At 36.4% G+C, this 136,824-nt stretch overlaps 3 protein-coding genes, 2 long non-coding RNA genes and 1 other non-coding gene across 6 annotated transcripts; 3 read left to right on the forward strand and 3 right to left on the reverse strand.

The window, feature by feature from the left end:
• Positions 1-16,113: 16,113 nt before the first annotated feature.
• On the reverse strand, positions 16,114-18,496 carry LOC119983398 (probable WRKY transcription factor 30). The gene is made up of 3 exons (XM_038827085.1): positions 18,198-18,496; positions 17,973-18,107; positions 16,114-16,742 (listed from the first exon to the last, which is right to left on the reverse strand). Exons 1-3 carry the CDS (start codon positions 18,494-18,496, stop codon positions 16,277-16,279), a joined length of 900 nt encoding a protein of 299 aa, XP_038683013.1. The 3' UTR covers positions 16,114-16,276.
• Positions 18,497-35,803: 17,307 nt separating this feature from the next.
• On the forward strand, positions 35,804-40,367 carry LOC119983993 (protein FAR1-RELATED SEQUENCE 5-like). The gene is made up of 2 exons (XM_038827733.1): positions 35,804-37,090; positions 37,746-40,367. Exon 2 carries the CDS (start codon positions 37,858-37,860, stop codon positions 40,285-40,287), a length of 2,430 nt encoding a protein of 809 aa, XP_038683661.1. The 5' UTR covers positions 35,804-37,090; positions 37,746-37,857; the 3' UTR covers positions 40,288-40,367.
• Positions 40,368-47,965: 7,598 nt separating this feature from the next.
• On the forward strand, positions 47,966-48,071 carry LOC119984909. Its single transcript, XR_005465007.1, has one exon. It is a non-coding gene; the product is annotated as a small nucleolar RNA R71 (small nucleolar RNA).
• Positions 48,072-69,581: 21,510 nt separating this feature from the next.
• LOC119984868 (probable WRKY transcription factor 30) lies at positions 69,582-72,058 on the reverse strand. The gene is made up of 3 exons (XM_038829008.1): positions 71,770-72,058; positions 71,544-71,678; positions 69,582-70,188 (listed from the first exon to the last, which is right to left on the reverse strand). Exons 1-3 carry the CDS (start codon positions 72,039-72,041, stop codon positions 69,732-69,734), a joined length of 864 nt encoding a protein of 287 aa, XP_038684936.1. The 5' UTR covers positions 72,042-72,058; the 3' UTR covers positions 69,582-69,731.
• A 16,486-nt stretch (positions 72,059-88,544) lies between these two features.
• On the reverse strand, positions 88,545-89,246 carry LOC119984758. The gene is made up of 2 exons (XR_005464975.1): positions 88,930-89,246; positions 88,545-88,857 (listed from the first exon to the last, which is right to left on the reverse strand). It is a non-coding gene; the product is annotated as an uncharacterized LOC119984758 (long non-coding RNA).
• Positions 89,247-92,762: 3,516 nt separating this feature from the next.
• On the forward strand, positions 92,763-95,487 carry LOC119984869. Its single transcript, XR_005464993.1, has 3 exons — positions 92,763-94,146; positions 94,220-94,358; positions 94,531-95,487. It is a non-coding gene; the product is annotated as an uncharacterized LOC119984869 (long non-coding RNA).
• Positions 95,488-136,824: the final 41,337 nt, after the last annotated feature.

Below are 136,824 nucleotides of genomic sequence, written 5' to 3' on the forward strand. Positions count from 1 at the left end.
ATACAACGGCTATCCTCTCAAGCCTTTAAGCCGCACACACCACAACCACCGCCTCAGCACTGACCATCAACTTTTAACCACTTGTTATCTAATTAAATACAACAACTTGCCTCTGGCTCCGATACCATAAGCGAAAAGGATCAGGCAAGCGTAGAAGAAACTAAGCGAGCAAGACTTAGATAGATAATTGATAACTAGGATATTGGAAGAGTAGATCTAAGAACAAGAAATAAAAGCATAAATAAAGTAAGGGTAAGGATAAAATAAATTTAACATAAAATAAATTGCATAAATTTAACATAAATTTAACACCATCCATGTAGGCGGTAGAACCAGCCATGTAGGAGGTTACAACAGTTTAATTAAGAAAAGTAATTGATATTGAATTGCATAATAAAAACTTATAGACTTTTGAAACTTGAAGATGACTTGAAGCTATCTTGACTTGAGGGGACTAATTTACATGGAGAGGAAGGTTTTGGAGAGGAATTCTAAGAGTCTATTATTTTTTTGCCTCCATTCTAAATACAAGCCTTCTCCCTATATAGATGGAGAGGTCACGACATCATTATTCCTTTCACCTTTGCCTTTTGTCTTGATACTTGAGTTCTTTCATCTTTTCCAGTAGCTTTCACATGTCTTTTCCTGTAGCTTTTGTCGTCGCCTTTTGTCATCAGATCAAAATGATAACAGTTATGAAGTTTTAATAATCATAAGGGTATTTTGGACTTTTTAACAAAGTCTCCAGCTGTCAACGGGTTTAATCAATTCTTTACCACCTACCGTTTGAGGTGGAAAAGCCAAGTCATTTATACCTAGACTTGATTAGGTACCATGTAGGATTTTTGGATTTTTTAGCAAAATCTCAAGCTGTCAATGGATTTGATCATTTCTTTACCACCTACCGTTTGAGATGGGATAATCATGTCAAAACTGGGCTTGATCAGTTTTATTCATCTAAAAGATCATCAAAATTAAAACTTTTTAAAGAGTTTTTATCAGATTTTGAGGTGGAAAAGCCAAGTCATTTATACCTAGACTTGATTAGGTACCATGTAGGATTTTTGGATTTTTGGATTTTTTAGCAAAATCTCAAGCTGTCAACGGATTTGATCATTTCTTTACCACCTACCGTTTGAGGTGGGATAGTCATGTCAAAACTGGGCTTGATCAGTTTTATTCATCTGAAAGATCATCAGAATTAAAACTTTTTAAAGAGTTTTTATCAGATTTTGAGGTGGAAAAGCCAAGTCATTTATACCTAGACTTGATTAGGTACCAGGTAGGATTTTTGGATTTTTTAGCAAAATCTCAAACTATCAACGGATTTGATCATTTCTTTACCACCTACCGTTTGAGGTGGAATAGTCATGTCATAACTGGGCTTGATCAGTTTTATTCATCTAAAAGATCATCAGAATTAAAACTTTTTAAAGAGTTTTTATCAGATTTTGTTGTGGATGATCTACAAGATTGTCCTGTATGGACCTTTAGCTCAGAAAGTGTTTTTTGTAAGAGTTGGGTTAATTCACCTTCTGAGTTTGCAGAGACTAATTTAGAGCTAATGAAAGATTTCATACCAAGAAAATTTTGGTGATCTTTTTCAAGAGTTTTATTTTGAGATGATTTTGACGAAAGCCATTTAAGAACATTTTGTGGACGGGCTTTTTCAGCATTGAATTTGTCCCACCATTTGCACTTGAATGTGCGAATGAGAAATGTTTGAGTGCTGGGTTCGGTGTCAAAACCATATTCCCAATTGGATATCCAGGAGATTACAAATGTTGAGAAAAAGTATAATAATGGTGGGAAGGTCTTGTCTTTTGGTTAGAATTTTGAACGGAAAATATCATAACCATCACGAACTAATGGTGGGAGGATTTGTGGAACAGGTCCAAAGTACCACCACCGTTCATTAAACCAATATGGAAAATTATAAGTTTGATTAAATTTAAAGTAGAAAAACCAGGAATATTTTTGTTCTTCATTTTGAAAAAGAAATACTTTTATCCAAGCTTCTTGGTAGTCCCAATAATTATATCCTACCGGATCAAAAGTCTGAGAAAACCGTTATGGTTTGTTTAAATCATGGCCCCATAGAGAAGGAGTCAAAACTTGTAAAATTTGGACAGTACAATAGGTAATAACTTCCTAATTAAAAGAAGAATGGTATTTTTTGATGGAAATCGAATCAAAATCCACAAGTATGAATTCATAAGATCTTTGTGTTTTGCGTAAATTGTGTGGCATATAATGCCAATTGGAAGGAAATTTTTTTGAAACTACTTGTTTTGGATTATCACATCAGTATTCTTGTTCCATTAAAATAACCTTTTGAAAAATTGATTTGTCCATATAATGTGAACTTTGATGGGATTCTAAAGATCTATTTTGAGCCAATGCAATCTCAACAGCAGTTACTAAATCTACTTGAGATTCTTTTAAAGATGGTTGGGGTTTTTGAGTTGTCAAACTAGTTGCAGGCATGACTAAAGATGCAACGGTCGATTGCATTTGAGCCTGAATTCCCAAAGCTGTTTGAGGTATATTTTGTAAATGGGAAATCCATGCTAAGAGCTCTGGATTATTTAAAATTTCTGCAAGAAGTTCAGGATTAGAGTTTGAAGGATTGAGAGATACTACCTGTTTGCCTTTAATGGCAATTTTTTGATCTTCTTCTTCGGCAATGTCAGCCCAAGATTTTTTTGGTAATATCGTATTATTTAAAGCATATGATGCTTTGGATTCCTTTTGGGTTTGAGATCTTGTTGTAGGCATGGATCCCCTTCCCCTGCCTCTGCCCCTGCCCCGATCACTGCGTCCGCTCATTGTATCTGCAAAAGCATTTAGGGCATTAAGGCTGTGATAATGGATGGAACATTGTTTTAGTAAATTAATATTTTCTGTAACGGGTTGGTGAATAAAAGGAAAATGTAGCCATTTTCCTAATATCATAGTATGTATTCCTTCATTGTTAACTTCAAAAGGTTTGATAAGCTCCAAAAATAGTGTTCCTAAAATAACATATTTTGTAATATTTTGTATACCAAGAAAATTAGTAGTAAAACCAATATCAGAATTTGGAATTGTAACAGCAGATAATTTGTAAAGGATTTTTAGATTTTCACCATTTGCAGATCTTATTCCTTCTGTCGTGGTTTCCCAAAAACGACGAGGAACTAAATCAGCACGGAGACAGTTTAAATCGGCTCCAAAGTCGACCAAAGCAATTGTATTAAAAGAAAAAGAATTTTGGATAACAATTGTAATTTTAATAAACCATTTTTGACCAGTAATAATTTGAGATAAGAGCCCAAGAAACGGTTTATCTTCTTTGTATGAGCTTTCAACTAAAATTCCTTCTGTTTCAATTTTGTTAGTTTTTCCAATATTATCTAATTCACTTACAGTTTTGGATGTGAGTAATCCTTGCCCTTTATCTATAACAGAAGTTAACTCATTAATTTTCCAGCGGTCATTTATTTGTTTATTTTTGAGGATTCTGATTTGTTTTTTAATTTCAGAGATTTCATATTGTAGTTCTGGAAGAGTAACATCATGGGCCTTTGTGGGATTTGGGTTATGTTTAGACAGAATGTCTTTTAGGTTATATGTAGCAGCTACATGTTTAGTCTCTTTGTCTGGATTGACTATGTTTTGTTTTAATTTTTCTAGATAAGCTAATTTAATTTCAGGATCATCAATGTGATTAACAACATCTAGAAAGAATCCCTAATCTCAAAAAGCATATTACATTCAAGAGAAGAAGAGCTTAAATCATCTACTTGAATTTCGCTATCAGAATCACTAAGATTGGAAGTTGTTTCATTGTCAGTATTGATTAGGAGCAATTCTAATTTTGCAAGAATAGGAGCATCTAATTCAAGTTCATTAATACGTTTGCGAATTCGACAATATTTTTCTCTATGTCCTGGAGCATTACATTGATAACAGACTACAGATTTTGTATCTAGTTTTGATTTATCTGACTTAGGAAATGTCCTATTTTTCCTAAAATTGGGTTTTTTGTAATATTCAGGTCTTTTATGATTATATTTACCGTTAAAAGTTTTAGATTTATAATTACGAGTTTCCTTTTAATGCTTTGATTTTGTGAACATTTTTCTTCGTAGCCGAATTGTTTACAGAAAGAACCTAACTCATGTCTGAATTTATTTTGTTCCCATTTTAATTGTTTTTGTAATTTAATATCGGAACATAATTGTAAACCTACCTTTTGGATAAAACGAACTAAATCACCGTATGTCAACTGATCATAAGGTATTTGATTAGTATGTATAAATTTAATTTTATCTCTAACCTTATCTATAAAGTTGGTGACATAGTTGGTCTAAGGACACTATGTTAAAGGGTGGGACGTCGCGTGTTCGACTCTCACCAACAACCTCCCAGACGGACTTGGGGATGGGTTGGGGGTAGCGGTCCATGGGCCCGGCTGGATCCTGCGGGATGGGCCGTTACATTATCACCTAAAAGAATTGGAAGACCGGCTAAGAATTTTTCTTTCTAGAAGGATTGATTATTATCAGGACACATCATGACTCGAGTTAAGAAAATATCTTTGTATTGGCGAAAATCATGAAGCTTTTTACATCTAAAATTGGCTAAGAGTTCAGAAGACCTATCTGTAATACTGGAAGGGTCTCCTAAGAAATATTTTGATATGGAGAAGATTAAAGTTGCAACAGCATCTTGGATTTCTTCATCAATTTCAGTTTTGATAATCGTACCATCAGAAGTAGTTTTAACAGCATTAAGGATTTCGTTTTGTTAAGAGGTTGTAAGATGGTAATCCCACCATCCTTTTAGTTGACCGATGAAGCCAGCAACGATTAAATATGCAATGGGTTGGTTGGTAGTATCCATTTTAGTTTTGTAAGCGTTATTGACCATTGTCATTTGTTGTAAAAGATTAAGAATATTGTAGTCAAACATTCCATCTATAGTCCATTCGTATATGGTATTGGCATTGTATTTCATTTGATTTGTTTGTTTTTCTTCTAAAAGAAGATTTGGTGCAGTAGGTTTGGAGTAATATAATTTTTGTGGAGATTGCCATTTCATTTTGTTAATTTCGAGATCAGAATTTTCAGAGTGACTATCAGTTTTGTCAAGATTGTGTAGTGCAGGTTTTAAGGATGAGTCAAGGGTATCAGGAGTTTGCAAGGAGGGGAATTGGGTAATATCATTGCTTAATTGATTTAATTTTTTATCTAATGTTTCTATAAAGTCACTATTGTTAGTATGCAGGGTTTTTACGAGTACTGTAGGGATTTCGTGAGGTTTAAAAACAGGTTTTTCTATACTAATATTAAGGGTTGGCTTTTGTACATAATCCTTGATCCTATTTAACTGTCGACCAATGGAGGATAAGTGTTGGTTTATAAAATTATTTTGTTCAACCAAAATTTTAAACTCCTTATCGGTTTTCGCAATTTTAAAAGGGGTAGCGACTATTCGAATATTTTTGTAATCTATTTTGAGTTGGGTTAAAGGTGGGTGCTCAGATTCAATAATAGTGTTTTGGGTCATATCATGCCATGTTTAGACTCTAGTGGTAGTATTGATTGAGCATGCGAGAAAAGGGTAATCACTATTTGTGTCAGGTACGGTCATTTCAAACCAATCATAATTGTATTTTGTATTCATTTAGAAAATCATAATATTCATTTTCTATAGATTCTCGTTTATGTCCTTTATAATTGTCAAGAAACCATTCACGTTTTAAAGTATTAGGTTTTGAATAAAATTCTTTTTGTAAATATTTTTTATCAATAACAAAATCACTTTCTAAGACACCAAATTCAGGATGTTCAGAATCTACCATTTGTGAATAGGTTGGTGACATTGGGGGTGACTCATTTTGTTCCATATGAGAACCCTCATTGGATTCTGGGTGTTGAACATCGTAAAGCGGTTTTGGTATTGAACTAGAAGTATCTATACCTCGTAAGTCGGAATGAGAAGAGGTACTGGGTGGAGGTCTTGGTTTGGAAATTGTACTTGGTGTAGAAAAAGAATTTCTTGTTAGTGGACTTAATGGAGGTTTGAAAGAATTAGAAGAAGAACCAAGATGAAAATTTTGTAAATCAATTGAATGACGTCTAGAGCCGAAAGTAATTTCGATTCCATCTGTAGATTGAGTTATATGCGCTATATTTGTATTTTCAATTTTCTTAGGAGGTACAGCATCTTGTAGTTCCCAAGTTTTGGGTAGTGTAACATCATTCCGTTTAATTAATTTTGGAATTGTCATATTAGATCTAGTGATATCAGTTTGGATTAACAAAGTTTCACCACGAGGTGATTGTCTTAAAGCTTTTGATCCAAAGGCAGAAGACATAGCTTTGTAATGGATTCTATAAATTAGAGAAGGTGGAAGAGATCCACTAGCCATTTTATAATTGTTTGTTTTGATGTTTAATGTTAACGTATCTAAAAGATTTTGATCACTTAAAGAAACTGAGATGCTTGGGTAGCAGTCAAAGTAAATCGGACCACTACAGAGACTTGTTTCTACCGTTCCTAAAAGGGAATTATTAAAATCTAACATCCTACAATCTCATAAACATAACAGGATAGAGGTATCTAAACCTTCTCTTGTTAAAGGTTTGACACTGATTTGAACTAATCCTATGTGAAGATAATTATACTTAGCACGATGTTTTGTCACTGATTTTTTGGTGAATAATTGAATAGTTTCATGAGAGTTAAAAAGAGGAACATCTCTTTCTTCTGTTTTAATTGTATAATTAGAACGATTTAAAATAGATAATTTAAATTCTTTTTTATAAATTTTGTTTATTTCTACTCGGGGAATATCCCAAGTATCAATTGATCTATCTAAATCCTCAAGATTAATTTCTTCTTGGTTGACGATTCTATCGCCAGATACTGAACTAGAAGTAGAAGTCGATCTAAAAAGAGAACTCATGTTTAAAAATTGAGATCAATGCCTACTTGTTGTGGAGAACAGAAACGGCATACAACGGCTATCCTCTCAAGCCTTTAAGCCGCACACACCACAACCACGGCCTCAGCGCTGACCATCAATTTTTAACCACTTGTTATCTAATTAAATACAACAGGAACACCATTCTTAGAACTTATCAAACCTTTTAAAGTTAAGAATGATGGAATACATACTAAAATTTTGGCAAATAGGTTATTTTTTCCTTTTATTCAAAAACCTGTTACAAAAAATATTAATTTATTAAGACAATGTTCTCTTCATAATTATACAATACATTGTCTTATTACTAATAAAGAAAAACAAGTAGAACACCTTTCCAATGAAATTGATATTACCTTCCTCGAAAAACAATTATCAAAACCAGATACACAGAGCAAGATTACTTCTCTCCAAAATCTTTTTGAAACCGAAGTTTGTTTGGACCGCCCTACTGCATTCTGGAGTAGAAAAAAACATGTAGTACAATTACCCTAAGAAAAGGACTTTCAAGAAATTCACATTCCTACAAAAGCTCGGAGTATCCAAATGAATAAAGATTAAACAGCTTTTACCGTCCCTTTTGGGCAATTTGAATGGAATGTTATGCCATTTGGATTAAAAAATGCACCCTCTGAATTTCAAAAAATCATGAATGACATATTCAATCCGTATTCTAAATTTTTCATTGTCTATATTGATGATGTTTTAATTTTTTCCCCCAATATTAAAAACATTTTTATCATCTTTCTAAATTTTTCAATATTATCAAAGAAAATGGTTTAGTGATTTCCAAGACAAAAATAAAATTATTTCAAACTCGTATACAATTGCATAAATTTAACATAAATTTAACACCATCCATGTAGGCGGTAGAACCAGCCATGTAGGAGGTAACAGCAGTTTAATTAAGAAAAGTAATTGATATTGAATTGCATAATAAAAACTTACAGACTTTTGAAACGTGAAGATGACTTGAAGCTCTCTTGACTTGAGGGGACTAATTTACATGGAGAGGAAGGTTTTATAGAGGAATTCTAAGAGTCTATTATTTTTTTTGCCTCCATTCTAAATACATGCCTTCTCCTTATATAGATGGAGAGGTCACGACATCATCATTCCTTTCACCTTTGCTTTTTGTCTTGATACTTGAGTTCTTTCGTCTTTTCCTGTAGCTTTCACATGTCTTTTCTTGTAGCTTTTGTCGTCGCCTTTTGTCATCATATCAAAATGATAACAGTTTTGAAGTTTTAATAACCATAAGGGTATTTTGGACTTTTTAACAAAGTCTCCAGCTGTCAATGGGTTTGATCATTTCTTTACCACCTACGGTTTAAAGTGGAATAGCCAAATCATTTATACCTAGACTTGATTAGGTACCATGTAGGATTTTTGGATTTTTTAGCAAAATCTCAAGCTATCAACGGATTTGATCATTTCTTTACCACCTACCGTTTGAGGTGGAATAGTCAAATCAAAACTGGGCTTGATCAGTTTTATTCATCTAAAAGATCATCAGAATTAAAACTTTTTAAAGAGTTTTTATCAGATTTTGTTGTGGATGATCTAGAAGATTGTCCTGTATGGACCTTTAGCTCAGAAAGTGTTCTTTGTAAGAGTTGGGCTAATTCACCTTCTGAGTTTGCAGAGACTAATTTAGAGCTAATGAAAGATTTCATACCAACAAAATTTTGGTGATCTTTTTCAAGACTTTTATTTTGAGATGATTTTGACGAAATCCATTTAAGAACATTTTGTGGATAGGATTTTTCAGCATTGAATTTGCCCCACCATTTGCATTTGAATGTGCGAATGAGAAATGTTTGAGTGCTAGGTTCGGTGTGAAAACCATATTCCCAATTGGATATCCAGGAGATTGCAAATGTTGAGAAAAAAGTATAATAATGGTGGGAAGGTCTTGTCTTTTGGTTGGAATTTTGAACGGAAAATATCATAACCATCATGAACTAATGGTGGGAGGATTTGTGGAACAGGTCCAAAGTACCACCACCATTCATTAAACCAATATGAAAAATTATAAGTTTGATTAAATTTAAAGTAGAAAAACCAGGAATGTTTTTGTTCTTCATTGTGAAAAAGAAATGCTTTTATCCAAGCTTCTTGGTAGTCCCAATAATTATATCCTACCGGATCAAAAGTTTGAGAAAACCGTTTTGGTTTGTTTAAATCATGGCCCCACAGAGAAGGAGTCAAAACTTGTAAAATTTGGACAGTACAATGGGTAATAACTGCCTGATTAAAAGAAGAATGGTATTTTTTGATGGAAATCGAATCGGAATCCACAAGTATGAATTCATAAAATCTTTGAGTTTTGCGTGAATTGTGTGGCATATAATGCCAATTGGAATGAAAGATTTTTAAAACTACTTGTTTTGGATTATCACATCGGTATTCTTGTTCCATTAAAATAACCTTTTGAAAAATTGGTTTGTCCATATAATGTGAAATTTGTTGGGATTCTAAAGATCTATTTTGAGCCAATGCAATCTCAGCAGCAGTTATTAAATCTACTTGAGATGATTTTAAAGATGGCTGGGGTTTTTGAGTTGTCAAACTAGTTATAGGCATGACTAAAGATGCAACGACCAGTTGCTTTTGTGCCTGAATTCCCAAAGTTATTTCAGGTGTTTTTTGTAAATGGGAAATCCATCCTAAGAGCTCTGGATTATTTAAAATTTCTGCAGGAAGTTCAGGATTAGAGTTTGAAGGATTGAGAGATACTACCTGTTTGCCTTTAATGGCAATTTTTTGATCTTCTTCTTCGGCAATGTTAGCCCAAGATTTTTTTGGTAATATCGTATTATTTAAAGCGTATGATGCTTTGGATTCCTTTTGGGTTTGAGATCTTGCTGTAGGCATGGATCCCCTTCCCCTATCTCTGCCCCGATCACTGTGTCCGCTCATTGTATCTGCAAAAGCATTTAGGGTATTAAGGCTGTGATAATGGATGGAACATTGTTTTAGTAAATTAATATTTTCTGTAACGGGTTGGTGAATAAAAGGAAAATGTAGCCATTTTCCTAATATCTTAGTATGTATTCCTTCATTGTTAACTTCAAAAGGTTTGATAAGCTCCAAAAATGGTGTTCCTAAAATAACATATTTTGTAATATTTTGTATACCAAGAAAATTAGTAGTAAAACCAATATCAGAATTTGGAATTGTAACAACAGATAATTTGTAAAGGATGTTTAGATTTTCACCATTTGCAGATCTTATTCCTTCTGTCGTGGTTTCCCAAAAACAACGAGGAACTAAATCAGCACGGAGACAGTTTAAATCGGCTCCAGAGTCGACCAAAGCAATTGAATCAAAAGAAAAAGAATTTTGAATAACAATTGTAATTTTAATAAACAATTTTTGACCAGTAATAATTTGAGATAAGAGCCCAAGAAACGGTTTATCTTCTTTGTATGAGCTTTCAACTAAAATTCCTTCCGTTTCAATTTTGTTAGTTTTCCCAATATCATCTAATTCACTTACCATTTCGGATGTGAGTAATCCTTGCCCTTTATCTATAACAGAAGTTAACTCATTAATTTTCCAGCGGTCATTTATTTGTTTATTTTTGAGGATTTTGATTTCTTTTTTAATTTCAGAGATTTCATATTGTAGTTCTGGAAGAGTAACATCATAGGCCTTTGTGGGATTTGAGTTATGTTTAGACAGAATGTCTTTTAGGTTATATGTAGCAGTTACATGTTTAGTTTCTTTGTCTGGATTGACTATGTTTTGTTTTAATTTTTCTAGATAAGCTAATTTAATTTCGGGATCATCAATGTGATTAACAACATCTAGAAAGAACTCTGATCTCGAGAAAGCATATTACATTCAAGAGAAGAAGAGCTTAGATCATCTATTTGAATTTCACTATCAGAATCACTAAGATTGGAAGTTGTTTCATTGTCAGTATGAATTAGGAGCGATTCTAATTTTGCAAGAATAGGAGCATCTAATTCAAGTTCATTAATACGTTTGCGAATTCGACAATATTTTGCTATATGTCCTGGAGTTTTACATTGATAATAGACTACAGATTTTGTATCTAGTTTTGATTTATCTGACCTAGGAGATGTCCTATTTTTCCTAAAATTGGGTTTTTTGTAATATTCAGGTCTTTTATGATAATAATTATTGTTGAAAGTTCCAGACTTATAATTACAAGTTTCCTTTTTAATGCTTTGCTTTTTTGAACATTTTCTTCGTAGCCGAATTGTTTACAGAAAGAACCTAACTCGTGTATGAATTTAATATGTTCCCATTTTAATTGTTTTTGTAATTTAATATCGGAACATAATTGTAATCCTACCTTTTGGATAAAACTTACTAAATCACCATATGTCAACTGATCATATGGTATTTGATTACTATATATATATATATTTAATTTTATCTCTAATCTTATCACCTAAAAGAATTGGAAGACCAGCTAAGAATTTTACTTTCCAGAACGATTGATTATTATAGGACGCATCATGACTCGAGTTAAGAAAGTATCTTTGTATTGGCGAAAATCATGAAGCTTTTTACATCTTAAATTGGCTAAGAGTTCAGAAGACCTATCTGTAATACTGGAAGGGTCTCCTAAGAAATGTTTTGATATGGAGAAGATTAAAGTTGCAACAGCATCTTGGATTTCTTCACCGATTTCAGTTTTGATAATCGTATCATCAGAAGTAGTTTTAACAGCATCAAGGATTTCGTTTTGTTGGGAGGTTGTAAGATGGTAATCCCACCATCCTTTTAGTTGACCGGTGAAGCCAGCAACGATTAAATTTGCAATGGCTTGGTCAGTAGTATCCATTTTGGTTTTGTAAGCGTTACTGACCATTGTCATTTGTTGTAAAAGATTAAGAATATTGTAGTCAGACATCCCATCTATATTCCATTCATAGATGGTATTGGCATTGTATTTCATTTGATTTGTTTGTTTTTCTTCTAAAAGAAGATCTGGTGCAGTAGTTTTGGAGTAATATAATTTTCGTGGAGATTGCCATTTCATTTTGCTAATTTCAAGATCAGAATTTTCAGAGTGACTATCGGTTTTGTCAAGATTGTGTAGTGCAGGTTTTAAGGATGAGTCAGGGGTATCAGGAATTTGCAAGGAGGGGAATTGGGTAATATCATTGCGTAATTGATTTAATTTTTTATCTAATGTTTCTATGGAGTCACTATTTTTAATATGCAGGGTTTTTACGAGTGCTGTAGGGATTTCGTGAGGTTTAAAAACAGGTTTTTCTATACTAGTATTCTTTTGTACATAATCCTCGATCCTATTTAACTGTCGACCAATGGAGGATAAGTGTTGGTTTGTAAAATTATTTTGTTCAACCAAATTTTTAAACTCCTTATCGGTTTTCGCAATTTTAAAAGGGGTAGCGACTATTGGAATATTTTTGTAATCTATTTTGAGTTGGGTTAAAGGTGGGTGTTCAGATTCAATAATAGTGTTTTGGGTCATATCATGCCATGTTTGGACACTAGTGATAGTATTGATTGAGCATGCGAGAAAAGGGTAATCACTATCTGTGTCAGGTAGGGTCATTTCAAACCAGTCAAAAAATAATAATTGTATTTTGTGTTCATTTAGAAAATCATAATGTTCATTTTGTATAGATTCTCGTTTATGTCCTTTATAATTGTCAAGAAACCATTCACGTTTTAAAGTATTAGGTTTTGAATAAAATTCCTTTTGTAAATATTTTTTATAAATAACAAAATCACTTTCTAAGACACATAATTCAGGATGTTCAGAATCTACCATTTGTGAATAGGTTGGTGACATTGGGGGTGACTCCTTTTGTTCCATGTGAGAACCCTCATCGGATTCTGGGTGTTGAACATCATAAAACGGTTTTGGTATTGAACTAGAAGTATCTACACCTCGTAAGTCGGAACGAGAAGAGGTACTGAGTGGAGGTCTTGGTTTGGAAATTGTACTTGGTGTAGAAAAAGAATTTCTTGATAGTGGACTTAATGGAGGTTTGAAAGAATTAGAAGAAGAACCAAGATTAAAATTTTGTAAATCAATTGAATGACGTCTAGAGCCGAAAGTAATTTCAACTTTTCCGTCTGTAGATTGGGTTATATACTCTACATTTGTATTTTCTATTTTCTTAGGAGGTACAGCCTCTTGTAGTTCCCAAGTTTTGGGTAGATTAACATCATTCCATTTAATTGATTTTGGAATTGTCATATTAGATCTAGCGATATCAGTTTGGATTAACAAAGCTCCACCACGAGGTGATTGTCTTAAAGCTTTTGATCCAAAGGCAAAAGACACAGCTTTGTAATGGATTCTATAAATTAGAGAAAGTGGAAGAGATCCACTAGCCATTTTGTAATTGTGTGTTTTGATGTTTAATGTTAACGTATCTAAAAGATTTTGATCACTTAAAGAAAATGAGAAGTTTGGGTAGTAGTCAAAGTAAATCGGACCACTACAGAGACTTGTTTCTACCGTTCCTAAAAGGGAATCATTAAAATCTAACATCCTACAATCTCGTAAACATAACAGGATAGAGGTATCTAAACCTTCTCTTGTTAAAGGTTTGACACCGATTTGAACTAATCCTATGTGAAGATAATTATACTTAGCACGATGTTTTGACACTGATTTTTTGGTGGATAATTGAATAGTTTCATGGGAGTTAAAAAGAGGAACATCTATTTCTTCTGTTTTAATTGTATAATCAGAACGATTTAAAATAGATAATTTAGATTCTTTTTTATAAATTTTGTTTATTTCTACTCGGGGAATATCCCAAGTATCAATTGATCTATCTAAATCTTCAAGATTAATTTCTTCTTGGTTGATGATTCTATCGCCAGATACTGAACTAGAAGTAGAAGTCGATCTAAAAAGAGAACTCATGTTTAAAAATTGAGATCAATGCCTACTTGTTGTGGAGAACAGAAACGGCATAAAATGGCTATCCTCTCAAGCCTTTAAGCCGCACACACCACAACCACGGCCTCAGCACTGACCACCAACGTATAACCACTTGTTATGTAATTAAATACAACAACTTGCCTCTGGCTCCAATACCATAAGCGATAAGGATCAGGCAAGCGTAGAAGAAACTAAGCGAGTAAGACTTAGATAGATAATTGATAACTAGGATATTGGAAGAGTAGATCTAAGAACAAGAAATAAAAGCATAAATAAATTTAGGATAAGCATAAAATAAATTTAACATAAAATAAATTGCATAAATTTAACAATTGCATAATACATATATATATATATATATTATGAGGTTGTTTTCAAAATTTATGTTGGATGACCTGGAGGGTGCTCCAGAATATTGGAACTTCTGTGTCTAGTAACATAGTTGTGGCAGTGGACACTGAGGGTCTTGACTGGATTGATTTTGATTTTTTTTTTTATGTTATTAGATTATTATGAACTGGTTGGGTTTTTTGTATATATGCAGGATGACATTCTCCAATTTATGGGGAGATGTTGTCCGATTTTTTGCTTGGTTTACTGTTATTGTGTCATTTTCCCTTTTCCTCATGCTCCGAGGGTCGGGGCGTGACATAAACAATTCATGAATATGTAAAGTAATTAACACTACACGGTATAATTCGGAAAATATAAAGCAAAAATTTTCGGGTTTGTCACAATTTCTGCAAGTTCACCATAATTGCAACTTAAGTCAACAAAATTTGAGGGGCATATCTCTCTTATTTCAAGTCCGATTTTATCATATACTATATCGTTGCTAGAAAGCGCTCATTATGTACTTTCATAATATGCAATTAAATCATGAAATAACATTATTACCATAAAGATACTAACCCTCAAAGTTCTGATTTTAACATATTTTTAAAATTTTCAGATTTCTACAAAAACTTGCATACCTTCATTCTAGCACATTATATTCAATCTATAACATATATATTGAATGAAATACATGTACAACCTCGCTCCGACACCAAGTATATGAACAAAAGCAATATTTGACAACATGCCATGCTCAAATGTTCATGGTAGTCAAAGATATGTCACAATGAAGGAGCATACCTTGCTGCCCACATAACCACTGGAGTTCACGTGTGAAAATGTTTTAGGTCATACTCATATGGCATTCACTCGAAATAGGCAGTGTTTCACGCGACATACATCTATTGTATCCCCTATCCGTTCAATCATTCTGAATAGACATTGTTTCATGTGACATTTTTTTCCATGTACCCTATCCATTCCTTTCACTCGAAATAGGCAGCATTTCGAGAGACATACATCTATCTGTGTCCCCTATCCATTCATGCGAAGTAGACAGTGTTTCATGAGAAATACATCTGTCCGTATTTCCTACATCATCTTATCATCATGTGTCCTACATTATTCGCATTCACATTATTAGCATAATATTCCTATAGTAAAAACCCTTTGTGCCATCACTCCGAAGTCAGCGTGCACCCTTTCCATAAGATTGTACACTCTCAGCAAAATATTCGATCCGACCGTTCTTTAACTCCATTCTATTAAATTCATTTTGTAAATATATGCATATAAGTTTGATTTCTCCGACAACGGCGGAACACGGAACCCCCTCTTATTCTTGGATGGTAACTATCCCATTTGTAAAGATTTTTGGAGTCAATGAGGACCATGCCTTAATCAGTTACCTTAATATTGCGTGTTTAACCTTCAATTGATGACGACTTCAAATGTATTCGGGTAGGTTGTAATGACACTTTTGAGTTCGACCCTACGTTGTGGTCCCGGTTACGACAATAATTAATAAGCTAATTAAGGTAACTGATGGTATGATATATTGCATATTTTTATATTCCTATTTACACTTGTTTTTGTCTCTTTTGATTGAAATGAACATGAACGCTACACTAATATTTTTAATTCTTGAATTTCAGGTTTATGGGCAAAAGTGATTAAGGCATGTTAATTTGATCAGAATAGTGGAGCTCAAGCCACTTTGGTGGCCACCGGTGGTATGCGCCTGACTTGCTAACCTCTTTTGAAGACAAAGCTGAATTTGTGTGATCCCGGATAAGAGTTATGAAATAAGAAAATCAACAAAGTAATTAAAGGACATATCACTCACATGTGAAGACCAAGCATAGGCGGCTAGAAGACCAAGAGGGGTCGATGGTGATAAAATCTAGGAAAGACTTTCCTAGAGTTTAATACATTTGCGAATTTGCACGTACAACAGTAACATATGAAATACTTACATATAACACACATATATTACTTACATATAAGATTCTAACGCACAATCCAAGGAAAGGGTGAAATTCTGATTCTAGCTTGCTTCAATATGATTTGCAAAAATAGGCATCAATATTGGCGAAATCCAAGTCTCCGATGGATGGATTTGCGAGCAAATCCGCGGGCGTGGAAATAATATGATTGAGATCATATTGGAAGGATTGACCTGCTTCCAAATTGTTCATGCGTGACACCGTAAAATAATCGGACTCCAAGAAACTAAGCGATGGGAAAATGTCTTCCAAATCCTCATCAGTACTCTTCAGTAGTTTATAATAATCAATCTCCTCAAATACTCTGGCTCTCTCGATTTCTTCTTGTTGCTGATGATGATGATCAGATTTACGATCTCTCGACTCTTCAACACTGATCATTATTGGTTCCAAGTGATTGCATGTATGTGCTCCTCGATAGTTGACCAGAAAGATGGCTGGATCATTATCCGATTGCTGGAGTTGCTTTGTGGCTAAACAGCCTTGCGAGTCACGATGTGTGCATCTATAATATCCCCTGAAAAATGTTGAAATAATAAAAGTTCCTAGCTATTTTACCAAACCAAAGAATTGTCAACACACAACAAGTACTGGCTCAATAATGTTGTTGAGACTCTACGTTTATCAGAGGAGAGGAGTCTACCTAAACATAATTGACATATATATATATATATATAGTACATCAGTGCGTTTAGAGCTTCTTTGGAGTGTTTTGCAGCTTTTTTAAAAAAACATTTTAATTGTGGGGCCCGATGAATTGAAATATTATAATATTTTTGTATAAATAATTTTTTAATGTGGGTCTCACAATAAATACTTTTATTAATATATTTTTATATATATAATGTGGACCCCAGAGCTTTATTAATTTACATTTAATAAATCATTTTATTAATATTTTAAGATAATCATTCGTCTTTTGATATAAAAATATTTAATAATTTATACCTAATTAACTTTAATAAAAATTATATTTATTAGATTAAATTTAATATTATAATATTTAAATAAATAGTTTTTCCTCTAGTGTAAACTTTAAGTTCACTAAACATCACAAAACATATTACATAGTTTTAAGCTCAGCATTTTTTCCACAACTTTTTCGCTAACATTGAAAATCAATCCAACTGCTCTACCCAATGCATCTAGTTATAATAGGGATTCTAGCAGCTGTTAGTATCCTGTTATCCTAGCAGTTGAGTTATACGTAGATGATTTTCATTATTTTATTTGTGAACTAATATTTTTACTTAATGAGTGCCTCATATTATTAGAAAATCTGTCACTAGATCACTGGTTCGTACCAGACCAATTGGTCTTCTAAAATTGTTTTTTTCTCTTTGTCTTCTATCGTGTTCTCTGAAACAAATCTAACCCAACTAACTCGAAAATGTATTGTCTGCTCTGGTGTAAAGATCTGCATGATTTTGTCCTTAAAAGAGTCATATTTGTTCGAGAGATTAAATCTTTACATATAAATGACAATGGTGAGTTACAATATGAGATATAAGTCATGTAATATAATATTCTAGCTTGCTTCAATATCAGTAATAAAAACAAAATATGTTCCTATTTGGGAGATATAAGTTGGACATTTATGAAAGTCACTACGAGGTCAATCCGCCAAGCCCAACTACCAATATTGGTATTTTGTTTTGGATTTGCATAGCATTAATTGGCATGGTTGGTGAAAACATGAAAATGTTTTAGATGAGACGAAACTAAAAGTAGACTATCTTTGTCTTACCTTGGAAAATTGGCTCCGAGGATTTGTTTCTGTCCATACTTCCTCCAGCTATGACCATCCACAGACACAGGAGGTCTTTCAACCCTCCCTGGACACACCCTCACTTGCTCGCTCCATCGCAGTGAACTGATCTTTCTACACAAACACAAGTAAATCCCAACTAGCAAGATTAATAATTAATTTGTGGTCAAAACTCAAATAAAAGAAAACTTGAGTTAATTTTACCTTTTCTTGCTACATTGTTCCATACAATCTTGATCAGGCAAGCTAGTGGTCGTGGGTTGAGTAGGATAGCCTACCATAAAACCACTAGAATTGAGCATCGAAAGAGTTTTTTCAAAGGAAGAGAGTATCTTAGAAGCCAAGAATTGATGTGTTTCACTTTCATGAAGAGATGAATTAGATTGGTTGAGATGCTGATGATCATACTTTCTAATTAGCTGCTCTGTCACTTGCTTTCCATGCCGTAATTCACTAATAATTTCGCTCATCGGCCTCCTCAAAGTAATTATAGCATCTTCCATATTTCACTAGCTATATAGATTATACAAAAATGTGACAACTTATTAATTGAGAGTTGTTGATCATGGAGAAAGGTGGAGGGATATATATATAGTCATTCTCTAGTCAGGACATAAAGACATTTGCTTAAAACCGTTAGATTTGTCTAATGGTTGAGATTATACAGAATATGACTACTAGCTTGTTGATTGAGAGTTACTGATTAGGGAGAGGTGGAAGAATATCATACATATATATATATATATATATAAAGGACTTCTCACATAAGGGTCTAATGTAAGGATGTAAAATAAGGGTTACATTTTAATGATGTGGATGAATGAGATGACAAGTGGGGTCCACTGCTTTGGGTCCCACATGTTTCAAATCAATGGTGTAAACATAAACTCTTATTTTACATCCTTACATTAGACCCTTATGTGAGAATTGCTCATATAGAGGATTTCTCACGTAAGGGTCTAATGTAAGGGTGTAAAATAAGAGTTACATTTTAATGATGTGAATTAATGAGACGACAAGTGGGGTCCACTATTTTGGGTCCCTACATATATATTCCTTCTATAGTGAGCAAGTATTTACTTTTAAAAGGTAAAAATATTTGTTTTAAGCCATTAGATCTGACCAATGACTGAGATTAGGGTCTAAATTTTAAAGATGAACATTATTTGCACCTCATTTTTTACTAAATACACCCCACTCTAATGTGTTTTTAGAGGGTTAATGGGATGCAAATAATGTTCATCATTGTAAATTCTAAACCTTAAAATCTGAGGCATTGATATATCTAACTGTTTGAAGTAAAGGTCTGTAAGTTGTAAAAGTAAGCACGTACTGGAGAATTTCTTCGCAAATGCATGCTTGGACTTGGGGTGGGGTGGGGGGTGGTTAAAGAATTGACAAGTTGTATTAAACTCCAACCACACATAAAGGACGGTCACCACTCAATAGGAACTTCGCGGAAAAAGCTTTCAGTATTCTTGGTCGCTTCTCTCTTGATTCATCCCCATACTTGACTTAGTTTCTCTACATATAATTAACTTTTCAAATTAAAAGAAAATGAATGACATCATTATTCAAAGCTTACGTACTAAGCTTTAGACATGATTATTAAATTACGAAATTTTTGTAATGATTACTATTTTTGTCGAGACGCTACTGGATGTATTTAAGTCATGGGGTTCCAGCAATAGCCCACATCACCCTTGATCAAATAACTTTCAAATTCAAAGAAACCTGGAATTAAAAATAAGCAATCCAGAGGAGTGGGGTCCAATTTATACTTATTTAGCATATTGAATTTCAAATTCGCAAGATGCTTAATTGTTGCAACCGAGTCAATAGTTGAGTTGCAAAGAAAATGATTTGAATTTTGATTTTTACTGTTAGTTACGCCACTCGTGAAATTTTAAACCGCTTTTCCTGATCAATCATTGAGACACCGTACTGTCAGCTATTTTTACTGTAGATGTTTCACCTCCACAAGAATTCTGACAGAGGTAAACGATCTCACTTTGCTTGCACTTTTCTCCCAAAATCCTTTCTTCCACTACCTTCCTCTGTACCATGCTCTCTTGTTTTCACCATGGCCAACCCTGAGTCCAGTCACCATGATCTCGGTCTTGGAGACCAGGTTCAAGAAATTATCGTGAAAGAAAGTATTCTCAACAACGCTCACCCACATCTTCAAGTGGCAACTCTTGTTTTTGATCCAGAGAGTTACGATTTGGCTCCTTCCTTTAATGGGACTTTGTTTGAGTCTTTGTCTATTCTACCCTCTCTACGGTCAAAAAATCCCTTTTACCCATCCCTACTCATGGAATAGTTACTTTAGAACCTCTCCCTTCCGACTCTGGCCTACTAAAGACCCACGGTATAGAGCATGGCTAGGTCATCTGTATACCCTGTTAAAACAGATGTCAAGGATGTTAGAGCAGATATTCAGGATGTCAAGGAGAATAATCGGGACACACAAAGTTGACTAAGATATGTTTGTCATGACGTTGATTTGTCCACATTAAGCCGTTATTTTAGACTAGGAAATGTCCACATGTGTAGGCCATCATGGCCGTCATTTTAGACTAGGAAATGTCTACATGTGTAGGTCATCATGACCGTCATTTTAGACTAGGAAATGTCCACATGTGTAGGCCATCAGGGCCGTCATTTTAGACTAGGAAATTTCTACATGTGTAGGCCATCATGGCCATCATGACCTTACTTGTATATGTACCAGCACATAGACGAAGAAGAAAACAATAACACCAAAAATCGTGTTTGTCCCTGTTTTTACATGGTATCGGAGCAGGTTCAAGAACACACCACATAAACAAAACCAGCAACAAACCAACTTCTTCCATCACTACCAACAGCACCAATGGCCAAGAACAACGACGGCACTCCAGAAAATCTGAGATGACCAAAGTTCAATCACACAAGTATGACGACCCAAGCAATCCACTCTATCTTCATCACTCGGATCAACCTGGTCTTGTCCTAGTGAATCAAACACTAAATCAAGACAACTACTCTCTTTGGAGTCATGCGATGCTCATGGCTCTCATTGCAAAGAACAAGGATGGTTTCATTGATGGGACTGTAACTAAACCACCTGCAGAGTCCGTAGTGGAGATGAAACAATGGATTCGATGCAACCTTCTCATGTGAATTGGACCACTGATGGTTGCATCGAATCCATTGTTTCATCTCCACTACGGACTCTGCAGGTGGTTTAGTTACAGTCCCATCAATGAAACCATCCTTGTTCTTTGCAATGAGAGCCATGAGCATCGCATGACTCCAAAGAGAGTAGTTGTCTTGATTTAGTGTTTGATTCACTAGGACAAGACCAGGTTGATCCGAGTGATGAAGATAGAGAGGATTGCTTGGGTATATGGCCTCAAACAAGCTCCACGGCCACGTAAAAACAGGGACAAACACACGATTTTTGGTGTTTATTATTTTCTTCTTCGTCTATGTGCTTGTACATATACAAGTAAGGTCATGATGGTCATGATGGCCTACACATGTAGAAATTTCCTAGTCTAAAATGACGGCCATGATGGCCTACACATGTGGACATTTCCTAGTCTAAAATGACGGCTTAATGTGGACATTTCCTAGTCTAAAATGACGGCCATGATGGCAAACAAGTATCATGTAATAAGGACGCATCAAAGGTCATATGATTAGTCGCACCAGAGTCAAGAATCCAACCGGGATCTTTTTCAGAATTTGTTGCAAGAAGGGCTAGACCAACACTACCTGACTGTTGGAGAAGAGTAGGATCTACCACAGAGTGAGTGATATCAACTGGGGTAGTGGAAGCCATGGTATCCATTGAAGAAGGAGTCGGTGCCACTGGGACTGTAGATGAGGATGAAACAGTTACGGGAGACAGTGAGGTGCATAGCGCAACTTTACCACCTTTTCGAGCCTGTAATCGCTCTTTGTGAGCCTGCCACCACTCGGGATATCCATGCTTTTTGAAGCAAGTATCTACAGTATGTTTGGTGCTGCCGCAATGAGTACATTTACCACCAATGAGTACTGAAAGTGACAAAAAATTATATCAAGTTGCTGCAGTGGGTGCGCAATTTAGAAGTCTTGTCGTGCAGAGATGGGTCCCTTCTCGGTGTTTTGCTGCTGTTAATCTTACTATTTGCCCTCTTTGGTCCCATTCCGGATTTCTGCGTGCAGTCTTGGTGTTCCTCTGTCTGCTCTCTTGGGTTCCCATGTGGATTTTTTCTTGCTTTTTGGTAGCCTCGATTCTCAGAGCTGGATCCCCATCCTTTTGTGTTTGGGTTTTGGTGCGTGTCGCCGGACTGCTCCTTCTTTGGCTTCTCGGTTTGTTGGTTTCTTTCTATTCAATTCTGTCAAAGATATCAACAAAATCTTTGATATCTTTGACATTTATCTTTGACAATATCTACTCTTGACCAACCTGCTGATCTCTTCACCAAGCCACTCCTGCCAGGTCGTTTCAGAGACTTAGTTTCCAAACTCAAGCTTACTTCTACTTCATGACCATGCGCGTGGAGCTTGTTTGAGGCCATATAAGGCACGACGAAGGCGACAGACTGTATTAGGGGGATGTGAATAGCCAGGAGGAGGTTCATATAGACTTCTTCAGCAAGATCACCATTGAGAAAGGCATTCTTCACATCCATCTGTGACAATGTCCAGCCTCTAGCGGCAGCAATAGCTAACAGACTGCGATGTGAAGTAAGACGAGCAACTGCATGTGAATGTTTAATACCAAGGTCATGTAAAATGTATCGTACCCAAGTTATCTCACAGCATGCTAATGCCATCGAGCGATATTCCGCTTCTGCGCTTGATCGTGAAACCGTGTGTTGTTTCTTGGTTTTCCAAGAGATTAGTGAATGTCCAAGGAAGACACAATATCCCGTAGTTGAGCGCCTTGTGTCACGACACCTTGCCCAATCTGAATCACAATAAGCATTAATCTGCATGAGACTGGTTGTCGAAAATAGAATTCCTTGTCCTGGTGCCTGCTTGATGTAACGTAACACTCGGTGATCCCACTTCCTACCGAAGACTAGTTGGAAGATTGATATACTTGACGATTACTCGACCGGATCTGGTATATGCTGTTCATATACTTAGTCAGTACATGGACAAACCACGTACCCCCAACACATCCACACATGCACCTAGCTTTAAAGTGTCAATTGGGCAAGTGGGTTGTTTTGGTGGTGGTGGTGGTAGATAAGGCACAGGCACAGGCACAGCTGGAGGAGGAGGAGGACATGGCACATCTGGTGGTGGTGGTGTTACAACTGGAGGTTTGGGTGGAGGAGGAGGGTGTATTGGGGGTTTCACAATTGGGGGGTTGGGAATGAATGGGGGTGTGACCACAGGAGGATTAGGCACATATTGATATCAACAAAATCTTTGATTTACTTTATTGACATTATTTTTCTTTCTTATGTACTTTTCTTTTCAATGCCTATATAAGGCATGTTGTACACAATCAACATAATGTGAAAAATATAGATCATTTCACTTCTCTAACATGGTATCGGAGCCACTCTTGTTGAGGCACACCAGAGTAGTGTACGTACTACCATTGATACAGCACATATTATTACAGCCTTGGTCCAACACTCCTTAGGTGGGATCTTGGTTTTGGGTCCGTCCCCAGTCGATTGCGGTCTCCTTTGAGATGTTCTTCTCTTTTCTTGAGTTTTGGTGTCCTCCGTGGCGGTGCTCCTTCCGCCGTTAAGTCGTGCTCTTCCAGGGGTACTCCTTTGCTCGGACCCCTAGCTAGACCCGATTGCTTCTTCTGCGTTTTCATCATTTTGAGCATGGTTCCTCGCAGTTCGTTCCTTCGGCCTCGTGTAGGCCATCATGGCCATCATGACCTTACTTGTATATGTACCAGCACATAGACGAAGAAGAAAACGATAACACCAAAAATCGTGTTTGTCCCTGTTTTTACATACCCATAAGGAAAACTTGTGAAGGAAGCTAGGGATTGATGACTTTCTATTGATCAGTGAACAAAAGATCCATGTAGATAAGACGCTCCTCTATGCTGCAGCTTAAATTGTGGGACGTGAGGACCAATTCCTTTCACTTGCGGGCTGGGTTCATGAGCCCTACTCTGGAAGATCTTGCCATTATTCTTGAACTACGCTTCACAAGCCTAGAAGCTAACAATGCTCTAGAAATCCCTGATAACGTCTCATTCTCCTATCCCAAAGTTAGGGATACGTCCTACTCTTTCTAGTTGAAAACATATGCAAAAAACAAAGAAACGTTCTCTGATGAAGAGTATACAAGGTTTTCATTTTTTGTGTCACTGCATCCAAGAACACTCAGGATTTCACCAGGCTTGCTCTTTGTGCCTGGGAGGTTCTGAGATGCCTTTATATATGTAGGACTTCTTATTCAAAATATCAGTCACAACAACTTCTTGTGTTGGTTCATCTTCGACGTTGGCCACCATGTAATTGGAGTATTTGTAATAGGTTCCTTTCAATAAACTGGATATGCCTTCCTCCTCTTTAAGGACTTTTCATAGTCTTCTTGGTCTTCATGGTGGTCATTATCTCCTGTTCCCTGGGCATGATATTGACATTTTCTATTGTGGTAGATCATAAAAAACTACCTGGCTCGCTTGCTGCTTGGGTTATTGAACCAAACTCCCTTTTATCGAGGTCATGGTTGTTCTTCATGGAGGTTGTTGGAGCACTAAGCATATAGCTCATCACACTTCGCTGGAATGTAGGCTTTATGCTTGTTATTAATGTAAAGAGAATAACGGTTTTCATTCTTAACTGCTTCTGGTCATTGAACGTGGCAAGGCGGCATTGACTTTCAAGGTGTAGGATGAAATAAGATAATTTTGGAGCATATGGGCTTTAAACTCTTTCATTTTCAGAACTTCTTTAAGCTTATCCAGCTAAAATATTTCACATTTAATAACAAATCACTTCAAAATAGAAGAAACGACTATAACAATGAATCCTTGCATTTTAGCTATTTTGGACAAAGCTCTTTAAGACAATCTTGGCTTCCAACAACTATTCGCGGATTCCATCTCAAACTCTCCCTGCCTTCTCCACATGTCTCTTGGAGATTGGATGAGAGCTTCTAAAGGTAAAATCCTATATTGTCACGTGTCATCAGATGATTAGAGATCACTTCTGACACAAACAATAACACAAAAATTGTAGGACAAGGAGTAAAGGAAGTGTTAAATTAATGATTAAGTGTTAAAGTAATGATTAATGTGACAACTCTCTTAGGCATCTTAGAGGATTTTGTCTTTGCCACGGCAAGTGGGTTTGAAGACATCCAAAGGAAGCAATTATCTAATAAAGAAAGTAAGTAATTTGATTTATGCGAGGTTTACTTATGAGAATTGTTTTTCGATAATAAATTAATATTTATTGTCAATTGATCGAAATATTACGTCGTAGTTATGATTAGGCCAAGAATTTCTTAATTACTTATGTAAGGTTATTTATTAATTTATTATTCTTTGAAGAGATTAGCAAATTAGGCAGTAATAATTTGAATTTCAATGTTTATACTCGTATCATCAAAGTATTAATTTATTGTTTTAACTCCATGCTTGTTCTCTTCTGCGCTGGATAGGAGATCAGTCGCTTCTGGCAGTTGGGGATAGGAGCGTTTGGGCTTTCGATGGTGTATGTGTGTTCAGGTGTGCCAGGATTTGCTGTCAGTCCAACGATTCTTGATATGAGGATTCTTGCACCAAATCTGACCTTTCACTGAACGAGCTGTGTATAGTCTAAAAACACAAGAGCTGCTAGTTCGAGGTTGCCTTCCGAGAAAAGGATTCTTATTGAAATGAAATGAAAAGAATTCTTATTGAAATGAAATGAAAAACAACACATTTCTAGAATGCATTAGAAATTTAATTAACTGAGAATATATTCTGGAATATATTGAGGGCGTGCTTTGCAAGTTAAAACAAAATATAGCCACGGAGGCTTGAAAACTAAAGGGTTAAGTTGGGAACTAATTGGCCGGAGCCATGCAAATTGTAAAGATAAGTGATTGGAGTCATTACCTAAGAAAACAGTAAAGTTTTATAGATGCAGAGTCTCTGTTTGACGTGTGGTAGTGTAAATCTCTCTTTTTCATTTTATATTCTTCATGGTGATCATGGTCTTCATCTCTTATTTCTCTAACACGATACTGGCATGTGCAGACGTGGGAAGTAGTGGAAAACTGTCTTCCTCCTTGCCACTAGGCTTGCTGGGTCGAAACTCCTCATAATCGCAATATTCTCAATGGAATAGGCATCATGGTGAGTATCTCAGGTCATGTTCCTTCTTCAAGGTGGATGTGGGAGGATTGAAACATGCATCTTGCTTCACTCTCATGGATTGTAGGCATTGTGCTTGCGATTAAGGGAACATTCATCATATTGGTAGTGCTCCTATATGCTTGAACGTGGGAAAATTTATGCTTCTTCAAAGTGTAGGACAACCGTGGTTCTGATCTCTAGTTTGGGTGTAGCTGTTAGAGACGTGTCTAAAACTTTTTAAGAATGTATAGGCTGCAAATTTTGAAATGTCTTAGAATACATGTGCTTTTATCTAGCTAAAATCTTGGTTTTCTTCTAACAAAAGGTTTTAATCAGAGTAAAAGAATTATGACAATAGATCTCTTGATTGTAGCCTTTAGGACATAGATCTTCAACCACCCTTGATTTTCAGCAATTACCTTATGGATTTTAACTTAATTAATGCCTTATGGTTAAATCGAAATTGGAATTATAATGTCAGCTTGTTTAATGAAAAATGATAGGAAAATTAGAAATAAATCCCTCAATTAAAAATTATTTTCCAACAAGGACGGTCAAATAAGTTTTGTTACATAAAGTGCATAAGTTTAAAACGGTATTTTATAAAAGTACAAAGACTTATAAACATTCATTTTATTAACTGAAATATCCTCCTCTTCCCCATTTGATACCTGAAATTGGATCCTCCTCCTCCAATGGCTATTGCAGGCAGTCAATGGGTTGGGTTGGTGCACCTAAGTTTAGGGAATACTCTTGTGGTGGTGGCTTGTCACAGCGTTGTCTCCGATGGTTGGATCGAACTATTTTCTTCACTGGTGGCCACGACTTCAAGGTGAAATTCTGGTGAAACCAGCAACAAATGACGGTGAATGATGGCTAGAGGTTGGTCGTGGTGCTTCGATGCTTCACTTTGGTGGGTCAACGGTCTTGATCGGTGGTGGGATGGGGCGGGCCTACTATGCTCGTGGTATTTGCTGATATGTTATCTGTCTCGATATCTTAATATGTTATTTGTTTTATTATATCTGTTTAAAGACTGAAACACAACATAAAAATGTCAAAAACATATATAATATTAGTAGATCCAAAACAAATATAATATCGATAGATCCAAAAAATACCACAAAAGATGTCAAAAACAGATTCTAAATCACTAGATATAGCCTTTTCATTTTCGTTCTTGTTGAATATGTGCCATCTATTCATTGTATGGAAACTGTATCATTGTTGACTTAGAATTTCCATGTAATTAAGACCAAGATTGTAGGACTGAAATTAAGTTAGAGAATATTTCTGATTTATTGTATAGCTAAACATACGATTGTCATTGTAAGTGTATAAAGGAGTCTTCTCCAAGAAATAAAGTTAAGCCTTTATTCATATTATTTGTATCCTTACAAATCAACAGTTCTCTATTTCTCTTTCTAGACACCTAGATTTGATTGAAGAAGAAGGATCTGTAAGGATTTTGATAAAAAAGGGTTGTTTAGAAGAAAAAGAAATATGGGCAGAACTAATCTGTTGGGGTGGGCTAAGTAGCTGTCAGAATAGCGGTCACGGAGCAGCAATATAATGTAGACAGATGGGCATCCATTCGGACTAACGGGGAAGTTGTCCGTACGACTAACGGGCAGTTGTAATTCTGGAAAAGCTTTTGCGAAGAGTCTCGATTTTGACAAAACTCAAATCTCAAGTTGATCTCTAGTTAGGAACGTGATTAATGTTATCATATTCGTAATCATAAACATGTTGGTGGAAGGGACTCCTAGGTAGAATTAAACTCTAATATTTTTCTTCTACTATAAATACTAGTGGTTCATGAGTGTTTTTGTAGAGATAGAAAATTTGGGTTGTACGCAATTAGCATTGAGAGAGAGCAAGGAGAGATAACTTTGTGATGTATCTCTTAGGTTTTGCTTAGGTTTCTTGATGAGAGATGCAAGATGTAGAATTATGAGCTAGATTGGGGCTTATGATAATCTCTTGGGCCCTTGGGTATTCTTGGGTTTCTTGATGAGAGAAAATTATTAGTGTGTGGTTGTACAAATTTTCTATATAATAGAATTTTCTTTGGTTATCTTTTGACAACACCAGTGGTTTGTTCTCTCGTTCAGAGTTTTTCACTTAAATTGTTTGTGTTGTGATTATGTTTCTATTCTCAAGTTCAATTTCTCTTTTGTTCTTGATATTGTCGAAGGAGGATTCTCGGGTAATTTTCCAACAGATCTAGAGGAAAGAGATCGACGGAAGAACTGATTGATTGAGAAAGAGATCAATGAAAGAGGTCAGCGGAGGAAATACTACGAGCAAAGTAAGAAGAAGAAGAAATTTCAATTTTTGCTGTAGGCGAAGGAAGAAGATGTGAAAACGTCTTTTACATAGGTAAAGATATTTTGGTTTGTAAGTAACATTTGTTCTTATTTCTAAAGTAGTATTTTTTTTTAGGTGTCGTCATTGGAATAGATGTTTTACATTTTGTCCTTTTGTGTAAATCTTCCTTTAATGATTAAGCTCTTTTACAACCCTAACTTTCCATAAATAAGTAACATTTGTACTCCTTCAGTCCCATTTTGCTTGTCCTTCATTTTATTTTGGGATGTCCCAAAATTAATGTCACTTTTCTTCATTAATTAATAAATTTGTAGTTGTATTCCAAACTTATCCTTATCAAAAAAAAGTAACACTTTAAATAAGGATAAATTTGAAATAACATACTTTTTTGTGTCCTTGAATTGCATTAATGATGTTTTCTTAAGAAGTTGGATTTTCAAAGGAGGACAAGCAAAATGAGACAGAGGGAGTATAAATAAAAATAGTGACCTCTAATCTAAGTCAAGCTGTAGGGGACCCAGGGACGATGCTATAGAGGGACCAGAAGGGGCACATGTCCCCCCTAGATTTTGAAATGCTTTTCCTATATATAAATGATAGCCCTACATACTATACATAAAATATCCGTTTAGTCTGGTGGTAAGTTGTTAAAGAATAATCAAGCCTCATAGGCTCCTAACAGCACCGTTTTGTTTCTTTTAATACTTAAAGATGATTTAATATATAATTTGTACATGTAGAATTCTAATATTTTAAAATAGAAATAATATCAAATTATTAAAAAAGGAATTGAATTTGAATAGAATAGAATAGAATAGAATAAGAAAATAGGTATGGAGTTGCTATTATATATTTGAAATTCGGGAGTCCAGTTTTTAATAATTATCTTTATAATATATCGTTTTAATGGATAACTAAAATAATTATTCTGGCCCCCTCATCCCCAATCCTGACTACGTCCTTCGGGACCAAAGTCCATATCGGAGTGGAATTGGGGATGGATAACAGTACTAGTCGTTTTCGGATATTGTTTCTTTGCTGGCTTTGTGGCATTTCCTGTGTTTTGTTATTTTACTTTTTTGGTTTGGTTATTCTCTCAAGGGAAGCCGACAACAAAACTTTTCCTTAATTCCACTTTGTTTAATGCTCATGCAATAGTGCATGCATGCATGGCGTATAAAATGGGAGTCTTTTTCTTTTGTCTTTTGGCACATGATTTGTTGTACATGTTCCTAAGTTCCTTTCATGCTTTCTGAACCATAATTATTGTCCTTAGCACGATTATTCGTCACATGTACGTTCTTTGCATAACTCAATTATTAGCATGTAATAAATCATGTGTTTTCTTTATTTTTTATTGGACAGCCTTTGTATGCTTATCGAATAATTTGAGTTTTCTCCGTGTTTTACCTGTGGGTCTGACGATTGATAACATTAGTGCAACAATAAAGAAGAAGATGATGATTATGATGATGATGATGGTCGATTTCTTTCGATCTACACCCTGCTCTACTTCTGTTTTCATATTTGTTTTGATGCTGCCTCAAATTGTCATATCTATCTTGGATGTGGCTTCAAACTAATAGATCTGGTGCTGCAGATGTAAGTTTGTTGTTTCAATCTTACCTCAGTGTGAAGACAAGAGTTCTCTGTTTGTTTTGTGTTGTGTTTTTCGGTTTTTTCCTCCAATATCGGGTTTTCTATCTGGTGTAGTATCTTCGGTGTCCATTGGTACCGGTAGGGTTTAGCTTGTTTCGTTTGTTGATGGCTCTTGTCTTTATGAGTTTCGTCTACCATTGGATAGAGAAAATTTTTACATGATGTGGTACTCTTTATTGGTTCTTAACTAATGCAATCATATATTTTGACCTTAAAAAATTAATTTGAATAATAAGACCATTTAATTTTATGTAGACTTTAAATATACAACCATATTGTGAGTAAATGTTGCTTCATTAATCAGTATAACAACAAAATCAGCACCATTGCTCAATAATACACCAGCAAAAATCAACATTAACTCCATTTAATTAATTGATAATAACAACAATATTATAATAAAAAATGTATAAAAATATATTTAATGGTAATATGAAACAACATGTGTATTATTTTATTATTAATTGATTGAGATAACAACTAAATGTCATTTTAAATCATATATCTATAGTACCTTAAATCTCGTAAGATTATTGGCTTGTTCTGTATTGCATCCCAAGCCAATATTATGTCTTGGCTTTTTTTCCCCTTCAAAAAACAATTCTCCCTCGTCATCTTCCACTATCATCAAACCTTTTTCCAATAATTTCTCCTCCTGCTATCACATCAATAGTTTCAATTGATGTGCACATGTTGGTCAATAAGGTGAGTGTTTTTCTTCTACTATCTTTTGTATTCAAGTTGGCAATGAGCTGATACTCGTCATCTTCCACTATCATCAAACCTTTTTCCAATAATTTATCCTCTTGCTATCACATCAATATTTTCAATTGATGTGCACATGTTGGTCAATAAGGTGAGTGTTTTTCTTCTATCTTTTGTATTCAAGTTGGCAATGAGCTGATACGTTGGATATATATTGATTGTATAATTGGTCTTGTAAGTGAAAGTCAAACAAGCAACGAATAGGAACAAGCCAAAAATACGCATATTATCCACTGGTACGATCATATATTACGAATGTTTTGAGATTAAATTAAATATGGATGTGTTTTTAAACCATATTGAATGTAAACTCACAGACCCAAGTTGTTCAAGTATATAGCAGTTCGAATACTTCAACATATTTAAAGAGTATATTTAGTATGAAGCACCGCAGATTATCATTTAGTCAAAATTATACATTTTTTTGATCACTAAGAATAATCCTAATTAGTCAACTTGTGAATACAACAAAATATGATAAAAAATTATCTTTCATCTTTTCTTGAATCTCTCAATCTTTCATCAATTTATTTTTCCAGATCATTGATATCATTGTAAGATAACAATCACTAACTAGATAATAAGATTAAAACATATTTGTTAAGGTAACAAATCTATTTCAAACTTTGAGCTTTACATTATCAACTAGATAATAAGTTTAAAATCGTCTCATCTCCATTCACTACGAAGTAATGGAGATGAATACCCATGTAAAATGAACCTTTTAAGCCAAACGATCTCTTGTACTGTAACTGAAGATGCTATGAGTTCAACTTTCATTGTGGATAACGCTATACATGCCCATTTCTTACTACTCCAAGATATTCTGCCATTGTCGAGTAAGAAAACAAAACCAAAGATTGATTTTGTTCATCCAAATCTCCTTCCCAGTCAACATCGGTATATGCTTCAAGATGCAGATAATTTTCTTGATAGCATGATTAATTTCCTTATACACATCAATGCATACATTAGGCTTCCAACTACATTGACATATAGAACTCTTTCCATTTGTGCTTTTTCCTATAGAGTCTTGGGACACAATCGATGGCTTAACCCTACGTCTTTTGTAATAGGAGTGTCTATAGGTTTACAATCTTGCATATGGAATTATTCAAGAATTTTCTTGACATACGACTCTTGTGAAAGAGACAAAAATTTATTTGAACGATCTCTTGAAATTTTAATTCTAAGAATATATGTTGTTTCACCCATATCATTCATTTCAAAATTGGAGGCTAATCAACTTTTAATGATATTCACATACTACTTATTGTTACTAGTTATAAGTATGTTGTCGACATAAAATAATAAGATTACAAACTTATCCTTGGACCTTTTAATATATACGCAGTCATCTTCATCAATCATGATGAAATCGTATGATATTATCACACTGTGAAAGTGTATATACCACTTCCTAGAAGAATGTTTGAGGCCATATATCGATTTTAGTAATTGACACACTATGTTTTTTTGGTTGTCTTCTAAGAAACCAACTGGTTGCTATTATACTCATTGGACTACAAGTATTATAATGAATTAATTGCTCTAGTTCCATTTCCCAATGAGATTGCATGTGAAATGGGACTTCAGCTCTTGTTCCATTTCTTGCTATTTTTTTTTTCAATTCGGCAATGCTCACACGTGGACAAATCAATCTTTTCAATATTATCCTATAAGCCATCTTTGGCTAATTAATTCATTCATTGTTAGCCAATATGACCAAGTCGAGCATGCCAAACATTTACATCGACATTATAATCACTAAACGATGTAAATAATGAATAACTAATATTAACAACATTATCACAATTATTTAAAACAACAAAACCATCTAGAAAATATCCAGAATTATAATTACTTGTTCCCAAACATAAGTTAACACCATTGTTATGAAAGTGCATACAACACATCATGTAGGAATAGGAGTCGGCCACCATGCATGTCTAGACAGAACTAGATACAAAAGTAGTACTCTCAAGTGCACAAAGAGTTTTTACCTTCTTTGGTTAATTGGAGTTACTAGCAAAGCGATCATTTTTGTCACAGTTATAACATTTCACCTTTGTGATGTTTCTCTTTCCTTTATTGTAATGCTTGGATTTACCTTTTTTACCTCTGTTGTCCTTAAATCCACCTGGGTGATTGAGCATGAAGCATGAAGCTCCTTGAGAGCTTGAACTGGTCATACGAATTTCAGTGTTAGGATGAGCTGCTTGGAGGCGATCCTTTTCTAGTTCAAGATGCCACATAACATCGTCAATTTTTTTCATGCTTTCTTGTGTGTTCCTTGGATCTTCAAATCTTCCCAATTTTGAGGCAAAAAGTTCGATGAATTCTTGCACTTGCTACTCAACAGTCAAGACCTGACTAGCTTCTTTCAACTCACTTCAAATGATGTCGCATTGTCTGATCACGAGGATTTTTGTAAGTCTCAAACATGATAGTGAGCTGACGAGGTTTGGTTACGATCGTTCTACTAAACCTCGCAACCAAAGCTTCCCACATTTCTTTTGCGTTATTAAAACATCTGAACTCTCTCATAATATCATTGTCCATACTACTGAGGAACATAATGCGAGCAGTTTAGTTCATCTTTTTCTAGACAACATGTTCCTCTTTTTTCCTTATATGTTGAGCACTAGTGCCATCCTCAAGTTCATCTATTATTTTATTCAACGCTTCAAGAGACTATTGTTCTTCTAGCACATATTGAATTTTCGTACTCCATGTTTCATAATTGTCACTGACAAGTCGATATTATATATATATATATAATATTTGTGTTCTTATATTGGATCTTTCATGTTTATTTGGTATCCCCTATCACATTAGGTCTATTTTGTGCTTTTGTAGGTGCAAGAGCAAATGAACTCAATATGGGCTTAAAACAAGTCAATTGATGTGCTGCCATTCGAGTGCCCAAAATTTCACTACAGAGCTCCAAATTCAGTAATTTCAGTGGCACTAGAAAGTAGACTTCTCAAGCTTCGCACGGATATCAAGTTTCCGTAATTCGGATCACATCTGAATAAGTTATGTAGTTTCAAAGTCGAAGTAAATATCTGGAATTGTGCAGAAAAGTTAGTCCATCTCCTCTTTTTGTTCCATTTGAAGCCCACTTAAGGGCCATCCCACCAAGCCCAGAGCTGTCGTGTACTATGGAGGATAGGATCTTCAACCAGAAATTGGGGAGAGTGGCTTTGAAATTAAAAGAATTTAAAGCCTAAAGAGAGCCAAGGGCCCCGTTATTTGGAAATAAAAAGCAAGGCTTCTCTAAAATCCTATTAGAAGCCATCGGGTAAACGGCAAATGTCATTTTAGTAAACACCTTATTAAAGTTGGATACATAGGTCAAAGAAAAAAAATACTTTGTCATATAAATACTTCTTATCCACATAAATACCTAATTTAAAAATTAATAATCACATAATCTCACATTTGCCATTCTTCTTCAATAGCCATGGATATAAAAAAATACTTAGATCTAAGACACCTACTCTCTGATATGGATTTAATTGCAAGCACACAAATCACACAAGTAATAAAGAGATGAGTAAATTATTGTTTCTACTAGGAATGTGTTGGCAATAGAAATCAATGTCAAACAAGCAACAATTATGCAAATTGGGTAAAAAGGATGAGTGGTTGGTTTTGATTTTAACTAAACTAATTAAAAAAAACAAAGACAAATCAAACACAAGTATGTAATCGAAGATGGAAAATACTAGGGTACTTAACTTCACCTCACCTATCCAATTCCCTTAATCCCTAATTCATCTTTCAATAATGACAATCGATTTCTCAACCTATTCAATGTTCCATTCCTAGATACATCAAACGTATTTTTAATATAAATCCCTGTTATTCCTAACAATCGGATTAATATATCAAAAACTCATTAAGAACTATGAAAATCATTTAGCGATTGTATAAGTCACAAACCTATATTTCTATGGTTCATGCGCCCTACGTCATCTATGGCTTGAGGCAAACCCTAGATATATCTTTCCGGTCTCAATCTAGGCAACAAAGCATTTAGATGGTGTAGTAACCGATTTTCGTCCGGTCAAAAACAATACAAAAATTCAAAGCCTGTTTTTGGACCCACAGGCCTATAAAACTCATTTCCTTGGCCCATGAGCACACAAATATTCATAATTCATTTCTTTGATCCATGAGCCCACAAGTACCCAAAATTTTGGTCTAGCCCACCAATGAATCAAAACTCTAGAAAATATTTAGGAATAAAAGGAAACAAAAAACATAAAAATAAAATAAAATAAAGTTAAGAAATAGACAAAACAATGGGTAGGAGAGGGAGGTAGCGTGAAAGAAGAAAAGAAAGGACAAAAGGGGTATAAAAAGGAGAGTAGGGTTTAAAGTTGAGGGGACATGTTAGGGGGGTTTAGAGGCTCTTGGTAAGAGGGTCACTATACAGGAAGAAATCACAAAGGGTGTTGCTATTTAGACCTTTTTTTGTTATTTAGACCCCATTGATTAAATAATTCTGGGTATTTGAGCCATGTTGATGTTTGATTGTCTTATCAACCTGTGTTAGTGACAAATATAAAGTAAAAGAAATAATGAGGGAGACAGACAAGATTGGTGACAATGATTAAGAGAGAGAAAGATCAAGAGGGAATTATCAATTGTTTAATATACACATACATATATACATACACATATATATATACATACGTTTGTTTATGGACAGATAATAAGAATTGATATATATATAACTGGAAATACCCACAATTATCTAAAAACCTAATTCATATACATTATTATCGTATAAATTATTAAATCCATACATAGATTTTATCAAGCAAGCTTAGTGTTCTTGTTTTTTTTAGAAAAGTGACAAGGTTAGCAAAGTGCTGTCTTATTAAACTCGTTTCCCAAAAAATACAAAGTAGAGCTAGGCTTTTGACATTTTGTTATAGACTGCATCGTTATTGCTCAACCTTTCGCCTTTGGATTTGTCATAAATATTTAACCATATAATTTAACCAATTCAAGAGTATGAGAAGGGGGTCACCCCTTACCTCATTCATTCTCCTAACAACAAATGGTCACTAAATATCCAGATGGGGAGGGGGGTTAAATTATCAATTATTCGTCACTCTACATAAAGTCTCTAATGTCTTGACTGACTGAATCAAATATCGAACTTCACTCTTATAGTCTAGTAGTTTTATCACAACTCCTCTTGCAAGTGTGATATTTACTTTCTAGCTTGAAGACTAGTGAACCACCCGAGTTAATTTAAAACCGTTGATCCACCTTCATACCCAAAACCCAAACCCAAACCCAAAAGCTTTATCCAGTGCCCACTCTCCACCTCCAGATCCAGAGACTTACCCAATCGTGTACTTCGTCGGCCAACGCCCGCAGTGTCACCACCGACACTCCTGCTCAACATTGTTTGTCACCACAGTAAACTCATACTATTAGCTCTGTTCGATCGAGGTCCAAGGAAGAGGAAAGTGAGGACTGAGGAGGAGGTAATAGTAAGATATGATAGAAAGAAATATTAAAGTCGAATAGATGAGGTGAGAGAGAGTTAGGGAAGAGATTAGGTGAGAGAGAAAAAATGCTGAGTTAGAGATGAGATAAAAGGTGAGAGAGAGAAAAAGGTGTGAGCCGTGAGGTCACTGAGGTGTGCTTTTAGTCATTGTCTTTTTCTTCTTTTTATATATATTTTTTTCCCAATCAAACATGTATTTCGGTCTATTGTTATTAGATATTTAAATCCATATTCAAACATATATTTTTGTCTTTGGCACAGATGTTGTTGGGTACGGGGACTATCTTATTGCGGTATTGCCCTCATTTCATGGCATCAAGTGAGCTTTGTCACTTCTGTGAGTGGATTTCTATACTATTGGATGAGTGACACATAATCTATATAACCAGTCGAGCCTCCCCTTTGGCTTATAATCATCATTCTCCCATTAAAGGTTGAGAAAAAATGGATCATTTCAAATTATGGGGTGAAGAGTTAAGATTGTCAAGTGGTTCTAGTGATAAGGTAAATATATCAATTTTAATTTTTTAATTATTATTTTGATTAAGTGCATATATTTAAGTGAATTTGTATTGTTGGCAGGATGATATTGATAAAAATGAAATAAAACAAGAAGAAGAACCTGATATTGTAGATGAAGATGAAGAAGACATTGAAGTGGATGTTACAAATGAATTTTTCACCAATATGGTATGCTAAATAACTAAATTACTACATGTCTATATTTTGTTAATTAGGAAATTATCAGAAGAGTACAAAAGTAAATATTGAATAAATTAATTGTTAATATATATTTAATTTTTGGAATATATAAATATCAATTAATTTATTATTATGTTAATTGTTTTAAGAGTAAAACGAATTCAATTTAAATAATAAATTAATTGCGCGTTTGACTCGAGTCACGTGTTAATACATTGAACATGGAACACGAAGAAACATAAAAGAAGAATATATAATACGTAGTTTTTCTTATTTATGATGTGTATTACGTACTTACATATATAATACATGCTATATTTTGTTGATTTCTAACAAAATTAATATATTCTCAGGTATTCAATTCACGTCAATCATTAATTGAATGGGTGTAGAATACTGGGCGTAATTTGAGTTTTGTTATTATTATTAAAAGGTCAGAAATTGATGGATTCGGGAGGAGACACAAATTATTGTTACAATGTGATCGTGGTGGCACCTACAATAATAAGAAAATCTCCACAAGGTTAACTGGCACAAAAAAACGAGATTGTCCATTCAGAGTGAAAGGGATGAAATTGAAGACAAATGATGATTGGATGGTAAGAGTAGTGTGTAGAGTGCATAACCATTCTGCGGCATTATATATGGAGGGTCATTCATATGTCGGTAAGCTTTCTGCTGCTGAAAATGAAATATTGATAGATATGTCAAACAATTTGGTGAAGCCACGGAACATCTTGTACACGTTAAAGAACAGGGATCCGAACAACGTGTCCACCATTAAAACTATATACAATGCACGTCAGAAGTTTCGAACTGCAGAGAAAGCTGGTAAATCCCAAATGCAACAACTCATGTCATCTCTACACCAGTACGAGTACGTTTTCTTTACTCGGAGTAATGATGAGACGAATCAGCTTGAAGAATTATTCTTTGCACATCCAGGCTCGTTAGAACTATTGCGTGCATTCCCGCATGTGTTACTGATGGATGCTACGTATAAAACTAATAGGTTTAGAATGCCTCTATTTGAGATTGTGGGCGTGACTTCAACGAAGATGACATTTTGCATAGGATTTGTTTTCTTACAAGCAGAAAAGGAGGACAATTATACTTGGGCACTGAATTGTTTGCGGTCAACATTGGATGAATCAACTTTTCCAAGAGTTATTGTAACTGATAGAGATTTGGCATTGATGAGGTCGTGTGCCCAGGTATTTCCCGAGTCGATGAAACTGCTGTGTAGATGGCACATCGACAGAGCTGTTATAGCTCACTGCAAGAAATCATTTCCAGACAATGCATCTTGGGATGCATTCTACTCCATGTGGCACATATTACTGGAATCAGAAACTGAAAATGTGTATCATTACAATTTATCTGCTTTTGAGGTAAATTTACAAAGCTACTCCAAGGTCGTGAATTATATTAAAGATGTATGGTTGATGCCATATAAGGAGATGTTCATAACTGCCTGGACAGACACATATATGCATTTCGGCAACCTGACCACTAACAGAGCTGAGAGTCAACATTCGAAGTTGAAACGATACTTGGGCACATCACAATCAGACTTGGAGTCATCAGTGTTGTCTATTCATCAACTTATCCAAGGTCAGCTAACAGCAATAAAAGCTAGTTTGGAGAAGAGCAAAAATATTGTCCTACATCGATTCAAAACGAGTATGTTCCGAGAATTACGGGGTTTTGTCTCAGTGGATGCGTTGAATCTGATTTGGTTGGAATTTGAACGATCTAAAGTTGTTGGAGAAGACATCTACTCTTGTAGATGTAAACTTCGTACGAGTAATGGACTGCCATGTGCGCACGAGCTTGCAATATACACGAATGAAGATCGTCCTATACCACTTGCTTGCATTGATAAGTTTTGGAAAAAACTGGACCTATTGCCAAGTGTCTCACATGTCAATGATGATATCGATTGTAGTGTCGAGCTACAAATGTTCACAGAACAATTTAAGCATCAATCAAGGCCAGGTAAAGTCAGTCTACTAAGGAAGTTGAGGGAGATAATTAATCCATCAATAACTGCTCTTCTTCAACCAGTTGTTAAGACAAATATTCGTGGACGCCCCTCCTCAAAGAAAAAAGTAGAGAAATCAACTCGTTGTAATCAGAACGCATTCGATTTTGTTCAGAACGATTTGAATCATTCTCAAGGTCTAGGTAGACACAATTATTCATCAGTTCGCCCCTCCTCAAAGAAGAAAGTAGACAGATCTACTAGTGGTGATGCGTCTGCATTCGAGTTCGTTCAACAAGATTTTTGTTCTTCTCAGGAACCAGGTAGACACAGTTGTTCATCTCTTTACAGCACCCCACCACTTCCTACGCAAAGGATTTCAAGATCGAGGTCAACTGCCTATGAGCATGTATATCTTAGTCAGTTCCCACCTATATTGCATCCTTACATTATGTTCGTAAAAGATGTAAGAGCTGATGGAAATTATGGCTTCCGGGCTATTGCTGGATTACTTGGTTTTGGAGAGGATGCATGGGTAAACGTTCGGCATAACTTGATTGACGAGTTGAGAACATTTTGGGCAGAGTATGTTGATCTATTTGGTGGTTATGAACGGACATGTTCCATTTACAACTCACTTGACTTTTGGGAACCCGATAGACCAGCACCACTTCAGAACTGGATGACAATGCCTGACATGGGTCATTTGATTGCTTCAAGGTACAATGTTATATTACATCTCCTTAGTTCTGAACAGTGCTTGACATTTTTACCACTGCGATCAATGCCTCCCCCGCTGCATGAACATGTTACTATCACTATCGGGTTTGTTAATAGTAATCACTTTGTCCAGATTGCCTTAACAGAGGGTTACCCGATGCCTCCCATTATGATTCAATGGTTTACATATAGATATGATTGCGCAGCTGCATGGGTTACACCGTACACGGAACAACTTGCATCATACATTCAATGTAGACGTTCTACATTTCCTTCTGAAACCATTGTATTATAATTTACATAATTGTAAGAGTATTGAAATGTTATTTGTCTGTATTTTAGTTGAATATTTGACAAATTTAGTTAGCCTATATAGTCCCGCCGATGTCATCTGTGTCATGATTACTTACAAAGCTATGCCCTATATATTATAGGAGTGAAGAAAGTAAAAAAAAATGGTCCATATAGTCCCGCCGCGTGTAATTCGTCATCCCATGGGTCCCGTTTGAAAACCTGTGACTATAAGCACACCATTTCTCCAACTTCTACGAGCCAAAGTCAACAAATTTGACTATGAAGTCTAAAAAAGATTAAAGGAGTCTTTATTTGGTTTATTGGGTATGTAAAGAGAAAGGTTCTTCGGCACAGAGTGAGGGAGATGTCTGAGAAGAAAAGCCTGCTAAATTTTGTTTTTTTGTGGCCAGTGGGAAGGAAGGGATTAGGGCACTTGAGAAAAAGACAGTCGGACAAGACAGTTGAGAGAAAAAGTAAAAAGTAAAATCCTCAAAATATAATATTAAAAAAATTACTGTAAAGAACATGCAGTGTGTGTCTGTCTTTCATGTTTTGCATTGGAAATTGCATTCGAGAGCTGGGAAAGCTATTCCCTATACATTATAGGGGTGAAGAAAGTAAAAAAAGGGGTTTATATAATCCCACCGAATCACAAAAGAGATCTGGTATGGCAGGAGAGGGCGGCTGCACAGGAGCAAATGGAGAAAAGGTGTAAGAGAGATGAGATTTTGGCAGAAAAAATAGAAGAGAGATGAGTAAAGGAGAAAAGGTGTAAGAGTGGCAGTAGAGATAAAAGGGAGAAAGAGGTCATATACAGGGGGCAGAAATTAAGAGACCAAAAAAAAAAGAAGAAAAAGAGAGGTTTTTCGTGTGAGAGAAAAAGGGAGAACAAGCAGAAAAAGAGGAAACAAAAAAGAGAAGAGGAGAGAGTAGCCGCAAGAGAGAAAGGAGAGCAAAAACCAAGAGAGAGAAGGGAAACCGGAGTGCAAGAGAGAAGTAGGAGAAACGGGTAGGAAGGCAGAGTAGCTGGAGGCCAAGAGAAACAGTAAGGAGAAGAAAAGGATTCTGTCTCTTCTAGCTTGGGGTCGAAAAGGTGATGATTCACACACACTTTCATCTTTAGTTCTGATTTTCGTTTTTGTGTGTGCTTCAATCTCCGCAAATTTTTGGATATCAATTTGCTAAACCCATGTGTTGCTCCATGCCTCCATGCTTAAGCCAGATTCGTTTCTTTGACCCATACCAGTGTTAATCGTGTCATACCGGACCCTGTTTCAATACCCTTGGTTCGATTTCATGATTGTGGTTTTGCAAAGCTTTCGGATACCTTTCTCCTGGTTCTATTCCAATGTGTATGATCTATAATATGTTTTGGATTTGAAGGATGCTTGTTTGTTCTTTGTTGTTGATGTCCGGTTTAAACATATTGTTCACTGTGGTAATATTTGTTTAAATACTTGATTTAGTTTGTCCAATATACGAAGGTTGATGCCTGTATGTGGGTTATGGGTGCATGTAGGAATTGAATAAAAATCTGGTCTGTGCAAACATTTGCTTGTTCATATGCTCAATATGTATATCTATATGCAACTGGTGTATATGTGTTTGTATATGGGTATGGGTCTATCATGTACATGTTTATATGGTGTGTATGTATATATATATATGGGTTCGTCTGTGTCCATGTTTATATATGTATATATATGGTGTGTATATATTATAGGCCGTGTGTGTGCGTGTATATATATATATATATATATGTGTGTGTGTATGGTGTCTGTGTGTATATATATGTCGTACGTGTATATATGCATCTGTCAGTGTATGTACATGTGTAGATACCGTGGGTTATGTGTGTACATTTTATGTGTTTATATATGTGTATATGTATGTATATGTGGTTTGTAGATGTATATGTGTATATTATCATATATGTTATATACGTGTACATGAATCTTTAAATATGGATTTGGTTTGATATTATATTTGAATACCCATTTGACCATTCTTATGTTCGATTTGTTGGGTTTGGACCGGGATTGGGACTACTTGGGCCGAAGGGCATACTTAGAGGATTTGGGTCGGATTTGAGCAATGGGTCTCAAGGGCAATGTCGGATTTTTGTACATTTGTATAAGTTTTTTAATGTCATTATTTATGTATAATTGTAAAGTGTAAACTTTGTAGTAGTGTAGCAAAAATAGTAAAAATGCATACATGAATATTGTAGGGTGCTAGAAGCATATAGAAATTAAGAATTGATTTTGTGAATGATGATTACATTAGAATGCATGTTTAGGACTTTGAATTCTCACATTATGTCATGCCTTAAACGTATGCTAGGATTGTTTGAATGCCATGAATAAATGCAACGCGATAGTCATTAGATTAATCCAAGCCGTCTCACTTTAATAACACTTCAAGATTAAATTACGGAACCCTTATGTTTTGTTTAAATACCAATGAGCCTTCAAGATATTGGGGTTTCATTGGCATTCATCCAAAACATTTGGATTTCGTGGACCCGAAAAGCAAATATGTTTTTAGGGATTAGGAGAATTTATTTAAGGACTCAAAGGTGGGTTTAAAGATATTTGACTCATTCAATGAGCCTTAAATAGATTCTTTCTTTTCTCATGAAGAACATAATTGTGAGTAAGGCTTGAATTGAACCTTATTCTTTGATTGTGGGCCCTTTTGGTACATCAACCAAGTCTTCAAGTGTTCCTTATTTCCAAATATCCAAACCCACCCCAAGTGGTATTTCATCCAATCTTTGGTCAAGTCGGGAATGGCTCCAATAATCCCGTGCACACCCTTTTTTTTCAAATATCCGAACCCACTCTAAGTGGTGTTTTATCCAATCTTTGGCCAAGCCGAGAATGGCCCCAATGATCCCGTGCACATCCTTTTTTTCAAATATCCAAACCCACTCCAAGTGGTGTTTTATCAAATCTTTGGCCAAGCCGGGAATGACCCCAATGATCCCGTGCATACATTTCTTTCCAAATTACCAAACCCACTCCAGGTGGTATTTTATCCAATCCTTGGCCAAGCCGGGAATGGCCGCAGTGATCCCGTGCACCTTGTTCTCCAAACCACTCTAAGTGATGTTTTATCCAATCTATCCAATCTTTGGCGAAGCCGGGAATGGCCGTAGTGATCTTGTGCACCTTATTCTCCAAACCACTCTACGTGGATTTTTCATCACATTCCAATAAGACCCATCAAAATGGGATTTTCAAAAACAAATTAGAGCCAAATAGGAAAACATTCAAAGGTAACTGATTTCGGGAGTTGTGGGGTGCCTAACACATTCCCCATGCCCAATAGACCCCCTTGTCTATTTTTCTCGTAGACCAAAACAGATGTCCAATTGCATCCTAAAACTCAATTGGTGGCGATTTCATTGTTTTTCATGCCGGTTGCTTCAGATGGTGATCAAACATCCAAAAATATTAAGCATATCCATAGACAATCAATAAGAGAGAGAAATCAAGAAATATGAAAACCAAGTTTATTGAATCTTCAAGGCTTGGTTACATTAAGACCCTAGAAAATAAATCTAGCCACTCATAGAGTCAAGATACATCATCAAGCAATGCAAATCAACCATAAAAACTAAGATAAAAGAGGAGAGAGAAAACCCCCTTGTGAACCCTTTTCTTCTCCAAGCTCCAATGGTGGCCTCCAAGGTAGAGAATGAAAACCAGCTCCAATAACACCCACAAAACCCTATTTTATGCCCTTTTATACTTCCCCAAACTCTCATGTCGTTTTCAAAACTAGTTGGGGTCGTTTTGGCTCAAAAACACCTGAATTCGAAATTTTTTCACGAAACTACACGTGCTGTGAATAGTAACTCCGATCGATCGGTCACTGTTCCGATCGATCAGAAACGCAATCTGTCTCCATGATTTTTTGGGTGTTTTGACAGTTCCGATCGATCGAGAATGGCTCCGATCGATCGGGAATGGCTCCGATCGATCGGGAATGGCTCCGATCGATCAGGAATGGCTTCTGGAGTAAAAATCTTTATTATGCACTATTTTCCTCTATTTCTTGCATTGGCACCTACAATATGCAAATATAGCTTTCTTAGGCAATATCAACTCTTAATCAACACAAAATGGGATGGACTTATGTGTAAAGGATGCACAAATGTATGTATATATTTGGCACATCAAACACCCCCACACTTAACCTTTGCTCGTCCTCGAGCAAATTGAGAATGAATAAAGGGGGGAAAGAGTATTTTCCTTTAAGCTCAAATGAAAAATAAAACAACTATGACCAATTCTAAATAAGAAACTAATCAATGCCACTTTCGTAGGGCTCACAATGCCACTTAGCATGTTCCATAAGCTTTTAAACCCCTAGGTGTCCCTAGTAGAAGGAGTTGTGTCTCCTGAGAGTTTACCATAATGATATGCACAAACATTAAACAACTTCAATGTCAAAGTTCATGTCATCAACGATAGTATAAAATGGATTCTCAATTGCAACCTTATCCACACTAACAAACCAAGCATTAGGGCATTCAAATCAATAAAAGCATTTCTTCAAGAATCTTATCTCATCCACTTTACTTATAAATTCAAGAAATGATGCATATGATGGATTTCACTTGATATTTGACTTCAAAGTGACATAAACAACAGCCATGTAGTCTTCCAATAACAATAAGAATCAAAGAGAAAAATACAATGAGCATTTATTCAAACTTCATTCTTATTCACATTTTTTTTCTTTTTTTTTCTCAAAGGTGACTTGTGCAATGTTCAACCTCCTTAAGCTTTCTAAATGACCCATGTAACGAGTTTTCGACCATTGACTCCCAATCCAGTTGGCTTAGGGCACTAGGTGTTAAGATACCCCAACGGATCTAATTACTCGAGTCAAAAAGGCTACAAGGTTAAACTAGTCAAAAAGGTACTCTAACATTCGTTTCCTACCTTTTTACACGTGACTCATTGCTTGCTAGGCAAAAGGCTCAGTTACTCAACAGAAAACTTATGAAAGAAACCATTTATTCATAAACACAATTTTTTTCTATATATATTTTTTTCATTGCTCAAGTAGTGCTACTTAGAATCAAATTGATCTCAAACAACCACAAATGCCAAAGTCAAGTCATATTTCATACCCCACAATCAAGTGTTCCATATTCACAAAAGCACAATGGACAAAACAATTTTCAGAACAACTCAACTGGAAAGAATGTCCATAGCAAGATCCATCAATGCTTCAAAAATCACAAAATTCATCCAAATACACTCAAGAACGACATGGCATAAGACATTTGAAGTCAAAAATTTTATTTTTTTACAAAAACTAGAAACCTAAATTCCCACCCCCACATTTAAAATATGCAATGTCCTCAATGCATGGAATAGGTGAAAATAAAATTAAAAAGATAGGGATAGAACAATTCGACCTGGGTTGCCTCCCGCAAGCACTTGGTTTAGAGTCTTCAGCCCGACTCCCCTTTGTGAATTCAATCGGGATCCTTGAGGGTTGTGGTGTAGACTCCCCTTGATGGCTTCTTAGGATTAACATTGGATTGCTTAGGTTCCATGCAGGGAGCACAAGCCTTCATCACCACCTTTTCCTTGGGATAGACATTTTTCTTCATTTTCTTGGTCTTCCTCTTCCTCTTCTTCTTGCTCTTCTTTTTCTTCTCCTTTGGATTTTCAACTTGAGACTTTTGAACTTCAATTTTAACTTGGGAGGCTGCTTTGGGAACTTCATATTCAACTTTTGAATCTTGGCATAGGAAAACTTCCACAGGAATATATGGAGCTTCCCCTTTAAGAGTGTCGGGGATGACCATGTCAATATGCTCCACTTGGAGGCATTGTTGAGAAACCTCCTCTTGTCTTCTATTGTCAAATACTTTAAAAGTGATTTGTTCACCTTCCGCACCTCTCAAAGTAAGCTTCCCTTTTTCAACATCTATCAAAGCTCTCTCGGTGCTCAAGAATGACCTTCCTAAGATTATGGGAGTAGTACGGTTGGCCTCCATATCCAAGATAAGAAAATCCACCGGGAACATGAGCTCACCCACCTTCACTAACACATCCTCCACTATGCCAATAGGGTATTTTATCGATCTATCCGCCATTTGCAAGTACACCGTGGTTGGACTAATCTCTTTTACTCCAATTTGTTTCGCAACCGACAATGGCATCAAATTGATACTAGCTCCAAGATCACACAAGGATCTCTCAATCAAGGTGTTACCTATTGTGCACGGGATTGTGAAACTTCCCGGATCTTCTTGTTTAATTGGGAGCTTCCTTTGCACAATGGCACTACACTCTTCAGTTAGTGGTATCTTTTCATGCTCCTTCAATCTCTTCTTTTTGGATAAGATCTCCTTCATGAATTTGGCATAGCAAGGAATTTGCTCTAAGGCCTCGACAAAGGGGATGTTCACTTGAAGCTTTTTGAATACCTCCAAGAACTTAGAGAATTGATCATCCTTTTTCTTGTTGCTCTTTAACCTTTGAGGAAATGGAATTGGAGGCACATAAGCCTTGACTGGAGGTGCAGGAAGAGAACTATCGGGCCAATCCAACTCCACAGCATACTGGGGCTGCACATCTTTCTCATTTCTACATTTTCCCCCCTTTTCTCCATCTGGCCGATCTATCAGGATAGGGTCCGATTTATCAGACATTGTCTTTGGACATTTTTCAGCTTCTTTCTCCCCTATTTTCCTGCACTTCTCCTCCTCCTACAAAATTTTTGCCTTTTCGGCATCTAGATCAGAAGCATTTTTAACCACTTTACCAGTCCTGAGAGTGATTGCCATGCATTGCTCATTCTCTTTCCCTTTCGGATTCACCTCCGATTGAGTGATTGCCATGCATTGCTCATTCTCTTTCCCCTTTCGGATTCACCTCCGATTGGCTTGGCAATGCACCTCTTTCTCTATATGACAAAGTGTTAGCTACTTGCCCCATTTGTACCTCAAGATTCCGGATGGAAGTTCCATAGTTTTGCATCAAAGTTGCTTGAGCTTGTAGAGTGACATCGGTTTTGCTCATGCATTGCTCCATCTTTGTCATAAATTGGGAGGTATAAGTTGTAAGTGTATCTAGGCCTCCGGCTAGCTTTGAAAACATCTCATCAATATCCCTCTTCTTCTCTTGGGGATGCGCTAGATGTTGAGGATTTTGCACATTTTAAGTATTGCTCCAAGAGAAATTGGGGTGATTCCTAAATCCCAAATAGTAGAAGTTGAAATAAGGATCATTGCGGGGTTGATTGAAGTTGCCTCCACCAATGGCATTCACTTGCTCACTAGAGTTAGAAGAAGGAGCAATAAGACACTCCCCCATAGGATGGCGTCCATAACAATAATCACAAGACATATGAGAAGGTGTGCTTTGCATAGCATGCACTCTTTGAGCTTGATTTAGCGTCAATGCATCAATCTTCTTTCCCATAATAGCCAAGGTAAACATAACTTCATCATCTCTATAACTTCCCCCTTGTTTTGGATTCCCCCTCACCGAGGACCAAGAGTTAGTGGTCTTGGCCACTTTGTCAAGTAATTCCCGAGCCTCATCTTGATTCTTATTCATGAATGAACCTCCCGCAGCAGCATCAATAGTCTCCTTAGTATGCATGCTCAACCCATTATAGAAAACTTGGTACACACCTATTCCGGAAGACCATGATTTGGGCAACTTCGAATAATTCCTTTAAAGCGCTCCCAAGCCTCATAAAATGATTCAAGATCCTTTTGCGCAAAAGACATGATATCCGTCCCAATTTGCACCGCCTTGGCCGGAGGAAAGAATTTTGCCAAGAATTGCTCCGCCATCTCATCCCAAGTGGTGATAGAATTGGGAGGCAAGGACATCAACCATCCCTTAGCCTTGTCCCTCAAAGAAAATGGGAATAACCTCAATAAGATAACATCCTTAGAAGCTTCGTTAATCCCAAAATGAACATAAAGAAGAGAAGCAAAACGTGGTTCTAATGGCTTTTGAACACATCAAGTTGCCTTTTGATTTGATTGACCACTCACTAATCCTAATCTTACAATTGTTTATTAACCTTTCATTTGTAGTGCACACATGCAAGAAAGAGCAAAGATGGACATTGGGTTTTTCATTAGGAAGACCATAGAAATTCACCGAGTTAGAGATAATGTTGATGATATCCGGCTTGATCTCAAAATTAATAGCATTGATAGGAGGATAGCGGATGCTTGAAGGATTTGTGTCCCAAGTAGCCCTAGCAAAATCCTCAAGAGAGCGAGGATCAAATTGCCTATGAGGGCCTTCAACCTCATCACCACCATTTCTTCCATTAGCACCTCCACCATTGTCATTGCCTTCATTAACATTTAAACCACCACCTAGCTCACCAACATTCCCCCTTTCTTGATTGTCTCCGACGCCTTCCATTTGATTATTAATAAGCTCCCGTTTAAGATTTAGAAGGGTCCTTTCAATCTCCAAATCAATAACGATTAATTCTGGATTAAGAGAACGTATTCCCAAGCTCATACAAGAGAGAATTCTGCAGAAAAATAAAAACCAATTAACAAGGATGAGTGGTTGGTTTTGATTTTAACTAAACTAATTAAAAAGAACAAAGACAAATCAAACACAAGTATGTAATCGAAGATGGAAAACACTAGGGTGCTTAACTTCACCTTACCTATCCAATTCAATTCCCTTGGTCCCTTAATCCCTAATTCATCTCTCAATAATGACAATCGATTTCCTATAACCTATTCAATGTTCTATTCCTAGATACATCAAACGTATTTTCAATATAAATCCCTGTTATTCCTAACAATTGGATTAATATATCAAAAATCCATTAAGAACTATGGAAATTATTTAGCGATTGCATTAGTCACAAACCTATATTCCTATGGTTCATGCGCCCTACATCATCTATGGCTTGAGGCAAACCCTAGATATATCCTTTCGGTCTCAATCTAGGCAACAAAGCATTTAGATGGTGATCAAGCATCCAAAAACATTAAGCACACCCATAGACAATTAATAAGAGAGAAAAGTCAAGAAATAAGGAAACTAAGTTTATTGAATCTTCACGGTTTGGTTACATTAAGACCTAGAAAAGAAATCTAGCCACTCATAGAGTCAAGATACATCATCAAGCAACGGAAATCAACCATAAAAACTAAGATAAAAGAGGAGAGAGAAAACCCCCTTGTGAACCCTCTTCTTCTCCAAGCTCCAATGTTGGCCTCCAAGGTAGAGAATGAAACCCAGCTCTAATAACACCCCCAAAACCCTATTTTATGCCCTTTTATACTTCCCCAAACTCTCATGTCGTTTTTAAAACAAGTTGGGGTCGTTTTGGCTCAAAAACACGTGAATTCAGAACTTTTCACGAAACTACACGTGCTGTAAATAGTAACTTCGATCGATCGGGCACTGTTCCGATCTATTAGAAACGCAATCTGTCTCCATGATTTTTTGGGTGTTTTGACAGGTCCGATCGATCGGGAATGGCTCCAATAGATCGGAAATTGCTTCTGGAGTAAAAAATTTTATTTTGCACTATTTTTCTCCATTTCTTGCCTTGACACCTACAATATGCAAATATAGCTTTCTTAGGCAATATCAACTCTTAATAAACTCAAAATGGGATGAACTTATGTGTAAAGGATGCACAAATGTATGTATATATTTGGCACATCACTCTCCATCTCCACCATTACCACGTTTGCCTCCATCTCCACCACTGCCATTGTCCGCCTCCATCTCCACCACCGCCACCGTCGCTCTCCACCACCTCGCTCCTCCATCACCATCACACCTCCACAATCATCTTCTTCATTTTCTTATTATTTTTATTAGTGTTCGTCTTCATCTTATTAGATCTAAGATCGAATATGAGATATGAGATAGTATGTGATGCAGAGCGTACAGCAGTCCTGTTCTTAGAGAAATATGATCGTTTGAATGTGTAATTTGTAATCTTTGTAGCAATTGTCTATTGAACTCTTGTTTTGGTGCCAAGCCTTTTGTCATGGGCTATCTTTCTTTTTCTTGTTTGGTTCTTTCGGGCCTGTTTTGTTGTTTGGGTTTGCCTTTCTGTTTGGGCCCAAGTTCTTAGGGTTTTCTGTGCTGGAAGTTTGTAAGGAAGGCAGTTTTTGGAGAAAGTAATAGAAGGAAGACTTCCTTTGCGCCGCTAACCTGTATCTTGTGTGGATCAACAAGGCTTAGTCCTGTAATTTCTTCGCTAATCCGTGGTATTTTGCAGGAATCAACAAGGATTAGGGTTGGATTTACATCAGTTGGTATCGGAGCAGGTTAGATTGACTGTAAGATGCCTCCCAGAAAATGAAATAATAATGGAGAATCCGACGAACGTGAAGCTAGCAATCGGGGTGACGTAACACGGTTGAATGAACAAGTGGCGGCCTTGACTCAACAAGTGGTTGGGATCACCACTGTATTACAGGAGATGAGGTTGCAACACCAACCTCCTGGCTTAGAGGAGACATTGACTGATGAGTTTGAAGAGGACCTTAACAACCCGTTTGCAACAACAAATGGTGAGAGGCAACAAAGGGGACCTCAACCCGCAGTGACTAATAACCGATGGGAATCCAGCCTTCGTGTTGATATCCCAGAATTTACGGGGGGGTTGTGTGCAGAAGAGTTCATAGATTGGGTATATGCCGTAGATGAAATACTTGAATTCAAAGAAGTGCCTCCACGAAAACGGGTACCGCTAATTGCTACCAGGTTACGAGGCCGCGCAGCTGCGTGGTGGCAGCAGCATAAGCTACTGAGGGTCAGGCAAGGAAAGAGAAAGGTCGACACTTGGGAGAAAATGAAGAAGTGTATGAGAGCTACATTCCTCCCTCACAACTATGTTCGCACTTTGTTTCAACAGCTCCAGAATTTACGAATGGGGTCACGCAGTGTCGATTAGTACACGAACGAGTTTTATCAATTGGTAGTGCGCAATGATTTGTCAGAAACTGAGGAACAACTTGTGTCACGTTATATCGGGGGATTACGTATACAGTATCAAGATGTGTTGAACATGTTTGATTTGTTTACAGTAGTTGAGGCTTACCAACGCGCCAAACAGTTAGAGAGTAGGCTGAACCGGAAAGGGTCGGAGTCTTTTTGGGGAGGAAGTGGTACAGGACGCGGAACCGCGAGTGTTCCCAGTCACAAATCAGAAACCACTTTTCCAGTAAAAACTACACCGCTTAACCCTTTTACCCGTGCACCATCTGTGGGTATGAAGTGCTACAAATGTGGCGAATTGGGGCATAGAGCTGCGGAATGCCGAAAAGGAGATAGAGGTGGAAAGGCCCTATTAACAGAAGCTGATGAAGACCATCCGACTGATTTGGGGAAAGGTGATGATGTTGATACAGAAGAAGATGGGGAACTGAAAGAAGAGTTGGTGCAAGGTGACCAAGGATCATCTTTAGTAGTTCAAAGATCGTGTCATACCCCTAGAGTGATGGATGGGGAGGATTGGTTACGAAGTGCAGTCTTTCAATCCACTTGCACGATTGGTGGCAAGGTCTGTCGTTTTATTATTGATTCGGGAAGCTGTGAAAATGTGGTTGCGGAGGAGGTTATCAAGAAGCTCAAGTTGAACACAGAGGACCACCCCAAACCTTATAGGTTGTCCTGGATTCGCAAGGGGGTTGAAGTTCGAGTGTCCAAAAGATGTTTGATTCCTTTTTCAGTTGGTTTAAGATATCGAGATCAAGTGTGGTGTGACGTAGTGGAGATGGATGCGTGTCATCTACTATTGGGAAGGCCGTGGCAATTTGATCGGCACACTATCCATGATGGACGACAAAATACCTACACTTTTGTGTTCGATTCCACTAGAATTGTTCTACTTCCCAGTCCTGAGCATGCACCAAAGGTGGCGATCCTAGCAGATTATCCCAATTTGCTTTCTCTTAGTCGTTTTGAGGAGGAATTGCGTAGTTTAGGTGTGGCCTATATGCTGGTTGCTAAAGAAGTTAGTGTAGGCACCAGTATTCCCGTGGAAGTTCAAACATTGTTAACCGAGTTTGCTGATGTTTTCCCCAAACACATACCTTCGGGACTGCCACCGTTACGAGACATTCAACATCGTATTGACTTGGTGCCGGGAAACAATCTCCCTAATCGGCCCCACTATCGAATGAGTCCACTAGAACATGAAGAGCTTCGTCGACAAGTAGAGGAGCTAGTGGAGAAGGGGCATGTACGGGAAAGTCTTAGTCCTTGTGCAGTACCAACACTCCTAACGCCAAAGAAAGATGGGTCGTGGCGTATGTGTATCGATAGTCGGGCAATTAATAAGATTACCACTCGATACCGGTTTCCCATTCCTAGGTTGGATGATTTGTTGGACCAACTCACGGGAGCTAAAATTTTTAGTAAGCTGGATTTGAAAAGTCGTTATCACCAAATCCACATTCGGCCTGGCGATGAGTGGAAGACGGCCTTCAAAACACGTGAGGGGCTTTATGAGTGGCTTGTCATGCCATTAGGCTTGTCAAATGCTCCAAGCACGTTTATGCGGTTCATGAATCAGATTTTGTGGCCTTTTATTGGCCACTTTGTAGTCGTCTACTTTGAGGACATCTTGATTTATAGTGCTGACCCCAAGTCCCACCTACAACACCCGCGGGATGTGCTACTGGTCTTGCGTCGAGAGAAATTATTTGGTGGTATTAGCAAGTGTTTCTTTATGTAGGAGAGGGTCTTATTTCTGGGTTATATTGTTTCAGCCCAGGGTATTGCCGTGGATGATGCAAAAATAATAGCAATTCGTGATTGGCCTGAGCCTACCACCTTGTTTGATGTCCGTAGCTTTCATGGTTTAGCTTCCTTTTATCGGAGGTTCATTGCCAATTTTAGTACTATTATGGCTCCCATTACAGACTGTATGAAAGGTAAGAGGTTTATGTGGAATGGGGCTGCTGCAGCTGCATTTACCAAAATTAAGAGTCTCCTCACTAGTGCTCCCTTGTTAGCCTTACCTGACTTTACACAACCATTCGAATTACATTGTGATGCCTCAAAGGTAGGCATCGGCGCTGTTCTCAGCCAGCAAGGTCGACCCGTGGCTTTCTTCAGTGAAAAACTTTCTGGAGCCAAGCTGAACTATAATGTGTACGATGTTGACTTCTATGCCATTGTCCAAGCTCTACGACATTGGTATTGTTATCTCATTCATGATGAATTTGTACTCTACTCAGATAATGAGGCTCTCAAGCACATTAACAGTCAGAGTAAACTGTCCTCTCGGCATGCTTCCTGGGCTAGTTTCCTCCAGCGCTTTACATTTACTGTTAAACATACAGCAGGCACGCTGAACAGGGTAGCTGATGCGCTGAGTCGCCGCGCTTCTCTGTTGACTACGATGAGTACCCACGTTGTGGGTTTGGATCAGATACAAGAGCTCTACTCCTCTGACCCGTTTTTCAGTTCCGTTTTGGAGGTCATTGCTGCCCGTGAACCTTCCGAATTTCATTTACAGGAGAACTTTCTATTTCGTGGAAATCAACTTTGCATCCCTGATTGTAGTTTACGGCTCTAGATTATTAAAGAGGCTCATAATAGAGGCCATATGGGACAGGATAAATCAGTCGCTGCAGTTGCTGCTTCCTACTTCTGGCCCTCCATGCGTCGTGATATTTCTCGATTTGTTGATGGTTGCCACATTTGCCAAGTATCTAAGGGTTCAGCCTCTAATGCTGGTCTCTATATGCCTCTCCCCGTGCCCTCCCAGCCTTGGACTGATGTGAGTATGGATTTTGTCCTCGGGCTTCCCCGGACTCAACGCGGACATGATGCTATTTATGTTGTTGTGGATCGATTCTCAAAAATGGTCCACTTCATGCCTTGTAAGAAAACCACGGATGCGAGCCGTGTTGCTGAACTTTATTTTCGAGATGTTTATCGCCTTCACGGATTGCCTTTGTCTATTGTGTCTGACCGTGACACTAGATTTCTATCCCACTTTTGGAGAAGCTTGTGGAAGCTCACTAAGACTGAACTCAAGTTTAGTGGTGCCTAACACCCACAGACCGATGGGCAGACTGAAGTGATTAACAGATCTTTGGGTAATGTTTTAAGAAGCCTCGTGGGAGATCATATCAAGTCTTGGGATAATTGTTTACATCAGGCAGAATTTGCTATTAACCAGTCCGTTAATCGCAGCACGGGTTTTAGCCCCTTTTCCATTGTCTATGGCTACGCACCTCGCACTCCCATGGATCTCCTTCCTACTCCAAATTTAACGCGTATGCACGACAAAGCAGGGGAATTCATTAACCATCTTCAGCGAATTCATCACTCCACTCAACAGAAACTACTGGAGTCCAATGCTAAATATAAGCTGGCAGCAAATAAGAAACGTCGTTCTCTTGAATTCGAGGTTGGTGACTATGTCTGGGCAGTCCTCACGAAAGATAGATTCTCTGCTGGTGAGTATAACAAACTCTCCTCCCGGAAAATTGGACCCTTGGAAGTGGTGGCAAAAATCAATCCCAACGCCTACCGTTTGAAATTGCCTAGTCATGTTCGTACCAGTGATGTGTTTAATGTCAAGCATCTCATTCCCTACGTGGGAGACTCTGTTAGTGACGAAGCTGCTAATTCAGGGACGAATTCCTCTTCACCCGGGGGGAATGATGCAGAGCGTACAGCAGTCATGTTCTTAGAGAAATATGATCGTTTGAATGTGTAATTTGTAATCTTTGTAGCAATTGTCTGTTGAACTCTTGTTTTGGTGCCAAGCCTTTTGTCATGGGCTATCTTTCTTTTTCTTGTTTGGTTCTTTCGGGCCTGTTTTGTTGTTTGGGTTTGCCTTTCTGTTTGGGCCCAAGTTCTTAGGGTTTTCTGTGCTGAAAGTTTGTAAGGAAGGCAGTTTTTGGAGAAAGTAATAGAAGGAAGACTTCCTTTGCGCCGCTAACCTTGGTATCCTGTGTGGATCAACAAGGATTAGGGTTGGATTTACATCAGTATGTTACTGTTTCAATATTACTACATTGTGCGTCTTAGTGAGGGGAGTCCAACGGCTGTGATGATGTAGCAAACCGTCATCAAAATCGTCTGAATTTGAGATTTTTTCTTTTATATTACTGTTTCTATGTTACTATTTCATCATGTTACTGTTGTAAAAATTAATATTAGACTAATATTTACCTATATTATCCTGTTAATGTATTGACATTGTGATGCAGAACCTTGTACTATAGATCGGGTATTTTTTTAAGGTCATTCGCTCCAGAAAGAAATATGACAAGGGTTTTATTTATTATGTTACCTCTTCTTCTTCCCCTCCTCCTTCTTCCAATTGGAGGGTGTGATGTAGTTTTGGGAGTACAATACTTAAATATTGTAAGTCCAATTCTCTGGGACTTCCATCATTTGACAATGCAATTTAGTCAAGGTACTAGGAGTTTCCAAATTGGTAGTGATTCCAATAATATTGTAGGGAATAATGCTTTAATTCAAGAAGTTGATTTACATCAAATTGAGAAAGAGCTTATTGGAACTAGTCTAAGCTTGTTCCTGTATTCTTCTGAAGTTCAAAGTCCTGTTGTGGAGGTTAATGGGGAATTATCAAATGTCCAAGAGAATGAGCTAAGTATTGTACTGAATACATTTGAATCCATTTTCCAATCTCTATCTATACTTCCACCAGTGAGGATACATGACCATAGAATTCCATTGGTTCCTAGAGACAAACCTATAAGCCAAAGACCATATCACTGTGGTCCACCACAAAAAACATAAATTGAGAAATAATTAAGGAGTTGTTAGAGGCTGGCTTCATTAGAGATAGTCATAGCCCATTCTCTAGTCATGTATTGTTAGTGAGGAAAAAAGAAGGCATATGGAGGATATGCATGGATTGTAGGGAGCTTAACCAATTGAAAATTAAGGATAAATACCCTATACACCTCTCATTGATGATTTGCATGGGACTATGTATTTTTCTAAGCTCGATCTTAGGTCAAGTTATCATCAAATTAGGATGGTTGAGGAGGACATTTAGAAAACTGCCTTTAGAACACATAAGGGTCACTATGAATCATGGTTATGCCATTTTGCTTGACCAATGCCCCTGCGACATTCTAAGGACTGATGAATGACATTGTCAAACCCTTCCTTAGAAAATGTGTTGTGGTTTTCTTCGATGATAGATTGGTATATAGTTTCAGTTGGAAAATGCATTTACAAGATCGTAGAAATGCTTTTGATGTCTTGCAGCAGCATTAGTTATTAATCAAAAAACAGAAATGTGCCTTAGGCAAAAGCACTGTGAAGTACCTAGAACATGTGGTTTCTAGGGATGGAGTGGCAGCTGATCCAGCTAAATCTGTACCTTGATATGGTAAGATTTGTCACATACTACATCAATTGACTAAGAACGAAGGATTTCTATGGTCATCACAAGCCACAGAAGCTTTTGAGCAACTAAAAAGGTTATGATGACTCCTCAAGTCTTAGCATCGCCCAATTTCTCAATTCCTTTTGACCTGGAGTGTGATGCGTCTGGTAAGGGAATTGGTGCTGTGTAACAACAGCAAAGAACACCAATTGCTTTCACAAACCAGACCTTAGGTCCTAAGAATATGGCATTATCCACGTATGACGATGAATTATTGGCAATTGTGTATGGAGTTAAGAAGTGGCAGCATTACTCACAGGGAAGGCATTTTTGTGATAAAAACATATCACAGGAGCTTGAAATATTTCTTAAGTCAGAAGGCTAATACCCCTTTCCAGCAGAAGTGGGTGGCAAAATTATTGGGATATGATTATGAGATACAACAAAAATAAGGAGTGGATAATATAGTGGCAGATGCACTATCAAGAGTACCTTCACTGTCTCCTCTTTCTGTAGAATCTATGACAGAATAAGAAGTGTTAGAATGTAAAGCTATATTTATCCCTATTCAAGATGGATTGATGAACTCAGAAGGGACTTGGAGCCTAATGAGTGGATATTGAATAAATTACAGGAAGTTAAATCTAGCAGTGGAGCCAATTCCAAATGGACTATAGATAATGGATACTTGACATAAAAGTCTAAGATTGTTTTGAGTCCTAATTCTTTGTGGAAGGATATGATATTTACTGAATTTCATGCCTTTCCAACTGCTAGTCATCCAGGATTTTTGAAGACTTACAGAAAATCAAAAACAGTTTTTGTTGGCAAGGAATTAAGAAAGATGTGAAGTGTATGGTTGCTGAATGTGTTGTTTGCCAACAAAACAAGTATGAAACACTTGCTCCTCCTGGTCTATTGCAGCCATTACCAATACCTCAACAGGTTTGGCATGACATTAGTATGGATTTTATAGTAGCTTTACCAAATTGTAAGGAAAAATATGTTATTATGGTTGTTGTGGACAAATTGACAAAATATAGTCATTTTGTGGCTTTGTCCCACCCTTATAAAGCTGCTATGGTATCTCAAGCTTTCATTGATAATATTTTCAAACTGCATGGAATGTCTGCATCTATTGTAAGTGATACGGACCTTATTTTCTTGAGTGATTTTTGGAAAGAGTTTTCAAAACTTCAAGGCTCAAAATTATGTATGAGTTCAGGATACCATCCACAGAGTGATGACCAGACAGAGGTTGTAAACAGGTGTTTGGAAATATATCTGAGATGTTATACAAGTTTACAACCTAAATAGTAGGTAAGGTGGCTGTTCTGGGTAGACTGGAGTTTCAATACCGCATTTCATACTTATGCGAAAGGTACACCATTGGAACTTGTTTAAGAGGATACCCTTTCCCATATGTTTTGTCTCATGAAGCTGGAACAACAAGATTAGATTTGGTGGAGCAGACATTGGTAAGCAGGGATAATATGTTGGATTTGCTGAAACAAAATCTTCAGATGGCTCAAGAAAGGATGTAAACACAGGCTAACAAACGCAGGACTGAAAGAGAGTTTACAGCGAGAGATTTTGTCTACCTTAAATTGGTTCCATATCAACTACCTTCTTTGACATCTCATTCTTTTCATAAATTACATCCAAAGTATTATGGTCCATATGAGGTTTTGGAGAAGATTGGTTCAATGGCTTATAGATTGAATCAGTATTCCATGTAAGTTGCCTTAAAAAGTATTTGGGTCCTATTTTGGTGCCTAATATTTTGTTTTCAGAAGTACCAGAAGAAGGGCTAGTTCAGCAAGCAACTCCTAAGGCAATATTGAAGAGGAGGATTTACAAGAAGGGAAATATAGCTGGAACTCAGTTGTTGATCCTCTGGAATGACCATAAAGAAAAAGAGGCAACTTGGGATGACTTTGAAGAATTCTACAAAAAATTTCTTGATTTCAAGGTTTAAAATTGGAACTCTATTTTCAGTGAAAAAAGACAGAAGTAATAGAGATTAGTTCTTAACATGGTATTGCAGGATACTTAGCAGCATTGTAACTTTGTAAAAAAATTTTATATTAAGAGGATGGAAGTTGATATGATTCCATTTACATAACTGTCATTCCTATTAAGTTTGTTAATCTTGTTGTGTTATTAACTAATCACGTAATGCCACGTGTATCCATTTGGCCATTAAGTTGTAAGTCTCTCGTGTGAGACTAGGTCTAAGGTGATGTATATTAGTTGGCTACAAGATTGTAAAGGGGCAGTTATGACTTTAATGAGAAAAGTGAATACTTTTGTTCACGCCCATATTATGTAATTCTTCTCTTCTGTGTTCATCCCCTCCATTTGTGAGGTTAAGGTTGAAGGTACTTAACATCGATCAATTCGGTTATCGGCCAGATCGGTTATTCAGTTAATCAGTTAGATTGGTGATTCAGTTATCGACCAGATTGGTTACTCAGTTACCACCCTAGTTTTAGTTGTTTTGAGTTTTTTTTGAACGTGTTAGGTCCCTGTGAGAAATTTTTTAATCTAATTACAAATCGTGTAAACCGCAGGTAGAGCAAGCTATTGAGGTATATCATGACGAGGAATACAGGTCGAGAAAATGGAACTTTCCATTTCACAACTTCACACTATCGGTAATTTGGACACCATTCGTTCTAAAAGTAGTAATTTTTCGAGGATAATAACTGGGTTTCAACGTCAAAAATCCAGCTTTCTCTCGATGAACTCGACACGAAATGGGCTGATCAGTACAAGAGCTTTGATTATGTCGTAATCGCTGGTGGCAAATGGTTTCTTAAGACGATAATATACATCGAGAACAATACAGTTGTAGGTTGCCATTACTACCCTGGGAAGAACTTGACTAAGCTCAGATATGACTACGCTTATCGAAGAGCCCTTCAGCGGGTTCTCAACTTCTTCATAGATAGCGATCACAAAGCGTTTATCTTCTTTAGAACGATCACATCAGATCATTTTGAGAACGGGGAATGGTTCTGTTGAGGACCGTACTTGCAATAGAACAATACCCTTTAAAGAAGGCCAGATTGATATGAGAGATATTGATGAGATGATCGATGCGGAGTATTGAATTGGAAGAATTTGCAAAAGCTGTAGGGGGAGGAGCTCGAAATGGGGTGGTTTTGAGACTACTTGACACAACTCGCCTTTCTTTGTTTTGAGGCCAGATGGGCATCCTAGACCGTACAGGAAGTTCATGCCATTTGCGGAGGATGAGAATGCCAAAATAAAGAATGATTGCCTTCACTGGTGCTTACCGGGGCGATAGATTCTAGGAATGATTTGCTAATGGAGATAATGGTGAATGTGGACAATCTACCCAGTATTTTTCAGCTATGGAGGTGCTACTTTTCACTCCCCTCATCAACTAGGCAGGGTTGTATACAAATCATTCATACCATATATACAGAGCAAGTTACCCAAAAACTCACAAGTCACAAAAGATTTACTTAACCCTAAATGTAGTCCTTCTCCACGATCAATTCGTCATCCAATTGGGATAACCAAAGGTTAAACCGATTTCTGTCGCCATCTGCCAAAATTATTAAAAATTTTGGAGACAATCCATCCAGTGGAACCACTATAAGGCCTCATTCTCCAGGTTAAACGAAACAATGAGCACCTTCTAAAGATCTGGTGTGTCGTAGAAAGAAAAGTATTTCTCTGCACGATGAATCCAAGACATAGGATCATCATTTTCCACTGTAAGGCTTTACATGATTGCATGGTTCACTACTTAGCAGATAATGTTAACTATTTAACATAACTACTACTGTATGTATCAAATCAGCTTCTGAAATTGTATCAATGTTGGCAAAGGTCGCCACAACTGTTATCCTGACAAAGATTGCAACTGGCCCCGTCAACAAACTTCACTTGCGGTAAATCATCTTCTCGTCACTTCCTCTCTTTGCCAGAAGATGATATTATATGTGCTAATGTAAACTTTTAAATATTAATTTCGATTTTATTTATATATAAATATGTTACAATTTATAAGTTTAAACTTACAATTAAATTTAATAACAATTATTTTTAATAAAAAGAAACAAAATTTACCAAAAACATTAAAAAAATATATAAAATAACAAAATTATACACTTCTCATATTATTTTGCAATTTTTATTCTATCTTTTAAAATAAACGTAATAGACTTTTTTTCACAACTTATAAACTAACTTGGGCTATAAATTTCACCAAACAACTGATAATTTATTTTACAGCATATATGCTATCTTATTTTGACAATAAATAAGCTCTACCAAATAGAACCACATATATTTTCGAGTTACGGATTGCATGTTATTCGGTTACAGTTGCTTGGTTTTGTAAACAATTTCAAGTAGCATACATCCGACTTGGAAACTAAACGCACATTTAAAAATAAAATATAATATAGCACTTCAGTAGTATTTTCAACAACATTTTGAATGCCTAGAACGCCCTCATATTCACACCACCCTATATCTCAGTTTCATCATTTGGACTCCCTAAAATTGCCTTCTTAACCCTGCACAAATTAATTATACAATATTTTCTTAATTTTAGTTTGATCGTCCTAAAACAAAAGGCTACAACAAATTCGATATTTTTAATTTTATCTATACTCACAAAATCTTTTCACTTCAAAAGTCTTTAATCAAAAGAATATTGAATTAAACCCTCAATTCTCAATTTTTGATCTTCATTGTCGGTTTCTAACAAATTTCGTTCATTAATTCAATAACTAATGTTAAAAGAAAAACATTAATCAAAATGACCAAGATTTTGATGAATTTGATTCAACTACCATGACTGACAATATGGATACATACACAATTTTGAACTTCAAAATGAGAAAAATGAAAATGAAAAAACAATTGTGCTTGAAGATACAAACATAACAATATTTTAGGATTTTATTGTCGGACAATTTTTTAATACAATAAGAAGAGAGTTGTTTAAATTTTAAAATATGTAAAAATTTATCTTTTTTCATTTTTTATTATTAAACATGTCCCTTGGTTGAAAATTTCTTGAAATATGAAACAATTTGATTATTAATTATTTTTATTTCATGATAAAATGTATAATACTCATGTATGTATTATTGCATTTTGAACAACATAAATGCTATCAGCAAAAATGGAACCAAACAATCACAACATTTTAGACATCATGTATGCTAATATATAATAGATCATATATTTGGCTTTCCAAAATATTTACCAAACCAAACCAACATCCCAATTTATAGAACGCTAGAATTTTTCACATATATCCGAATATCCAAATTTATGTAATGCTAAAAATTTTTGTTGGAAAATTTTCATATATTATTTATTGTTATCAACAATCTAAGTGTGATTATATTAAGATTTCTAAGTATCAACAAACTCTACCAATCCAAATTACAATTAGAATGGAGTATGATTACATAACACAATTTTAGAACTTTATGTTTAAATTTTAAGTGTCAAGAAAAGTGTTTTAATCTCAATTTGACCTAAGTTTTTTTTTTTTGGTATACCTCATGATTTTATTAAAACCCTCACATATGGTGGAGGAATACCGAGGATACAGACACAATAAAAGACTTTCAAGGAGAGGAAGAAAAATAAGAAACAACGAGGAACAACATAAACAGAAATAAATGGGACCATAAACCAGACTTCTTATGAGAGGAAGCAAAGACTGAAGAAAGAAAGATCCTATCTCAAATCCAAGTAACAAACTCAGAAACTTGATTAACCCTGATTTAGCTAGCTTATCCGCAACCATATTTGATTCCCTCCGGGAATGGATAAACAAACAATTGCTGAATTGGCTTTTCAATACCTCAATACATTTCGATCTTGTAGAGTTTCCAAGGGACATTTGAATTATTATTTAACCAGCTAATAACGTTTGTCGAATCCAACTCTACAACAAGATTCACATTTTCTTTCTCAGGCAACATCAAACTAATCTTCATGACTTTTCAGATAGCTTTCAATTCAGCACTATTCGAATCAAGCAACCCAAAGGAGCATGAAAAAAGACATTTGAAAGTATCGTAGCTGTCCCTTAGAACCCCTCCTCCACCTATAATTCCTGGGTTACAAAGTGAAGAACCATCGGTGTTCCACTTGAGCCACCCATAATGTGGAGCTTTCCATTCACAAGGCAAACGAACTTTCTTTCTATTACTTCAATTTGACTTAAGTTGCCTCTTATACTGCAATCCCTTGAACCTTTTGGAGAAGTTGTTGTACATGTGCCATCAACAAATTCACCAAATACTTGTTGTTCATCACTATCTGATTATTTTCCTTCCAATTTGGATGATATCTCATCTAACAGAAGTAATGGCTAGTAGGATTTCACCGCATGGCTATACCCCAGTAAGTCTCTCTAGACTTCCCCTTTAGGGTCGATCTTGTTTCAAAGCGGTGGGGCCAGTTTCAGTCCCACATTAAACTAAATTAAAGGTTGAGATTGTGAGGAAATACTTCGACAATAAGATCTACCGAGAAATTTAGGTTTAAGGGGGAGGCATAACCTTGTCACCTCGTCCATTTCCAAACACCCTTATCAGGATCTAGTTGGAGTCGATGGCAAGTGTTGGATTTGACCAGTTGACCATCTACCCATGGCTAAGAGCTAGAGGAATCAACACAGCATCACCGGATTAGAGGACCTAGACCACCATCCAGGGAGAAATATGCAGTCTTCAGTGACACCACATGATCGAAGCTCATTTATTCAACGATATCCGCTTATGAGGGACTTTGACTTTTTGAAGGAACCCGATAGTTTTCTCTTTCTCTCCATTCGAACTCGAACGAAACTTTCTGCAGGTAATGGAGGATTCTCAACCATCTCTCAAATTTCCTCATCTTTCAGGCTTTTTGAGCATTTTGAATAAGTGAAATGAAATCCTTTCCTTTTATAAGCCGGTTAGCATTAACTGAGTGTTAGGGCAATAAAGGGTTGCTATTAATACTCAGGAGCCTATGAACCAAAATTGCATCTCTTCACCTTCTCCATGCTTCTAAAATGGCGGGATTCTAGAATGAAATTTTAAAGGTCGATGAAGTTCATTTCTTCACTTCTTTTAACTAGATGAATTTCAAATCCCAATTCCTTAAGCTACGCCAGGCCCGTTATTCACCAAATCCAATCAAGACCCAAAAGGGAATCAAGCCTAAGTGACCCCATTTCTTTGAGAGCAAAGCAAGCTTCCCGCCAAGCTCTTGAGAGAGAACTTGATCATGTGATGGATCAACTTGAAAAGACACATGATCAGGTAGAAAGTTACAAAATAGGCGACTACCTGACAGAAAGATAGTAGCAAAAACCATAATGGATGTTCTTGGAATTAAACAAGAATAGAGGTCAGAATCCAGTCCACCAAATAGAAGTAAATGGAGGATAATAGGTCAAAAAAGGGGAAAAAAAAGATGAAAGGACAAATGAAAAAGGATAAAAGCAAATGGTCTGGGGCAAGAGAGAGGATCATGATTTTGGCGACAGAAAAAAAAAGGGATAAAAAAGTAGGAAGATGGAGAAGTTCATGAAAAAAGCAAAGGGTTCGTGAGAAAGGGACGAAGCGGGGAAAGCTTGAAGAAAAGGAGGAGAATAATGACGGGACTAGAAGTTCATAGTAATCAGACCCACACTCAGGTATATTTCTTGAAGTGACTTGATATAGCCTTTGAAGTATAATAGGGGAATATCCTGATGACCACCGAATGTCACCATGAAATTGAGAATCAGAAGAAACCTTAAAAATCATTCCTTTTAAGAAATGTTGTCCTCATCATGTCAATTCATACACTATTTTTTAAAATACATGCTCATATTTTTGCAGAATTGTTGTAGGTCATACCATGATCATCTAAAAATCATGTCATGTATCACTGCCTAAGAAACTTCCACATAAACACTGGATTTCACGTGTGAAAATATTTTTGGTCATACTCATGTGGCTTTCACTCGGAATAGAGAGTGTTTCACGCAACATACATTTGTTGTATCCCTAATCCATTCAATCATTTTGAATAGACATTGTTTCATGTGACATTTTTCCATGTCCCCTATCCATCCTTTCACAGTGAATAGGTAGCATTTCGAGAGACATACATCTATCTGCGCCGCTTATCCGTTCATGCGAAGTATGTATTGTTTCACGTGAAATACATCTGTCCATATTCCCTACATCATCTTATCATCATGTGTCCTACATTATTCGCATTCACATTATTAGCATAATATTTCTATAGTAAAAAGCCTTTGTGCCATCACTCCGAAGTCAGCGTGCACCCTTTCCATAAGATTGTACACTCTCAGCAAAATATTCGATCCGGCCGATCTTTATCTCCATTCTATTAAATTCATTTTGTAAATATATGCATATAAGTGTGATTTCTCCGACAATGGCGGAATATGGAACCCCCTCTTATTCTCGGATGGTAACTATCCCATTTGAACAGATTCCTGGAGTTGATGAGGACCATGCCTAAATCAGTTACTTTAATATTACGCGTTTAACCTTCAATTGATGATGCTTCAAATGTATTCGGATGGATTGTAATGACACATCCGAGTTCGACCTTGCATTGTGACCCCGGTTACGACATGTTATTGTAGAATTATTTGGTTGTACTCTTCATTTTTCAATTGAGACTGAAAAATGACATGTTATTGTAGGGTCACCAAAGGATTCTATTTCTATCGTTGCTTTAGGAGGAAACTGAAGGTGATTTCTGAGTAACATTCATTGCCTCTGAATAATCTAGTCAAAGAACACATATCATCTTAGAGTCTCTCACTCGATTGAGACAATGACGTTGCATGGAGTATTTAGAGGACTTTGATTTTACTTCGCAGTACCATCCGGGTAAAGCAAATGTAGTTGCATATGCACTAAGTCGAAAGACTTATGTTGCGAGATTGGCAGTCCAAGAGCAAAGTAGGTTTGATGTTTTTGATTAGTACAGATTACAGTTGCATGATCAGAGGGGTGCAGTGTTTCTGAGTAGTTTGGTTACTCTACCCGCTTTGGTGCAGAGAGTCATAAATGCCCAGGCGCGGGACGATGAGCGTAGTAACCGTCGAGAAGTTCGGATTTGAGGTGATGCTGGTGGAGTCAGAGTTAATGGCAGACTTGTAGTACCGGTTGAGGAGAATTTATGAGATGACCTCATGAGGGAGGCCTATTATTCTAGATTTACGGTTCATTCGGATAGTAATAAAATGTATCAAGATATGAAGAGACAGTATTGGTGGAGCGGTATGAAAGCCGACATAGTTCGTTACATTGCAAAATGTCTTACTTGTCAGCAAGTTAAGATTGAGCATTAAAAACCAGGAGGATTATTACAGCCGCTTCTAGTAGCCGAGTGGAAATGGGATCATGTGACTATGGATTTTGTGATGGGTTTGCCTAGGACTGTTTTGAAACATGATTGTGTTTGGGTGGTAGTTGATCAATTGAAGAAGACCGCTCATTTCCTTCCTATTAGAAAGACTGATTTAATTAGTAGTCTTAGTAGATTGTATGTGCGGGAGATAGTGAGACTACATGGAGTACCGCATTCGATTGTATCGATTGAGACCCATGGTTCACATCTCAATTTGGAGTAGTTTACAGAGAGCATTGGGTACTCAACTTTGTTTTAGTACAACATTCCACCCCCAGACAGATGGGCAGAGTGATTATACGATACAGATTTTGGAGGATATGCTGAGAGCATGCGTGTTGGATTACGGGGGTAGTTGGGTCAAGCATTTTCCACTGGTAGAGTTTGCATACAATAACAACTTACAGAGTAGTATTGGTATGGCACCATATGAGGCGTTATATGGACGACTGTGTAGATCACCGTTGTGTTGGGTTAAGATAGGAGAGACTACTTTGATTGCTCTAGAGTTGGTTCGACAGACCACTGAGAAAGTCAAGATGATTAGGTTGAGATTGGAGACGGCATAGGATCAACAGAAGAGTTATGCAGATAAGCGTCGTAGACCATTGGAGTTTACAGTAGGAGACGAGGTGTTCCTGAAAATCTCTCCTAAGAGAGGGATACAGATGTTCAATAAACAAGGAAAGTTGACTCCGAGAATTATTGGATCGTTTGATATTCTAGAGTGAGTTGGACCGGTGGCTTATAGATTGGCATTACAAACGCAGATTGCAACGGTGCATAACGTGTTTCATGTTTCCATACTGAGGAAATATGAACCAAACCCTACACATGTTTTGGATTGGTCGGAGGTCAATGTGGGTAAATATGCCACTTTTACAGAATTGCCGAACGGATTATAGATCGACAAAAAAAGATATTACGTAGAAATAATATCCCACTAGTGAAAATACTATGGCAGCATCATAGATTGGAGGAGGCAACGTGGGAGTTAAAGTCATAGATGCGAGAAAATTACCCGACGTTACTCAACAATTTAGGTATGATTTAAATTTCACAGACGAATTTTTTTGTTAAGAGGGAAGAATGTAAAACCCCAAATTTTTTGGTAGGGGTCTAGTTGAACTTAAATAGAAGATTTTAGGGTCAAATTAAAGGGGTGGGGGAGGAAGAATAACTTAAGTCATGGTAAGCCATAAAGCCCAGTAGAGATAAGTACCCGATAGGAACCCAGATACCTACGTGGTAGGTACCCGAGCGCACAACAATCACACAAACGAATAGAAAAACAAACAAAGTAACATGATCTTACCGCTGTCAATACCAACAATACATTGTCTATGAAGAAGCAATATATACATGCAATCATACACATTACAGCTCCAACACAAAATTATCCAGCGTGACCATCCATCCAACACCACAATAACAGCAGCACACGGTAGTCTGGAACAACCATCGTAGATCGTAACACCAAATCATCCACAACTCTCAAAGACATCGCACGACAGTCCGGAACAACCATCGGAGGCCGTGACACTCAAAACCATCCACAAATCTCAAAGGCAATAGCACACGACACTCTGGAAAATTGTCGGAGGCCGTGGCACATAGAATCATCCACTAATCTCAAAGGCAACAACACATGACACTCTGGAAAACCGTCGGAGGAGATGACACACAAAACCATCCACAAATCTCAAAAGTAGCACATGGTAGTCCGGAACAACCATCAGAGACCGTGGCACCAACAATCATCCATACAACTCCATAAACCACAACTGACCAGACTAAAAACATAGCTAACAACAAAGCCAACTCCACAAATTCCACAACAACCAAACAAAAACAACGAGGCTATCGCATTAATGCAATCTACACCATCAACACCCATCCAAACCACCTGTCAAATTCAATCTTTGTTTAGAAAATATGTCTTATTTTCTAAAATATGACGTAAGGCTCTACGAAGAACCTAATGAAATTCAAAATATTATTATGTTTTTACACATAAACATATAACGAAATAAATAAAATATTTCCAATATTTTATTTTAAGGCAAAAAAATGTTTTAGAATAAAATTTGTTTATTTAAAACATTTTCTAGCAATCCAAAGTACCGAAATGGTTTCATGCCAAGTTTACATGTCAAGAGAATCAATCGCACAAGATAACCAACTACAAGGATAATCAAATCCAAACAACCAATCAAATATCAAAGTACAATTACAATCATGAACAATTAGTAATATCATAAAGAATTTATCAACAGGTGCACTATTGCGAGATCAATGAATAGAGATCACGAAACGATAAGACGAAAAAAGTAATGATCACGATTTCCAAGAATCGAACACGAAACAATCGCAAACGAATTAAGTAATAGCCAAGTGAAATAAGCGATTCACGGAATCATACGAACAAGAATATCAGGCACTAGAGGCCAATAAGTATAGAACCCCTACCTCGATAGCGGCGAGCAATCACTAAGCGTGTATAGTGTCAACTCGGTCTCCTTGATCACCTTGCCAATCTTTCTCCGCCATGGGCTACTGCGGATGCTAGTGCGGCCCTTGCTTCCGAATTTTCCATACTTGGAAATACATGTTCATGCAGTCTTTACACATAGGTTGTGACAAATAATACTTCCTGCCCTTTTAGAGATACTCGTATTGGTACTAATAACGCCACTGGACTATTCTGTGTCATCAAAATTACAAAACTCATTTTCTTCTTAATCTCTACTGCCTCCTTCACTACCTACTACGTTTCTCATAAGAAATCCACTAAGTGCCATTGAGAACATCAATAAATTGATCAAGAAAAGGCCAACATATATAGACCATAACAATCCCTTAAAATCTCAATAAAAGTTCCCATATAACTCATTAATCTACCCACAAGACAGAAATAACCAAGTGAGCAACAAGAGGTGGTGGATAGTTGTCAACTCTCGAGTCAATCCCACTAGATATAATATGATGTGCCTATCATGCTTTGAGCATAATCCCATGCCACAGTGTTGAACTTTGCACGAAATTCTGATCCCTCAGTCCCGTGATTGCCGATCATTATATCTATAGGAGGTAACCTTCTTGAAACGCTCCAGCTTTGAATCACCAACACCAATGATCGTCTACTAGCCCACTGCCAGAACTTGATTCTCAAATTTGGGACTCCTCCTTTTCCCAAAAATGTTTTAGACGGCAGCTGTTGTGTACTCTTCTTTAGGTTTTTTATTTTATTTTATTTTTTTACAATAAAGGGAGAAGGAGTAGATATACCGTACACTCTAGGTTTAGGTATTTTCTATAATTCCAACTTTAACCTTTTAATTTCCCTTCAGTTAATCTTTCACCCCCATCCCCTTTAATTTGTGCCTTTTCCCCTAAAGGTTTTTATTTAAGTTCAATTGTATCCCTACCGAAAATGTCGGGTTTTACACCGCTAGAAGACCAAGAGGGGTCGATGGTGATAAAATCTAGGAAAGATTTTCCTAGAATTTAATACATTTGTGAAATTGCACGTACAACAGTAACATATGAAATACTTACATATAACACACATATATTACTTACATATAAGATTCTAATGCACAATCCAAGGAAAGAGTGAAATTCTGATTCTAGCTTGCTTCAATATCATTTGCAAAAATAGGCATCAATATTGGAGAAATCCAAGTCTCCGATGGATGGATTTGTGACAAAATCTGCGGGGGTGGAAATAATCTGATTGAGATCAGATTGGAACGATTGACCTCCTTCCAAATTGTTCATGCGTGACACCGTAACATAGTCGGACTCCAAGAAGTTAAATGATGGGAAAATGTCTTCCAAATCCTCACCAGTATTCTTCAGTAGTTTATAATAATCAATCTCCTCGAATACTTTGCCTCTCTCGATTTCTTCTTGTTGCTGATGATGATCAGATTTACGATCTCTCGGCTCTTCAACACTGATCATTATTGGTTCCAAGTGACTGCATGTATGTGTTCCTCGATAGTTGACCAGAAAGATGGCTGGATCATTATCCGATTGCTGGAGTTGCTTTGTGGCTAAACAGCCTTGCGAGTCACGATGTGTGCATCTATAATATCCCCTGAAAAATGTTGAAATAATAAAAGTTTTCATAGCTATTTTTCCAATCCAAAGAATGGTCAACATACTCAAGTACTGGCTCAATAATGTTGTTGAGACTCTGCGTTTATCAGAGGGGAGGAGTCTACCCAAACATAATTATGACATATATATATATAGTACATCAGTGCGTTTAGAGCTTCTTTAAGGTGTTTCGCAGCTTCTTTTTGTTTTTTTTTTTAAATGTGGGGCCCAATGAATTGAAATATTATAATATTTTTGTATAAATCATTTTTTAATGTGGGTCTCACAATAAATACTTTTATTAATATATTTTTATATAATGTGGGCCCAGAGTTTTATTAATTTAATATTTAATAAACCATTTTATTAATATTTTAAAATAATCATTTATCTTTTGATATAAAAATACTTAATAATTTATACTTATAACCAACTTTAATAAAACTTATATTTATTAGATTAAATTTAATATTATACTATTTAAAATCAATAATTTTTCTCTCAACGTCAGTTTTAAGTTCGTCAAACATCACACAACATATTTCAAAACTTTAAACTTAGTTTTTTTTTCTACAGCTTTTCTATTAATATTAAAAATCAATCCAACCATTCTCTAAAACGCACCCAATTATAGTAGGGATCCTAGGAGCTATGGGTATCCCAATTATCTTAGCGATTAAGTTATACATATAGGATTTCATTGGACATGTAGAACCCACAAATTCACTTAAATCTTGTGTATCCAACTCAAAAACTGAGATAACTAAGATACTAACGACTGAGGTCTTAATCATTTTCGTTATTTTATTTGTGTAACTCATATTTTTACTTAATGAGTGCCTTATATTAATAGAAAATCTTTGTCACTAGATCATTGGTTCATACCAAACAAATTGGTCTTCTAAAATTGTTTTTTTCTCTCCGTCTTCTACCGTGTTCTCTGAAACAAATCTATCCCAAATAACTCAAAAAGATATTGTCTGCTCTGGTGCAAAGATCTGCATGATTTTGTCCTTAAAAGAGTCATATTTGTTCGAGAGATTAAATCTTTACATATAAACCACAATGATGACTTACGATATATATGAGATATAAGTCATGTGATCTAATATTCTAGCTTGCTTCAATATCAGCAATAAAAACAAAATATGTTCCTAGTTGGGAGATATAAGTAGGAAAGGCATTTATGAGTGTCATTGTGAGGTCGACTCGCCAAGCCCAACTACCACCAATATTGATAGTTTGGTGCTTGGATTTGCATATCATTAATTGACATGGTTGATGAAAACATGAAAATATTTTGGAAAAGACCAGACGAAAAGTAGACTTAATTTGTCTTTGGAATTGTCTTACCTTGGAAACTTGGATCCGAGGATTTGTTTCTGTCCATACTTCCTCCAGCTATGACCATCCACAGCAACAGGAGGCCTTTCAACCCTCCCTGGACACACCCACACTTGCTCGCTCCATCGCAGTGAGCTACTCTTTCTACACAAACACAAATGAATCCCAACTATCAAGATTAATAATTAATTTATGGTCAAAACTAAAATAAAAGAAAACTTCGAATTAATTTTACCTTTTCTTGCTACATTGTTCCATACAATCTTGATCAAGCAAGCTAGTTGTTGTGGGTTGAGTAGGGTAGCCTACCATAAAACCACCACTGAGCATAGCAAGTGTTTTTTCAAAGGAAGAGAGTATCTTGGAAGCCAAGAATTGATGTGTTTCACTCTCATGAAGATGATGGTCATATGTTCTAATTAGCTGCTCTGTCACTTCCTTTCCATGCCATAATTCACTAATAATTTCGCTCTTCTGCTTCCTCAATGTAATTATGGCATCTTCCATATTTCACTAGCTCTATAGATGATATAAAATGTGACTACTTGTTAATTGAGAGTTGTTGATTAGGGAGAAGGTGGAAGGATATATGTATATATATAGCCCTTCTCTAGTGATGACATATTTGTTTTAAACCGTTAGATCTGTCAAATGGCTGAGATTATACAGAATGTGACTACTTGTTGATTGAGAGTTACTGATAAGGAAGAAGGTGGAAGGATATATGTATAGTCTTTCTCAAGTGGGGACATATGTTTTTAAAAAGTAAAAACGTTTACTTAAAACCGTTAGATCTGTCTAATGGCTGAAATTATACAGATTGTGACTACTTGTTGATTGAGAGTTACTGCTAAGAAAGAAGGTGTAAGGATATATAGTCCTTCTCTAGTGAGATCATATTTGCTTTTAAAATATAGAAGACATTTGCTTGAAGCCATTAGATCTGACCAATAAATGAGAGATGGTCTAAATATTCAATCCTATATTCTAAACCTTAAAATCTTAGTCATTAGTCGTATCCAACAATTTAAAATTAGGGTCCGTAAGTCTTACAAAATAAACAGGCGAAATTCTGTATGTGTGTGTATATATATACATATAGAATGTCACTACTTGTTGATTGAGAGTTGTTGATATATATATATATATTTTTTTATTTTTTCTGCTCACATGCACAGACCCGTGCTCTATGAAATATGCGGGCTTCCATTTTCAGCCATTAGATCTTGAGGACGGATGAGATTGAAATTGGTTTTACAAAAAAAGGGAAAATAAAAGACAAACGAACAGATGCAAAATATTTTTTACCCTTACATTAAACATTTATGTGACATATCCTCATATATATATATATATATATAAATAATATTTTGCTTTTGAAAAATAAAGACATGTGTTTTATTTTAAACCGTTAGATCTGATCAATGATTGAGATTATTATCTAAATCTTAAATCTTTAAATTCTAAATCCTAAAATCTTTAACAATTGGTCATATCTAATGGTTTTGGTTTTTTTTGGAGTAAAGTTCCGTAAATCCGTAAAAGTAAGCATACACCGGAGAATTAAACTGCAACCACACATAAAGGAGGGCCACCACGCAATAGTAACTTGGCGCAAGAAGCTTTGAATATTCTTGGTCGCGTCTTTCTTGATCCATCCCCATGCTCGTGGGCTCCAGCAATAGCGCACGTCACCCCCAATCAAATGATGACTTTGAAATTCAAAGAAACCTGGAATTAAAAATGAGCAATCCTTATTCAGAATATTGAATTTCAAATTCGCAAGATTCTTAATTGTTGGAACCGAGTCACTAGTCGAGTTACTATGACAATGATTATACATTCCTTAGTTTAGTACACATTTATGTTCCCTTTGTTTAAAGGAAAATTACAAATTAGGAAAACACAATAGGTTTTTATTTTATACATTTTCATAAAATGTGTTAAAATTTTATTTTTGTTGGCGATCTTCTGCGTTGGACAAGAGATGTCACAATTTCGATTGTTGGGAATGAGAGTGTTGGGGTTATAGATAATGTGTGTTCATGTGTGGCGGGATTTATTGTCAGTCCAAAAGTTTTGATGAGTGTTTGCATCAAGTCTAACCTCTTCACTAGATGGCTTGTGTGTAGGTAGATAACAAAAAGCTGGTGACTCGAGGCTGCCTTCTGGAAAGAAGGATTTAAAATTTGTGTTGCGTCAATCTAGAAAAAGCAAGAGACATAACACTATCATCGGAATGAACTAATTTCTAATGAAAGAAAATGAAAAATAACACATTACTGGAATGCATTAGGAATTTCATTGAATAGGAACACATCTTAAGATGTACTTAAGCATGCTTTACAACCTAAATCAAAGACATAGCCGTGGGACTTTTAGGAAAAGAAAATGACAAATCTAAAACTGCTTCGTCTGAGCCATGCTAATTGAAAAGATAATTGACTAGAGTCATTGCCTAAGTAAGCAATAAAGATTTAAAGATACTGAGTCTGTGGTTGACACAGGGTCCTGATAAACTTCTCTTTATTCTCCTTTTATAGTACTTGTGGTGATCATGGTTACACTTGTTCTCCTATTTCCTTGGCATTTTCCTAACACTTTCTATTGTGGGGAATCATGGGAAACCACCTTCCTGTTGCATTCTCGAGTGATTGGGTTAGTGGTCTTCATAACCGCAACCCTCTCCTATAAATGGGGATGATAGCTGCATCTTTCTGATCGTGCTCCTTCTTCAAGGTGGATGTGGGTGATCTATAAGGTTGTGGCATCTTCCACCTTCCTTATTTGTGGGCTTTGTGCTTGAACTTATGGAAATATGTCTAACAATCACTATTTTGTTAATACCCTGCACGAATGATCATACAAAAATGTCCTTTTCCTTAGGGTGCAAGACGAATGTGATCTTTGCCTCTCAGTATTGTGTAGTAGCTAGAGGCGTGCTTGAGAAAATTCAAGGACCTAGGGCTAACAAATTATGATTTCTTCTAGATTCTATTTAAGATAATCTTGCTAAAATCTTGGTATTTTCTCAATGAACCAATTTGAATGAGGATAGACCGTTAAGACAATGATTCTCTTGATTTTAGCTCTTGGTCTTTGATTCTCTTGATTTTAGTTCTTGGACATTTCTGATTTTCAGTAACCAATCCCTGGATTTTAGGTCAATAATCACCAAATAATCTACAAAATGAATAAATATTAGAAATAGAAAAATCCTGCCCTTACCACACGTCACCAGAAGGTTGGTTGGCCTTTGCCCTCTCTCGGTCAAGAACTCCCTTTTACCCATCCCTACTCATGGAATACTTACTTTAGAACTTCTCCCATTTGACTCTAGCCCATTGAAGACCTACGGTATAGAGTATGGTTGAGTCATCTATATACTAATAAGGAAAACTTATGGAGGAAGCTAGGGATTCATGACTTTCTATTGAGCAGTGAACAAGATATCCATATAAACAAGGCGCTCCTCTATGCTCAACTTAATTCTGGGACGTAGAGACCAATTTCTTTCACTTTGTGGCTAGGTTCATGAGCCCTACTCTGTAAGATCATGCCTTTATTCTAACTATGCTTCATAAGCCTTGAAGCTAACAATGCTCTACAAACCCCTGATGGTGTCTTTTTCGCCAATCTCAAAGTCAGGGATATGTTATACTCTTTCTAGTTGAAAACATATGTATAAAACAAAGAAAACAATCTTTTTGCTGGACCCATGATATTGTATATTCTTTTGCTCCTATAGTGTTGGTTTCGTCTACCGTGCTATACAACCTTTCATTGAGTTGGGTTTTGAAAGTTGCCCTGATCCCCTATGGATGCTACTACTCTAGCTGTGGGCATACTTCAAGCCTTTTTGCCTTGAACGCAATCCTGGCTCTTTTGACCTTGACTATTTTGGTCTCTAGTATAAATGTGTCTCTCCTTTGGACCATGAGTTTCGGGATTGTTTATCTTACTTGTATCAAGACTTTACCCTCACAGATGACTTACACTAGTTCCTCTTCGATTGCTCTCAAGATCCTAATTGGCTGAGTGTGAACTCTAGAGACCTTGAGTTTGATGAATAATCTAAAAATACCATCCCCTTATGAGCCAACTTCCTATCCTCCAGAGATCCTTCTTATTACTTTTGTGAATCCCCATACAACAACAAATGTGGGGTTAAATATTATAATGCCTCTCAGTTGGCCCGACAATTTGGCCATGTCCAGATGGTTCCCTTGCCCCCATACCTTTTAGAGAGCAAGTCTTTCCTGGCCAGAGGAGTGTGGTCAGCTAAAGTATTAACCAGCATTTACTCTATCTCTGCCTCAATTATATCTTCTGCCAAGACCTACTACTTTGTTGAGTATGATCAAGCCACCTTGGAGGTTACTCACTAGTGGACCGAGTATATTAATCAGCAATTATCATTGACTTTAGAGGGCTATGGTCACTCCTGACCCTAGAGTGGATGTGTCTCATGACTCCGGTAACCCTCTGTAATATGTCATTTCCTTTGAATGTCTGGTTCAATACTGACTGATGAATTTTTCTTCATGGGTTCTTCTCATGACTCTTCTAAAAGTAATGAAAGTCACGAGGCCGACTTTATTGTCTCCGTGAAATATGTTTTCAAAATTTCACATTCTGTACCATATTATGCTCAAGGCAATAGCCAAGTAGAGTCCACTAATAAAGTATTGAAGAACATCATCGAACGAATGGTGTAGAATAGGCCAAGGACTTGGCACGAGGCTTTATCAGAAACTTTTTGGGCCAACAGAACATTAAAGAGGACAATAATAAGAACTACATGTTTTATGCTAACTTATGGGCAGGATGTAGTCCTTCATATGTTGATGGCAGTCAAACCAATAAGGATGACCTTACAGAATCAACTATCTTATGGAGATTACTATTAGGCCATAATGATAGAATTGGAAGTCCTAGATGAAGTCAGACTAGTTGCCTATGATCATCTTAAAGTTCAGAAGCAGAAGGTTGTTAGGGCCTACAACAGGAGAGTACGAGAAAATACATTTGTTGTAACAAACTTGGAGTGGAAAGTTATTCTTCCAATTGGTCATCGGGATTCAACATACGACAAATGGTCACCTCCTTGGGAGGGACCCAATAAGGTGATAGAGGTGAAAAAAATGAGGAGTTTACTAGTTACAGTGGTTGAGAGTGGTAATATTTTTCTTCCACCCTCAGAATCCTTGATAGTGGCAGTATTTTTCTACAAAATGGTAGCCAGAGTTTTCTCATGGATTTTAAATTCAACCTGGAGACTAGTAATCCTCTACTTTAGTTCCTTAATGGTTTTCTTTCTTCGACCTCAATTGTTAGAGAAGATTGTAATTCATGGCTAAGCTCTTGAAGTTTGGCGTCAAGCTCATTTCTCTTTTCTTTCTCGATATTGATTTTTGAGAGCCAAGTTCGATTGCTGCTAAAATCTTTTATAAGGATAGAGAGGTCCTTCAGGAATGTCAAGAACTTTCACCTGATGGTTTCTGTAAGGTCAGAGGCTTAGAGAGTTTCTTCAATGGTTATCTTCAAATTGGAGAACATATAGTGATGTAGGCAGGATTCAAGTTTTATAGCACTGAGGATTTTCAACAACTTCTTGGCAGCTATAATCTTGTCCTAAAAAAAAGTAACGGTGCTAGAAGAACCTAAAGCACTAGCAATCGAAGGCCTAGGAACTGAGACTTGAGTTCATGTTGGCCAACTTGGCTAGAAATCCCTCGACATCAACACATTTTGGATTAGTGGTGGAATAAGTAGCTTTCTTCTTCTTGGTTAATGGCAACTGGGAAAGAGGAGAATCATAGTCAATTTGCAGGAAATACAAATTAGGGATTATTCGTAAGGTTACATATTGATTCATTCGGAATAACCGAAACTACCTTCTTAGGGGAATTAGGAATAGTGTAGACTTTGGGTTGGCTGGTAACAGTTAATCTTTGTTTGGATAACCTCAATCGTTTCTCAACTCTTCTTAGAAAGGTTGAAGATGATCTTTTGAGAATATTGATTTGTCCAAAGCATCTTTGGAGTTCCTTCATTTTACTAGGAGGTTGAACTTTAGGAACTGCTCTAGGTTTATTTTCTTTCAACCTCAATACCCCTTTGATGTACTAGGAATCCCAAGAAATTTCTAGCTAAAACTTCAAAGACAAACCTCAAGGGATTTATCTTCAAGCTGTATTTCCTCATTATGGCCAATGGTCTTCTGAGATTTTTATAAAATGACCACATCATCAATGTAGATTTTCATAAAATAACCAAACATGTCGTGAAAATAGAATTCACGACTCTATGATACGTAGCTCCTACGTTCTTCAAGCTGAATGGCATCGCCAACCATTTAAATGCTCAAAAGGCTCTTAGACATCAAAATATAATTTGAGTGTATCTTATGTGGTTATGAAGATTTGATTATAACCTACATGTCTATCCATAAAGGATAGGACTTGATATTTGGCTACTTGGTTTACTAGTATGTCTGTAATAGGCATAGGGTATTCATCCTTTACGTCGCAAGATTCAGGCTTTGGAAGTCCACAAAGACTCGGATCTCTTCCCACACACCTTGCAATTCCATATACCTTGCAATTCTAAAGAACCCAACTTTGAGAAGTCTCTCCAGCTTATTTTTTACCACTAAGGAAAGTTAATTTGACATCCTTCTTGGAGGCTGCTTATGCAGTTTGTAACATTCTTTGATTGGTAGTCAATGCTCAACAAGCACTATGAAAAGGCTTGACATCTTCTTGTACTACCAAGCAAAACAATCCTAAAATTCTTTAAGGAGAAAAATAATATATTATTTGATGTCTGGGGATAGGAGCTGACTGATGAACAACGGTTTTATGGATTCTTTAATGCTAAGATTGTTTCAGCCAAAGGATCCCAAATGCCAGCTTTCAGGTCGTCTAGCTTTGCTGGAGCTGCTTCAAGTTCTTCTATTTAGGGTATAATCTTTTGTTTGGTATTCTTCAAAGATAAAGTCTACTACATTGATAGGGGAGTCTGCTTTTGAACAAACTCTTCAAAATTTTTTTCTAAAATAGGAGGTCAGTTGCATGGTGACCTTCAAGGCCAGCGCATGATCAACTTCTATTGGTGGTCTCAACATCATTGACTTCTTATATGACTGGGATAATCGACATTCAAATTCTGGTCATCGAAGAAAAACCTTAATGTAAATAGTTTCTACCTTTTCTAAGGATTAGTCCTTATTGAATGTAACTAATTTGGGTCTGCCATGTTTGTTTAAGCTTGTAACTATGACCTTCAATGTCTATAGCGGGGCTTCTACACAATTGGCTGACGCCATGAAGGGATTCTTGTCTTACCTGATCACTTTTATGTCATTCTCATTCCAAAACACCACGCACTAATGTAGATAAGATAAAAATGCAATACAAGAGTGTATCCAATTTTTTCCCAGCAAGAGATTATAGGTGGAACGTGAGTGGATCAAAAAAGATGGAGTGGTCATGTTCTTGCTAAAAATAATAAGCTTCATCATAGTCAAGATACCTTGAGCTGTAGATATTCCTCCTGCAAAGTCTGATATAGTAGCAATAGTTGAAACCAAATTAGACTATTGCCTACCAATCTTGTATGTAGTAGAACAAGGTATCAAGTTCGTTACTAATCCGTTGTGTACAAGGAACCTATCGATCATCATTCCATCCATGTGTCTTGAAAGATAGAGTGGCCTTAGGTGATGAATCATGCTAAATGTTGGTTTCTCAAACATGACATAGGATGCTAACTCATATTTTGAATTTGCAAAAGCTTCTTTTTGGATGAACAAGACTGGTTGATGTCGTTGGGTTACTTCTGATGGAGATTTTGGAGCCACATCTTTGGCACATTTTTGAGCTTCCTCCCTAATTGGTTCATTCAGAATGGTAGCAAAAGTTGGCTGATCCATGATGCTTGCTACTTGAATCACTATTCGCTGTATCTTGGCTAAACATAGGTCATAATGTATGAAATATCCTTAAAATACCCCTGATTAGGTGAGGACTACTCATTCTGCCGCCCGAGTCCTCTCCCCTCTGCATAGTAGTCTGACTGTTCAGGAGTGTGATCTTTTTAGGTCAAGAGTGTCTGCCTTCTGAGTTTCATGTTGGTAGGAACTCTTCTATTAGGTACGCACTTGTCATATGGAGATTGCATTGTTTGCCTAGAAAGATATTGAAAATCGATCCCTCCCAAGGCTAAGGATAGCAAGTCATCAGCAACATATTGAACACCCTCTTCTGGATGGTTGTTGAGAAGACTTTGTAGTATTTCGTTCGTTCTGTCACTTCTTTTGCAACATCCTCTACTGAGTTTTGGTAAGAGTGGATTTATTCTTTCGTTGCTTGAATTTTACCAAAATATCGATAGAAGGAATTGGTGGTTTGGCCATCTTGGATCTGGATTGCAAGGAATGGTGATGGATTGACTTATCAATGATTCTTCTAGCTATTCGAATCCCTTTCCTGTGGACATCTTACTTAAATAAATTAGAAACTTCTAAATTTACCTTCCCGACATTGAACTTGCCACCGAGCTTGAGCCTGAGCCTGAACCTGAACCTGAACCTGAACCTGAACCTGAAGCATCTATTTTATGAAAAGGAGTCTTCAATCCCTTCTCTGGAGTTGGAATGAATACTACTTATTTATGAAGTGTTTATCTCTGATTGAATAGTTTGTGTCCATATTCTGAAGAAAAACATGATCTTCTAGAAGGTTTTGCTTGTGACTTCTTCTAAAAAGACCATCGATCGCACCAGAACTCCTTAGGATTATGTGTCTGGACAAGAGGCATTTGACATCTGTCTAGAGGTCTGATGTTCTAAATGTCTTCTAGAATTACCTTATGTCTTGATGTTGATCTAAGTAGTTGGCTCATATTGACTGAAACCATATGCATTCCCATATCTGGTGGGAATGGATTGTCATGTACTCCTATTGCTATTTCGGGAACAATAAAATCTCCTCTATCTATCATGGCCCGAATCTCATTTGTAAAAGCAATTCAATCATTGATAAAATGATCCAGAAGTGGTGATACTTACAGTAGGCATTTTTCTGAATTACTTCTAGAGGTGACAATGCCTTTACAGATGTAAGACTTCTTATTCGAAATCTCAATCACAACAACTTCTTGTATTGGTTCATCTTCGACATTGGCCACATGTAATCGGAGTATTTGTAATAGGTTCCCTTCGATGAGTTGGATATGTCATTCTCCCCTTTAAGGACTTTTTCATAAAGGACATCCCAAGCAGTTGGATAAGAGAAATCATGGAAATCTAAGTCATCAATTTTTTTTCTAAATTGGACTGTCATGTCCTTTACAACCAGTGATATGGTTGATTCAGGTTCACATGTGGCAGATGGTAAGGCTGTTGATAGTCATACTGACTCTGCCTCCTGAGCTCGTTTTGAGGATAAGGCTGATAATGTTGTTGTTATAGTTGGATATATGGTTCTTTCCATTGTTCTGTAGGAGCTACAACCTAAGGAAGCCTCTACTTGACATTGTTCACTTCCATCTGCTCATTTAGTCTTGTTCCAAAATGAGCAACTATATTTCCACTGATAGGAGCAGCAATTAATGGAGGAAAAGGTAATTGTAGAAGACGTCACCTGAAAATCTTTTTCTTGCACTCCAAAATTCTAAACGATTTATATAAAACTATCAGAGTGATTGTAGGAACTATAACTGAATTTTTCACAATAGAGTGGTCATTACTACTATTGGGATCTGATCCTCGTTGGATGACCATCAACACGGAGTTAGCTCCTTCAGAATTTCTTGTGATTGTTGAGGTGGAGCTGCTTGTTGAATGGTATGTATAGACTGTTATGGAGTTAAAGCTAGACATACAACTTGTTGTTAACCTTGCATTGATTGAAGAACTTGCTAGAATTCTTGGGAGTTAGGTTGAAGAGCTTCTTGACTCTACAAGAGAGTCTACTGACATGCTTGTTGCATATTTTTTGCTATTAGCTCTATAGTCTGTATCAAATTGTTATTTTCTGTGGAGATTTTTTGGTTTAAAAGTTTGACAAAAATGTGACTTATATTTCCTTCTCCTTCACTAGAACGAGTATGTTGGAGAATGTTATGTGACTCCTTAGATGAATAGGGTAGAGACTTGTCTCCAACTACTAGTTCATCTACCATTGCTTTTATTATTCTCTTTATCATGACTGCAAATGCTTAACACTAAATGTCCCATTGGGCATGCCAAAAAAATGTTGACAGTCTTCTATGCTAGACATGAGTGTTTGAATTTGTGATAGGATGATGTATGTTTCGAGCATGTCAAGACTTGTTGTCAGTCCAAAGATTTTTTATTTGTGACTTGTGCATTAATCTGACCTGTCACCAATCGAGCTGTATGCAATTTGAGAACATAAAACTGCTAGTTCGAGGGTGTCTTCCTGAAAAGGACTTAAAATTTATCTAGTGTCAGGTGAGAACGATAGGAGATAGAAGACAAATATCGAAATGAAAGTACTTCTATTAGACATAATGAAAATAACATTTCGCTGGTATGCAGTATGGTTTTCATTTGGAATATATCCTCAAATGTATGAAAGAAAAGAACATGCTTTACAAGCTAAAATGACACAATAGCCGAGGAAGCTACCACCACGGAGGCCATAAAAGGAAATAACTAGGCTAAAAACTAGTTGACCTGAGTCATGCTAATATAAAGGATAAAATTTAGAGACGCAGAGTTTGTGTTTGACGTGGGTTACTTGCAAATCTTGCTTCTACTTCTCTTTATAGTCTTCTTGGTCTTCATGGTGGTCATCTTCTCTTGTTCCCTGGGCATGATCTTGACACGTTCTGTTGTGGTAGATCATAAAAAACTATTTGCTCGCTTGCTACTTAGGTTATTGAACCAAACTTCCCTGTATCTAGGTCGTGGTTGTTCTTTATGGAGGCTGTTGGAGCACTAAGCATATATAGCTCATCACACTCCCTAGAATGTAGGCTTCACGCTTAATAACAAACCACTTCAAAATGGAAGAAACAACGTTGACAATGAATCCTCGCATTTTAGCTGTTTTGGACAAAGGTCGTTAAGACAATCTTGATTTTCAACAACTGATTCATAGATTTTAGATCAAATAAAATTAGATACCTTGGAAAATAAACATACGGTTAGTGCAAAATCTCCCTACCTCCGCCACATGTCTCCTAAAAATTGGATGAGAACTTCTAAAGGAAAATCCCATACTCTTACGTATCATCATGTGACTAGCGATCACTTCTAACACAAACAATAACACAAAAAAAGGGTAGGACAAAAGTGTTAAATTAATTATTAATGTGACAGCTCTCTTGGGCATCTTAGAGGATTTTGTCTTTGCCACGGCAAGTGGGTTTGAAGAGATCTAAAGGAAGCAATTATCTAATAAACATAGTGAGAATTGTTTTTTATGCAAGGTTTACTTATGAGAATTGTTTTTCATGAATAAATAAAATATTTATTTTTAGTTGATCGAAATATTACGTAGTAGTTATGATTAGGCCAAGAATTTCTTAATTACTTATGGAAAGTTATTTATTAATTTATTATTTTTTGAAGAGATTAGTAAATTAGGCAGTAATAATTTGAATTTCAAAGTTAAACTCGTATCATCAAGTATATACAAGCTTTAAATATAATAAAATTTAAACTAAATATAAATTTCATTCCTTTTGAAGTGGCTTGATGAACTGAATGTTCCTAATCTAATTTGGTTGTTAATGTGAAATTTCTTAATTCGACCTTTTATACTACAAATCGAAATTTACGTAACACTATTTTTTAACTTACCAATTTAATTAACTCTATGCTTGCTCTCTTTTGCATTGGACAAGAGATCAGCCGTTTGTGGCAGCTGGGGATAGGAGCGTTTGGGTTGTGGATGGTGTATGTATGTTCAGGTGTACCAAGACTTGTTGTCACTCCAAAAATTCTTGATATAAGAATTCTTGCACTGAATCTGACATTTTCACCCGAATGAGCTGTGTATAGCCTGAAAACATAATAATCGTTGGTTTGAGATTGCCTTTCGAGAAAAGAACTTAGAAGACTAATACTGGAATAAAAGAAACGCTATTGAATTGAAATGAAATGAAAAACAAAACATTGATGGATTGTATCATAAATTTTATTAACTAGGAATATGTCCTGGAATGTATTGCTTTACAAGTTAAAACAAAATATAACCACGGAGGCTTGGAAAGTAAAAGGCTAAGCTAGTAACTAGTTGGTTGGAGTCATACTAATTACAAAGATAAGTGAGCATCTCAGGTCGTGCTCCTTCTTCAAAGTGGATGTGGGAGTATTGGAAACGTGCATCCTACTTCACTCTCCTAGATTGTAGGCATTGTGCTTGCAATTAAGGGAACATTTGCCATATTGGTAGTGTTCATGTATGCTTGAACGTGGAAGGTTTTTGCTTCTTCAAAGTGCAGGACAAACATAAATAGACGAGCCTAATATGAACAGACCTGAGTTCAACTCATTTATGTTCATGAACAGACAAGTTTAACGATCGTGAAGAAACTTGTACATCTACGATCTATTTTGACTAAATATTCGTAAATAGGTCTATTACCGACATTGATTATCATGCTTAAATCAAAATTGGAATTATAATATGTCAGCTTGTTTAATTAAAAAATTTATTCTAATAAGGATAGTCAAATAAGTTTTGTTCCATAAAGTTTAAAATAATATTTCATAAAGTATAAAAAGTTATGATTCATTTATTTTATTGACTGAAAAACTCTCATCTTTCCCATTTGATACCTAAAATTGGATCCTCTTCATCCGATGGCTATTATAGCCAGTCAATGAGTGGGGATGATGCGCCTAAGTTTGGGGAACACTCCCATGATGGTGGCTTGCTAGGTCATTGTCTCCGACGGTCGGATTGAACTATTTTCTTCATGAATGGCCGCGGCTTCAATGTCAAATTCTGGTGAAACCAACAGCTGATGCCAGTGAATCATGGCTGGGGGTTGGTCATCGTGCTTTTTTTTGAAAGACCCATAGACCGTACACACACTAAGTCATGCCCAAGGGGCATAAAGGCCATCACAACGGATGAAAATTACCCGAATCTCAATCCCTCTGGTGAGAATGGAACCCTAGACCTTAAGGTCCTAGGTAGGCAACCTGACCAACTAGGCTACCTCCCATTCTCTGCTCATTGTGCTTTGACATGTTGATATGATAGCTACTTTATTATATATGTTTAAAGACGGAAACACGACGGAAAATGGCAAAACATATGTAATATCAATAGATCCAAACTAGATTATCAACCGATCCAAAATAGATATAATATCAACGAATCATTAGCAAAACGAAAAGAAACCATAGAAAAATGCCAAAAAGCATATATTATATCAACAAATATAGCTTTTTCATTTTCGTTCCCTATTTCTCTTTTTGGACACCTAGATGTTATTGAAGAAGAATGATATGTTAGGCTTTTTATCAAAAAAGGGGTGTTCAGAAGATTAAAAAAATATAGGCAGAAGTAATTTGTTGCGACGAGCTAAGTAGCTGTCGGGATGACAGTCACGGAGCAACAGCATAATGTAGATAGAGAGGCATACTTCTAGAAGAGTTTTTGTGCTACGAAAGATTCCCAGTTTTGACGAAACTCTTTTTCTGTTAGTCTTTAGTTAGGAATGTGATTGTTATCATATTTGTAACCGGAAACATCTTGGGGATCTGAAGGGACTTCTAGGTAGAATTTAACTCTAAAATTTTCTTCTACTATAAATACTAGTGGTTCATGAGTATTTTTGTAGAGAGAAACAATAGGTTGTTTGCAGTGAGCATTGAGAGAGAGTAAAAGAGGATAACTTTGTGGTGTATCTCTTGGATTTTGTCTGGATTTTTTGGTGAGAGATTCAAGATGTAGAGTGTCAGAGATAGGAGCTAGAATGGGGCTTTTGATAATCTCTTGGGTTCTTGGTTATTCATGAGTTTTTTGGTGAGAGAAAATTGTCAGTGTGTAGTTGTATAAATTTTCTACATAATGAAATTTTCTCTAGTTGTCTTTTAACAACACCCGTGATTTTTTCTCTGGTTTGGAATTGTGATTGTGTTTCTATTCTCAAGTTAAATTTTCTTTTTTGTTCTTGATATTGTTTAAGGAGGATCCTAGGATAATTTCACAATAGATTTAGAGGAAAGAGATCGACGGAAGAATTGATTGATGGAAGAATTGATCGACGGAAGAGATCGGTGGAGGAAATATTGCCAGCAAAGGAGGAATAAGAAGAAGAGGTGTCGATTTTTGTCGCAAGCGAAGGAAGAAGATGTGAAAGCCTCTTTTACATAGGTAAAGGTATTTTGGTTGGTTCGTAATATTTGTCTTCTTTTTTTTTGAGATGTTATTGGAACAAATCTTTTATATTTTTTTTCCTTATTTCCAAACCTTCCTTTAATGATTCAGCTTATTTACAACTCTCACTTTCCATGAATAAGTAAAACTTGTATATATTAAAATAGTGACCTCTTAGTCTTAGTCATGCTGTAGGGGACCGAATTCCCTATTGGAGTGGAATTGAGGATGGACAACAGAACTAGTCATTTTCAGATGTTGTTTCTTTTGCTGGCTTTGTGGCATTTCCTGTGTGTTGTTATTTTACTTTTTGGTTTGGCTATTCTTTCTAGGGAAGCCGACAACACAATAAGCAACAAATTTTTCTAAACTTTCATAGCAAATTTGTCTGAATATATTTAATGATGCAATAATGCATGCATGCATGGCATGTACAATGGGAGTTTAATTATTAAGTCTTTTTCTTCAATCTGTTGACACATGATTTGTTGTACACATTGCTTCCCATGCTGTCCGAACGATAATTATTGTCCTTGCATGTTTTTCCGTGGCATGCACGTTCTTTGCATAACTCAATTACTAGCATGTAATAAATATAAAAATTAATTAAGTTCATTTCGATACAATAAAATAAAAATATTGCATTTTGATCTTTAATTTTCCTCTCTAAAACCAATGCATATATGTATTAGTATTGGTTAACAAAAAAAATATATGGATTGGTCACTGAAAAATAAGGGTAGTTATTACTATTCAGTCACAACAATATATTTACGAGCAATTTGGCACTAAAATTTTAAATTTTACACTCATTTTGAGTGGTTTTACTAATCATGACAAGATTAATTTTATTTTCATTTTAATCACTTCAAGTAATAATATAATTGGAAATTTGAGCTTTTATCCACGAGATTGATAGTAACTATCCCTATCTTTTGAAAAGGTCAAAGACATGCATGTATTCATAGTCTAAAAGTTGGACAGAACTTGAGGCCAAAGACACTCCAACCACATAATATGGCGGATTACAGTCTTACACTTATCTTGCAATGACTTTGTTGTACTTATCCCATTGATACTTAAACTTTCTTTTATTTTGGTTCAATGTTTTCCAAATTAATTACTAGCAATGAATGATTATATCTTTGTTACTTTGAATTTTGGAAAATAAAGTTATTTTATCCGTTTAAGGAAAATATACACCAATCATATAGACTTTAAAATTCCATTTAATTAGTTGATAATGATAAAAATATTATAATAAAATATTTTATAAAAATATATTTAATGGTACTATTAATTGTACCCATGTTCAAAAATATATTGTTATTTGATTATTAATAAATTGATATAACAACAATGTCATTTTAAATCATAAATATATCAATACTTTGTAGGGAATGAAAATAGTCTCGTTTACATTTCTTGGTTCATCATCTTCCTCTTTTATTTCAAAATGTCATCGAGGAATGCTTTTGTGATTTGTTCGTCAGAATGAAGATTGGCCATTATTATCTTCATTTCTCCTACTCAGATCCATATGCATTATATTCCCATAGACTCATAAGGTAAATGCATGATAAATTCTCTTGACCATGACAGGAATAGATTCACAAAATTCACTAAATTGCTTACGCAATACTATAGAAACATTGGGAACCCAAATTAAAATCATGGATCGGACAAATGTCCTCATTGTGCCTCTCCTTATATATTATTTACGAATTCTCTCAGAAACCGTGTATATGTAGCGCGACACTTAACACTTTCACTTCACAACCCCCGAAGAGGTTGTGAACCCTTGACTAATTCAAAAAACACTAAAGACAGAAGAAGAACCCTTCTCAAGAAGATCTCCAGTTATAATTCGTGAAAGTTACTATTTTACCGAATCCAATAATTGTCAACACGCAAGTGCCCCTCAATACATAATTGACGTATATAGTACACAGTGACGGCACCTACATGTGCCAAATGACAAAACGCCAAAGCGGAGCCAATGAATCCACTGTCATCAAAAAAGCTTCCATGGCAATGTTTTCGCTGCTTACATTATTTTTGTTTTTTTATAAACGTGGGGACCACATGGTGATTAAAAGCATATATTACAACATGACCGTCTCCTCCTTTTTACTACTTTTAATTTTACAAATACTTTTAATTTAACATATAGATAAAATATTTATATTTTAATACTTTTAATTTTATACATACCGTTTACTTTTAATACATAATGATAAATTAAAAAATACAATAAAAGTAATAAGGCCGATCCTCAAGGCCCAACTACCGTACCAATATTGGTATTTTGGTCTTTGGATTGGCATAGCATTAATTGGCAAGGTTGATGAAAACATGAAAATATTTTACATAGTGTCGGCATCTACATATAATATATATATTAAATGACAAAGCGCCAAAGCGGAGCCAATGAATCCACTGACATCAAAAAAGCTACCATGTGCAATGTTTTCGGTGTTTACATTTTTTTTTGTTTTTTTGTAAACGTGGGGCCACATGAAGATTAAAAGCTTATATTAAAACATGACCCCACTTTTGTCTCCTTCTTTTTACTACTTTTAATTTTACAAATACTTTAATTTAACTTATAGATAAAATATTTATATTTTAATACTTTTAATTTTATACCTAACGTTTATTTTTAATACATAATGATAAATTTAAAAATACAATAAAAGCAATAAGGTCGATCCGCAAGGCCCAACTACCATACCAATATTGGTATTTTGGTGTTTGGATTTGCATAGCATTAGTTGGCACGGTTGATGAAAACATGAAATTATTTTAGATAGTTTTCTTACCTTGGAAAATTGGCTCCGAGGTTTTGTTTCTGTCCATACTTCCTCCAGCTATGACTATGACCATCCACAGCCACAGGATGCCTTTCAACGCTCCCTGGACACACCTACACTTGCTCGCTCCATCGCAGTGAACTAATCTTAGCAAGATTAATAATTAATTTGTGGCCAAAACTAAAATAAAAGAAAACTTGGAATTAATTTTACCTTTCCTTGCTACATTGTTCCATACAATCTTGATCAGGCAAGGTAGTGGTTGTGGGTTGAATAGCGTAGCCTACCATAAAACCACTAGAACTGAGCATCGAAGGTGTTTTTCCAAAGGAAGAGAGTATCTTGGAAGCCAAGAATTAAACTTTCATGAAGATGATGATCATACTTTCTAATTAGCTGCTCTGTCACTTCCTTTCCATGCCATAATTCACTAATAATTTCGCTCTTCAGCCTCCTCAAAGTAATTATTGCATGCCATCTTCCATATTTCACTAGCTATATAGATAATATAAAATGTAACTACTTGTTAATTGAAGAGTTGTTGATGAGGGAGAAGGTGGATATATATATAGTCATTCTCTAGTGAGGACATATTTGATTTTAAAAGGTAAGGACATTTGCTTTGAACCGTTAGATCTATCTAATCGCTGAGATTATACAGAATGTGACTAATTGCTGATTCAGAGTTACTGATCAAGGAGAAGGTGGAAGGATATATATATAGTCATCTCAAGTGGGTACATATTTGCTTTTGAAAGGTAAAAAAATTTGCTTAAAACTATTAGATCAGTCTAATGACTAAGGACTAAGATTATACAGAATATGATTACTTGTTGATTGAGAGTTGCTGATCAGGGAGAAGGTGGAGGAATATATATATCTTCTTTGGAGAGGACATATTTGCTTTAAAAAATAAAAACATTTGTTTTAAGCCGTTAGATCTTATCAATGACTAAGATTAGGATCTAAACCTCAAATCGTAAATTCTAAACTCTAAAATCTTAGTCATTGGTCAGATCCAACAGTTTAAAGGAAAAGTCTGTGTGTCTTAAAAAGTATGTAATTAAGAATTTCTGTATATATATACATACAGAATGTAACCACTTGTTGATTGAGAGTTGCTGATTAGTGAGAAGGCAGAGTGATATGTATAAAGTCCTTCGCTAATGAGGTCATATTTGCTTTTAAAAGATAAAAATATTTGTTTTAAACTGTTAGATCTGACCAATGGTTGATATAGGGTCTAAACATTCAATTCTAAATTCTAAACCCTAAAATCTTACTCATTGATCATATCCAATAGTTTAAAGTAGAAGAATTTATGTATGTGTGTGTATATATATACATACATACATACAAAATGTGACTACTTGTTGATTGAGAGTTGTTGATCAAGGAGAAGGCGGAGGGATATATATATATTTATTTATTTATTTATTTTCTAGAAAGGACATATTTGCTATTAAAAAGTAAAGAGATTTGCTTTAATCTAGATCTGACTAATCTGTTAGATCTAACTAATAATTGAGATTAGGGTTTAAATCTTAAATTCTATATTCTAAACCCAAAATCTTAGTCATTGGTCATATCTAATAGTTTTGAAGTAAAGGTCCGTAAGTTGTAAAAGCCAGCACGAACTGGAGAATTTCTTCGCAAATGCATGCTTGGGCTTGGCGTCATGCGCCGCAGGGGGTGGAAAAAGGTTTGACATGTTGAATTAAACTCGAGCCACACATAAAGGTGGGCCACTAGTCACCACTCGTTAGTAACTTCGCGGAAAAAGCTTTGAATATTCTTGGTCATGTCCTTTTTTTTTTTTTTTTAAAATACCATAAGAATTATGTTTATGGTTGAATCGAACATTGAATACACATATATCTAATCCAATCAGTCGATTGTCAACCAATCAACAAAACCTTGAATACACATTTGTCTAACTCATTCGATTGCCAACCAAGTCAACTCTTGTTGGTTGGTCGCGTCTCTCTTGATTCATCCCTCATACATGACTTAATTTCTCTATATATAATTAACTTTTCAAATTAAAAGAAAATGAAAGACATGTAGCTATCGAACGAACTTACTAACAGTAGTATCTTTAGACATGATTATTAAATTACTACATTAATTATACACAAATTACTAAATTTTTTTAATGATTACTATTTTTCTCGAGACGCTACTGGATGTATTTAACTCATGGGTTCCACCAATAGCCTACACCACCCCTAATCAAATGATAACTTCCAAATTCAAAGAAAACCTACAATCAAAACTTCTTTTTCATTGACAATACTACCCTCAATTATTGTTTTATTTCTAAATGTCAACATTCAAATATTTTTCTGACGTTAGTGTGTTTGGACAATCATAACTCACTCATTTAAACTCTGATCAAGACAAATACGGAAAGAATACTCAAATACCCACATAATTGTGTCTACTATATTTTTCTAGATTCGAACATTTTGAAGGTCAAATCGAAACTCAAAGTTTGTGCATCGAAACTGTATTTCTGAAATTAGTGTGCTTGACATTTGTGTGGTTAGACAATCATAACTCATTCGTTTAAGCTTCTATTGAGAATACTTTCATGGCATTCAAAAGAAGTCTCAAAGATCTACAAATTAGTGTCTAACATTCATTTGGAGATTGGAACATTTTAGGGGTCAAATATAGGCTCAAAGTTTACGAATCGAAGTTGTATTTGTGACACCAGTGTGTTCGAATAGTCATAACTCATTCGTTTGAGCTTTGCTTGAGATAATTTTTATGGTGTTCAAAAGAAGACTAAAAAACTCACAGATTTGTGTCTAATATTAATCTGAATATTAGGGTCAAATAGAGGCTCACATTTTTGTTATGTTTTTAAACGTGTAGTGCAGAGAAATAAACATGCAGTATAAATAAATAAACCTGCAGTGCAGATAAATTCATATGCACAACAAATAAATTCATAGTAGTGCATATAAATTCACATGCAGTGCACATAAATAATGTACAATGCAAATTAATTCACATGCAGAGCAAATAAATCATATACATTGTAGATAAATTTAATTTATATGCAGTGTAGATAAATTCAATGCAATGCACTGCATATGATTTATCTATACTACATGCAGTGCAGATAAACTAAATTTACATATGAGATTTTTTTCATCTCAGAATATATCGATGAGTGATATTGTTTGAAAGAATTTTTCACGCTGATTGAGAATATGTAAAAAAAAATTCAAATTTCATCACATATTTTGAGAGAAATCATTTTGAAATTTCGTCGTGCATCTTCCACCTTCCTTGTTTGTAGGCTTCGTGCTTGAAGTTATGGAAACATGGTTAGCAATCGCCATTCTATTGATTATCCTGCACGAATGATCATGCAAAAATGTCATTTTCCTTAGTGTGCCGGAAGAATGTGGTCTTTTCCTCTCAATATCTTGTAGTAGGTGGAGGCGTGCTTGAGAAAATTCAGGGACGTAGGGCTAACAAACTCCGATTTCTTCTAGACTCCTTTTGAGATAATCTTGCTAAAATCTCAGTCTTACCTCAATGAATCGATTTGAACGAGGATAGAACGTTAAGACAATGATTCTCTTGATTATACCTCTTGGACCTTTGATCTTTGGACATTCCTGATTTTTAGTGACCAATCCCTAGATTTCAGGTTAGTAATCACCAAACAATCTACAAAATAAACAACCAGTAGAAATTGAAAAATCTTGCCCTTGCCACGCATCACCAGGAGGTTAGTTATCATCTGACAAAGATGAATCACTTCTGGCCATGTGTCAGCAGGAGTGTGAGGGTTATTTTTTGTGCAAAAAATCCTTCTTCAAACCTTCCTCTAAGAGATGGATTTTAAATTTGACTTTTGACTTTTTCCCTTAATTGTGTCACTATTGACTTTTACCCTTAATTCTCCCAAGACATTTTCGTCCACTACCCACCTCTGTACCCTGCTCTCTTATTTTTACCATGCCCAATTCTAGCTCCAGTCACCATGATATTGACCTTTGAGACCTGGTTCAAGAAATTATCGTGAATGAAAGTATTCCCATCAATGTTCACCCCTAACTTCATGAGGTGACTCTTGTTTTTGGTCCAAAGAGGTTAAGGTTTGGCTCCTTCCCTTGCTAGGTATCTCCCTAAGTCTCTTCATCCATTCTAACCTCTCTACTATCAAGAACTCCTTTTTACCCATCCCCACTCATGGAATACTTACTTTAGAACCTCTCCCATCCAACTCCAACCCATTGAAGACCCACGGTATAGAGCATGGCTAGGTCATATGCCCACCCATAAGGAAAACTTATGGAGGAAGCTAAGGGATTCATGACTTTCTATTGATCTGTGGACAAAAGATCCATGTACAAAAGGTGCTCCTCTATGATGAGGCTCAATTCTATGACTAAACTTTATTATTGGACTACGCTTCATGGGTATCGAAGCTAACACCACTCTGGAAACCCCTGACGTCATCTCTTTCTCCCATCCCATGGTCAAGGATATGTTCTCTTTCTGGTTGAAAACATATGCAGAAAACAAAGAAACAATATCTAATAAGAGCATATTAGGTTTCTACTTTTCTGGCTGAATAAGTTTGTTTTCTATGTCAGCTCTTATAAGAGATCACCCAGGATTTCACCAGGCTTGTTCTTTGATGGACCCATTTTATTGCATATTTTTTTCTCCTATGGTGTTGGTTCTCGTCTAGCGTGCTATGCGGCTCTTTATTCAATCGGGCTTTGAAAGTTTCCCTGGTTCCTTCTGGATCATTTAGCTCTAGCGGTGGGCGTACTTTAAGCCTTTTTGCCCTGAATGCAATCCTGGCTCATCTGAACTTGACTATTTTGTTCTCCAATATAAAGGTATATCTCCTTTGGACCATGAGTTCAGGGATTATTTTTCTTACTTTTATCAAGACTTTACCCTCATAGATCACTTTACCTAGTTCGCCTTCAATCACTCTCAATCTGTTAATTGGCTGGGTGTAAACTCTAAGGACCTTGAATTTGATAAAGACTCTGAAAACACCATCCCCTTATGGACCAACTTTCTGTCGTCCAGGGAACTTCCTTAATACTTCATGAATCCCCACACAATAAATGTGAGGTTGAATTATAATGTCGCTCAGCTGGTCCGATAATTTGGTCATGTCCAGATGGTTCCATTGCCCCCATACCTTTTAGAGAACAAGCCTTTCCTGAGTAGGGCCTGTGATCAGTTGAAGTGTTAACCAGTATTTACTTTGTCTCTACCTCTATTGTATCTTCAATCAAATCTCCTACTTTGTTGAGTGTGATGAAGCCACCCCGGAGTTTACTCACTAGTGAACCGAGTATATCAATCAACAATTCTTGTAGGCTTTGGAAGAGCTTCTGGCTGTGGTCACTCTTGACCTTAGAGTGGATGCGTCTCATGCCTTTGGTAACCCTCTACAATATGCCATTTCCTTTGATTGTCTCTCGTTCAGTATTGACTGTCACATTTTCATTCACAGGTCATTCTCATGATTCTTCTAAAGGTAATGAAAGTCACAAGGCTGTCTCCATGATAACTCTTGCCATTATTCAAAAATTTTGGAAAAGTGTAGCCAACAAGTTCTTTGCCAAGAGATAAGGAGTTGGGCAACAACTGAGGTAATCCAAACGAACATTACCTACTGCCGGCCCACCCAAAGTCTACATTATCCTAATTCCCCTGAAAATGTAGCTTTAGTTATTCCAAATTAATCAATCTATAAAACTAACCTCACGAATAATCCCTTATTTGTATTTTCTATAGATTGACTATGATTCCTCTCCTTCCCAGGTTCCATTAACCAAGAAAACGAAAGCTACTCATTCGACCACTCCTCCAAAAAGTGTTGAAGACCAGGGATTTCTAGCAAAGTTGGCCAACAGAACTCTACTCCTAGTTCCCATGCCTTTAAATGCTAGTGCTTTGGGTTCTTCTAGCTCTATTACTCTTTTCGAGGTCAAAATTATAGCTGCCAAGAATTTTTTGAAATTCTATATTCCCTAATTTGAAAATAACCATTGAAGAAACTCTCTAAGCCTCAGACCTTGCAAAAACCATAATGGGAAAGCTCATGAATTTCTTGAAGGACCTCCCCATCCTTATAAAAGATTTTAGCAACAACCATACTCGGCTCTCAAAAATCAATTTTGAGGAACAAAAGAGAAATGAGTTTGATGCCAAACTTCAAGAGCTTAGTCATGAATTTCAATATTCTTTGATGGCCAAGGCTGAAGAAAGAAAACCCATTGAGGAATTGAAGTAGAGGATTACTAGTCTCCAAGCTGAAGTGAAAATCCATGAGAAAACTATGGCTGACATTTTGTAGAAAAATGCTACAACCCTCAAGGATTCTGAAGATGTTTATACTCAAGTGTCAAAGCTGGATGACAGAGTTGTTACCCTTGCAAGTGAAAGATCTTTTATTGAAGTGCATACTGTAGCGTCTGTTATCAATTCGGATCAACTGACGGAGATTTGTGATGAATTCGTGATTCCTTCTAAAGAAACCACTCCTCCGACTACAGGTGAACCAATAGAAGATGCATCCCAACTGATGATCCGATTGCTACTGGGAGTACAACTCCTCTTGTTAATCATTGATAATCTTGGTTACCCTTTAAACAATTCATGCTTTCCCTCTGTTTGGACTATATGCTCTCTTTTTCTGAGGTTTCCAGTGGTGTTCTCTTGAACGACCCTAGTAACTTTCTAGATATTTGGTGCTGTTTTTGGGCTTTATCAGTGGCGTTTTCTGGCTTTTCTGAATGTTATAATGATTTGGCTTCTGATTTGAATTCCTAAATGACTGAAATTTTATTATGGATGAGGTGGAGTAGATAAGGTGTTTATTTTGGGTAAATGTATTTTTTGGTTTTTCTATAGAACAAAAGGTTAGTCCAAAACAAATTTATCCATAATTTCCCATAAGGTAGGATAATTGAAGGTTCCATCTATACTTTCCAGTCCGGATTTTGTAACTAGTAAACTCATCCTATTTCACCTCTATCACCTTATAATGTCGTCCTTCCCAAGAAAGTGAGATTTTGTCTTATTTTGAATTCTTGTGGCGAATTGGAAGAACAACTTTTCACACGAAGTTAGTTACAACAAATGTCTTTTCTCATACTCTCCTGTTGTAGGCCTTATGCTTAACAACTTAAAGATGATCATAGGCAGCCAGTCTGACTTCATATAGATCTTCCAATGTTGTCATCATGGCCTGATAGTAATCTCCATGAGATAGTTGATTTTGTAAGGCCACCATTGTTGATTTGATTGTCATCTCCATAAGGAAAGACTGCATCCTACCCATAAGTCAGCATAAAGGGTGTAGCTCCTATTGATGTCCTCTTTAATGTTCTATAGGTCTAGAGAGCTCCTAATAATGTCTCATGCCAAGCCCTTGGCTTATTATTCACCATTCCTTCAATAATATTCTTCAATACTTTATTAGTGTACTTTGCTTCGCAATTTTATTTAGCATAATATGGTGTAGTACGTGAAATTTTGAAATCATATATCAAGGTAAAGGTTTGTTCCTGGTTGCCAAAGAAAATGGTGCTTTGATTTTCCACAATATGTTGGGGAAGATCAAACCTGTGAACGATGCTTTCTTTGATAAACTTGATCACATCTTGCTGTGCTACAAACTTGAGTGGGATTGCCTCAACCCATTTTGTATAGTTATTCTGACCTTCTAACGAGCCACCTCATCTTTGTTACTATTTGATGAGCTCCACAAATAAAGTGCTTACGAGCTCCTTGGGACACGAGACAACCAATAGTAAGGTGCTAATTTTTGGATATGACATTTGTTAGTGCCTCCTAAGTGGTTGATCACCAACTGAGAATCTTCAATGACTTCAATAGATCATGCGCCTAGCTCATTGATGATCTTTGGGCCTATGATTACTGATTCATACTCTGCTTGGTTGTTAGTACATTCAAAATCGAATTGAAAAGCCAAAAGGGTTTTCTAGCCTACAGAAGAAATAATAATGGTACCACATCCTGATACAAAGTTTGTTTTGGAACCGACAAACATGAGTGTCTAGAGATTGTAGGACATAACGACGTCCTTAACTCTGGAGATTTTGTTTCTTCAATGTTGAGGCAATGATGGTCAACCAAGATGTCTGCAAGTGCCTATCCTTTCACTGCTCTTAGAGATACATAATGAAAAGTAAACTACATCAAGGCGATGTACCATTTACCTATTATCCCTCTAATGATCAGTCTAGAAACAAGATATTTGATGAGATCGGTTTTGCACAAAGGCAAAATAGTGACAAGTAGCAAGCAATGTCTAAACTTGGTGACTACAAAGAAACAACTCACACAGAGTATTTCAATTGGAGAATATCTCTGTTTAGTAGGAGATAGTATCTTGCTAAACTAATAGATAGATTTTTTTTTGTCATTCTCATTGTCTTGTGCTAAAAGACAACCAATAGATCATTCTGCTGTTAAAATGTATAGCTTCAAGACTTTCATGGGTGTATGAGGAGTAAGTATAAGAGGTCTTGCTAGATACTCCTTGATCTTCTGAAAAACCTGTTGATGCCACTCTTCCCAAACGAATCATTCTTCATGTTTTAGTTTCATAAATTTAGAAAATACCTGGACTTTCACAGCAAGGTTGGAGATGAATATTCTAAGAAAATTGAATTTTCGAAGATTTTTCCCAACCTTAATACCCCTTTGATGTACCAAGAATCCCCATAAATTTTAGCTAAAATGACTACATCATCAATGTAGATTTTCATAAAATGACCAAGCATGGCGTGAAAATGGAATTCATGACTCTTTGATACATAACTCATTCATTCTTTAAGCCGAATGGCATCACCACCCATTGAAATGCTCAAAGGGCGCCTGCACATCAAAATGTAGTTTTTTGTGTATCTTTTGTGGCATGAAGATTTGATTATAACCTGAATGTCTATCCATAAAGGATAGGAGTTGAGATTTGGCTACTCTGTTTACTAACATGTCTACAATAGGCATAGGGTATTCTTCAGTTGTCGTAGCAAGATTCAATTTTTGGAAGTCGACGTAGACTCGGATCTTCACATTATTCTTCACTATAGGTACAATATTAGTTAATCATTTAATGTACCTTGCTATTCTAATGAACCCAACATAGAGAAGTCTCTCCAGCTCTTTTTTTTAACACCAAGGCAAGTTAATTTGACATCCTTCTTGGAGGCTGCTTACGGTTTGTAACCTCCTTTAATTGGTAGTTGATGCTCACCAAGCTCTCTAGAAATGTCTGACATCTTATACTACGAAGGAAAATAATCTTGAAATTCCTTAAAGAGTTGAATAATCTCTTCTGTGATGTCGGAGGTAGGAGCTGACTGATGAACAATGGTCTAATAAATTATTTAGTGCCAAGATTGATTTCGTCAAAATGATCATGAATCTTAGATTTTAGGTCGTCTAGCTTTGTTGGAGCTGCTTCAAATTCTTCTTTATGGATGATGCAATCTTTTGGTTGGTCTTTTTCAAATATCAATTCTGCTACATTGATAAGTCTGCTTTTGAACAAAGGCTCCAAATGTTTTTCTGTTAAATGAGAGGTCATCTACACGGTCACCTTCAAGACCTAGGCATGCTGAACTTCTATTGTTTGTCCCAAAATCATTGACTTCTTACGTGACTAGGGTAATTGGTCTATAAATTTTGATCATCAAAGGGTTGAAAATATGAGTGTGGATAGTTTTTACCTATTTTAAGAATGAGTTCTTATTGAAGGTAACGAATTTGGGTTTGTCATGTTTGTCTAGGCTTGTAACTTGTGATTTTCAGTGTCTTCATCATATAGCTTGTCTTCTACACAATTGACTGACGCCATGAAGGGATTCTTGTCTGCCTTAATCAATTCTATGTCATTCTCATTCCAAAACACCACGCACTAATATAGAGAATATGGAACTATAATACAAGAGTGTATCCAATCTCTTCCTAACAAGATATTATAGGTGGAACATGAGTGGAGCACAAAAAATGGAATGGTCATTTTCTTATTGAAAATAGTAAGGTTCACAGTAAAGATACCGTGAGCTTTACATATTCCTCCTACAAAGTCTGATATAGTAGCATTAGTGGAAAACAAATTAGACTCTTGCCTACCAATCTTGTATATGGTAAAATGAGGCATCAGGTTCATTGCTAATCGTTATCTACTATGAGCCTATTGATCATCATTCCATCCCTATGTCATGAAAGATAGAGTGGCCTTAGGTGATGAATAATGTTGAATGTTGGTTTCTCAAATATAACATAGGATGCTGACTGACATTTTGAATTTGTAGAAACTTCTTTTTGGACGAACACAACTAGTTGATGTCATCAGGTTGCTTCTAACGGAGATTAAAAATAGTCTGACACTGCAGGAGTGTGATCTTTTTAGGGTCAAAAGTGTCTGCCTTTTGAGTTTCAAATTGAGTTGTTTTCCTAAAAAGATATTAAAAATCGATCCCTCCCAAGGCTAAGGATAGGAAGTCACCAACAACAAATTGAATACCCTACTCTATAGATTGTCTAGATGAGATCTGGCCAGTTCTTCTAGATGGTTATTGGGAAGACTTTGTAGTATTTCATTATTTCTATCACTTCTTTTCAACCTCCTCTTCTGAGTTTTGGTGAGAGTGGATTTATCCTTCCGATGCCTGACCTTTACCCAAATACTAACAGAAGGAATTAGAGGTTTTACCACTTGAATCTGGATTGCCTGGAATGATAATGGATTGACCTATCAATGATTCTTTTAACTTCCCAAATCCCTTTCTTGTAGACATGCTACTTGAATACGTTAGAATCTTCTTAATTTACTTTTCCGACATTGAACTTGTCCCCGAGCCTGAACCCGAACTTGAAACTTTTGTCTTATGCAAAAGAGTCTTTAGCCCCTTCTCTGGAGTTGGGATGAATATTTATTCTTTATGTAGTGTTTATCTCTGATTGAATAGTTTGTGCCCACATTTTGAACAAAAGCTTGATCTTCCAGAAGATCTTGCTTTTGACTTCTTCTGAAAAGACCATCGATCGCGTGACCAATCCTTAGGATTAAGTGTTTGGATAGAAGGTATTTGGCATCTTTCTGGAGATTTGACCTTCTAAACGTCTTTCAAAATTACCTTCTATCTTAATGTGGATCTAAGTAGTTGGCTATATTGACTGAAACCATGTGCATTCCCATATATGGTGGAAATGAATTGGCATCTACTCCCATTGCTATTTTGGGAACAATGAAATATGCTCTGTCTATCATGGCTCGAATCTCATTTCTAAAAGCACTACAATCACTAATAAATTGATTCCAAGAGTTGTGTTACTTACATTAAGTCTTTTATGAATTTCTTCTAGAGGAGAAATTATATGCCCATAAGGTAACTTAATCATCATGTCCGCCTAAAGGGCAACCAAAGATTCTCTTTATCTTGGATACATTATAGAGGTAAAACTTAGCTGATTTGGATGAACTTATTGCTTTTGACTGCTTAGGAGGTTCTGACTTGTCGATGTCTGAACAATGTAAGACTTCTTATTCAAAATTTCAGCCACATCAACTTCTTGTATTGGTTCATCTTCGACATTGGCTACCATGTAATTGGAGTATGTGCAATAGGTTCCCTTCGATGTGTTGGATATGTCTTGCTCCTCTTATATAATTTTTCATAGAGGACATCCCTAGTAGTTAGATGAGAGAAATAAGGAAAATCTAGGTCATCAAATTTTTTAAAAATTGGACAAGCATGCCTTTTATAGCCAGTACTACCACTTCCTCTTTTAGTATCTCAGTGTTGCACAGATGTCTGACTTCTTTGAACTTGTTGAGGAAAGGCCCAATTATCTCTCCTGAAAATTGAGTGATCCTAGACAAGTCTGCCATCATGACCTCTAATTCTCCTTGGTAAAATTATTTGTGGAAAGCTTCCTCTATCTCTATCCAAGTACCAATGGAATTAGCTGCTAATTTTATGTACCAAGAGAAAGCTATACTCGTGAGGGAAATTCCAAATAGCTTCGGTATGTAGTCTGCACGATCGGAGCCATATGGGGACCGAGAGGCTAGGCCTCTTGTATTTTGAAAAAATTATTAGTACTTATATAAATTGTACTCAAAATATTGTGTTTGTTAGACGTTGGTCTAGCGGCAAAGCAAGCTTCCTTTTATAGTGTAGATCCAAGTTCGAATATGGCTTCAAGCATTTGGTTGCTTTTTTTTAAAAAAAACCCCCCATTATTTTCCTTTTAAGTTTTTACCAGCATTTCTTTCTTTTTTTAAAATCTACCAGCATGTCTTTCTTTTTCTAAACGCTACCGTTTATTACAAGTATCGTGGCTCGTATCTGAGTGTGACATCGAGGGGATTGAGAAATTACGTGATCTCTATGTAAGTACGTGATCTCTATGTATTTCGTGATATTTTTATTTTTGACTTTAATTTTACTGTATAATCAATGAGAAATTAGTTAATTCTTCAGTAAATAACACTAAAAAAGTTTCGAGGGTGCTGCCTCCGAATCCTCATCCCACTTGAAAATTCTTGGCTCCGCCCATGGTCTTCTATGCTCCATAGTTGATTGTGCATCCTTCCCTAAAAAAATTGGAAAGTCTAGAGTTCTACACCCTTTAGGGAGTGGAACGTGATATACTTTCTCTATGAAAGGTCTACAATACACAGGTCTCCCCATGTGCACGGAACCCAAGATGTCTAGGACGATGTTCATATCTTGATCCCTAATTACCACATGCTGGGACTGATTCCGGATCCCATGTGGTAGATGATAAGGTCGTTGATAACCATACTAATCCTGGTCATTGTTTGAGCTTCTGGCCCGGGTGGCTCCTAGGCCGAGCTTCAGACCCATATCGTTGTTCGAGTTTAATGTGTATGAATTAAGACATGATTGGTTTATAATTAAAATAGATTGAAATAAATATGAATTAATCAACGTATACATATTAATTAATTTTTTTTCATGAAAAAGTCATCATTCTAGGGGATTCTCATTACTGATTGATCATGAACAACAAGTTGATCAAGGAAAGGAAGCACACAACACCACCATTGTTCAATATCTAATACATTACGAGCGAACCTAACAAGAGTGTGCGCAACACAATAGCCCTCCCTACCAACATGATGGAAGGAGATGGAGTGGAAAGCTAAACATATTGCCTTGACTAGACAAGTTGGACCTATGGTAGATTTAATTTGAGCATCTCAATTGTCCATGTACCAAGAATCTCCCTCAACCACAACATTTAGGAATCCCGGAGAGAATAGCTAGCCAAAGCTTCAATATTGTCAACATATATTGCCCACCGCTCTTTCTCTCTTGCTAGCTGACATTAACACCCGCCTAGCTTCATCCCTAATCGACCACTGCTCTCCCACCCCCGCAACATTCTTGGAAACAAAGATCGCTCCATCCACATTCAATTTGAACAATATATTTGGAATTAAACTCTTTCTTTTGCAATAGTTTCATATATATCTTCTCGCATCATATGATGTATTTAGCAACAGTTATATTAATTGTTGCCAATAAATTAACATAACACAACACTGTCTAGAAAACTATTACAAACGATCACATCCATCGACAACACTTAAATTAACTGCTGCAATTGATTTTTCTTTAGCAACGATATAAATGAATGTTGCAAAACTTTCGACTCTATAGCAACAGTTGCTACTAACAATTGCATAATGTGCTATCCGGCAACAATTAGTAATAAACGTTGCGAAATCGTGATACTTTGTACAACATTTTGTGTAAACGTCGCAAATAGACTAATTTACAACATTTATATAAATGTTGCTCCGAAATTATCGTAGAATAGGAGTATTTCTTGTAATGTGTGAATCAAGAGCAAAGTCTTCACGACATCTCGCATGAAGATCTTATCTTGAATCAAATTTATGTTTTCATTTTTGTTTTAGGTACACAATGAAACAAATTGTCAAATTTATTTTTCGTTTTTCGTTTTTTGTTTTATATTTTTATTTTATATTTTTGTTTTCATAGGTTTTACAAGTGATACCAAATAGTAACTTAACAAATTAAGTTTGAAAAAGGATTCTTCAAACACACTAAATAGATGAGCCTACCATGAATGAACAAACGTGAGTTCAAATCATTTATGTTCGTGAATAGACACGTTTAATGATCGTGAAGAAACATTTACATCTGTGATCTATTTTTGACTAAATATTCATAAATACATTTATTAGCAACATTGATGATCATGCTTGAATCAAAATTGAAATTATAATATGTTAGCTTGTTTAATGAAAAATGATAAGAAAATTAGAGGTAAGTCTCTCAATTAAAAATTATATTCTAATAAGGTCAGTTAAATAATTTTTGTTTCATAAAGTTTAAAACAATATTTCATAAAGTATAAAAAAATATGATTCATTTGTTTTATTGATTGAAATACCCTTATCTTCCCCATTTGGTACCCAAAATCAGATCCTCCTCCTCCGATGGCTATTCTGGCCACTTAATGGCTGGAGATAGTGTGCCTAGTGACCGACACCAAAGTGTGTGTGTGTGTACTTACCCCAAGTGTAGGGTATCGTCAAGTAATAAACCGGTGAGTCCGGTATCGATCCACGAGGAAGCAATGCAAATTTGAAGTGAATGATATGCAAATGACTAGCTAACACTAATAAACACAATGAATATCAAATAAAAGCAAGTAAAAGAAATGGGCCGAATGACTCGGTTGCATGAGCGATTTTGTAATCAAAGTAAGCACAAATTGGATTTAAAACAATTAATTAAAAACCTAGTCTCTAGTCCGTCCCGGTGGCTACTCGGTTCTCATACTCAAGGTATCATTGCAAACACACACAACCATACACAATGCATTGTGTGATACTATCAATCATGCATATGCAAAGAGAATTGGGTTATAAGACTTCAATTCATACATGTAGGCCATCGGGTCTCTTAATCTACGATAAACGCAAAGGGATAAGCACCAAATATTATGAATTAATATTCCCCCTTGGGGCTTGGCTTGGCTAACACCCTAGTTTCACACTCAAAGATCAATTAACCATAACTCTCCCATGCACATTCCTAATTTAACCCAAAACCCCATCATCAATACACATAATTAATAGCTATGCAATGAAAAACTCAATTAATTAAGGAAATCATGCAATGGGTTTAACAATTCTCAATCGAACACATTAGATGCAGTCCCTAGACTAGACAATCCAAGAATACAAGCAAATATGTCATTCCCATAGATCCAATCACACAACTATCACGAAATTAAAAGAGAGAAATCGAAGCTACGATTCTTTGAGCATACCTTAAGTAATCGAAACCGAGCACCCACCGTTTGGGACTAGAAACTAGAAAGAGAACTTAGCCACTCATCATAATGGACATAAACATCAATTTTATAGATGAAAATCAATGTCTACACACGAAATCACAAGAAACCAAGAAAAACTTAGAGAGAGAAATAGAGAGAAAAACAATGGAGGCAAGAAGTTGGAGGAGATGAATTGTGTGAAGGAAGAAGAAATCTTAGCGTTTTCTCCTCCTTTTACCATTGAAAATACCAAACTACCCTTATACAAACGTTCCCCATTGGTTATATACATGATTTACCCTAAATGCCCTTGAAATGTTGTGCAGGAAAATTGCAGTTCCGCGGTGGTGTCCGGACAGGTGTCCGGACGGGTGTCCGGACACTTCATGCGTCCATCAACTTTGAAGCCTCTGTCTCAATTTATGAAGAAAGCGTCCGGACGGGTTTAGGGTTTAGGGTTTAGGGTTTAGGGTTCTACTGCTACCGCCCATATCTGTTTATAATAACTGTCACTAACACTTACTAACATTTAAATTTCCGCCACTAACAGTAACATTTATTTATTTATACAGTATTATTTATATTTGTGGTTGGCTTTACACTGCCCCACCCGTATAGATATATATATATATATATATGGTCGGTTGAGCCGCCTAAAATAACCTTTTATTTCTGTTAATATTTATGGTTGGCCTCTTTGCCCCATTTTATTTTATTTTATTTTAAATTTTTTTTATTTTGTGTATATTCACTCTTTTAATTTTGTTAAAAAAATAATTAAAATAAAATAAAATAAAAAAAGGGGGTTATTATCATTGACATTTTCTTTTATGCAAGGACGTCGATCTCAAAATCCAAATCTTCTTAAATTCAATCCAGAGATTGAACGAACTCTTGCACAACTGAGAAGAGAAGTAAGAGGAAATATGGCAGAAGAGAATCCTGAGAATGCTCTTGCTAGAATTGCAAATCCACCAGTCAATGCACCTGCTCGGAGGCCAATGAAGAATTCATTCATACCTCAGAATATGGAGCAGCCATCCAGCATAGCATTTCAACCCAATGTCCAAGGCAATGCCACATTCTCTCCAGTTCTACTCAATGCAGTCCCACATTTCCGAGGCACAACATTTGATGACCCTTACCTACACATTAGAGAATTCTTTGAACTCTGTAAGACACAATCTGTTCAGGGCTTGACGTCAGAAGAAGTACGACTCATGTTGTTTCCATTTTCTCTCAAAGACAATGCGAAACTGTGGTTCAACTCTTTGACCCCAGGATCGATCACTACATGGGAGCAAATGGCAACAAAATTCTTGAAGAAATTTTTCCCAGCCCAGAAGACGAAGCAATTAAGAAAGGAAATTCAAACATGGCAGCAAAAAGATGGGGACTTATTTTATGAAGCTTGGGATAACTTTAAACAGCTACTGCTAAAATGTCCACACCACAACTTGTCACAAGATGATCAAGTTCAAGCTTTTTATGAAGGACTCGACGCAACAAACACAAGCATCGTAGACTCAGCTTGTGGAGGCATATTAATGGAGAAAAGCAGTGAAGAAGCTTTTGACTTATTTGAAACTTTAAGTGAAAATTCTCAACAATTTTCATCTAGAGTAAAGCAAGGGGTAAAGCTTCCAAAAGGCGTATATGAAGTCCACACCAGAGTAGAAAACCAACCTCAGTTGCAAGCCATGGAGAAGAAGATTGACATGTTAATGAAAGCAATTTCATCTTCCCAACAAGCAACCCAAGTTGAGATGTGTGCCATTTGTTCTCAATCTAACCACACCACGGAAACATGTCCTATGTCTTCTAACGCTGAACAAGAACATACCAATTATGTGGGACAAGGTGGCTTCCATCCCAACAACAATCCATTTTCAAATACATACAATCCAGGATGGAGAAATCACCCAAATTTCAGTTGGGGAGGACAAGGCCAGAGTAAGCAATACAATCAGAAGATGACACAACAAGTTCCTATTGAACCAAAGAAACCTTCTTTGGAGGAGCAAATGGCTCTTCTAGCTCTCAACACCAACAATTTTATTCAGAAAACGACGGAGCAAAACAACAGGTACGACCAACAATTCAGCAACATACATGGATCTATTCAGAAACTAGAAGTTCAAGTTGGTCAAATTGCTGAGCGACTAAGTGAAAGGGAGCTGGGCAGATTGCCGAGTCAACCAGAAGTCAATCCAAAAGGCAAGGAACAAATCAATGCTATTACCACCAGACGCGGAACAACTGTGGGATTTTTAGAGAACGATGGTGAAAAGGCCAAAAAGCCTAATGAGGAAATTCAGCCCAAGCCAACTGACTTATCAAAGCATAAAATGAATGAGTCTCGTGTGCCTTTTCCTAGCCGGTTGGTGAATGAGAAGAAGACTGACCAGATGCGGCGAATGATGGATATATTCAGAAAAGTTGAGATCAACATTCCGCTTCTTGACGCGATTCAACAAATTCCTCCCTATGCAAAATTTCTCAAAGATGTCTGCACCAGAAAGAAGAAACTGGCACCATATGAGAAGATTATGTTGTCTGAACAATGCAGTGCCGTTCTAAACAAGAAGCTACCACCAAAGCTAAAGGATCCAGGGAGTTTCACTATCCCTTGTACTGTTGGGCAAGTCTCTTTCGAGAAAGCTTTTCTAGACCTGGGTGCTAGCATCAATCTGATGCCATATTCAGTTTTTGTGCAACTTGGTCTCGAAAAGGAATTACAACCAACTTCAATCACTTTGCAATTGGCAGATCGGTCAATAAAATTTCCACGCGGTATCATAGAAGATGTTCTTGTCAAAGTTGATACATTTCTCCTTCCAGCAGATTTTATTATCCTTGATATGGAGGAAGACAGAAACATACCAATTATTTTGGGGAGGCCTTTCTTAGCCACTGCAGGAACTATTGTGGATGTACAAAAGGGTTGCTTGTCCATGACTGTACAAGGACAAACGGTGGAATTTAATCTATTTGAAGCTACTAGACACCCTTCTGATACAGGGGAGTGTTTTAGCATTGAAGTTGTTGATGGCTCAATTTATGATTCATTTTTGGAGCATCAATCTATTGACCATTTGGCAACTTGTCTTGCGTTTCCTGAACTGCAAGTTGAAGACGATGGTGAAGTTGCAGAATTTTGTGCATATTTGCAGGCACAACAACCAATGAATCATAGGTGGATTCGTACATTTGAAGCTCTCGGTCCTTCACTTCCGAAAGTGGTTCGTTCTATTGAATCTCCACCAAAGCTAGAGTTGAAGCAACTTCCAGATCATTTGAAATATGCTTATCTTGGTGCTAAAGAGGCATTACCTGTCATTGTCGCTGCTAACCTTACTGATTCAGAGGAAGAAAGTCTCTTGAGGGTGCTACGACAATACAAAAGTGTCATTGGGTGGTCCATTGCTGACATCAAAGGCATAAGTCCCACTATGTGTATGCACCGAATTTTACTAGAAGAAGATTCAAAATCCTCACGTGAAGCACAAAGACGCCTCAATCCATCGATGAAGGAGGTAGTTCGATCTGAAATATTGAAGTTGTTGGATGTAGGAGTCATCTATCCTATTTCTGATAGCCAATGGGTCAGTCCTGTTCAAGTGGTTCCCAAGAAATCTGGAATCACGGTAATTACTAATGAGAACAATGAGCTCATCCCAACAAGAAAACAGACAGGGTGGCGTGTTTGTATTGATTATCGAAAGCTGAATTCTGCCACAAGAAAGGATCACTTTCCCTTACCATTTCTTGATCAAGTGCTAGAAAGACTGGCGGGCCATTCCCATTATTGTTTTCTTGATGGCTACTCTGGCTATAATCAAATTGTGATCGCACCAGAGGATCAAGAGAAAACAACTTTCACATGTCCTTTTGGGACATTTGCATATAGAAGAATGCCATTTGGGCTTTGCAATGCACCAGCTACTTTTCAACGGTGCATGACAAGTATATTCTCTGACATGGTGGGCCACATCATTGAAGTCTTTATGGATGATTTCTCCGTGTTTGGATCATCTTTTGATACCTGCCTGTGCAATCTTGCCTTGGTTCTGGAGAGATGCCAGAAGACTAATCTGGTGCTTAATTGGGAGAAATGTCATTTTATGGTTCGAGAAGGCATTGTTCTTGGTCATCTTATTTCCGAGAAGGGGATTGCCGTTGACAAAGCAAAAATTGAAGTTATTTCTAGATTGCCACCTCCTACTTCTGTAAAAGGTGTGCGATCTTTTCTCGGACATGCGGGGTTCTATCGCCGGTTCATCAAAGATTTTTCGAAGATTTCCAGGCCATTGTGCAATTTGCTTTCCAAGGATGCCACTTTCCATTTTGATGACGAGTGTTTGCAAGCATTCAACAAATTGAAGCAATTACTTACATCTGCACCTATCATGATGGCACCAGATTGGAGTTTACCATTTGAGCTCATGTGTGATGCCAGTAACTATGCAATTGGAGCCGTGTTGGGGCAAAGAGTTGACAAGCTACCACATGTCAGTTACTATGCAAGTCGTACTCTCAATGATGCCCAACTTAATTACTCAACAACAGAAAAAGAACTGTTGGCTGTAGTTTTTGCATTGGAGAAATTCCGATCATACCTGATTGGATCTAAGGTGATTGTCTATAGCGATCATGCGGCCCATATCCTAAACCCTAAACCCTAAAACCCTAAACCCTAAACCCTAAACCCTAAACCCTAAACCCTAAACCCTAAACCCTAAACCCTAAACTAATAAACACAATGAATATCAAATAAAAGCAAGTAAAAGAAATGGGCCGAATGACTCGGTTGCATGAGCGATTTTGTAATCAAAGTAAGCACAAATTGGATTTAAAACAATTAATTAAAAACCTAGTCTCTAGTCCGTCTCGGTGGCTACTCGGTTCTCATACTCAAGGTATCATTGCAAACACACACAACCATACACAATGCATTGTGTGATACTATCAATCATGCATATGCAAAGAGAATTGGGTTATAAGACTTCAATTCATACATGTAGGCCATCGGGTCTCTTAATCTACGATAAACGCAAAGGGATAAGCACCAAATATTATGAATTAATATTCCCCCTTGGGGCTTGGCTTGGCTAACACCCTAGTTTCACACTCAAAGATCAATTAACCATAACTCTCCCATGCACATTCCTAATTTAACCCAAAACCCCATCATCAATACACATAATTAATAGCTATGCAATGAAAAACTCAATTAATTAAGGAAATCATGCAATGGGTTTAACAATTCTCAATCGAACACATTAGATGCAGTCCCTAGACTAGACAATCCAAGAATACAAGCAAATATGTCATTCCCATAGATCCAATCACACAACTATCACGAAATTAAAAGAGAGAAATCGAAGCTACGATTCTTTGAGCATACCTTAAGTAATCGAAACCGAGCACCCACCGTTTGGGACTAGAAACTAGAAAGAGAACTTAGCCACTCATCATAATGGACATAAACATCAATTTTATAGATGAAAATCAATGTCTACACACGAAATCACAAGAAACCAAGAAAAACTTAGAGAGAGAAATAGAGAGAAAAACAATGGAGGCAAGAAGTTGGAGGAGATGAATTGTGTGAAGGAAGAAGAAATCTTAGCGTTTTCTCCTCCTTTTACCATTGAAAATACCAAACTACCCTTATACAAACGTTCCCCATTGGTTATATACATGATTTACCCCAAATGCCCTTGAAATGTTGTGCAGGAAAATTGCAGTTCCGCGGTGGTGTCCGGACAGGTGTCCGGACGGGTGTCCGGACACTTCATGCGTCCATCAACTTTGAAGCCTCTGTCTCAATTTGTGAAGAAAGCGTCCGGACGGGTACTGTGGGTGTCCGGATGGTAAGTGTCCGGACACCTTGGGAAGTGTCCCGACACCTCACAGCAAAAAGTGCCCAAAAAGTGCTACAACTTGCCCGAACAAGGTCCGATTCCTACAAAACCAAGGGGAAACATTTGTAAGTGTAAAATTAAGCTAAAATGCAATCAAATACATTAACTAAGTGCTAGAACATCCTAATTAAAGGACATTAGAACCTCAAAATAGAGGTCCAATCACCTAGGTTTGGAGAACACTCTTATAGTGGTGGCTGGCGGAAATGTTGTCTCCGGCAGCCAGATCGAGCTATTTTCTTCATGGGTGGTCGCGGTTTCAAGGTCAAATTCGAGTGAAGCCAGCAACTGATGGTGGCGAATGATGACTGGGGGTTGGTCATTGTGCTTTGATGCTTTTCTTTGGTGGGTTGACAGCCTTGATTGGTGACTGGATGGCGGTACTCTATTATGCTCATGGGATCTCCTGATATGTTATCTGTCTTAACATGTTGATTTGTTATTTGTTTTATTATATCTATTTAAAGATGGAAACACGACAAAAAAATGTCAAAACAGATATATATTATCAATATACCCAAAATAGCTATAATATCAACATATCTTATATCAACATATCATTAGCAGAACGGAAAGAAATTACAAAAAATACCACAAAAAAATGCCAAAAATCTTATATAATATAAAGATATATAGCCTTTTCATTTTTTGTTCTCTATTTCTCTTTCTCGGCGTGTATATTTGATTGAAGAAGAAGTATTTGTTAGGATTTTGATAAAAAAGGGTGTTTAGATGAATAAAGAAATATGGGCAGAAGTAATCCATCAAAACGGACTAAGTAGTCATCGGGATGGTAGTCATGGAGCGGTAGCAAAATATAGATAGAGGGGCATTCGTCCGAATGGGCGGGGAAGCCTTCCCTAGTTAGCAACGTGATTGTTATCATATTTGTAATCGAAAACATCTTGGGGAAGGGACTCCTAGGTAGAATTAAACTTCAAGATTTTTCTTCTACATAAATACTAGTGGTTTCATAAGTGTTTTTGTAGAGAGAGAAACAATGGGTTGTGTGCGTTGAGCATTGAGAGAGCAAAAAGGGATAACTTTATGGTGCATCTCTCGGGTTTTGTCAAGGTTTCTTGGTGAGAGATTCAAGATGTAGAGTATTAGAGATATATATGAGCTAGATCAGGGCTTATGAATATCTCTTGGGTTCTTGGATATTCTTGGTGAGAGAAAATTGTCAATGTGTGGTAGTACAAAATTATGCATTGTGAAATTTTCTCTTGTTTGGAATTTTTCACGTAAATTGTTTATGTTGTGATTGTGTTTCTATTATTAAGTTCAATTTATCTTTTATTCTTGATATTGTCAAAGGAAGATCTTGGGGTAATTTCTCAATATATCTAGAAGAAAGAGATAGACAGAAGCATTGATTGACGGAGAAAGAGATAGACAAACGAGATCAGTGGGGGAAATACTGCCAGCGAAGAAAGAATAAGAAGTGTCGATCTCTGTCGCAAGTGAAGCAGGAAGATGTGAAAGCTCTTTTATATAGGTAAAGATATTATGGTTTGTTCCTAATATTTGGTCTTATTTATAAACTTTTTTTTAGATGTTCTTATTGCAACAAATCTTTTTACATTTTGTCCTTATTTGCAAACCTTCCTTTAATGATTCAGGTTATTTACAACTCTCACTTTCCATGAATAAGTAACATTTATATAAATTAAAATACTAACCTCTTAGTCTTAGTCATGCTGTGGGGGACCAAATTCCCTATCGGAGTGGAAATGAGGATTGACAATAGGACTAGTCATTTTCAGATATTTGTTTCTTTTGCTAGCTTTGTGGCATTTCCTGTCCTGTGTGTTGTTATTTTACTTTTTGGTTTGGTTAGTCTCTCTGCGGACGCGGACAACACAATAAGCAACAAATTTTTTCCTTATGTCATTGTGTAGAAATTTCTCTCACTAGATGATAGATGCAATAATGCATAACTTGTCTCATAACTTGTCTCAATAGATGATAGATGCAATAATGCATGCATGCATGCATGGCGTATAAAATGGGAGTCTTTTTCTTTCATCTATTGACACATGATTCGTTGTACAAATTGCTTTTCGTGCCATTCACGATCTTTGCATAACTCAATTATTGTCCTTGCATGTTTTTTCGTGCCATTCACGATCTTTGCATAACTCAATTATTACCATGTAATAAATATAAATAAAAACAATTAAGTTCATTTGGATACAATAAAATTAAAAAAATATTGTAGTTTGAACTTAATTTTTCCAAACTAAAACGAATGCATACATATACATATATATATATATATATATATAATATATATTGGTTATCGAAAAAAATATGAATTGATCATGGGGGTAGTTACTATTCAGTCACAACAATATATTTACGTGTAATTTGACATCAAAATTTTAAATTTCCTACAATACACTCATTTTGAGTGGTTTTACTAATCATGAATTTATTTTCATTTTAATCACTTCAAGTGATAATATAATTGAAAATTTGTCATTTTTATTGACGAGATTGATAGTAACTACCCCTATCTTTCGAAAAGGTCAAAGACGTGTATATATTTATAATTAAAAAATTGGATAGAAATTATGGTCAAGGAGGACACTCGAGCCACACAACATGGTGGATTACATTTCCACTCCTATCTTTGGATGACTTATTTATACTTATCCCATTGATATTTGGACTTTCTTTTATTTTGGTTCAATGTTTTCCAAATTAATTACTAGCAATTAATGATTATATCTTTTTTGCTTTGGATTTTGGAAAATAAAGTTAGATTTATCCGTTTAAAGAAAATATAGAGAAATTAACTAGACTTTAAAATTCCATTTAATTAGTTGATAATAATAAAAATAATATAAAGTTATATTTATCTCGTAAGATTATTCGTTTGTTCTGTACTATTAGCAAACTTTACCCACTTGTCTTTGTTCCAACAATTTCTCCTTGTGCTATCACATCAATCTCTTCCATTGATGCTCACATGTTGGTCAAGACGGTAGGTTTTTTCTATCTTTTGTATTCAATTTGCCAACTTGCCATTGATTGTAAAATTGGTGTTGCAAGTTCAAATCAATCAAGCATCGAGTAGGAACAAGCCAAGAAAATGCATAATATCAACGAGTACGATCATATTGTGAATGTTTTGAGATTAAACATTCAAGTTGGATGTAAACTCATAAATCCAAGTTGTTCAAGTATATAGTTGTTCAAATACTTCTACATATTTACAAAGTATATTTAATATGTAGCATCCTAGATCATTTAGTTAAAATATTATTCTGTTTGCATTCACAATTATAATTGGTCACTACGACTAATCCTAATTAGTCGACCTATGAATACAACAAAATATGACAAAAAATTCTCTTTCCTCTTTCCTTGAATATCTTAATGTTTCACCAATTTGCTTTTCTAGATCATTGATTTCATTCTAAGATATCAATCACTAACTAAAATTTTGAGAAAAAGATAGAAGTCATAAATGTACTACCTAAGATAAACTATTCTCAAGGATCTCACACATTTGAAAGTTGAGTTCAATACTTTCATCACCCTTACTAGTCGAATAATGCACACGTACGTAGTATGAAATACGCGTTACGATATTTTTTCTTTTTCCATAGAGTGTGTCATCAACCATGAATTGAATACCATACAGATTGTAGTTTAGACATACTCTAATATCTTACTTGAGTTCACATATATACTCCTTTTAAAATTTCAAAGAACTCGCATATGGCATTAGAAACAAATATAGTGAATCATGAACTCATTCACTTTCGGGCACAAAAAGTTTTGTGACCTCATATTAATTTATTTGTTAAGGTGACAAATTTATTTCAAGCTTTGAACTTTATATTATCACCTAGATAATAATTTTAAAATTGTGTCATCTCCATTTATTACGAAGTAATGGAGGTGATTACCCATGTGTGAGAGGGCTAAATATTTATCTGTCTGACATACCTTTGCCAAATAGAAATACAATTACAATTTGTATGCATGCATGTTTAACAAAACTCAGTAGGCACAAATGACAAGCAAATCGTTAATTTGTGAACATTTAGAGAAAAATAAAATATTCAGTATATTACATTCTATGTAATCCTAGCGATTTAACATGTCCAATGACTACATCTCTAGGTATAGGTTTGTTATTGGATTTGCAATCATCTTATGTGTATTTATGTACTGAATGTTCAACTCTTTTCGTACCACCATTTCTCTTACGAAATTGCACTTCGTATCCATATGTTTGGTTTTACTATGATATTTGGATATTTTGTGTATGCAGTTGATACTTAGCTATCATAATTAACCAATAGTAGGTATGCATCATTCTCACTAACTCCCAAATGATATAGGAACTTTTTAAGCCAAACGGCCTCTTATAATGCAGTTGAAGATGCCACAAGTTCAGCTTTCATTAAGGATAACGTTATACGTGTCCATTTCTAGCTACTCCAAAATATTGCGCCATTGTTGAGCAAGAAAACAAAATCATAGGTTGATTTCATTCATCTAAATCTCCTTCCCAATCAGCATCGGTATAGACTTCAAGTTGCAAATCATTTCTTTGATAGCATGATTAATAATCAAAAGTACCCTTTAGATACATTAAGTTTTTTTAATGGTTGTCCAAAGTGCTTGTCCTGGATTGGTTTGGTATCTATTTACCATTCCAACAACAAAAAATATATTAGGCCTTGTATACATCACTACATACATTAGGCTTCCAAGTGCTTTAATTTGACTTATGAAATTCTTTTCATTTGCTCATTTTCTTGCATATTCTCTCCATACAATCAATGGCTTAACCCTCTTTTCATTTGCTCATTTTCTTGCATAGTCTATCTATACAATCAATGGCTTAACCCTGCTTCTTTTGTAATAGGAGTGTATAGGTTTACAATCTTGCATATGGAAAAGTTCAAGAACTTTTTTGATATACAACTCTTGTAAAAGAGACAAAAATTTCTTTGAACGATCTCTTGAAATTTAACTCCAAGAATATATGTTGCTTCATCCATATCCTTCATTTCAAAGTTGGAGGCTAACAAACCTTTAATGGTATTCACAAACTACTTATTATTACCAGTTATTAGTATGTCATCGACATACAATGATAAGATTACAAACTTATCCTTGGACCTTTTAATATATACGTAGTCATCTTCATCAGTCATGATGAAATCTTATGATATTATGACACTATGAAAGCCTATATAACACTTCATAGAAGAATGATTGAGGTCATATATCACACTTTGTTTTTTTGGTCTTCTTTTATGAAACCAACCGGTTGTTTCGTGTAAAGGTTCCCTTCTAATTATTCATTGAGAAAATCAATTTTTACATCCATTTGATATAATTCAAGATTCATTTTTCTACTATATCCAAAATTAGGTGAATTGAAGTAAACCTCACTATAGTAGAAAAAGTCTTCTCATAATCACTTCCTTCTTGTCAAGTATAGCATCAATCTTTCCCTTAACTTTAAGAACTCATTTGTTCCCAGTTTGCATCCTTTTGGTAGATCAACCGATCCCCAAACTTGATTTGATCTCATGGTTTTCATCTCCCCTTCCATTACTTGTATTCATTTTTCCTTTATAGGGCATGAAAAAGTCTCGTTTACATTTCTTGGCTTATCATCTTCTTATGGAGTAACTATAAAGAAAGAGTCTCCATTTGGATGGATGATAGGCGAATCTAGATGGGTATACTAGAAAACATGTCTAAAGGACTTGTCGTCCGGACGAGTTCACTAGGCGTATAGACTGTTGGCGGGGGTGTAACTAAGTTCCTATTGTTTTGCTTTCTTTAAACATGGGTAAGAGAGACGACAATACCTAGTTATTGAGAGAGAACAAGATAGGAAAAACTTTGTGGTATATCTCTTGGTGTAATTGGGTTATGGGTGTGGGATTATGAGAGATTCAAGACATAGTCTTAGAGAGTATAAGCTGGAGTGGGTGATAATCTCTTGAGTTCTTGGGTTTTCTTTGGTTTATTGGATAGAGATTTCAATGAGAATATGTTTAGTAAGACTGAGAATAACATGTATAGTACCATAGTAAACTTAAGGCAAAAAGGTATTTTTCATCCCTAAACTTTTTTTGTCCCATTTTTTCTGTCCCAATTATGGGAAGGTACCACTTTCATCCTTCAAGTGAGATTAAGGTCGAAAAGTTTTGATGAAGCACACCAGAGCAAATCCAATGTACGTGGCAAATTATTCATAATTTAAATGATATATCCCTAAAAAGAATTTAAGTTGGAGACTTTTAGTTCTTCAGCCCCAAATTAAACTCAAGAACTCCAAATTGAACTCAACAAATCTATAAGTATGAGATGTAGCATTTCCTCCGTATCTCCTTGTAGTTCAATTGAAACACTTTCGCGTTATGGTACAAATTCGATGTCTCATCCTCACCATCCCCCATCATTATCATTATCATCAACTTCTTCTTCCACAGTCTCTCTCACTTTCTTCCCAGAATTAGCGATAGCAACGGTAGTGGTTACAACAACACCAATAACCTAAAAAATTCTAAAGGGGAAAAACATAAATTAAGGAAAAAATATTAAAGATTGAAGTTTGGGGACTATTGGATTTGGTATCTGCGTAAGGGAAGAGGAGAGGGAATGGAGTTGGGAGGACTTAAGGGACCGAAGGGAAAGATAGGTGAAGGAAATAAAGGTTAGAATTGCGAGAGTAAGGAGGGAACAAAAAAAGGTTGTTCTATATGCGTTTTGGGGAAGAGGTTGCTGCGAGGTGCTCTCTAGGAAAAACGAAGATAAAGCTATAGAAGGGATACAAATAGAAAAATTAAGGGATTAGGGTTATTTGTTACAACTCATATACCACGTGGATTCTATGTCCCAGGTGGACTCTTACACATCATCAATTCAAGCCGACATGTGGTAAATTGTGATCAAGCTATGAACAATTTTCAAGACATGTTGGGTCCTAGGTGCTTTGGGAGATCTGTGTACCACAAACCCTTCCCAGAGAGAATAAATCGCATTCCACTCCCCTGAGGGTTTAGGACTTTTAGACTTTTATCTTTTCTCTTTTCTCAGGGAAGGATGCTCAATCAACTGTGGAGTACATAGATCATTTCACCATCCAATGTGAAGAAGTAGGCTTGAAAGATGTTGGGTCTAAATTTAACCTTACTAGCAAGTGTACTAGTCTGCGCACAATGATAAGCAAGGGTTGAATCCACAGGGACGGAGTTATGTCTAATCCAAATGTATACTTGTATGTATGTATGGACAATGTAAACAAAAGTAAGGTTCCACTCAAGTTTGTTTGGTTTAGTAATTAAACTAAAGACAAGCAAATAGTAAAGTGTTTTTGGTATTTTCTTGGAATAAGGATGCAAATTATGCTAATGCAAACTATCACTAATGAGACTAATATGAATGAGATGAGTTAATGAATATGAGATGAACACCAAGGCTTCGGAATCCCCCTTGGGAAATGACTTGAAAAGAGACAAATTCACACACATATTTGCTAATTCGGGCATAACGAATCTATACCTAAGTCGGTTTTAGCGCACTTAAGCCAAATCTCCCTAAAATCGATTACTAGCCATCTTATTGGTCTAGGTCGGATATTCCTAAATACATTCTAGCCATCTTATTGGTCTAAACATGCATAGGAATTCATGAAGTTCTATGGAGATTAGGATTCATACAAATTGTCACCTAATTAAAGGGGGACATCTTCATAATCAAGAGTTTCAAGAAGCATAATCTACTTGACATATTACCGTCTAAGAAAATTCTTCAAACAATTTCATCAAAAAACCTAAAGTGTTGGCCAAACACAACAAGCATGAAGAAATTACAATCACACATAGAAACACAAGATTTAGACCCAAATCAACTCATATATATATAAATCAAGTCATACACAAAGTCATTAAACCCAAGGCTTCATCCTAACCTTGGAAAAGGTGGTTTAGTTACACATAGGGATATAAAAACACAAAGAGAGAAGAGAGTGGCATGAATAAACCCCAAATATTGAGATAATCCAAGTTGGGTTGAAGAATTCCTCCTCCAAGCTCCAAGAATCCCTTTTCCCCTCTGTTTTCGCTCTCTAGAAAGTCTATTCGAAGTGTCAAAATTTCCCTGCGGCTAGGGCAAATGGCGAATTAAAGCTGAGCCAAAAGCTGTTTCCTGCTCCTAGGCATGTTGAATTCATGCCTAGGCATGCCACGCCTAGGCACAAGCACATATTTTCAGTTATCTTCAAGTCAACGCTCTCTGGACTGGGCGGATAGAATGATTCTGGGCATGCATAACTAGTGCGCCTAGGCGCACCACGTCTAGGCATGAGCCTAGGCACACTTCTTCACCAAAATTTTCGGATCTGCCATGAGAATCTTCAAACGACCATAACTTCTCCATATGACCTCAGATTTGAGTGATTTTAGAGTCTACGGAAAGCTTGAGATGTCTAGTTTTCAATGCCTTTTGTTTCGCTCGATTCAAACACCTTGACAGAAATTTATGACTATTTGAACAAACGAAGGTCGGTGGATATTTTCTTCAATTCAGCCCCTTTTCCGCCACTTTTCATCCAAACCGTAATCAACCTATCAAAATACAAATCAACACATAAATACACTCATTATTTATCAAAAGGAAGCTTAAGAGGGGGAGATTTCTACCAAAAATAATAGGTATTTTCATACCTATCAAACACCTCACACTTAAACCTTACTTGTCCTCAAGTAAAACTAAACTATGTACATCTACCAACTAACATCCTAACTCACTAACGCAGGAATCGCGATTGCATTTAGCATATGCAACAAGCCGTTAAACCCCTAGGTGTCCCTAGTGGAGGAGTTTTGTACTCCTGAGGGCTTACAAGAACGACACCCACAAACGTTTCAGTCTTAAGAGATCAAGCACCCCACACTTCATCCACACGATATACTCATGGAAAATTCTCAGCCTACTCAGTTAATCTTTTTAGATGGCATGCAGTGCTAAGAGGAAATGCATAAAAGTTTGGCTTCCAAGAGTTTATACATGTTAAACATAGTCACATTCCAAGACTCCCAAGAACAACCAAGCAAAGATACCAAGACACATTTATTTATAGACATACTACTCTATCTACATGTCTTTCTCTTTTTCTTTTTCTTCTTCTTTTTCTTCTTCTTTTTTTTCTTTTTTTTCTTTTGTTTTTTTTTGAATCTAGGACCGTGCAATACTCACTCCATTAAACTTTCTAGACAACTCATGTAGCAAGTTCTCAACCAATGACTCCCAACCAGTTGGTTTAGGGCATTAGGTGACAAAGCACCCCTCGGATCAATTGCTCGAGTTGAAAAGGTTTTGAAGATAAGCTAGCCTAGTATGTTCATCATGATTGTCTTACCTTTTTACGCGAAACTCAAGTTGGTTAGACAAGAGCCCCGGTTACTCAGCAAAAACACATGAGCGGAACATGATTTTCTTCAATTTTCAAGTTCAAAATTTTCTTTTTCTTTTTTTTTAAATAATAACATAGAAAGTTGTACACAAATAACTAGTGCCAATGATAAAACTAACATGACGTTCTAGCTCATCTAAGAGAAAGTCCACATTCAACAGATATACCCAAACAAGTCATACCCCACCACATTTCAATGCAAGTGAATCAATTTTGTAAGTAACCAAGTAGGCATCAATGATTCCTCAAGCATGTAAGGGGACAAGATGGGCTCACAACTCAGATATGAAACATAATGGAGTCCATCAAAGCTCAGTTCAACAGAAAACTATATGTAAGCATCATCCATAGTACATGACCTCAATAGCACAAAATAAGACTACCCTACCACCCTACACTTAGAACAAGCTTTGTCCTCACAGCATAATATGGAAAGAATCATAACATAAAAAAAAATGGAGGACAAGCTCAAAACAATACAACCTGTGGGTGGTGGCAGTGGTGCTGTAGGGTGAGAATACGGCTTCTTGCATGGTAGCCATCATTTTTTCTCTTGGCATAATTCATTGGAGCACCTAGAACAGCCTGGAAAAAAGAAAAAAAAATATGATTCATTAGGTTGCCTCCCAAGTAGCGCTAAATTTAATGTCTTCAGCCAGACGTAGTTGTACCTACAAAATCAAACATGTATGCATCAACACTTAACAATTTAAGCAAACTCTCACCCCAAACTTTATGAACATGCATGGTCGTCAATGCAAATAAATAAAGGGAGGGAGAAAGCTTAAACATAACACTTGTTTTAGATAAGGGAAGAGACAACCTGATTTGGAGAAATCACCACAAGCCTCAACACCTTTACAACAATTCTTGGGAAACAAATCAAGGAGGATGGTGCACAGGATACTTTCCATTCAAAATCCCCGAAACATTTGGCCCACAGAATTTAAGTTGGCGAGCCACAAATTTCCACCCTTTTTCTATCTTAGAATTTGTTATTGTGAAAGTACCATGGATAGACAATTTCAATGTCTCAAAAGGAGCACTCGTTTTACATCTCAACGTTGTTCTAGACCGTGCCTTTTTCAACTTCCTTGCTCTTGTCCGCATGCCTTTGAAAGTTAGAGATAGCTTGCTAGTAACAAGGGAAGTAGCCACTAGCTCGTTGGATATTGGCGATGATGGGGTCTTTTTGCTTTCAATGCTATCACCAACCACATATTCCACAACCTCATCACTTGAAGCCGTTTTTGTCAATAAATTCACTCTCTCATGGCCAATCATATCAACATGAAGGCATTCTCTAATGACATCCAGACTCTTCATAGCCTTAAAGATTTTGAACTCCATGGTCTTGTCAAAGACTGTCATTGTGAGCATGCCTTTTTTCACATCTATAACGGTCTTTGTCGTAGCCATAAAACTGTGGCCTAGAATGAGTGGTACATCTCTTCCCGGATTAGGTTCACCCTCCATATCAAGCACTAGAAAATCCACCGGAATAACAAACTCACCCACCTTTACTAAAACATCTTCAACTAACCCAAAAGGATGCACTAAAGAGCGATAAGCTAGTTGGAGAGTGACTGAAGTTGGTTTCAACTCACCTATCTTCAAAATAGTGTAGACAGAGTAGGGCATGATATTTACACTTGCACCAAGATCCATCAAGGCCTTTCCCAGTTCTTTCTCTCTAATTATACAAGGAATGATAAAGCTACCCGGATCTTTCAGTTTCGGAGGGAACTTCTTTTGTAAGATAGCACTTGTCTCTTTGGAGAGAAATACTTCTTCATGATCACCCATCTTCCTCTTATTAGTACACAAATCCTTCAAAAATTTTGCATAAGCGGGAATAGACTTAATTGCATCAATGAGTGGAATATTAATCTCCACTTTCTTCAAAATTTCAAAAATATCCCGATTATACTTGCTTTTCTTAGCCGGTGGAAGACGAGATAGGAAAGGCGCTTTTGGAACATACTCTTCTACTTCCGGCTTTTCCTTCTCAACATGAGGTATTTTGGAAGCACTTGGCTCCATCACTATAGGCTCATCATGACTCTCACCTTCAAGCTTCTTATACTCAATCTTGTTATCCACATTTTTCTCACTTCGCAAAACAGTAATAGCATTAGCATCTTCATGCTTCTTGGGATTTACCTCAGGTTGACTTGGAAGCTTTCCCAACTGTCTTTCACTCAAGGCATTAGCGAGTTGTCCTACTTGCATTTCAAACTTTGAGATGGACTGAGTATTACTGGAAACAGTTTGTTGCAACTGAGTCATTGAATTGCTCATCTCCGCTTGGGAATGCTGCATTGTGACTTGTGATTGAGCAAGTTGGTTGATAAGGTCCTCCATAGCAGACTTCTTTGCATCTTGAGAAGGAGGTGCTTGTGGTGGAGCTTGCCAAGGTCTAGGCCCTTGGTTGAAATTGTGGGGTGAAGCATAGGAGAAATTGGGGTGATTCTTCCATCCTGGGTTATATGTGTGAGAGAATGGATCATTCTGCTGCCTATGAAAAGGTTAAATTGCATTAGCCTTAGCTTTAGGAAATGTTCCACTTCTAGAACATACATGAGTAGGATGATCGGTGCCTCCATAAATTCCACATGGCTCCAAATTTCTGCGCAACAAAGTGACAACCGCATCTAGTTTCCTAGCCATAGATGCCATCTTTGTATTTGAAGTACCAACCTCATAAACAGTGTGTCTAGGAACATCAAGATCACTACTATCCCATTGTGAGGAATTCGCCACCACAGTCTCAATAATTTCATTGGCCTCAGTCGGTTCTTTAGCCATAATATTTCCTCCACCAGTCGCATCTAAGCTATGGCGGCAGTTATCAGACAGATGTTGGTAGAAGTATGAGATAATCTGCCATAGCAAGAACTGATGATATGGACAACCAATCAATAGAGTCTTATATCGCTTCCAAGCCTGAAAGAGTGGTTCTCTCTTGTTCTGCCTGAAGTGGAAAATCTGATCTCTCAACCTCTGTGTCCTTGACTGAGTATAAAACTTCTGAATACACTTAGCAGAGAGTTGATCCCAAGAAGTGATAGAATTTGCTGGCAGAGTCTTGAACCAAATCTTAGCACTTTCCTTAAGAAAGAAAGGAAATAACTTCAACCGTATGAACTCTTCAGATATGCCCTGTATTTTTTGAGTGCCACAAATCTCCAGAAAACTGTCATGTGATCACTGGCATCTTGATTTTCAGCTCCGGAAAAGGATGGAAGCATGTTGATCACATGGCATTTAAGCTCATAGGAGAGGTTGGAGTAATAGTAGGGTAGACGATGCAAGATTGTCTAGTGGAGAATTGTGGCATAGAATAATCCATGATGGTGACAAGAGCATTTGCATTATTGGCATTGTTGCCAACTCCTTCATGATTTTCAGCCATGCTCACTTGTTCAGTATGTTCTCCCAAAGTTCTGTCACTAGACGAACTAGAGCTGGACGTAGGAGAGATAGACCGAGTGGGAGAGTGCTTCCCAAGAGGATCCTTGTCTCTCTTGTTCCTTCGTGCACATTCCAAGTCTAGATCAATAGGAAGAATTTCTGTATCTTGAGAACGTCTTTCTTGCATGAACTACAAACAAGAAGGAATAGTATAAGGATCGCAAATTATCAAGTAAGTAAGAACTAAACTAAATATGTAAGTATCCATGTATATAACTAAAATATAATACCCCGAACTTCTTTTCTTTTAGAAATTAGGTAGGACCAACATGTGTTGAGTATGTATGTATACATAAAAATCATTAGAAATTAATACCGAGTGATTTGGGGGTGTACGAGTGGTTTTAAAACTGAAATTTTTGACTACAGAGGTAACCGTCCGGACGGTGTTTAAAAACCGTCCGGATAGATATAGAAGAAAACGGGACAGGGAGGTTTTTAGGCACAGGTGTCCGGACACCTCTATACCGGACACCTCCCTAACATCTGCACCCCGAGGATTGTTTAAACACCCATTTCACGAATCATTTTAACATACCCGACCTAAACAAGCCCTAAACCCCATTTTCTCTCAAATTTCCTTCCTCCCATCAACCTAAGATCATCAATCAAGGTAAGATTGTCCTCTTTCAAGTTGTTTCAAGTTGGATTCATGACTTCTCTCTCTGGCTTACATATTCTTAAATTCCTCTCTTTGTTCTAATCTTTCAAGGTTTGAACCCAAACTCAAATCCATGGGTTCCTACATCATTTGAGGCCTAAAGGAAGCTTGAATTCCTTCCTTCTACTTGTTTCTACAACCTTGGTAAGTTTCTTAAACCTAAAAGCTAGTATTTAAAGATTGGGTGATTTGAGATTCTAGGGTTTTAAGGGTTTTGTAGATTTGAGGGAAATTCTTTAAATTAAAACTTGTTGTCAGTCCAAAACTTTTGAATTTTTGATATGGGATTGCATCAAATCTAACATGTCACAAAACAAGCTGTGTGTAGTTTGAGAACATAAAACTACTGGTTCGAGATTGCCTTCCTTAAAGAACTTAAAATTTATCTAGTATCAAGTGAGAAAAGCATAAGATAGAATACTAACACTGCAATGATAGTACTTCTATTAACAAAATGAAAAACAACATATCATCAGAATCCATTAGGATTTTCATTGGGAATACATCTTGGAATGTATGGAAGAGCGTGCTTTACAAACTAAATCAACATACTGGTTTGAGTATTTTTTTTGGTTTTAGCATTAATGTTCAAATTTATAGGGTATATAACGCTTGGTTTCAATTATTTAGTGATATAGGCACCCTTTTGTCTTTAGCAAAGTCGATGTTTATAACAACGGTTTTTATAATTTTTTACATATGTCAATAATAACAGCATATTAGATCATAGCAGCGACAAGGAAGATCGTAACAATAGCTTATCTTTAACTATGCCTCTGTTTGCACTTGCGGCATTGAAGAATCGAAGACAATGTTGTTGTTCACAAATACGCCATTGCCTTGGATTTTACAATGCTTCGGGTGTGAAATGCGACTTCATTGCTTTATAAACCAATGAGTATCACCCTCTTCTAGATAGTAGAAGAAGAAGAAGAAGAAGAAGAAGAAAAACAGAGTGAGTTTGAGAGATTTTGAGTGAAACACAAGAGTGAGTTTTAGAGATTTTCAATGAAACGCTGCTCATATCATCATTGAGAAACCAAATTTTGCTAACTTCTTATCGATTTCTATTTGCAATCATTGTTTGGGAATGTGTCTTCTTTTGTATAGTGTTCGTATTTGATGCTAAATAATATATAATTTGTCTAGGCTAGTTTAATTGGTATATGAACATTGTTTAAATTTTTTAATACTGACTTGATTAGTTTAGTAAGTATATGAACATTTGTTTTGATTTTTTTAATATTGACTTGATTAGTTTAATAAGTATATGAACATTGTTTAAATTTTTAAGTAACTGAACAAAATGATTAATTATTTTATTTTATTGTTATAATATGAAAGTGATAATGACGACGTGAAGAAATCAAGATTTTTCCTATGAATATGAGTACGATTATAGTCAATCGACTCTGTCGGTAGATTCTTCTTCCTAGCATCAATTAGCAGATGTTAATGTGTTGTTGATTCAGAAGTGTGTGGTAGAGAAGACAACAGCCATTTTGAGTAGGCAATTGCGAACAACATTGTATGGATTGGGGTTAGGTTAATAAGAGGATAGAAGGTGACTTAGTAGTGAAGCAAGTGTTTGAGAATAAGGGAAACCTAATTCATGCGATGAAAGTATGGCATATTAAGAACAACTATCAGTACAAGACCCAACGTTCGAACATCGATATTCTTCAATTGAAATACGTGAAGGACAAAACTAGCAGATGGTATCTTCCTACAATATGACATGGAAACAGTATTGTGCCCAAAATGCCATAGATATAACCACCGAAACCATCGGAGTACATATATGACAGCGGAACAGTAAAACATATCTATCCAATGCCAAATCGAGTAATATATACAAAATACAATACCAAAATCCCATGCCCTGCTAGAAGGGTCGGCTTCATCATCTCACGCATCCTACCACTGACCACCATCACCCTCATCTAACTCACCTGAAAGAGAATAAAGAAAAGGGGTGAGCCAAAAAGCTCAGTAGGGCTTAGAAAGAGAACATCGATATCCAAAATAAAGGAAACAAGGAATATGATGCAAAATATGAAGTACAATAACAATTCAACAACCAGTAATCCAACTAAGTAACATGGTAGCCAATAAGGCTATACAACACCGTAACCACAAACATCGATCTCCAGTAATCCATAATCCATACACCATAATCCAAAATCCATAATCCTTAACCCATAATCCATAATCCACCCCTGAACCCACCCTAATCCCCGTAAGTTGTTTACCAGTCCAGGTCCGCATCGAAACTGGATGAGGATTGGATATCTCGATAGCATAGCCTACACCAGAATGCATCCCCTATGATGCACCTCATCTCAGACGGTCTATATGTACGTTCCCGGTCTATATATATATATATATATATATATTATCCATCATAAATCCAAATCCAATAAATTGGGCTCCTATATAGCCCACAATCTACATCAACTATCTCCAACCACCCCACCCCTGAAAACATACACGTACACATGGGGTGGGACCCTTCATGAAAGGTGATCCCACAGAAAACTAGCCCACGAAGGTGCGACTAGTCCAAAGAACAAGTCAGAATGAAATATCATAACAATAAGCATACCAACAATGATAATCAACATAGAATATGTATAAAATATGCAAATAGCTTGTATTTCCACCCCCAGAAACCGACAAAACCACAATATAATAAGAGTCTGTGAAACCGAAACTCTAGAATCACATGCGAAAGACAGGGAAAACCCCTACCTGGAAATCGGGATGAAAATGCAACGTATACGTCTCCTGACTCCAAAAGTCAACCCGTTCCAAATCTCAACAGGATCACCGTCTAGTTGACTCAGGTTTAAAATACGTTTGGTCAACGATCAAAGTCAATGGTCAAACAATGTCAAATCGGTCAAACTGGTTCAAACCTGAGTCAACTAGCCTGAACTCGGTTGAACCCAACTCCATGGTGCCACCGGCGATCCGGCCACCAAAACCGTCATACACCAAATTGAAGAGCTCGAAGAGACAAACTCATACATACCAGAATCAAGCCAAACCGTTGTCGAAATCAGCTAAGAGAAGTCACGACAGTCGGAACTTCAAACGTTGATTTTTCTCCTCAACGGCAGCTCCATTCAACCGGATTCCACTTGGGTTTTGCTCACCCCGTTCCTGTGCTCAGTTAGATACCCATAGTGCTCGTCACCCTTACCGGAGTTGTAAAATCGCTTGTAAACCCACACATGTAGAGAGAAAAATAGGAGAGAGAAACCCGCGTGTAAGAAAAGGGTATTTCTGAAAGTTTTGGAAAGTTTTGGTATTTAATTAATTAATTCTTACTTTTCATTGTAGCCCTTACAACTTTTATAGAAACACCCCTCTCCACATTTGTTATTCCTTAAAATCTATTTAACCTTGAAAATTCATTATAAATCCAATTTAAATCCGATTTAAGTAATTCTTGCATCAAAAAATTTATTTTTAAATCCACCATTTATGAAAAATATTTTCATATTTTTCTTAATTCAATTTGTATTTTCCCCAAATGCCGATTCACGATCATCGACGTTTACTCCACCTCGATCAACGCATCAAAAAGTTACAATGGGGTCAGGATATTACAAGATACGACTCTTAGGAATTTGTATGGAATTCTACTGAAAAGTTAAGTGAGTAATTGAAGAAGGAATGCTTGTATTTATAGGAATGGTGAGACACCTTTTTCCAAATAAGACTTCCTTTGATAAAATGACACCTTTCCCAAATAACATGTATTTTAGTGTAATGACACCTTTCCCAAATAACATGCCTTTTGGTTGGTTAATAAAAAATCCTTGGAAGTTTTTGGCCAACGGTTGCAATGCTTGGCTTAAAAATTTCAACGAATGTATCTTCTTTTATTAGAAAACAAACGAGAAAAATAAATCTTTTGTACCACCAAGTATATCCACCAATCTCTTTCCTTCTAGTCTATATTACAACCTTTCATATATATATATATATATATATATATATATATATATATATATATATATATTTGTATAAATATATCAAAACAAATCAATGAATATATGGATGATAACTATGTTAAGAGGGCCACATACATGCACAAATGCTTCTTTAACACAAAGGCACCGATCGTTGAATTCTGAATACCTTGGAAGTGAACTTTTATCTATTGTCAAAGCTTATTTGAAGATTAGTGTTGCAGCTATCTAAACCTTTGCAAACACACAATCGAAGCATGAAGTATCTTATTTCAAGGCATGCATGGCAAAATGTAAAACAATGGAGAAGTTATTTGAGATATTTGAGGCATCATACCATGTACTGCCTAAGTTCTTTGAAGCTTTGAAAATGTCAAATTCAAGCGTGGTTTTTCATTTCGAGCATAAGGATTCTAATAAAATAGTAACAACATTTGGACCTGTGTTTTGGGCATTAAGGCTATCCATTGAGGGCTCTCAATATTGTCGTCCAATATTGATGGCACGCGACTGTATGAAAAGTATAAAGGGAAGTTGCTAATAGCAGTTGCATTTGATTTGGATAATGGGTTGTTCCTATTATGTTATCCTCTAGTGGATGTAGAAAATAATCCTAATTGGGCACGGTTCATAAATTGTATCTATGCATATGTTTCTGATCATCGTGTGAGAATACAATGTTCTTTTCCCAAGATTGTTAGTCAACGAATATGAAATCAATTCGGAAAATAAACAAATAAGAACACCACAAATATAAAGAGGAACCCCTGACTGAGAAAAAACCTCGGATCTATGAGCGACCATCCTGTCAAATCAATCCACTATGTGAAGAAAAACTTACAATCTATTGTTACCTAAGACTCGATCATACAACTTGACTCAACGTAAGCTTTAACCCCAAATCAACACACCACTGATGATTTGCAATTGCTCTTGGCGCCTCCAAGAGACTTTGCACTCAAGTATGATCTAGGTAACTTCTGAGGTAGCCTGCGTAGGTTACTTCAAGACAGTGCAGCCTTGCTCTTCTTCTTCCTCTTATGGATCAGTCAGAGAAATCGACAGAGCAGCACTCAAACACGAAATTCACACTCTCTCATAATAAATACAGACACGAATCACTCATCAAACATCTATGAGAGTGGAAAAATGAAGCAAACAAAAGCAGACTTGAAGCACAAAATTTTTCTCTCAAAATTTTTCTCTCTCAAAGCTTCGATCATCTTCATTCCATGTTGATGTGCTTTATATAGACACCACGAACCACTTTTGATAATCTCAAATGTTGATCAGGTGTTTATCTTGAAGATAATTGCTACACATAATTAAGGTAAAAACCAACACATATATATTCAATTAATAGACATTAGTTCTTATCCAACAACTAACAAACAAGAAGTTCATGTCAACTTCAACTAATCCACAAAGAGTCCATATCAAACTTCAGTACTTTGTTCCAATCACATCTCCTGTATTAGATAATATCCAGATCAATTTTATCTGAATAAAAATGTGTTCCAAACGTGTTCTAAATCAATACAGAGATAGAGTTCAAGCTAAACAAAAACTGTAGATTCAGATCTGGTAACCTCTGAAGCTTACCCGAAGCTTACCAGGAGCTTACCTCAAGTACCAGACCAAAAACACTTGAATGAAACTCCCCCTTAACATGTGCACTCCCCCTTAATGGAACAACCTACAGTCTATAATCAACCAAGCAAACTGCAGTAACCAAACATAAAACCTGTAGACATACATTATGCAACCTACAGTAAATAATCAACCAAGCAACCTGTAGTAACCAAACACCAAATTTCAAACCTACAGACACATATATGCAAGAAACCCCATGCCAGACAAAAACATATGCATGAAACCACATGCCAGACCAAAAAACAATATTCCAAACAAAAACAACCAACCATCGACAATGTACCAAAACATATCCATGTATCAATCAAAATAACCCTAACATCTAACAAATTCTCCCTCTGTTTTGGTTACACAAAGGTCAACGTCTCCCCCTATTTTGAAAAGCATGAAGAATATCAGCACATTCAACAACTTCCCTTAGCAAAGTTTCCAACTTGTGATGCGTGTCAACATGGTGAATCCCTTCACGCTCAATTCCAAAATCCACTCACTCCTTGACATAGTCCAGATTCGAAGCAAGAACATGTTTGGATTCTGAAAGTTCAGTAATTATCGAGGAAACAGTGGCATTCACAACATCCACAGTAGATTCAACCTTGGAGGTCACCTGAGCATGGAGATTCCCAAATAGAGAGTTAAGCTTAGTAACCTACTCTGTGAGTGAGGTAACCTGTGTGGTGAAGGAAGTAACCTGCATTGTCAAAGTCAAAATCTCTGTGAAAACCTTTACAGATTCTTGAGCAACTGATATAGGTACTGAAGCAGCAAGAGAGTCATACTCTAGACATTTGAGATTGACTTCTCAAAATGGTCTTTGCTATGATTGGAGGCTTAAGTGGCAATCTGTCAAAAAATCAGGTGGCATAATCACACCTTCAGACTCAAAGATCTTGGTCAAAATGACCTCATAAGGCAGTTTATAGGATCAATTCCTATTTGACTTCACAAACATGATTTGATTGAAAATCAGGGTAGGCAAACAAATGGTTTTTCCAGTGAGAATGGCATGAATCAAACGGCAATACCTCTCGATGAACTCACCATGATGTTCAGTAGGCAACAATGTAGAACAGACAAACATATTCATAAGCCTATGATTTGGTCTAAGAAACACATGAGGTAACTTATCATGAACAATCTCAAAACCTCCTTCGCATAGATATTGATGAATGTCAATCAAAGATGGTTCAGTAGGAAGGTCAAAAACATCAAACTCAACATCAGAAACAAGAGGAATGTTCAAAATCTAAGAAATGTGATTTTTGAAAAATTGAATGTAAGACCCCGAACAAAACCAGAAATTACCCCTAGTTCTTTATCATCACGTTCCCTGTCTGATAGATTTGCATAAAAACCCTTAACTAACAGAGGACTGGCCATACCTGTTAAGTCGGCAATAGGTGACCAAGAATGAGATTCGAAGACATGAAATAGATCAGGGTCATCTAACTCAGAGAAAAGAAATTTTCGTTTAGTGATGAGAGCACGGGACTCGAAGTGGGTATCAAAGAAAGCTTCAGCATCAGTGGTGGAAAACCTTTCCATGGGTGGTTCTTATGGCATCTTTGACTTCTTCGGCTTCTTCAGAGGTTTCTTCGATTTTGTTGATGAAGAAGACTCTGGAATCTCCCGTTTTCATTTGGCCATGGAACTCGACAGAAAATAGGGTCTTACTAACTGAACGGAAGAGAGGTAGAGATGAAATAGGAGTGGGATGGAGAAACCAAATCGGTAACTTGCTATTTGAGAGAGAGTAGGAAACTGAAAGATGTATCTCTTCAATGAAACCCATTCTCACACAACCCCTCGTTGTAGGAAACAATGAAAGATGTATCTATTCAATGAAACTCACCCATTCCCACGCAACTTGCCTTTTTGAAAAGTGTGCCCCTTTAACTGACTTGTCAGTTTGGATAAAATTCCAAAAATGTCTTTGGGCCAGGATTGTGTAGACAATTGAGGTTATACTACAACTTATTGCTCAGTTGGCCAAACTACTTAATAAATTTTTCCACTTAGAACACAGCTAGGATATCCTAGAGAAATAAAAAACACATAAAAAGTATCCAAATAAAATAGATAATCAAAGGAAATTGGTTTCAAGAATGGAACCTCTAGATTTTGATACTCAATCAAATGAAATAAACAATGATTAGAAAGACTTACCATAAGATCTGTTCATGAAATGTACTTACTATTCCCCTTATCATTTCCTTGAAATCTGATGCATGTTATTCGTTCTTGTGCATTTGTGTGTGAATTTCAACAATACTGGTTAGATCAAGATATACATAATATTAGAGATAGACTTTTCATAGGTTGTCAAATCTAGATCCGTTGGTACTTTTATGTACATACAAGCAACTTACAAGATTACCCACTTTATTTCAAAAGGTGAAATCTTGGATTATATGGTGGCTTTCACAGTCACACTTAGGTAGCTCTTTTTATTTCAGAAGATACATACTTTTTTTTGTTGTACCTTTGACGTAGCCCTTTCCATTTGTGTTGCTTGCATCAGGTTTCCCAAGGAACTGTTCAATAGACCCATCAAATCAATTCTCACACATTATGTTAATCAGACTTCACCAAAAGAGATTTATGTAATACAATATATGACTAATAACATGATCTCTTCAATTCCATGGACGGATTAGCCATTTAACAATAAACATATGCGGAGGTAACATCAAACAATCAATGCTATAATCATCAATTAAGAATTAAATCACATATCCCACATACTTGTTACCTCAAGCTTACTTGGAAAATCTGTTCTATTTTGTTCACCCCTAGTGCTTTTCTTAGGAACAAAAACCTTTTCGTGTCTAGAGGTTTTGTAAAAATGTCGGCCAACTGATTTTCAGTAGCTATGTACTCAAGCTTCACACAATTGCTTTCAACAAGGTCTCGACTGAAATGATGACGAATGTCAATATGTTTAGTCCTAGAATGTTGAATAGGATTTTTGGAAATGTTAATAGCACTCATATCATCACAAAATATGGTCTTACTTTCCTGTTCCAATCCATAGTCAACGAGCAAATGTTTCATCCAAAGCAATTGAGTATAGCAACTTCCAGCAACTATGTATTCTGCTTCAGCTGTGGAGAGGGAGATGGCATTCTGCTTTTTGCGATGCCAAGCTACCAAGTTTGTACCTAAGTAGAAACATCCACCTGAAGTGCTCTTTCTATCATCACTGTAACCTGCCCAGTCAGCATCCGAGTAACTTGCCAACGACGCATTAGTATCCTTTGAATAGAAAATTCTGATGTCTAGTGTACCATTGATGTACTTCAAGATCCTTTTCACTATCGAAAGGTAAGATTCCTTGGGATCGGCTTGGTATCTAGCACACACACAAACACTAAATGCAATGTCAGGCCTACTTGCAGTCAAGTAAATTAAGCTTCATATGATACTTCTATATAAAATCTAATCCACAGACTTTCCTATTGTATCCTTGCTTACTTAATGCTCGGGATCATAGGAGTTGGAGTTGGTTTGCTCAAGGCTACATTGAATTTCTTCACCAAGTTGCTTGCATACTTGGTTTGAGAAATGAATATCCCTTCTTGGGATTGCTTCACTTGAAAACCTAGAAAATAGGTTAATTCACCCATCATACTCATCTCAAATTCAGATTTCATTAACTCACCAAACTCTTATGACAAAGAAACAGAAGTGGATCCAAACACAATATCGTCGACGTATATTTGAGCAACCAAAATATGTTTGTGATCTTTCTTAACAAAGAGTGTCTTGTCAGTTGTTCCTCTTGAAAATCCTATACTCAAGAAAAAATTTGTGAGTCTTTCATACCAAGCCCTAGAGGCTTGTTTCAAACCATACAAGGCACAATTAAGCTTATACATATGTGGTGGATGAATTGGATCCTCAAAACCTTGAGGTTGCTTAACATATACTTCTTCGTTTAATGATCCATTCAAGAATGCACTTTTCACGACCATCTGAAACAACTTAAAATAAAGTAAGCTTACTATAGACAAAAGAATACGAATGGATTCTAAACGAGCAATAGGTGCAAATGTTTCATCAAAGTCAACCCCTTTAACTTGTGTATACCTCTATGCAACTAATCTGGCTTTATTCCTAGTAATCAAACCATGTTCATCAGTTTTATTCTTGAAAATCCATTTTGTCCCAATGATATTGGAATTTTCAGGTTTAGGAACTAAAGTCCAAACATCATTACGTGCCAATTGATTTAGCTCTTCATGCATTGCATCCACCCATAACTCATCATTTAAGGCATCCTTAACATTTTTGGGCTCATATTGAGACACATAGCAACTGTAACTTACCTCATTTTGAAGTTGCCTTCTTGTCTTCATGGGGGCGGTTATTTCTCCAAGAATGAGATATTGTGGATGGTTCTTCTTTACTCTTTTAGAAGGCTCAAGAACATCTGGGGTAGACTGCTTCACTGCTTGTGTTGATGTAGGATTTTCCAAGGTTACTTCAATGGTTATAGCAGGTTTCGCTTGTGGAGGGGTAGCCTATTGTGAAGTTACATCAGTACCTTCAGAATCCTTTTCAGCACTTGTACTTAGCTCATCATTTGACGGCTGAAATACATTTTTTTGTCCAACATCACTTTCAAACACATCATCTTGTATAATAACATTTGCATATTTCATCATCGTTTTGGTTTTGGTATTGAAAACACGATAAGCTCGACTATTTAAGGAATATCCCATGAAAATAGCTTCGTCACTTCTAGTGTCAAACTTACCAATGATTTCCCTATCTCGAAGGATAAAACACTTACTTCCAAATACTTTGGAGTGTTTCACCGTGGGTTTCTTTCCTACCCAGAGTTCATAACATGTGAGTTTTGTTCTAGATCTCACATGAACTCGATTTGAGATATAGCATGAAGTGTTTACTGCTTCAGCCCAAAACCTTTGTGCAACATTCTTTGCGTGCATCATAGTTTTTGCCATTTTTTGAAGCACTCGATTCTTCCTCTCCACAAAACCATTTTGCTGAAGAGTCTTTGGGGCAGAGAACTAGCGTTTGATTCCAAAACTTCTGCAGAAAGCATCAAATTTAGCGTTTTCAAACTCAGTTCCATGATCTGTCATAATTTTAGTCAAATTAAAACCATCATCTTTCTTTTCATTTTCCAATAGTAGGTATAGATCATAGAAGACTTCAAATGTTTCAGTTTTGTCACGTAAGAACCTTATCCATGAGTATCTTGAAAAGTCATCTACCACAACAAGAATATACTTCTTACCTCCGAGACTTTCAACTTGGGTAGGTCCCATAAGGTCCATATGAAGTATTTCAAAAGGTCTTGAAGAGTTTACAATACTTACCTTCTTGTGTGGTACCTTGGTTTGCTTACCTTGTTGGCATGGACCACACACACCTTTTATTGAGCCAATCCTTGGTATTCCTCGTACCACCTCCTTATTTGACAGTTTCTTCAAGTCTTGATAGTTGAGGTGCCCAAGTCTTTCATGCCACAACCTGTCTATGGTAGAAATAATAGAATAATTGCATGAAAAATCAGCTTTAGTTGGGATAGTATAGTAGTTGTCCGAAGATCTCTTAGCCTTTAAGATGCATGCATATTTGTCATTATAGATCCTGTAAAATCGCTTTGTGAACAAGGCAGAGTATTTTGAATCACACAAATGACTAATACTGATTAAGTTGGCTTTGAGACCTTCAACACACATAACATTTTTTAAGATGCATTCATCAGAAGCTCTTATCATGCCCTTACCTTTTATTTCAGCTTGACTACCATCACCAAAAGTTACCTTTCCACCATAGAAAGACTCAAAAGATGTGAAAAATGATTTGTTACCGCTTATGTGTCATGAACAACCACTGTCCAGGTACCAGGAATTAGTTTTGAATGCAGCTAACGCTATCTGGACAAACATGCACCTTGATTCTAAACTCTTGACCCATTGTTTATTAGCTTGAGGTGCTTGTGTAGGTTGTTTTGCTTCAGGTAGCTTTCTGGGTAACCTTTTGGGTAACCTGTCCTGAGTTACTTCTTCAGCTGGTGGTTGAAAGCTATTAAAGAAATTTTCCTTCTGCATTTGCACAACATTAGTCCTTCTAGACATATATGACTTAGGTATCCCATACAATTTATGATAGTGTGGAGGAATATGTCCCTTAACTCGACAATAATGACAAATGGGAATGAACCTACCTTGGTCATACCTTTGTGAAATTTGCCTCCTATAGAAAGATTGACGATGGAATGGTTGAGTTGTGTGGCCAAATCGATAAGAATTTTCATACCTTAATGGAGGAGGTGCTCTTCCAGTTTTAGCATTCATCACATTTGGTCTATTGCACTTTTGATTTTCCTGCTCCAAGGTCCTAGAGGTGGAAGGAACAAACTTCACAAATTTTGGGGTCCTGTTTTGTGCACCCATTTGTGAACTTTCACCTATTTCGTATCCAAGTCCAAACGTCTCCTTACTTGTCCTCTCCATACTTGTCCTTTGCATATCAAGTATGTTCTGCAAATGATTAGAACCAGATTCAAATTTATTAACATTAGAACAAACCTTTTTCAGAATGCTTTTTCTTTTTGCTTCAACCTCTGTAAACTAGGCTATATCAGAGGTTATATCAGGTTTCTTCAAAGCCTCCAGCTCAGCTATTTCTTCTTTCAACTCTATGATTTCCTTTCTAGCTTCAGGTAGTTCCTGCACTAGAAGTTCTTTCCCTTTAATAGCTGCGTGTCTCTCCTTTTTAGCCTTGATACCTTCCTCAACCATGTCTTCATAAGCACTCCGAAGCTCAAATATATCAACAACCGAATCATCTTCTTTGGTCGTTTAAGGTTACTAGAGTATCCTTTTCATCCTCTGATTCAGTGTCAGATTCTTCTTCTGTATCATCTCTCCAAGTGGTCTAATAAGCATTCGACTTCTTTTTTCGATTTGCACACTCTTGAGCAAAATGTCCAAATCCTTTACACTCAAAGCATTGAGAGGACTTTAGATCTTTACTTTTCTTTTTCAGCTTTGGACGATGATGATTCCCCCTTCTTGAAATCCTTGGAGTTCCTGTTCTTAATGAATTTCTTAAAAATTTTATCAACAGTAATAATTCATTAGCAGTATCATTAGAATCATTAGTAGAGATATAAGCAACACTTTTTTGACTTTTTAGGTTTTAGAAAACTTGCCTCAAAAGTTTGTAGTGAGCCAACTAGTTCTTCTACCTTTATTTTATCAATGTCTTTGCTTTCTTCAATTGTCGCCACCTTAATTGTGAATCTTTCAGGTAGAGATCTGAGAATCTTCCTTACCACTTTGCTTGATTCAATAGGTTCTCCTAGAGTAAATGATGTATTGACAATATCGCTAAACTTTCCATAGAAGTCATCAAATACCTCATTCTCCTCCATCCTTAAATTTTCGAACATAGCGGTAAGTTGTTGAAGCTTTGACCTTTTAACTGTATTGGTTCCTTCGTGTGTCACCTTCAATAGATCCCAAGCTTCTTTTGCCTTCTCACAATGTGAGATCCTACGAAACTCAGAAATATTCAAACTAGAAAATAAAGCATTTATGGCCT

This window comes from Tripterygium wilfordii, chromosome 18, assembly GCF_013401445.1.
Source record: "Tripterygium wilfordii isolate XIE 37 chromosome 18, ASM1340144v1, whole genome shotgun sequence".
Taxonomy (NCBI): Eukaryota; Viridiplantae; Streptophyta; class Magnoliopsida; order Celastrales; family Celastraceae; genus Tripterygium; species Tripterygium wilfordii.

Bases quoted from the DNA above. Each gene is read 5' to 3' on its own strand.
- LOC119983398 (XM_038827085.1), bottom strand. From the start codon at position 18,496: ATGGAAGATGCTATAATTACTTTGAGGAGGCCGATGAGCGAAATTATT. The intron at 18,108-18,197 runs GTAAAATTAACT...GTGTTTGTGTAG, and splicing joins GAACAATGTAGCAAGAAAAG to AAAGATCAGTTCACTGCGAT. The intron at 16,743-17,972 runs GTAAGACAAAGA...AACATTTTTCAG, and splicing joins CTCGGAGCCAATTTTCCAAG to GGGATATTATAGATGCACAC.
- LOC119984868 (XM_038829008.1), bottom strand. From the start codon at position 72,041: ATGGAAGATGCCATAATTACATTGAGGAAGCAGAAGAGCGAAATTATT. The intron at 71,679-71,769 runs GTAAAATTAATT...GTGTTTGTGTAG, and splicing joins GAACAATGTAGCAAGAAAAG to AAAGAGTAGCTCACTGCGAT. The intron at 70,189-71,543 runs GTAAGACAATTC...AACATTTTTCAG, and splicing joins CTCGGATCCAAGTTTCCAAG to GGGATATTATAGATGCACAC.
- LOC119983993 (XM_038827733.1), top strand. From the start codon at position 37,858: ATGAAATTGAAGACAAATGATGATTGGATGGTAAGAGTAGTGTGTAGA.